General features: G+C 38.1%; 2 protein-coding genes across 7 annotated transcripts in view; one reads left to right on the top strand and one right to left on the bottom strand.

Moving 5' to 3' along the window:
• The window catches only part of TBC1D5 (TBC1 domain family member 5), a 273,988-nt gene extending 265,019 nt beyond the window's left edge, over positions 1-8,969 (top strand). For 2 of the 4 annotated variants that reach the window (XM_063303859.1, XM_063303858.1), the window contains one exon: positions 6,123-8,969. In XM_063303859.1, the coding sequence (XP_063159929.1) occupies positions 6,123-6,416 (294 nt within the window). In that variant the 3' untranslated portion in view covers positions 6,417-8,969. The other 2 variants (XM_063303861.1, XM_063303860.1) reach the window with 2 other exon arrangements.
• Positions 8,970-36,896: 27,927 nt separating this feature from the next.
• Positions 36,897-131,900, bottom strand: PLCL2 (phospholipase C like 2). 3 transcript variants are annotated; one of them, XM_063303855.1, is made up of 7 exons: positions 131,838-131,900; positions 130,237-130,777; positions 62,807-65,293; positions 60,170-60,373; positions 50,947-51,022; positions 46,068-46,177; positions 36,897-37,944 (listed from the first exon to the last, which is right to left on the bottom strand). In XM_063303855.1, exons 2-7 carry the CDS (start codon positions 130,549-130,551, stop codon positions 37,768-37,770), a joined length of 3,369 nt encoding a protein of 1,122 aa, XP_063159925.1. In that variant the 5' UTR covers positions 130,552-130,777; positions 131,838-131,900; the 3' UTR covers positions 36,897-37,767. The 3 variants fall into 3 exon arrangements, with proteins under 3 accessions (XP_063159925.1, XP_063159926.1, XP_063159927.1); XM_063303856.1 differs by lacking the exon at positions 131,838-131,900 and adding an exon at positions 131,456-131,566; XM_063303857.1 differs by lacking the exon at positions 131,838-131,900 and having other exon boundaries at positions 130,237-130,996.
• Between the last annotated feature and the right edge of the window lie 12,279 nt (positions 131,901-144,179).

Here is a 144,179-nt window from a genome sequence, read left to right as displayed (position 1 = left end):
GGTTGGGTATATGGCGATTGTTGATTATATATACTACTTTTTTTTTTCTAAAACTACACCAAAATTATTCTTGACTTGTTCATTTTTAATCTCTTATCTTTACTTGATTAAATGCCTATTGTGGTATAGATTCTGTTGCAATATTCTATCATGCTCCAGTAGCATTTCCAATAACTGTAAGAAACAGGTGTCCTAGTTTTTAAGATTGGTATTTAAATCCATTATTATTAAAAGTTTCACATTTTGTAAAAAAAATGTGAAATAAGACTTTTAAGAATGTCTTCATATAAATAGACATTGCACAAGTTTCATGGTTGTTTGGGATGCTTTTAAGGCATACATTCATGGTAATAATGCTTTTGCTTTATGGAAGAAGAAAGAAGGAAAAGATTAGGAAAATAAAATAAGGACCTTTTGAGCTTATATATAAAATAATTCTATTCTAGAGAATATAATCACCTTTGTTCTGGGATAATTGATTTCTAACTTTTCATCAATATGACAATATGATGCTAATGCACCAGCAGATTGCTGCAAACCAGCTTGGGCACAGATAAAATGACTGCCTCATCAGCACATGGGAAAATGGAAACTGGTTTGTGGTTGTATTCTCCAAGTATTCTCTTCTGTATTGGCCACAGCTTTGTGCTAGAATCAATTAAGTGCAAATTCCCAAGAGCCATGCTGCATACCTTCTCCCAGGGACAAGTACATTTCTACAGCTACATCTTGGCTGTCCCTTGGTAGAGACCAGAATGAGACTGTGCCCGTTGAAATACTGGCTGAAACAGGTTGAGGGGCAGGGAGGGAGTTCTTAGCCCAGCTTATCATGTCTAATTTCATTTCCCCTAAGAAGAAAAATAGCTTCTGATTTGGCTTACTATGAATTCTCAATCTATGTTCTGCTTATACTGGGATTAGAAAAAGCCATGGTTGAGGCCAAGCAGAAAGCATTTGATTCAGACCTACTGTCATGCGCTGCCTACCTCTGAATAATGCTCAGACACTGGTTCGGTGGAACAGGCTCTGGTTTATTCACAGCGCAGGTACAGCATCGGGAAAAAAGCTGAGAGTGACAGGAGCGCGCCGGTGCGGGGTTTAAATACCCCGCGCCGGTCAGCGCCCCCTCACTCGCGGTCACGTCACCCCCCTTTGTCCAACACGTTGACCTGCCGGTGGGTGAGGGGTTGCGAGGCCCCGCTGGCGTTCCGGGATCGCCCATCATCGGTTTCTCTAATCCTCCGGTGATTGCTGTCAGCTGGGCGATCTCCGTTGTATTAGCGCTAATGGCTTGGGTGTGCTCCGTGATCCGTTTAGCTATTGTTTCTTGACCTTTAGTCGTTGTGAGTTGATGGCTACTTATCTTGAGCCCCTTCCCCTGTTTCCTTGCTATTGTCATGTGTGCCATTGCGCTGATGACTTCAGCTCAACGGCACTCATGACACCTACAAATTAACTGAAGCTTGAGGTGCTGAATTGTTAGTTTTATCTTTGTGAATCTTTTTTTCATTATGGGAGACAGGGGTAGTAAGAGAATGGTTGGCTTCTCTTAGGTTTACAAAAGGATAATCACCACTTTAAACAATAATCTGATCCATGTCATTTACAATTTCTTTACTGTTAAAGATTTATTTTTATTTAAATTTTTAGTTTTATTTTTTAGTTTTGTGATTAAATTGCAGTTTCTTCCTCCTGTTTCCCATTGGTCCCAATTATTTTTTTTTTCATCTGTTACATCCAGACAAAAAACAAAGGGTCAAATACAGTGACCTTATTGGAAAATGCAGAATTTTTATAGTTTTCAGGACTGTAATTGAAATAAATACAACAAACTGCCAAGCTGAACTGCCAATCTAAAATAGAAATGAAGACTTGGGCCATTTCAATCTGTCTCCTTAAAGTTGAAAGAAACAATTTTAGAAGTGCTATAATATGCCAAATGCATATATTTCACTTTTTTTGAAGGAGCTGTTAAAATAAGCGTGCTTACATATATGTGGTGATTTTGTTTTGTTTTTTTAATATAATTTTATTGAAGAAATTTTAACAAGATAAAAACAAAATATTAGAAAAGAAACAAAGAAAATAAGAATTGTGAAACAAAGAAAATGACAAAGAATTGTAAATAAGTAAGGAAATGGAAATGGAAGGAAGGACGGACTTTCAGTCTTTTTGACAGCAGTTATAAATGCATTTATATTTTACCCTCTCTCTCTAAAGTTACATCATAATTTCCTTCTTTCCATAATCTACTCTTTCTAATTTCAGATCCATAACTCACAAGTTTATTTTTCTCTTTTTTCAGCAAAAAGTCCATAAGGGGTTTGTTTTCATTCACTGATAAATGTAGTTGTTGATCCTTCTCTAATCAAACAAGTTAACTTTGCCATCTCTGCTAGTTATGTCATCTTCACCAACCATTCCTCTGTTGTGAGTATTTCAGAATCTTTCCATGTTTGTGCATATAGTGCATGATAAAATGACCCTTCATGTTGTCCACATTTCCAACATAAATTTGAAGTACTTTTATACATTCTAAACAATTTTTCTGGAGTCATATACCAATGGTACATCATTTTATAAAAATTCTCTTTTAGTTATAACATAATGTAAATTTCAGTCCTTTAAACCACATATTTTTCCACTGTTCCATCAGTATATTGTGTCCAAAATTCTTAGCCTGTTTTATTATACACCTTTCACTTGTTCTTCCATTTCAAATTTTAATAAGAGTTTATACATTTTAGCAATTACAAGTTCATCATTTGTACATAGTTCAACTTCAAATTCTGCCTTCTACTGCTCAGTTACAAATGTCCTATTATCTACTTCAAATATTTATCTTAACTGTGCGTACGAAAACCATTGAAAACCTAAATCCCACGACAGCCAATTGCTCTTTTGATTTCATCTTATATTCTCCATGTTCCTGTTCTAACAACTCTTGATAAATTAACCATCTTTTTTACCTAGGGTTTCTTTCCTGTAAAATGCTTCTTGTGCTGAGACCCATAAAGGCATTTTCAGGGACAATCTGGGTTTATATCTGTTCCATATTCTCATCATGGCACCTCTAATGATTCTTCAAATCTATATTAACCTTAACGTTATTGTACCATAGAAAACCATGCCATCTGAACCTCAGGTCGTGCCCTTCTAATTCTGAAACTCTCTTATTTCTCAGCAAACCCACTCTTCCATCCAGACCTAAGCAGCAGGCTGCAAAATACAATTTCATATCAGGCAGTCTCAATCCTCCTTGTTCCTTTACATCCTGAAGTATTTTATATTTAATCTTGGTTTTTTCCCTTGCCATACAAACTTAGATATATCTTTCTGCCATTGTTTAAATGGTACATCAGTTGTCATAACAGGCATTGTTTGAAACAAAAACATCATTCTTGGCAAAACATTCATTTTTATCACAAAAATTCTCCCCTACAATGACAATTGTAATTTCTGCCATCTTAATATGTCATTCTTAATTTCATTCCATATCTTAACATAATTATTGTGGTATAATTCATGTTAGTCATAATGATACCCAAGTATTTCACTTCCTTCTCAATCTTAAAACCAGCCTTTTCCATCAATTCCATTTGTTTTTCCATTTTCATATTCTTTGTTAACAACTTCGTCTTTATTAATTTTAAAACCAGCTAACACCCCAAAATCCTTTAGTGTTTCCATTAATATTTCTATTCCTTCCAGAGGGTCTTCCAAAATTATTACTAGGTAATTAGCAAACGCGGGACGCGGTGGCGCTGCGGGTTAAACCGCTGAGCTGCCGATCGGAAGGTCGGCGGTTCGAAACCGCGTGGCGGGGTGAGCTCCCGTTGCTAGTCCCAGCTCCTGCTCACCTAGCAGTTCGAAAACATGCAAATGTGAGTAGATCAATAGGTACCGCTTCGGTGGGAAGGTAACGGCGTTCCGTGTCGTCATGCTGGCCACATGACCCGGAAGTGTCTCCAGACAACGCCGGCTCTAAGGCTTAGAAACGGAGATGAGCACCGCCCCCTAGAGTCGGACACGACTGGACTTTACGTCAAGGGAAACCTTTACCTTTACCTAATCAGCAAACACCCATAATTTATATGTTTCTCTGTTAATCTTCACTCCAGCAATTCTCTCATCTTGTCTTAAATCTCTGTTCAATATTTCCAAAGCTAAAATAAATAACATATATGTGGTGATTTTGTGAAATGTGGTGGGGTAAGGTATTTCAGTATTACTAATTATCAAGTGCAAAACCACCACAGCTGCCAATGCTACAAATTTATGACCAAGCAAATAAGAACTTAAAACAAACCAACCACTTATAATCTACCTACATAGAGCTGTTCAAATGGTTATTGCTAGATATTGAGCTAAACTTAGAAGAGTGGTTTGAAAAAGTTTGGCAAATTGCAAAAATGGAAAAGCTTACCTGCTAACCTCAGGTTTTATGTAATATTACAAACTCAGATAATCTTCAGAGATAATGGTCTTCTTTCAGTCTGTATTGAACTGTGATTAGGCATCCCAAGTATGTCTCCGTATACTGCATTTCTGAGTTGGTGGGATGCAGTGTGGACAACATGTTGGCCTGCAGGGTGATATGTAATATGTGAATTAACAAATGAAAAAATAGAAAATGAATATATTGTGTGTCTCTGAAACTACGGGCCCGGGAAGTATGTATTGGATCTGAATAAATGGTTTGATCTTGTGGAATAAAGTTGATAAATATGTGTACGTAGGTTTAATTATGAATGAAAAGGATACATGAAAGAAATGCTCAGTGAATGGTTATTCACTGAGTAGTGAATGGTTATTCACTGAGTAGGGATTAGGACAAAGATGTATAATGTTGTTTTCATCGCTTAACACATTCCATTTGTACAGAATGCTTATAGTGATGATAAAGGTGTGTTCAGGTTGAACGATTTGCGGAGAATGTTAGATAGATTTTAGGATGCAGTGAGAATGGACATGCAAAATAAAGACAGGAAAAACAGAGTAAATGATTTTAACCAGCTTCACCATCTTTCATCTTCAACAGTAATACAACCTTAGCCTTTGAATTCTTGTTCCAGCTATCCAGCAGTTAACCAAATTAGCAGGAATTTGTTTTATTTTCCTTCTGTCCCTCCGCCATATATATATGATATTTATTGCTGAAGGGTTTTTTTCCTCATACTGTGTTAGAAATGCAATTACTTTATATAGGAGGCATACACTCATGAAGCCTGCTGCCCTGTTTAAAGCATATTGTTTGGGGTATTGCTTGGTTGACTGTATTTGATATTATTGAGTTTTATTCCCTTACCAGAGATTCATCAGGAAGAGTGTTCTGAAGAACCATATGGCACTAGGTTTAAGGTTGTTAATTTTCAAAGCTCCTGGAAGTATAATTCTGTCATTTTCCATTTATTCAGGAGCAGGAGCAGATGGAAGAAAACATGCTTTATGTCACTATAAGATTTTCTAAACCAAAACTGACAGAGAAAAGAATAGGGATATATTCTGGAAACATCAGCATCAGAAAAGGCTATGATTGCAAAAGATGCTATAGAAACCTTTGTGTGTGAAATTGAGAAAATAATTGTATATCAATTAGGGTTTCACATTTTAAACCTCAGTATTTAAGTTATTTCAGAATATATTCTTCGCAATTCAGTACTTATAATTAAACTCAATGTTTTTTCATGTTTTGAATCACTGAAAACCACTTCACATGTAACATTTTCCATGAATAAAGATATTCACCATATGGGGAGACAAACTCCACTCAATTGTACATAAAGAATGCAGAAATACTTGGGAGTTGGGAAGCCACCAACCCAGCTTAGGAAATTTTCAAAGTTCTATGTATGTTTCTATTAAGAAAAGGAACATCTCCGCTTGATAAACCAACTCATCCTTTATGATCTATAGGAGAAGCGCTGCTTAAAGAGTTTCCATCTAGGACCCCCTTTATATGTACCTTTGTTGGCATGTACCTTTATGCGGGAGCAGTGGTGGAGGCATCAGCAACCACAGCTGTAGAGGTACGTGCCAGCTATGATCATAGCTGCTCCAGCTGTGAACTAAAGAAATGGCTGCTTAAGGCTTATCATTTAACTATTTTTTCTATTTCACAGGCCACTGATCACCCACGTGGAAGTCCTGTCAAAAGGCACAGTGATGATTATATCCTGGTTTCAAAAGAGGAAGAAAATGTGGTCTCTGCTTCTGGCCAAGTACAGACTTTGCCAGCCTCCCAGGATGTGAACATAAAGAGTGAAGCCCCATGTCACACTTCTTTAGCCTTCACTGATCCACTAATGGGATCTATGTCTGCCTCTTCAAGTAACCTTAGTTCTAGCCCTGATGATAACAGCAGCAACAACAGCAAGGATTCTGATTTTACAATTGTTAGCCCTCTTGAAATGTAAGGAAGCCATTCAAGAGGTTAGCATCTGCTGTGCCTCAAGACTTGGTCTGATGGGATTCCAGGTTTATAAGGCTAAACGTTTAGTCAGTGCACAGATACTATCAAGGCAACCCATGTTAACCAGAAACTAAAAACAGCAAACATGTAATGATTGCCTTTAAAATATGCACATGTAATATCAAGATGTAATACATGAGTGAAAATAATTGTAGGTTTACTCTTGTTAGCAGGTTTTTGAAACATTGAATTACTAAGTTTATACTCCCTCATCATATATAATAAGATGCATTGTATAATCTCATGGGTTTATTGGAAAGTACCTGCCCAGAGATGAGGGAAACAAATGAATATAGAAATAATTTCATAACCTGATGGATCATTTAGTCTATGAGGAGTGTGAGATACTTCTCCTATCATCAGATAAGAGAAATAAAAGATTTGAGTTATATCCCACTACCTGTCTGGTGCTGACTGCTTCCTGAATTGTTTCCTGAAGAGGAAGAAAAACAACCATGATGATTTTACAGGTGGTACAGAACCATTAGCTACTGTTCATACAAATATACATTCTTATAAGGTAATACAAATTAAGTACAAATTAGATGCCTTTAAACCTTCAGGCTTATAGCTCCACTAGTCCTGAACTACCATCTGGGTTGTATTTTTACAGTTATTTCAAGACTTCTACCATCCTCTCTTGCCTTGGAACAAACTTCATTGAGAATCTAATGCTGCAGTATTCTTTAACCATGTGGAAAGAGTTATTTTAAATGTTAATTTAATTTAAAAATACAGGATCTACCTTCTTGTACTAAGCACAGCAACATTCCTAGTGTTTTGAATCCCCATGATGATTGTGAGTCACTCAAGGACAAATTTCTCTGACAGCTCTATAGAGGGCTAAAATATTTCTGGAAGTAGTTCATTCTGTTGTCATGACAATAGGAGAAAGCAAAACAATATTCATAGGGTCAGTGTCCAAAATTAATTTGTAGTAAATAATGCAAGGAAGAGTTTCATTATGGTTCCTTTATAGCCAAGGTCTCACCCCGCAATAGTAGTTTAAGAACAACTAAATACTAACTTTATGAAACAGCCCAAAGTCTGGACTTTATTGAGGCACTCTGATTTCCAGTTGGGTCCCCTTTCTCAGGCAGCCAGTGCTGAAGTGATTCCATGGCATTGTACTAGATTCACTTGCCAATTATATTGACCCGGAGAGGGGGGAAAATGGTGTACTGAGATTAATTGGCCAAAATCACTGACCTGGTGCTGATCTTTCTTCCTAATCTGTGGCATTAGTTCCAAACAGATGGCATTTAAAAGACTCTCCTGGCTTGCAAGTCGAATGCAATTTAACTACCCAGGGAAATGGGTCTCGAAACCAATATGCACTTTGGTATTCCAGCAAACAGACTGTAATACAAGCTTTCTTTAGATCTAGTTAAGAAGAGAGGCACTGATGCAGTGATTTAACCTCCAAAGACTAATTAGCACTCTGACAGGTTATTAACAGTTCTGGAAACAAAGCTCCCTTAGCCACAATATATATAACCCATTAAAAAGATGGCTTTACTGAAAAGGTTGGGTATCATTATCTCTTGAACCATTGGAACTAATGATGACAAAAGTGTCTAGTATTAATGTGCCCATTCTTTTTCTCTCTCGGTAAATGATATTCTCAGAGCTTTATTCACAGGCAAAATGCTCCTGGTATGCTTTATTTTTATTGGACACTCAGTATGGTAACCATAATCATGATGAGTGATAGGGCATAAGAATGTGAACAGTGATGTATAACAACTGTCATTACAATTTCCATGAGCAATTCTTCTCTCTATGACTTTGTTGTGTGAATCATGATAACCCAAATTGTAATCTGATTACAAAGTACAGAGAATTTAGTTACACAACATACTGTATAGCTCTTCTTTGACTATTCTGCCAGAAACTTTGCAGATTGTACAGATGGGATTTGGAGCATTGAAAAATCCACCACTTTCTGAACTTGTTCTGAATTTAATGTGATAAATTTAAGTGAGTTGACTGTCCTAGAATTTATTTGGTCCTCTCCAAATTCACTTAGGTTTATAATGCATTGTCCTTTAGCCAATTTTGCATCTATGGATTTCTTGGGCAGAAGACTAAAATTGTCAAATAACTGCTATTATATGTGGCAGTTGCATAATTACATATTCAGATAACTTGAATGAGTTAAGATGCTATCTGTGCCTTTTAAAATTAGACATAGTACTGAGAGTTTCTATAAAGACCTTCAGTTGGTGGAGTTAATGAATAAAGTTATCACATGGCTGTTGATCCAAATGAAAAACCTAAACATGCTCTGGTTATGCAAGCTTAAACCTAATACTCTTTTTTTATTTAAACTTTCACAAAACAAAGCATCTCAGGATTCAGCCCTGTGGTCTGTGTGCAGATTTATTTAATTTCCTTGAATTTTGTGAAGATGATAAAAGAGGATTACATGACTGGTGATTAATTTTGATCCTTTAAACATGGCTAACCTTACTCCTTTCTGCCCTGATTTTTTCTTTCCCTTGATACCATACACTGAAACGTGCCATTTAAAGCAAATGGTTATTTAACAGTGGGAAATGAAGCAGAATAAATAGGAAAATAATAGATCACCTTTCACCGTGTTTGGAGGGAGGAAGAGATCACCTTTCACACCATGTTGTGTGAAAGTTTGGTTTTTTAAAATGTTTGACTCCTATTTACTGATTTCATGGGTCAAATTATTTTTGTCAGAGCGGTTTTTGCTTTAACATGTTTGCTATAATTTGTATGTATTTACTTCCTCAATGTTGTAGGTGTCTATGGTTTCATATAATAAACAGCACTTTGCTACCAGAGAAAGATGAATTGGATAAGTCAAATATAGTAATGCTATGTTGTGGTAAAACTAAATCATATACCAAACTTCTTTTTTCATGATACTGGAACTGTCAATTCCAAAAAAAGATTAGACCATAATAATATATTGCTTTCTATCAGGTTTACTAAGGTTCCCAAATTAGAGTACCAATTTGTTTTTTCTTTTAAATGCAATCTGCTCATCTCAGCCATTGTTAACAGTAAGCTAACAGGAAAGAGTATTGGGTATAAAGGGTTGATTAGTATTAATATGTGATGCTCTAAAACATTTTTCAACCTGTTAAAAGCTCATCTGAGTTTCTTGCATCTTTAAAATATGATTTCATCTTTTGCATGTCATCTCACACTGCTGAAGAATGATCATTTAGTGATTGGATGTTCATTTTTAGCTGTGAAAGTTTGTATCTTCTCTAAGAATGTCTGGCATACTTTATTAAAGAATTAACATGCACACGTTTTGACTTTTGTGTTCTATCTTGCAGAAGTCAAGAGTTAGTTTATATCTTACCCATCTAATGAAAGAATTCTCGCTACGACCAATGTTTTAATCCACAAAGTGGTAGTAATAAACAATATAAAGTAACTTCAAGGCGCTACACCCTGGGACATGTGATTGCAAGTCAACAATATGTGCAATCATGGAGTACAAAGGAGAAAACCATTCACAAAGAAATAGGAAGGAAAAAAAAGACAGACCTACCCTCCCTACAGTCCTACAAATACTAGCCTTTCCTTCTGTATTCATTTTAGTTTTATATCACTCTTCCTCCAGAAGAAGCATATTGCTATCAGATTAGTCCAACACAGATATTAAATATTTGTTTGCATGGAGAACAATTGGAACATGCTCCTTCGGCCCAATGTCTCCCTGTGTTTTCCTGGAAGTTCTTACATTAATTATTTTCTCAGCATTTCCAGTCCTGCCTTTCCCCACCTTTAAGGGTTTTGGTATGCCTGAAGCATGGTCAGCCAAAGACATGGATTGGAACACAGATGATGAACTGTATGTTGAAATGTCATAACACAAACTCTGACCTTTTTGTATTTTGCATTGCAACATGTTCAATTCATCAAGCTTGCATTGTGATGTCAGGTGCACATTTCATTTTGAGAGACTCTTAGTGTGCTTCAGACACCCCTCCTGAAGATGGCTGTTTTAATGGATTAAGCAATAGGATAGTTGAATCTTAACACTGTTTTGCTAGGAAAAGTCACTAGAGATCAAAGACACAGTTGAAGTAAAAATACGTCTCTCTTCAGGAACACTATTGGGAGTTGCAGTCAGTGGTATTCCTACCATAGTCATTTTATGGTAAGCAAGGAAGACAGAATTAACGGCTGTTCTCTTTTGATATAAATCAACTTTATTGATTTATAAAATCAATTTTATAAATTAATAAAAAGCCAAAATTAAAACATCTGGAATTAAAACATCTGGAACAGCCTAAACACTATGTTAAAAAGCCCTCTTGGTTTAAAATTTGCTTCTTAAGTACAATTTGGGTAAAAGTTGGGGCAGTATCTAGACTTTTGCGGATGTGTGGGTGGGTGGGTGGGTGTGTAGAGAGAGAGTTACTTTCGTTTTTCTTGTTCTGTATGAGAATCTCAAGTACAAACCTTATACAATGATTAAACATGAAAGGTATAATTTGATAAGCCAAACCTGTCCTTGTACAGGATAGTAATCAAGCTGCCTACAGCAGTAGATTGTTCTCTGGAGGACATTCATTAAGGCTGTGAGTTAAAATTAGACCAAAATACACATTAGGAAAAGAAATGTATGATTAGATTATCTACCTTTTAAAGAAAACTCAAAAGTAGCCATACTTTTTTCAGGATTGTGGGGATGGTAAGAAAAGCAAAGGTTGGAGGCCTATTTCACCATTTCCTCCTGCTTTCTTCCTTCTACAGCTCCTGTTTCTACTACCAAATAAACACACAAGAACAGCAGTTGTCTACCATTCCTTCCCATCCCAGCAAACAGCTACTAGGGTGGAGCATCTTAAACATCTCTCACTATTGCTGCAAAGGAATGGAATTCCCACACCTACACACACACACACAAACACACAAACAAGCTTTTGTGGTTGCTCATTAAAGCACATCCTAACCAACTAACTTGGTTAGGATGCCCCATCACAGGTCTCTTGTAGCGCTTTAGTTCAGTTCATAGCACAAAATGACGATTGGCAGGGAGGCAGTGCAATCTATACTGGATACTCTTCATGTCTTATGTGATAATACTTACTGATGGCTCTTATTAGTTGACAAAAAAGCAAAGGTTGCTATAATGGCTATGACAGCATTCCAAAATCCATGTTACCTCAAAGACCAAGAAAAATGTACAAGCTTTCAAAATCTCCAGCTCTTGGAGAATGTTAGAAAAGGTGGTAAAGGAATGAGTGAGAAAAAGAATGATGAAACAGTATTCAATTCAAGAAGTAACCATTTCCCCAGAGACCAGTTTTCTTTGACTTTCCTCAGCAGCCAGTTCATGTAGCCATTTGAACTATTTTCCATGCAGTTGAAATTGATTGATTGATTGATTATCAAGTCATCGACTGTTAGCAACCACACAGATTTCCTCCATGATGATCTGTCCCTAACCTGGTCTTTCAGGTCTTCCAGTGTTGCACTCATTGCAACTGTAACTGAGTCTTTCCACCTTGCTGCTGGTCGCCCTCTTCTTGTTCCTTCCACCTTTCCCAGCATTAGAGCCTTCTCCAGGGCTAGGTCTCTGCATTATGTGTCTGAATAGGATAATTTGAGCCTGGTCATTTGTGTCTTGAGTGAGAACTCTGGGTTGATTAGTTTGATGTTAAATTTGTTTCTTTTCTTGACTATCCACAGTATTTCAGGAGTCTCCTCCAACACCAAATTTCAAAAGTGTTAATTCCTGTTTTCTAATAGCAGTAGTAATTTTAAGGATTGGTACCTGAGTTTGCTTTCTTTGAGGGTCATGTCTTGTAGATGTCAGGACTTCTACAGCATCCCTTACCTGGTCTAGAATGACAAGTGTAGAGCTGAGAATTTTCACCCTCTTTGATGATGCCTCAGCCCAGATTGGCTGATGACCTCACTTTCATTATCCTTTAACAAAGGAAATGAAAAAAAATCATCCAATAATTGATCTAAAGTAAAAATCCCAACTTCCATCCTACTTTTTCATGTAACAGGGTGGGTTATCAGTGTTAAGGTCTGAATTGGCCCACAGAATCAATGTAGCATGGAAAAAAAATTCAGAATGAACTTTCAAGAAATAGTCTTCCACAATTTTTTGAGTAAATGTCATAGTCACAGGAGATATACCTAATCTATTTTATTTTGACCCAAAACAGTCCTGTAAACTGAATGTACATATATGTATATATATACAGACACTGTGTGTGTGTGTGTGTGTGTGTATCAGTATATAAATGCCAGGAAAAACTCATCCATCTGGTCATACCATCCCCAGACCCAATTGCTGGGTGGAAAATCCCAGATCTTTAATACATCTGGAGGCAGGCAGAGTTGAAACTAACTCAATCTCAGGGGGGAAGTTTTTCAAAGGGCAGGAGAGCACAGAGAAGGCATGCTTCCTGGGCCCTGCCGGTAAACATTGCCTGAGGGACAGGATCTGAAGCATGCCAACCCTGGGAGTATTCTTATAGAATTCAGGATCCCAAATTTCACTGAAGTTTCCCCTCTGTCTCTGTCTCTATCTCTATCATCTCTATATCTCTACCTCTATCTCTACCATCTCTATCTCTATCACCTCTATCATCTCTTAGAATCCTTCTGAGGAAAGAGGATCCATAGAAGACTAGATTTTCTTGGCTTCACTTGCCCCATCATCCCCTTTGAGCAAAACTGCTACTCCCCAATTTTCCATCCTAAAGAAAAAGCCACGAAGCAGCCCACCCACCCATCCAAAGTGCTGGGACTGCAAATCCCAAAATTCCCAGTCAGTATGTCTGGCTGGTTGGTCATAGCTGATCTAGACACTTTTTATATTGACAAAGCTGGAGATCCTTATTTTCTGACTTCTGGAGAGAGGAAGGAGATTTTGAAATAACAGCAAAGCATAAAGCACAAATCGCAAAGAGGCTGAAAGAAATGTTGTCAAAGGAAACATGCAATAGCATTACAAAGGAAGCTGCCTCCTATTAGGTAAGACAGGGATAGGCGAAGTGTGACTTTTCTTGTGATTCTTAAGGTCCCATTAGCACTACTTAGCATGGTTAATGAGGCCTGATGGAAGTTGAAGTCCCAACATCTGCAAGGACATCCCTGAGATAAAACTCTTTGTGTTATCCATCAGTTCTTATTGGAGTAGTACTCCATGGTTATAAATGAGGAACTCTTATTTCTCTACAGTTTAGAACAGATGGTGCTGAACTATAATAGCAGCAACAGCAGCTAGCATGTACATTAGGAGGAATGCTGGGAGTTCAGTAACATCTTGAGGGTCACACCCTTGTCCATCCTTGAGCTAGAAGATACCAAGGATACACCTAGAATTTTCTGAATATGCATTCCACTGAGCATTGGTTCTACTCCATTATGTGCTCAATTGGTATTTATTTAAATTACAATTTCACTTCCCAGACAAGTATTGTCACCCAAAGCAATACTCTTTTTAGGCTTATAATAAAATAATACAACCATAATATTAAAAATGTGAGACACAAAAGGAAGGGGTATGGAGCAAAAATATAGAGAAGGAACTCAATTTCTTCAAGGCCAGAATAATGAGATATATTATAATATTTACATCCAATTCACCTAAACTGTTCTCTTGCTAATACTCCTGAATGGAATATCAATGGCCAATGAACCAGTGGACCAGCATTTTTTCCCTTTGCTTGCAACTGCATAGGCTGAGTCAGGAAGAAACAAGCTTTCTGTAGCTTTGGATAGGCAGCCTGTGGTATTCCATATGTCACCAATCTTTTTCTAATGGCCACAACTCGCCATTGTTGCTGAGAGTTGTAATTCAGCAACAGCTGGAGTGCTACCAGTAGCCTTCTCTGTCTTCTCCAATGGATTATCTCTCTCTTTTGCCTTGATGTCCTTAGTCCTGTGGTTTCTCCTCTTAATATATGTGGCAAATTTATTTGCTACCATGATACAAAAATGCATAGATATTTAATAATGTCAACCTGAAACCAAAAACACTGAGTCTCAGGGTGTTCTCTAAACTTGGTTTTCTTCCCGCAAATATTTCATTGCTAGAATAGGTAACAGTATCAGTGTTCTGGCATGAAAAGTGAGTTTTATGGGTTGTTTATATATAGTGGTTTGTTCTAATAGCCTTGTGTGCATTTGGGTGGGATGTCTCCAGCCATCCCATTTATATATCAGAATACAGCATCCTCCAGAAAGGACTAAACTATAACATACAGAATGCCAACCAATTAGAATTCTTCACAGCCCTAGAAGCATCACCCAAAACAACTGAACTAATCAATGGGAACCAAGAAAATGTATGGCAGACAATTATATCTCTTACCAAACAGACAGAGAAACGGAACTACCTCAAGGGAAAAGAAAGATTGGCTGTATAAACAAAGAATGATCAACCACCACAGCCCTCCCAGCAGACAAACAACAAACCACAGATACTATGAAAAGAGTATAGACAAAAAGAACTGTTGCACATCAAGGAAACCTACAATCTTATAAACACAACCCTAATGCTGAAACTGGACAAATAAAAAAACCCCTCAATGATCTAACCAAAACAATTGCTTATAAAAAGCAGACCTTTGCCTAACTACAGACTTTCAGTTTGATGGAGAAATATACAAATAAATCAGGGGAATTCCCATGGGACCACCCATCTTAGGATTCATAGCAGAGCAGAGAAGCAACATCTAGAAGCAACAGTACACCCACACATACAACCCAAAATATGGCTGTATTATGTGGATGACACACTTGTCATAATCAAATAGTAGAGTTAAAGGACTATCAACAACACATTTGAAGGAGTCAAATTCACAAGAGAAGAAGAGAACGATAATAGAATACCCTTCCTGGATATTGTCATCAGCAGAGAAAACAATGGCAAAACAGCAAATCCAATCACACTGTAAATTAAGCCATACTAACCAAGTACTCAACTACCACAACAACCCAATACCACAGAAAAGAAGCTGCATAAGAATCCTGTTCAGACAAGCAAAACCACATTGCAGTAACGCAGAAATCCAAAGAGCAGATTATCTATATAACATTTTCCATACAACTTCATTAAAAAATGTTTTTGCCCACACAGCCAAACACAATGCAACCATTACAACCCACACAAAAGAATAACTCCTTCAGACATCAAAAGCTTCTCAGAAACACCAGTAGGTTACTACAATTCCTTGGCATCACAATAGCTCACAAACTAGCAAACCCCTTCCAAGGCACATTCAAAGGTCAGTAGCCAATGAAGGTAAACCAAAAGTCCTTTACAACATACAATATATGGACTGTGAAAATCACTGTGTAGAACCAACAGGCAGCACAAACCTCAACTGATAGTCAGAAGCCATGATGAAACTTTATTAATTTCCTAGCACATAGACAAGTTCAACCACAATTTTATCTAGGAAGTTGTAGACATTTTTATATAAAGCCAGGTCTAAAATACAACAGAATGCCTAGAAGCTTGGCCCTCTGACAAATTAGCAATCAATTGACGTACAGAAATAAATCTTGTTTATAAACTTTCAAAGGGAACAACAAAGAAAGGGGCAAATAACCAGAGTACATTCTCCCTTATCACACACTTATTAAACAACTCCCATAACAGCAGGAACAAGCACCTAATCACCACAATAAGGACCAGATTCTCAGTAAAACGAATGCAGTCCCATTGTCACAATAAGTTTGAAAACCTGCTTGACAATATTTATGGAAGCTTATTTCTGGATCTTTAAGACCTGGAAACAATTGGAAGCAGTGTAATATAAGAGAGAAAGTTGCCAGCTCAGGCTTGCCACTAGAATACTGTGCTTATGGCTTTAAAGAGGTTGGCACACCAGACTATGACATGTCCTTTCAGGAAGGGCTTGTCCCCAAGTTTGTTGTAGCCAGGCAGGACAAAAGGAGGCATTATGTTTGGGTGGGGAGGACAATGCCTTATAAATCAGAGCCATTGACAAGCAATCAGAGCTGGACTTGTAGCCATTCAACTAATTAAAAAATGGCACATGTTGAAGAAATCTTCATAGCTTCGTATCAGTCATTAGGGAAGGACTTTGAGATGGAATATTTGGGACTCATCCAATAAAAGCTCCATAACACATTTTATAGGAAGTAAAATAATGTATATATATAACAAGACCATGAAGTCCAGACTCTAGAATCACTTCAGCCAGTGAGACCTATCCTGAAGGTGAATGTTATATTCAACAAAAATGCAGAAAGAAAAAATTCCAGATGGGGAGGGAGAAGGGTGTATTTGGAAGGAAGCATAGCAGAAAAGCCCCACTATAGCCAAGGTGTAATTTCTAAAATGTGGGAAAAATAATTTCAGAATTGTAATAAATTTCATGTCATGATTCATGATGTTGTGTGCTTGGGGGTAGGATCATAGTTTGGATGTCTACACAGATCTAGTTGAGGGTATGTTCATGTGAATTCTATATAAAAAGTGGGCAGGGGGGACAGTGACTTTTCTTTTCCTTCTTTAAGACAAACCATAATAATGAATTAATAGTTTGACATAAATCAAACCAGAAAAGAAACATTCACATGTTGCACTGATCTCAGTCAGGCTAAGAATATAGCCACAATTGCTGGTTACCAAGGCAGTTCAATCTTTAGTTAATTAAAATAAACAGAGGTAATAATAAGCATATTGCCACACTGAATTGTTAGAGGATTTATATAAAGCCCTTGTTGTTTAGTGACAAGCATAATCATGGTAATTATCAAAAGCACTGAAGAACTCAAAATAAAGAATTTGGCCAAGTTCCTACTTCTTCCAGGGCCTCAAATATCCCAATCAGGAAAGAGCTGTGAAATCACACTACAACAACTTATCCATGCAGCAACTATCCAGGAACTGAGGGAAACCATAGCCCAACCTATCCAGTACGGGAAGCCCTGGGCCAGTGTCGGAAGCTGACCAAAAGCCTTGACCTAGACCTTGGTAGAGTTCCGTTTGGACCTTCTGCCTATTTTGAGGCATTGGAGGAACATGGACTGGAGGACTACCTATGCCCCACCTTTCCAGGAATCTCTGATCTGGAGGTGACTGGCTATGAAGCCAAAAAGCAAGAAGAGGATGGAGCGTAGGAGGATTATTTTAAGTAATTATTCAGGAAAGAATTCAGGAAAGAATTCCTTCCTGCAGAGAAGGAACTTTGTACAAAGACTCATCCATACAGCCGCTTGGCCATCATTTCCTCCTGTCCTGGAGCCAGGAAGAAATCATGTCAGCCTAAATCATGCCACACTCCACAGCGTGCCTTTATCGCGCACCTGGAGTGAGGTCATGCTGTGTTTTTATGTGTATCTCTCCTCTGTGCAACAGTGTAAAAGGCAATGCAGTGACTGGGGGGTTTCCTGGCTGAACTTCGAATGTTGCATACTTCAGGGAAATCACAACTAATTGCAGTATAAAATGAATGCCACGGTGGTCCTTGTAAGATCTGGGAGGGAGCTCCATCTAATCAGTATTTCCTCATTTTGTTTTCCAAAGGACTTATTGATCTAATGGCCACTAGATGGCAGCAAAGAATTTGTATCTCTTAGCTGCAACATCATAGGGTGTGACTGGATTGTGCAGACCAGAGGCAGATGCCACTTAACAGTTCTTGGAGCTGGAGTTTTTTTTTAAAAAGGGGGCGGGGTTGATGTGCGTTTTGAGATGTGTTTAGCTGTGGAGAGCTCTCAGATACACCCACATAATTTCTCTAAAATGATTATTGACTTGTCAACTGGTTGACTTTTTGACCAGTAGGTGACAACAGCAGAGATTGGAATTTACATCTCTTGGCTGCCATCTAGTCATTCTTCAGCTTTTTGCAACTGAGATGCAGCGCCTAGAAAAATGTTGCTAAAGAGCTGGAGTTTGACAAACCACTTTACTGATTTTTGTGTCGAGGCACAAAATACGATCAGCTGTGTTCACCTAAAAGGAGATTTTTAAAAAAACAATTCCATGTGAAAGCCATTGTCTCTACCAGTTTACATTTGATAATGGAGTAAACCTTTTAAAAGAACATTCTGTGTGGAGAGGGGCTGAGGTATCAGGACTTCCTGTTCGAAGATGAATCCAGACTATTCGGTGGAACCCACACAAGCATTTTGACTTGGGCAGAATGTTGATTCCAAAATAAGCCTTTTCCTCCATCAGCTGGCCGTGTTTCTATGCTGCTTCCATATACAGTCCTCAGTTGCTAGATGAAGGCTGGCTCATTAGGGTTTCAGTATACCCACTGACTGTCCAATGGGAAGGAGAGAGTGCAAAATCACACCTTACTATTTTCGTATTATTGTTGCTGTTTTGGTTTACAGACTGTGGAAATGAAAAAACTAGAGATTCTAATTGAATCAGGCTTCGCTTTTTAAAGGTGATTTCCTCTAACCTCCAGCAGAAAGTGTTGCACCTTATTGGGCTCATCAGAAGTGGTAACGGTGGTGGTGGTTTTGGAGCAGTAAATAGGGCTGACCTGTAAATTGATTGTTAGGAAAACTTGAATATGGATCAATAGGAGACTATAAGCACATTATCCATTTATTTAAGGCCCCTTTTTAAAGATTGTTTAATCCCACCTTTATTATTTTTATGAATAACTCAAGGAGGGGAACATACCTAATACTCCTGCCTCCTCCTATTTTCCCCACAGCAACAACCTGTGAAGTGAGTTGGGCTGAGAGAGAATGACTCGCCCAAAGTCACCCAGCTGGCTTTCATGCCCAAGGCTGAACTAGAACTCTCAGTCTCCTAGTTTCTAGCTTGGAGCCTTAACCACCAGACCAAACTGGCTCTCTTTCCTATCCATCTGGCAATCAAGACAGCTTATGGCAGTAAAGTTACAAAAAGTTAAATTCAAATAACATTAATGCAGTTAAAATCCTGATAAAAATGAGCATTAAGATAAAATAAATTAACAATTAAACATCTGGCAGAAGTAATGCTTTATCAACATCCTAAATCTGGGGTGAGCAAGGCCCAAGCAGATCTCCTTAGGAAGCACATTCCACAGCCAGAAAGCTGCACAGGGCCCTTTCCCACACAGTATCATCAAAAGGGCTTCTTCTGTTGATCTAAGTAGCTAGGCAGGTTCAAGTTAGGCAGGTTCAGGTTAGGAGAAGCACTCCAGCAGATAGTCAAACCTTAAGCCATTTAGGGTTTGGAAAGTCAATGCCAACACCTTGAATTGTACTCAGAAGACAACAGAGCCAGTGCAAATCTTTCAGTGCAGTTGTTTGACAGTCCCTGTAACTTTGTGCTAGTTGTCAGCCTGACTGCCACATTATGTGCCAATTGCAATTTCCAGACACATTTCAAGGGTGGCCCACATGCAGTGCACTGCAGGAGTCAAGATGAGTTGCAACCAAAGCATGGATAACAGTCATTAAATCTGACATCTTCAGGAAGGGTTACAGTTGGGGCACAAATTGAATTGTGCAAATGAACTGCCTGTCACAGCTACCACTTGCAAAACCAGTGACCTTTGGAAATCAAGGAATATTCCCAGACTGTGAGTCTGCTCCTTCTGGGGAGTACAAGCCCATCCAGAACAAGCTTTACCTCAATTCCCAAGTTTAGCCTTTTCTTAACCAATAGTACCTTTGTCTTATCTGGACTTAAATTCAGCTTGTTTTTTCTCATCCAGCCCATTATTGGGTTTAGGCAATGTTCAAAAGTACTGATGGCTTCCATGGAATTATAAAGTAAGGAGCAATAGAGCTGGGTATTTCACCATACTGATGGCATCCATTCCAAAACCCCAACAGTGCCATATAGAAGTTAAAAAAGTATAGGAGAGGGAGTAGACCGCTGGGGGATGACCTAATGTTGAGTCGTAGTCCCCTGGCCTCAGTTATGAATACATCCTGACCAGAAGGATGGGAACCTTCTAAACAGTATCCTCAAAGTCAATCCCACCAGATAATCTACAAGGGTACCAATCTACAAGGGTACCATTATCAAAGGCTGACAAGAGGTCCAGGAGAACTAGCAGAACTTCATTGTCCCCTTCTAGCTTCTGACATAGGTCATCAAACAAGGCAACAAAAGCAGTCTTACTACCATATCCCAGTTGAAACCCCAGTTGAAATGCGTCCAGAAAACCAGCTTCATCTGGGCGTATCTGGAACAGTGAGGCCACTGCATTTTTCAATCTCCTTATCCCAAAATGTAATCAGGACACGAAACATGACAACGAAGTAACATAAAACATCTTCACTTTCTCCAGCCAAATGGTCTATCAAATGCAGCAAGTGCTCTGCTGTATGTATGTGGCCAGAGATAATTTGGGATAAGTCCATGATTGTCATGGCAGACCTGAAAACCTGACCCACCCCTGATTGGTCAACCTCATCATACACACTGAATGCCTCAAAACAAAAATATTGTAACAGTCAAATTCTATATCAGATATCATTTCAGTTAGTTCAGAAGAGAGACTGTTGTAGACAATGCACTAAATATTTTTTTTATTATTTATTTAATATTCAAATTTATATTACTGCCCGTCTCCCCCAAAAAAGGGGACTCTGGGCCGTTCACAATACAACCAACAATTAAAACCATAAAAATATAATTACAATATCTACAACCAATATAAATAAAAAATAAAATAAATACAGAATCCAAGGAGCAAAGATGTCATTCTTGGGGAGGGGTCTATGATACCAACCAGCCTCAGGAGGAATCATTGCCTCTCCCATCCCAAGTGATTGCTATTACTACACAGTTCTAGCCACCCAATACAACAGCAAGCCCTCAGATTTGGAAGACCATTGGATAAAGCTTTTGGTCAATAAAATGGAGTTTCTATAGGCCACAGCCACATTGTGTCTCTGCCATCCAGCCCTAGCCTACTGCAACACACAGACATGGCTGGGAAAAACTAACCTCACCCTTTCTTAAGACTAAATGAACACCCTCTGCAATGTATACAAGGCCCTGTGTTCATCCAGGCTTAATCCTGAATCATAGGTGTTTGCCAGTTGACCTGGCATTGGGACCTTTGGGTTGAAGGGTCTGCAGTTGCTGTTATCAAAACTTCTTGGATACTCTGCAGTGGGAATGGGAAAAAGGCCAACCCCCAGCCCTTCCTCTGCCACAGCCAGATTGTACCTGTCACCCACCATGTCTGGAGGAAAGAGGAAAGAGGAATATGAACCAAAATTTGCCTGCTCTGCTAAGATAATTTAGGATCAGCTCATATGCAAAGAGAAATTTCTCAGGATGCAGGGTTTCAAGAGGAATAGACAAGGAAAGGCTGTTTAATTAGCTCTTTCTTTCCTGTAGTTTTTATTCACAAAATATGCCATGCCTAAATTGCCTTTTTAGCCAGGTTTTCCTTTTCTATATTACTTCATCCTGGGGACAAATGCAATGCAGATGCCATCTGAAGGGCTGCTGTGCAAGAATGAGAGAAGGAGGGTGCAAATACTCTTTCGTGAAGAATTGTTTTCATTTTGCCTTTGTTCAGCAGCAGCAGCAGCATTCATAAAACACGGGATTTTATTTCCTGCTAGTTTATCAGCAGGATACGAACAGGGAAGAAGAAAGCTGAAGTCTATAAATATTATCACTTAGTTATATAGGGTTAGTATCCATATTAACCACGTCAGAGGCAAAGCCATTTACAATAGCCATATGGAGTCACTATTTACTAGAAGGAAATGTGCTTTATGTGAAAAACTGTAGTGTTCATCTAGTGCCTACATGCATAACTTATTTGTTTAAATAATTTTAAACGAATGACTCTGGGCAGTGTGTCATTGGTTAATGGGAAATTCAGAGTTTCCATAAGACAGGGGGTCTAAAATTTGAAATGAAAACATTACAGAACTGGAACATTTTGTGCCATTTGGATAGAAAACTTAGAAATCACCTCCAGTGGATGATTTGTTGGATTGAATCAATAAAAATAAATAAATGCGCATGATTTGGTTAAACGGAAATGAAAGCAACTCAAACAAGTGAAAAATTGCAATAAACAAAATATCATAGAAGTTATATCTAAAAGAAAATTTTCTATATAAAATTAAAGGGTTTAAATATTTGTATTTGCTGCAAAATTTCACAGGTGGATATGTTAATTTGACCAGTTGCCTTGAGGTCCTGTTTAATTTTTGAATATGTGATTCTATTGTATTCCTTGCTGCTTGACAAACTATAGGGTGAGTTGGCCAGGAGACAAGTTGATCAAGTAAGCAGTATCATTACACAAAGTCAATATTACACCAATGTTAACATCAGCAGTCCTTCCAGTTCACTTGTAGCTTACACTTTCCAAAGCAAAATATACACTAATTTCATGTCACTTTGATTGCCAGCTGTGTGTTGACGACATTGTTCTACTTATAATAAATAGTATATTGCATGAAATTGAGCATAACAATTGCCTTGATGTGCTGCTTCAGTACAGACTTCTACAGGCCTCAATTTGCTTTCTTTGTGTCGCATAGTTATTGATATTCACTAATCACTGGTATACATGCAGCTTTGACAGGTTAACTGTAGTCCTTCCCAAGCAGAGGTGTTAGCAGATTGCTAGGAAAGCCTTTGGCCCAGGAGAGATCAGAAAAGTCACACACCAGGCATTTCTATAAAAATAATTTTATTTACAGAAAGCAAACATATTTACAGGCTCTCAGTGAGAGCTGCTTAACTCTCTACATGCCTACACAGAAGGGAAACTGAAACTAAAACAAGTCCAGGCAAGTTCTTCCCCCCAGGTGCAACAATTAACATCCGAAAAGAGGACAATTAAATTCAACCTCTTCACTCGGCCAAAATGATTAGTTACCATAGTAACCTTAATCTGTAGTAGAAAACATATTAACACTCCCCTTTTTATACTACAGAATAAGATGCAAACCAATTTTGACAACTCTGTATGTTTTTTCATTCACAATATTTTAACATTATCTCCCCTTTGGTTTAACAGAAAGTTACCATCCTTCTTCCTGTGTATTTCCAAACCTAGGTTATTTGTTACAGTTCCAAGGCTTTTTAATGTGAAATGGCTTTTCATGCAGGCTTCAGAATCAAGCCTTTGTTTTTCTGTTGATGTGAACAGCAGGAAATCATCAACATAAATACACAGATACATACAGCCTTGTCTTTCTTCATATATACACATGGATCTGCTTTTCCTTTTTCAAAACCAAAATTCTGCAGTTTTTCATCTAATTTTTGGTTCCAGGATCTAGCAGCTTGTTTTAACCCATAGACTGACTTCTGCAGTTCACAGACTAGATTCTCCCCTTTTTCATAGCCAGGGGGTTGCTGCATGTATAATTTGTGGTCTAAATCACCATAGAGAAATGCAGTTTGAATGTCATAGTGGTGAACTGACATTCCTTTGAGTGCAGCAATTTTTAACAGTAATCTAATTGATTCACCTTTAGTAACTGGTGCAAAAGTCTTGTCAAAGTCTAAATCTTTCCTTTGAGTGAACCCTTTTGCAACCAACCTTGCTTTATATTTTTGGATTTTGCCATCAGCATCCCTTTTCAGTTTGAAAACCCACCTACAACCTAGACAGGGTTCATTGGGAGGTAGATTTACCAGTTTCCATGTTTTATTTTCTTTCAAGGATGCTAACTCCTGTTGCATGGCAGAATGCCAATTTTGTGCAATCTCAGGTGGTAAAGCATTCACTTGTTCTAAAGACACAGGTTCTGTGAATATGTGAAATGTCTTTACTGTTTCAGCCTGAAAACGTGATGGAGGAACACCTTTATTACTTCTCTGAGATCTGCGAGGTAATACAGGGCTTAAATTTTGACTCCTATCACTTTCCTGAGAAGCATCTGTCTCATCAGACAGATCTTCAGTTTGCTTTTCTGGTTTAATGTCCTCATCAGGCAAAAGATCACTATCAGCAAGTCCTTGCTGTTCTCTTGTGGTGGTCAGTTCAACTGGAGAGCTAGAATTTAATCTCCCCCAGTTTTGTTCAGCAAAAGAAGCGCTTTTGCTAATTATCAATTTCTCTCCCATTATGAACCTGTAGCTCCTTTGGCTTTGTTCATAGCCAACAAAGATGGCTTTCTTTGTTGTGGGGCCTCCTTTCCTTCTCTGTTGTTTTGGAATATGAACCCAAGCAGTGCTACCAAACACTCTAAGATGGTTTACCTTTGGTTTCACACCATAAAACAAATGGAATGGAGTGTCCTGAATCACAGAGTTATACAATCTGTTTTGTACATAACAGGCAGTAGATATTGCCTCTCCCCAATACTTAAAAGATAAGTGTGAACTTTTAGCATGCATTCCATCGCATTTTGCAAGGTTCTGCCCTTACTTTCAGCAACATCATTTTGCTGAGGGGTGTAAGGGTTAGAAAGAATTTGTTCTATTCCCTTTTTCACTAGGAACCTTTTGAATTTGTGAGAAAGGTACTCTACTCCTCTATCACATTGGAGTGCAGATACAGGCCTAGGGAATTTTCTATTTGCCCATGTCACAAAACCTTTAAATTTCTCAAATGCCTCATCTTTATGTTTTAAGACGAAGATAAATGTGTATCTTGAGAAATCATCAATGATGGTCATTGCATACCTTGCTTGTCCAAGACTTGGAGCAAAAGTACCAATAATGTCAGAGTGTACAATTTCCAAAGGTCTAGTTGTAACTCTGTCACTGTGCTTACTCACAGGAGCTTTTAGTGTTTTGCATTCTTTGCACACTACACAATCTAAGTATTTATCACAGGGTTTTATCTTTAGGTCAGCACACAACTGTGGCATTTGTGCTATATACTTGAAATTAGCATGGCCAAATCTCCTGTGCATCAGGTGTACACATTGGTCATGATATGGAGTGTTGCCAACTGCAGCCTTGCAGCTTGGCTTCCTTGCATTTTGCACAATGTACAAGGAGTCTTTTAACATACCAGTAGCACACAATTTTCCATTTTTACGTATCTCACAACCATTTTTCTTAAATGTTATGACATACCCTGTTGCAGCCAATTGTGCCACAGATAAAAGGTTTGATTGTAAATTTGGCACATACAACACACCTTTTACAGTTTCTCCCAAGCAGGATAAATACAAGTCACCTTGTCCCATAATTTTGGTCACAGACCCATCAGCCAAAGATACACTTTGTCTTTCAGTTTTAGACAGTAACACAAAAGAGCTTTTACAATTACATAAATGACAATTGGCCCCAGAATCTAACACCCATACATCAGAATTACCCTTCTCAGCAACCTGTGCAATTTGGGTTGTCTGAAGAGCCTTCTTCTGTGTTGCCCTTGTGTTCTTCTTCTCTGTCTTTCTACTCTTGGGTCTCAAGTCACAGTCTTTCTGCAAATGTCCAGCTGAACCACAAGGGAAGCATCGCTGGCTGGCTGGCGCTGTGGCCTCAGCTTCCTTTCCCTTCCTTTCCCTTGTTTTCTGGTACTGCAGCTTTCCAGAAGAGATGGGGCAGAGATCTTTCCTCTCTCTTCTCCCATTCAGCGAGTAAGCGCTGTGTAACATACGATGGGGTGAGGTCTGCTTCAGGCATAGCCTCCAGGGCACAAATCAGCGTGTCCCACGTTTCATTCAGTGAGGACAGGAGGATATAGGATTTTGTGAGAGGTGTAAATTCCATTCCTCTTTCCTGCAACTCAACAGCTGCTGAATATAATGCAGGTGCTCAGGAAGGCTATCTCCTTCTGCAGGGTAGGCTCTGTACAGCTTTTTTGTCAGGGTAACTTTACGCCCTGCTGTTGCCTTTACATACAAGTCTATCAAAGCGTCCCAAAGTTGCTTTGCAGACTGCATGCCTCGCACGTGGACTAGCCGATTGTCCTCAACTCCCAGGATAATGGTGGCTCTAGCCTGCTCATCCTGCCTAAGCCATTCAGCACTGGGATTTTGGGGGGTTTGCTCACCAATTGGCAGCCAAAGATTCTCTCTGCAAAGATACATCTCCATCTTCAGAGCCCAATTCAAATAGTTGGTCTCTGATAGGCACTCCAGAGGCATTGCTGAGGGCTGGGAGGTAGCCATGGCTTCTTCCTTCTTTTGCAAGTCACCTCAGCTGGCTTCTTTGTCCTGTAGACGGGCAGTTGCTGGAAAATCTCCAGGTGGCTCCAAAGAAAATCTTCACAGGTCTTTGCTACCTGCCTTTAAATTGTGCATGAGGTATGGAGCTGATCTCTCTATTCTCTCTGGGTTTTACTGGGCTTACTGGGCTGTTTACTGGGCCCATATCCTGTTAGCAGATTGCTAGGAAAGCCTTTGGCCCAGGAGAGATCAGAAAAGTCACACACCAGGCATTTCTATAAAAATAATTTTATTTACAGAAAGCAAACATATTTACAGGCTCTCAGTGAGAGCTGCTTAACTTCCGAAAAGAGGACAATTAAATTCAACCTCTTCAAGAAGCTCAGGGAAAATCAGGGGTATCCATAACCTTTGGTCAAAAAGTCAAGATGGTGGCCACGATGGTGCAATTGAAGCTCCAGCTGGTTTCACATGCAACACATACAGTTATAATCAAAATTATTCAACCCCCATTGCAAATCAGGTTGATTGTCAAAATGTACAGACTTTCAGCTGTTTGCAATGAACAAATCAAACAAAAGCAATTGAAACAGCTCAACACAACAAATGCTTCAAGTGATGTCCCCAAAGACAACTGAAAATGCAACTGATAATGACTTCTCCAGTCTCAAAATTGTTTGATTTGTTCATTGCAAACAGCTGAAGTCTGTACCTTTTGACAATCAACCTGATTTGCAATGGGGATTGAATAATTTTGATTACAATGGTATAAAAACCACCCACAGCTTTGACTGTTCCATTGTGGCTGCTATCTTGACTCTTTGACCACTCCCTGCAGACCATTCACTCTTGGGAGAATGGCCAAGGTTATCACCTCTGAAGTCTCCTAGAGCAGTCAGGTGTAAAGTTGGATGGCCTAACGGAGAACAAATAAATTCCTAGCAAACTCAGAGGAGAGGAGAGAGATGAGGAAAACCATGCTGAAGACTGGAGGACCAAACATCAACTAACTCTCTACCTCCCTGTGGCAGGCTGAAGGATCAGTAGACCCCACCACATATCATGTGTGGACTGAGAATAAAGGCTGTCGGCTGCACCACTATTGACTGTAAAACTCAGAAGGCTCCCAGTGAAAGGATACATGTATCCAGAAGGCTTTTATTCACTGTGATCCAAGAAGACATGTTGAAAAATCAGAGCGTAACCTCAGCAATGTCAGTTTCCACTCAGCATGAAGGAACAAATCCATTCTCTCTCAGCCATTGATTGTTCCCCTTGACTTAACCCCATTCTCTTACTGTCAAATCACATTTACTCATTTATTCTGTGATTCAGATCGACAGTGCCCCCCCACCTTGACCATCATGACCATTACAGCAATTGAAAGGAAATTATGGATCTCTTGCACGCATGCAAATAATTTGCCAGATGAGGGCAGCTGGAGTGGCAGTCACACTTGGTCTGCAGCACGTAATAACCTTGTGGAAAGAATGTTGCACAGCTCTGGCCTGATTGTTATACGCAAACCTCCAATATAATAACATTCTAGCCACATTTTAACATTGATTCTTGGCTAAGTAAGGCAGAGGGTCGCAACATCACTGATGTATGCTAAACCAAAGTGCACATTGGTTGAATTTAGCTTAGAGCATTGTGGGAATGCAGACACTGTGGTTAGTAAACCACGATTTGTGGCATGGGACATGCAGTGGATGTGGGGAAGCCACAAGGAGCAACCCTTCTGTGACCGCTGCATCATATTCTAGCACACCCTAAGTTGCATATGGAATCAGAATGGCAACAAAGTGCTTACCTGGCTGGTTGCATTCTCTCCTTGGAAAAGTTAATGGGTATAAAGTGGATTTATACGTGGCAGGAACACTCAGAGCTTTTCCTATACTCAGCGTATGGATGAACATGTACAGAGGTTTCTGGCAGTTTAGTCAAGGCTGGGTGAGCAGGGGGTGGGGGAAGGCATGGCTTGCAAGCTCTGTACTTGTCACCAGTGATTAAAAATAATATCCTTCACGGCTTGCATTTAATTCATTACTCTTTCAATATGCAAAAGGTCTCCATTGCTTGCAAATATTTTATTCCCTAATTAATTTTCCTGTTATTGACGCTCTCATAGGCTGCATCTGAATTGAATTATGCCATAAAATAGCATTTTAAAACCTTATTGAAACAGCACATGGAGGCCTGGTACGTAAAGCACCATTAACTGTATGCCATTTCTCAGAAAACTCTCTGCACCATTAATCTTTCCTTCCCCCCAAAAGCTCCCTCGCTCCTTACCCTCTGAAAGGCTGCGATGCTGCATGACATTTAAATGTCTCACTATGGAAAGTTATTCCTTCCTCCCAGAATAATCTCCTTCAGAACTGAGGCAAATCAGACATAGCAGAAGAAACACATTCAGAGGGAGAGACCAGGAGTGAGAACACCCATATGCATTAGTGTTCTTAGACGACAAGGTGATGGTTTCAGTTATGACACCATAAATTAGGCTCAGCCATCCAGTTGTAAGCACTACCTGAAGCCTAAGATATTTGCGCTGGTGGAAAGATGGAGAATTGCTTTGGGGTATTTCATGGTGGACCTAATGTCTATAAATATTACTGTGACTTCCAACACTGTGGCATTTCACATCTATGATTTATTTTTCCTATGTTTACATAAGTCTCCAAGTTGACCTTGACTCTGGGTAGCTATATGGACACATTTGTGTTGGCAGCAATATGGGAGGCATCTGCCATGGCCTTCCACCAGAATTGGGTTTTTTTATGTTTATGTTTATGTTTATTTTCTAACTTACAGCTCTGGAATTGATACTAATTCTCCTTTTTTCAGGTAGCTTGCAAAATGAAAGCCTCAAGCTGCCTTGAATCATCATCTGTGTTATATTCTTAGAAACACTCTTAGGAAGAGCTGCCCCCCTCCACAAAAAAATCATGGAAAAGCAAGGAGAAACTTAAAATTGTTCCAAAATCCTCTCAGCCTCCTTTAAACAAGATAAAAAGATACTTGGGTTAGTTATGCCTGCCAAGTCCTTCTGACACTTAATAAGCAAATAGCCATGTTCTCTGACTCTGGGGGCCGAAGAAACGCCTTTCGGAAAAACAGACCCTGAAGACTACAGCATACAGTATATCTTGACATCTATAATACGGCATTTTTTTTTTAAAAAGAACTTTATTAATTTTCAGAGTATAATTAAAATACAAAAGATAGAATATAGAAAAGATAGACTACAGGACTAAAGAAAAACTATAAAAGTGCAAAATAGAATACAGAGACAGACAGTGACTTCTGACCTTCTCCAATATATAAATGCATGTACAAATATAATATCTTACCATTAGTTAAACCTAGTAACATTATTTCTATCAAATCAAACCATTTAATCATTAAAACCCAAAATCAAAACTTCATTTTTTTCTGACACAAGCAAATAGTCTAAAAGTGGTTGCCAAACAGAAACAAATCCAGACACGGTATTTTCTCTTATCAACGCTGTTATATAATACAGCATTTTTAATTTATAGCTGTCTTCAGTGAATCTTGTTTTTGCACTTTAAAAAAATATTTTCAATATTCCCTCATTTATGTTTACTATATCTGCCCTTAAAAATCTTCCTTCTCATCTTTTCTTAAAGCAAGAGAAATCGAAATAATTAAGAATTGAGAGAGAATTGATTATATTTTAGCCAAGGAGAAACAGCTGCTGATCCTTCTTGGTGGAATATACTGTTGGGCTGCAGCCTAAGTTTCTTTCTTGCAATTTATCCCACTGCGGTAATAATTAATATTTGGCCATCAAGTAAAGAGAAGGTGGGAGAACTTTGGTCTGCTGAATTCACAACAAATGGAAACTTTGTTGCCAGGAAACTTTCCCATGTGTTGGGTAAAGATAGTCTGCTGTAGAAAAGAGAGGCTCCATTCCAGCTTTGCAAAAGAACAGAAGTCTTTCTACAATTAAAACTCAGACAAAGGACTCCTAAGACATATGTGGGCTTCTGTAAGTTTTCCCATCCACCCCCATGCACCGCCATAAATTATCTTAATGTCTTCCACCCTCTGACTAACACTTGTAAAATTGCCACTATTGCTTGCTTAGAATCATAGATCCAGGATGATTTGAACCTTCTTATTTAAACCAAGTGGGAAGGTAGGTAGGTAGCTAGAGAGATAGAAACAAGTCAATTTTCTGATGGTGAGTGTAAAGAAAAGAAACTAAATCTTGAGACCCTGTACACATGGCAATTCCATTGTTTGCATTTGTCATGTCCTGCTGCTGTTGATCACTTCATCAAGGTCCCTCACTGACAATTTCCTATCTGTCGCCAATCATTATAATTCAGAATGTCCTCCCCTCAGCTCAGAAAAGCTTTTTCATTTTTTCTCGTGACACCTTTTTTTAATCCATTCATTTGTGTCCAATTCTTGGAGATTGCCTGGACAAGTCCCTGCAGTTTTCTTGGCAAGGTTTTTTCAGAATGGCAGGGTTTTTTGCCATTGCCTCCTTCCTAGGGCTGAGAGAGTGTGACTGGCCCAAGGTCGTCCATCTGGCTTTGTGCCTAAGGTGGGACTAGAACTCACGGTCTCCCGGTTTCTAGCCTGATGCCTTAACCACTACACCAATCCCGAAGTGAGCATCTGAAGTTGATTTCTTTTAATTTGCTAAATTCCCAAATAAAAGTATCAAAAGGGCCCTGAAACATTCAGAAGAAAAGAGTTAGGGATTCTAGCTCATCTGAGCCCCCCCCATCTCCTTCATCCCAAAGAAGCTAGGCCAATTTTTCTCCCACAGAACCAGACAAAGCAGCCCAGTGCATCAGAGGAAAAGGTGATTTTTTTCCCTGTTTCTTTCCCTCTTCTTATCAACTTCAGCTACCATCACCACACCTGGCACCTGTGTTTGTATTGCATCTTAAATGACTGGCCTTCTTTGCTGAATCAAGAAGATTCAGGAATGCATCTGTATTTTAAAGAGTTTTTTTTTTCCTGTTTTCCCAGTTTACACCTAAATTCTGTATGCTCCATTCAAGTGACAATTTCTTGAAATCCTCTGCCCCTCTTTCTTTGAACAAACTTGCTGCCTTGTTCTCTTTGAATTGAATGTATTAATGTCTCCATAGATTATTAACTGCTTCTTCTTTGATTGCCCTGTGTGCCTTTAGTCTCTAATGTTTCAGAAATTGTCCTGATCGGTTGTTAATTATTAGCTAATTATTGATTTGTTGCTTTAATCCATTTATTAATTATTAATCATAGCATAACATGTGGGCTTCTGGGATTCACAACCCTGTTTAATAATCTATAGCATTGAAGTCTTGATAGAACTGGGCCATGCAGGATCATAATACATTTGTGTTTTAGGGCCTCATCAAGAGCTCTGGTGCAGGGAGGAAAAAAAATACAACCTGGTTGTACACATTTTCATAGGTGGACTAACTCTCATGGGCATTTACTAGGCTGTAAAGCACATTCATAGAATTGTGGTATCCTATGATGGACTAATGCTTTTTATTTTGCCAAATCATCTAATTGAGTAGCTCGTTTAATTTGGAGCTGTCACTGTAAAGTTAAAAAGCTCACAATCTATGTTTCCATCTTAAGGACTGTAATCTTCCACAACCCAGTATCCCTTTGCAGGAAATAGTTCAGTTAAAACAGTTGGCATGTGCTTATTATTGAATCATAGGGTTAGAAAAGACTTTGGAGGTCTTCTAGTCCAGCTCCCTGCCCAGGGCAGGAATCCTCATACCATTCTGGGCTGGCTGTCCAGTCTTCTCTGGAAAACCTCCAGTGATGGAGCACCCACAACTTCAGGAGGCAGCTTTTCCATTGCTTAATAGCTCTCATGTAAGCAAAATGTAGGTGGTTCATCACATTGTCTTAAACTGAGCTCCTTATGCTATACCTTGGGGGAGAGAGAGAAAGAGAAACATTTGGTTATTTTTAACGACGGCAGGGCTACTTCAGAAAATCTAAAACCTTTCTGAATCTCTATGCTGTCAGAGGGGAGATCACTAGGATATATCAGGGTTGCAGGTGACCCTGGAAGTAAAAAAAAATATCTGGAAAAAAGTGACAGCAAACCACTCCTGCTCTATTGCCAAGAAAATGGCAGAGATCTGGGAATTCACCAGCTGTCAACCTCAACTTCAAGACAATTTGACCTTTTTAATGAGGGGAAAAATAATCTCTTTTTTCTACAATCAAGGTGTACCTGATTGCCATCAGAATGTTGACTGATAAAAGACTGGAACAGACTAATATGGCATAGGTCCATTCCATTGTTTTCATAATGGTCTAGAATTGCGCTCAGCAACTTGTTCTGTCTGGGGTGCCTGCCTAAACTGCTTGAAGGGACATTAGATTATCCCATCAAGCAAGGATTTGGTGAGCTCATTCCTACCTTTTGCAAGATCTCATGTGAACATGCTAAATTCATGACACATCTTGGCATTTTTTAAAAATTAATTTTGAGGGAGGAACAGAGGCACCGTTTTGGAAGTGATCACACAACCTGGCAGTTGCATGCAGCATCACCAAGCCCTCATCTAGCATCTAGGGCACATATTAGCTGTCATGTAGGCAAATGCTTGAACACCTTAATGTTTTCTCTTAAATACCCTTTTCTACATAACTCTTAGGGGAGAAGGTAATTGTTGATGTCAGCCTAAGCCAGTACTGGGTATTTTCATGGGACTGCTAATGTTATTTACATTTTGTTATCACAAAAATTTCTAATAGTGTGCTTCCTGATCCAGAATTGTTCCAGATGCAACTGCTTCATCATCCAGAAGAGCATTCCTTAGTGTCAATGAATTGTGCCTTAAAAACCTTGAGAACACTTCACAGCAGCTCTAGCTTTTTGAAAAAGTGATGCCAGCTGCCTTGCTGTTCACATGACATTCTATCTGGTATTCCACTTGCTTCTGGCAGAGAAGCATGGTTATCTATCCCATACTGACAAAACTAGGACAAGTGCTTGCATAGCTAATTCAACAGGACCCTGTTCAAAAGATCCCCATTCCCATTAAATCCATGGAGAATCTTGCAAGTTTACTTAAGGGCAAAATGCTGGAGATTTTTGTAGAAAAGGTGGCTTTTATGAGCTTAGTTCCCATCATACAATGTGGCAGGTAGAGAGTGTTCAGATTTTGAATTAGTTTGGATCAAACTGCCTTTTAGACGTGTGTCTGAAGGAGATATAATTTAGTTGCTGGTCTGTGGCTTTCAAAGTAACATTCTTGGGAAATCTGTTTTGCCCTGACTCTTCCATTTTTACAGTTGTTATAGAGTCTGCCCTTCCTTTGTTGCTGCAACTATTTCTCACTCCCATTTTCAGAGAACTTTAATTTCTAAAATTGTTTTTAATACCGATGCATATCTTGGTTGCTTGTGCCAATGAGAAAAGGTTCCAGAACAAAGTACAGGAAAAGGCTGCCACAATGCATGTTTTTAGAATATTCTAAAACTCTCTCAAAAGCTTTTGTGGTTATTCTCAAGAACAGACCTTGATCTGCTGATCTACAGATGTGTAATTCAAAAGGCCCTGCAATTGGAATTGCACCATCAAAGGAAATGATTACATTATGTTCTTCACATCCTTTACTCTTAGTCAAGCAATTTCTGTTTCTGAAGAACCAGCTCAGACACAGGTTGATTTTTGATACTGATGCTTTCCAGACTGGCTTGAACCCTTCATAATTATGAAAGGAATCTGAAAGATTGCAGCATTAGAAACAAAACAGTGTAATGCTTAAATGACAAATTACAGGTAGTCTTCAAGTTACAATTCATTCAACAACCATTTGAAGTTACAGTGGCACTGAATGAATGGTATTTATGCCCAGTCTCCAAAGTTATGGCTGCTGCAGCACCCCCACAGTCATGTGATCAAAATTTGGGGGCTTCTCAGCCCACCCGCACTTATGGCTGCAGGGGCGCTCCAATTCCCCTAACCCATCTTCCACATCTCTGCCTTTTGGCCCCCTGCACTCCGTGGCCCCTGCTGCCCTGCACCTTGCTGTCCCCAGCTGACCTCTGCCATCTTCTTGTTCCCACCGCTGACCAAGCGTGCCCGGCCTGGTCCTTCACGAGGCAGCTGCTGGCCATGCGAGGCTTTCTTTCTGAGGTCACACGTGGCAGTTTCATTGCAGGACTTGGGGAAGAAGGCCTTGCATGGCCAACAGCTGCCTCGCAAAGGGCCAAACTGGGCATACCTCGTCAGCAGCAGGAGCAAGAAGATGGCAAAGGTCAGCTGGAGCAGTGGAGCAAGGAGTGGCAGGGGCCTCGATGTGCAGGGTGGCTAGGGTGGCTGTGGCTGGGCTAGGCTGAGGCTTCCAGGAGCAGCTGCAACTTTGTGGTGCTGGGCTGGGTTGGGTTGGCTGCAGTTCAGGGGCTTCTTGTAGCCCCAGTGCCGCATGGTCCCAGAGCTGCTTGCTGCCCCACTAGGCAGGGTGCAGGGTGGCCAAGGACAGAGATGGGGGGAATAGGCAGTTGAGGGGAGTTGAAAGGGAGGCAGTCCCTTACCTAGGAAGAACTGAGGCTCAGGGCTGAGAGGGACCAAGCTGGGAATGGCTTGGATCAGGGTGGGTCCTTGGCCCAAGACCGGTGGGATTCAGTTAATAACAGCAACGGGGAGTGCTGGGATTGCCACTGCTAAGCGATGGTCACATGACATTGAGCTTTATGACTGCATTGCTTAGCGACAGAAATTCCAGTCCCAATTGGCATCATAACTCAGAGACTACCTGTATAAAATAATTTATTTAAGGAGACAGATTGAGCTGTTTCTGCTTGAAACGAGTATTGTGTATTGCTTTAGCAGTAAAGGAATATTGAGAGAAACCTTCTCCTGCTGAAATGGATCTGTAGACGGCAGGGGAGTACATAAATGTAATGGTTGCCTATCCCACTCACTCACTCACAAGAGGTTACTTAAATGAAATAGAAGATGACAGCTGGTGAACGGCCTAGATAGTCTGAATCACACTAAAGTAATCTTTTAAGCTGGTTCCTCCCGGTAATCTTCACATCACTTAGGACAACGAATCAGCCTAAAATGCCCCAGGAATAAATGAAAAGGATCTGTTTTGAAATACTGTGTATCACCAAAAGAATGGATGACCAAACCCAGTTGCTGCTCCACATACAATCATGGCTTCTTGTGGCTGGAAGACTTTCACAGAACGAACGCATACTTGCATATTGTCTCAGAATCAAGCCTCACCCAGTTCAATGGGCCTCCAAGTATTGCAGCCTAAACTTCCCATCTTGCACTGTCATTAGATCAGGGAGTTAACAGCAGCCTACATACAATTGGGGGAAAAGAGTATGAAGCTTAATGGGTTCCACTTATTCCCTTAGAAGTTTTCTTTGATGGATTTTTTTACTTTGGGTATGTTAGGTTTCAAAATGTCCTTCGTGTAAAAGGTAACAGCCTAGCTGAGGACATTCTTTCAGAAGATAATCTAGAGGACAGAAATCAGCTGCATCTTCATCAGCTTCAGCACTAGGAAGCATCCCACGCTCTTCTACAGCCAGTGGTCTTTTTTACAGTTTTCAACAGAAACAGTGTATTCTTTGGCCAGTCAGTGTCCAGATACTGCAACAGGAACATATACAACTAGATACGCAACCAAATCAAACTTGACTTTTAATGCTAATTGATGGACTGCTTGCACAATTCCTTCATCCTAGGGATAGCATCAATTTGTATGAAGAACAAAGGACTAATAGTAAAGGTATACAGTTATCAATGAGTCTCTTTTATAACAGGGATAGCCAATCATGTTCCTTAAGATACTATTCCCATCAGAGTTAGTCATGGATTAAAATAATGCTTGACAGGAACCACAGTCCAACCACATATGGAAAACCACATGCTACACACCATGGCTTTGTACTGATCTCTGCTATTGTCCTACTTGATCAACAGCTCTTTGTTCCTGCTCCTGTACTCCTGAATTAATCTATAACATCATAGCTGTTCTCCTTACATGAAGTATTTCAGGATCTAAACAGTGGAAAATCTTTGCTGGAAGGAAAAAATTGGTTTGGAGATGATGTCAGAAAATTTCTGAATTATACTCTTTTTGGAAGGGGAAGTGTCAATATTCCTGAACAAAAATGTATAAACTATTTAAATCTCTAAAAATTAATTAAACTTGCTTCACTTATATTGCAATTTATTATTTTCAATACCATGTTATTGCTTATAGCATAAACTGAAGCAAGCAGATCTTGGTTTGTAAATTCAGATTATAGTGAGTATGAACTTCTTAAATCACAGCAATAAATCTGTGTTAAAACTACCTAACAGATATACTGATGGAGCCAGAAGTTAAAACTTTATTAAAACCTGAAACCAGCAAGAATCAGTTTAGGCAACTAATACAGGAACTGTATCATAAAACATTTTAATGTGAGTACTTCACATACACAAAATAGAAAAAAAAACTATTTACAAAATTTTGTTTACAATTTGGTCACTTTTACATTATCTTTAGACATCTACAGATGTTCTTGGGTGGAAACAGGTATGTGCCTTACTCAGGCATTTAATGGCAGATTAATTGCACATGTTTCTTTTATGCAACGACTCTCCCTCAGTGCACTGCGCCATGAGTAAGCACTTCGTATTTACATTCCCCCTTTTATTTATGGCTCAACAACAAAAAGAAACCCCAAACAACAGTAGCATTTTCCAACCTGAACACTGCCAAGTTTCTTAATCACACAATTCAGTAAAATGCACACACTTCCATAATTTTCATCTCTGATCTTTACAAATCATATATGCAGCAATAGGCTTAATTGTCCAAACTGTTACAGCACTGCTCCTAAATCAAGGAAGCTATACTACAACACACCTAGATTTTTCCCCCCAAATCAAGGCACTTTTCTGAGCAATGACAAAAGCTCCTTCCCTTGCCATTGTAACAAATTTGGAAACACAATTTGTTTCTCTTTTAATAACAATGGTATTTTCTGCACACAGTTCTTGAATCATGACATCTTTTACACATATAAAGGGTGCTTCAGCCAGCAATATTATTTCCATGAAAAAAATTCAATTGCCTTCATATACAGAGTTGCTACATACATTCACAGTTTTCAGAGATTGTAATTAGCTTCTCCAGTTGTGCTTTTAAAACACCAGGATTCCTCCTTCCCCCCCAAAAATTAGTAAGTGCAAAGCAAAATGTCTTGTGCAGCTACAATAGTTACAGAGTTATAAACTCCAAAGTAATGAGAATTTTCTTCCATTCTCAATTTTCTTCCACTGCCTTTTCAGGTATAGCCTCTAAGCTTCGTCGGGGCTTTGAAGAGTCAACATTTCCAGAGGATCCTGGTTTATTCAATCCACATGAAACAGCAGCATAGTGGATTTGCTTTAGGTTCTCCAATGCCTCATTTTTAGCATACTTGAGAAGATCAGCCTGGCCCTGTTAAGAACAAAAGGAGTTTCATCTATCAATACTGAGTCCACTTTTCAGCCTTGATTTATCATACAACAGCCCTGTTCACAAAGATGAAAACCAGATCACTTTCAGCTAAGGCACATGCAGATAATAGGGCTGGACTGCTCTGTATCCAAGTGGTCAAATACATATTTTTAAAAGACAAGAATCTTTCCCACCAAACAACTCTTGGCAAAGGCAAACGTTTTTTGTATTTTGAGTGGAATCCAAGAACCCATGGAAACCATGAGAAATTTATTATTGCTTGTGATCCAGCAATTAGAATGATTGTACATTGTACGTCTTGTTTTCTCAATGATGAAATTCAAACTCTGTGCATACAACTGGGAATTTCAAAGTGCCCAGAGTCACTTTTCAAAAACACAGAACTTGACAGGCACACACCAAATCATACCACACATCTGAAGGATACTGAATATTCCCAATCGTTCTGACTAGAATCCCATGTATTGGGAAAATTCAGCTTGCATATCAGATACATAATTAATGTAGCAAGAGCTGTATTTGTGTCATACTTTTAAGAAAATAAATATATGGGAAGGCTAAGAACTTAACTTTGGTTAATCAAAGCTAAATGTATTAAGTTCTGCAAAGTTTCAGAGTTGGAGAAGAAGGTAGAAAATGTACACCTGCCTCAGAGACACAACCAGGACAATGTGATCATAGTCACAGAAGCTCTTAAGAACAATAAAAGCCAATGGTATTTTTATCAAATGATAAATAATAAATAATATTAAAGAAAGCAAAATTTCTTTTGTCTGAGTCCCATAACTGGAGAATTACAACAGAATTCAGGAGCATGAAAACTTACATTTGGCAATTTCAGTTAGACATTTATCAATGAAACTTTGGTTTTAATGGCATTACTTTATCGGCTGAAAGAAAACTGCTTTCTTTCTTATTTTCCCATAAAAACAAAGGAAGTCAATATATAACATAGTAGTAGAACAGATGAATCATATACTTTATCAGAATCATCTTCATAAAATTCAGCAATGCATAGTTTATTTTATTTATTTTACTTCGTTAATCTTGTCATAAACAGAGTTTGTCATTTGCTAAAATTAACCCGGTGAATTACATTTTGAATTCAATCTGCAAAGCCCTTGCAATCTAACTATGAACCCACTGAAATGAACTAAAATTTGATATTTCATCTGAGGCCTGCTCACCTCTATTACAGGTAAACCAAATTATTTGTAAGCAATGGGGAATTTAGAAGCAATTAATTGGCTATCCCATTTTATGGTGATATGGGACAAGGGACACAACTTTGTGATTCGAGCTGCTAGCTCACATTCCCAGCAAAATACTTATCTTGGCCAGTAATACACCAAACACTGCCTTGGTTCAGAAATATCTTGAAATGAGCACACACCTACAATCTGGACTGTAGAAACATATGTCATTCTGCATGTTGTAAGTTCTGCTCAGCTTCTTTCATGTACGTATGAGGAAAATTCTCAGTGAGATCTAAAGATGCTGGGTTTAACATGGAAGATGTAGACTGCTGATTTGAAGATCCTTAATGGAGCTATGTTTTTAAAAAAAAGTTTCAGCATTTCATTGTTGCAGCAGCCCAGGAAAAATGGCTGCAGACAGCAACAACCAGTGACTCAGGCAGTGTGTCTGTGTGTGTCTGTGTGCGTGTGTTCCTGATTCAGTACAGAATAGGCACTTGGAGTGAAGGGGGTTGCCTCTGAGGACAGGAAGCATGTTAGGTAAACTGGTCTAGCACAAGTAAAAAAAAAAACCCACTACTTTTGGCACATAGGAAAAGACAGGCAGAGGTGGACTTCTTGGTGGGCTGGAAAGAGTATGTATGGCTAGCGGCCTGTACTTGTGCTGTAGCAACCTGGTCATGCTAATCAGGCCATGCAGAGACTGCTTTCTGATCAGAAATATTTTGTTATCCTGCTCCCCATTTGCCGATAAAGAATCTTTTTCTTTACCAAATTCCTTGAAATTAGAGTCACTGTACAGCAGCTCTTGTAAAGGAGACATTTTTTAATGTCCTTGATTTAAGAAATGGCTTTGTCTCAATGAAATAGCCAGTATAAAGAAGACCTTGTAGATCAGTTAAGAGTATGAATCTAAATGTGCCTTTCCACATACACTCTAGAACAGGCCACACACCAACCAAGCATTTTCTTCTTTCTTCTGAAGACACCAACATTAACAGCCTTCATAATGTTAATTCTATTTTACAATACACTTTTTCATATACAAGTCTAGGCTTGTGAATTTTTTCTGCAAAAAAATAGTTTGAAACTGCCCTCACAAAATGTATAGCTACTTAAACCAAAACTCTAAAGCAATAGCTATAATCATGAATAGACTGCAAATATTATTCAGAGTTTAAGAACACTACTGTACTGACTAAATAAATATACAGCAGTAGAATTTATAATCTACATACCTGTTCCTAATATTGTAACTTTAATGAATACTAATAATACAAGTGATTCATAAAAATGTAAAATTAGCTAAAAAAATTCTATCACAGGTATGCAACAACCATAATTTTACCAATTATTCACATTTCTAAGCAATTGTATTTCACAATTATGGATAATTATGACATAGAAAGCAGAACAAATTCTGTGCTGATCCACAGTCTCTTTGGGCCCGTTTTGCTCCACAGATTAAATTGCCAAATGAATGCCTTCCAGTTGTGCTGAGCCTTCTGTCTGTGCTAACCCAACAGAACTGGAAGATATCAGCATGGTGAAGACTGGGTTAAAGTAACCAGTAGGGGTACAAAATATACAGAGTTTTGTTCAATTTTGTTTTGTTCCATGGTTGAAACAGAACAGTCCTGCTCAGAATATTTTAAAGGAATATTCCTATGGGTAATGATGGAACAAAATTCAAAAGTTAGTGTTCCACTATAGGCAACAATGCCCCTTGCTCCCTCATTTTTTATCCTAAGGTTACAAAAATAGGTAGGATTCCTGCAGAGTGCTCCCACCAGTCAGTCTACTGAGAAAATGACCATGGAGTGATTTCAATGTTCTTAATTCCAACAGCAAGCAACATAAGCAACAGTTAAGCATAGTTTTGCCATCTATTGTAGCAGGTAGTAATTAATAGCAATATATTATTTTGAACCTTCAGCAAAGGATCGTTACCTTGTCGTGGTGCTGGAGCTTGAGCACCTCAATGATGCCATGAGCTAAACCGTGAAGGGCCACCCAAGATGGGAAGGTCATGACAGAGAGGTCAGACTAAATGCGATCCCTGGGGAAGGTAATGGCAACCCACCCCAGTATTCTTGCCGTGAAAACTAAATGGATCAGTACAACCAGAGATATGTCGGTATACCATCGGAAGGTGAGACCCCCAGGTCGGAAGATGGTCAAAATGCTACTGGGGAGGAACAGAGGATGAGCTCAACTAGCCCCAGACGTGATGACGCAGCTAGCTCAAAGCCGAAAGGACGGCTAGCGGCCGACGGTGCTGGTGGTGAACGGCGAATCCGATGTTCTAAGGATCAACACACCATTGGAACCTGGAATGTCAGATCTATGAGCCAGGGCAAATTGGATGTGGTTATTGGTGAGATGTCAAGATTAAAGATAGACATTCTGGGCGTCAGTGAACTGAAATGGACTGGAATGGGCCACTTCACATCAAATGACCACCAGATCTACTACTGTGGACAAGAGGACCACAGAAGAAATGGAGTAGCCTTCATAATTAATAGTAAAGTGGCTAAAGCAGTGCTTGGATACAACCCAAAAAATGACAGAATGATCTCAATTCGAATTCAGGGCAAGCCATCTAACATCACAGTGATCCAAATATACGCCCCAACCACAAATGCTGAAGAAGCTGAAGTAGAGCAGTTCTATGAGGATCTGCAGCACCTACTGGACAACACGCCTAAAAGAGATGTTATTTTCATCACAGGAGACTGGAATGCTAAGGTGGGCAGTCAAATGACACCTCGAATTACAGGTAAGTATGGCCTGGGAGAACAAAATGAAGCAGGACATAGGCTGATAGAATTTTGCCAAGACAATTCACTCTGCATAACAAACACTCTCTTCCAACAACCTAAGAGACGGCTTTATACATGGACTTCACCAGATGGACAACACCGAAATCAGATTGATTACATCCTTTGCAGCCAAAGGTGGCGGACATCTGTACAGTCGGTAAAAACAAGGCCTGGAGCTGACTGTAGTTCAGATCACGAACTTCTTCTTGCACAATTTAGGATCAGACTAAAGAGATTAGGGAAGACCCACAGATCAGCTAGATATGAGCTCACTAATATTCCTAAGGAATATGCAGTGGAGGTGAAGAATAGATTTAAGGGACTGGACTTAGTAGATAGGGTCCCGGAAGAACTCTGGACAGAAGTTGGCAGCATTGTTCAGGAGGCAGCAACAAAATACATCCCAAAGAAAGAGAAAACCAAGAAGGCAAAATGGCTGTCTGCTGAGACACTAGAAGTAGCCCAAGAAAGAAGGAAAGCAAAAGGCAACAGTGATAGGGGGAGATATGCCCAATTAAATGCAAAATTCCAGAGGTTAGCCAGAAGAGATAAGGAATTATTTTTAAACAAGCAATGCGCGGAAGTGGAAGAAGACAATAGAATAGGAAGGACAAGAGACCTCTTCCAGAAAATTAGAAACATCGGAGGTAAATTCCAGGCCAAAATGGTTATGATCAAAAACAAAGATGGCAAGGACCTAACAGAAGAAGAAGAGATCAAGAAGAGGTGGCAAGAATATACGGAAGACCTGTATAGGAAGGATAACAATATCGGGGATAGCTTTGACGGTGTGGTCAGTGAGCTAGAGCCAGACATCCTGAAGAGTGAGGTTGAATGGGCCTTAAGAAGCATTGCTAATAACAAGGCAACAGGAGACGACGGCATCCCAGCTGAACTGTTCAAAATCTTGCAAGATGATGCTGTCAAGGTAATGCATGCTATATGCCAGCAAATTTGGAAAACACAAGAATGGCCATCAGACTGGAAAAAATCAACTTATATCCCCATACCAAAAAAGGGAAACACTAAAGAATGTTCAAACTGTCGAACAGTGGCACTCATTTCACATGCCAGTAAGGTAATGCTCAAGATCCTGCAAGGTAGACTTCAGCAGTTCATGGAGCGAGAATTGCCAGATGTACAAGCTGGGTTTAGAAAAGGCAGAGGAACTAGAGACCAAATTGCCAATATCCGCTGGATAATGGAAAAAGCCAGGGAGTTTCAGAAAAACATCTATTTCTGTTTTATTGACTATTCTAAAGCCTTTGACTGTGTGGACCATAACAAATTGTGGCACGTTCTTAGTGGTATGGGGATACCAAGTCATCTTGTATGCCTCCTGAAGAATCTGTATAACGACCAAGTAGCAACAGTAAGAACAGACCACGGAACAACAGACTGGTTTAAGATTGGGAAAGGAGTACGGCAGGGCTGTATCCTCTCACCCTACCTATTCAACTTGTACGCAGAACACATCATGCGACAAGCTGGGCTTGAGGAATCCAAGGCTGGAGTTAAAATCTCTGGAAGAAACATTAACAATCTCAGATATGCAGATGATACCACTTTGATGGCTGAAAGCGAAGAGGAACTGAGGAGCCTTATGATGAAGGTGAAAGAAGAAAGTGCAAAAGCTGGATTGCAGCTAAACCTCAAAAAAACCAAGATTATGGCAACCAGCTTGATCGATAACTGGCAAATAGAGGGAGAAAATGTAGAAGCAGTGAAAGACTTTGTATTCCTAGGTGCGAAGATTACTGCAGATGCTGACTGCAGTCAGGAAATCAGAAGACGCTTAATCCTTGGAAGAAGAGCAATGACAAATCTCGATAAAATAGTTAAGAGCAGAGACATCACACTGACAACAAAGGTCCGTATAGTTAAAGCAATGGTGTTCCCCGTAGTAACATATGGCTGCGAGAGCTGGACCATAAGGAAGGCTGAGCGAAGGAAGATAGATGCTTTGGAACTGTGGTGTTGGAGGAAAATTCTGAGAGTGCCTTGGACTGCAAGAAGATCAAACCAGTCCATCCTCCAGGAAATCAAGCCAGACTGCTCACTTGAGGGAATGATATTAAAGGCCAAACTGAAATACTTTGGCCACATAATGAGAAGACAGGACACCCTGGAGAAGATGCTGATGCTAGGGAGAGTGGAAGGCAAAAGGAAGAGGGGCCGACCAAGGGCAAGGTGGATGGATGATATTCTAGAGGTGACGGAATCGTCCCTGAGGGAGCTGGGGGTGTTGACGACCGACAGGAAGCTCTGGCGTGGGCTGGTCCATGAAGTCACGAAGAGTCGGAAGCGACTAAACGAATAAACAACAACAATTATTTTGAACAAAGCTTATGAATAGCACAACTACAAAAATACACTTCACTAGTTATGAGCTTCTCTGCTTTTGGCAACCTGCCTACAAAGCTCAACAGACAAGCAAAAATAATATAATTGTTTATTAACCAATGCACTTTCCAAATCTTAATAACCTGAGGGACATAACGGCAGGGAAAGCTAACTATGGAATGCTAAAACATTCAGAACAATCTCTCATTATTGTCCCAAGCTCAGGACATCAATATTTGAGCTTAGAACATTTCAAGCTCAGACTATTTTATACACCCCTCCAAACCATAAATAGAATGCTACCGTATCACTTTCAAACTAGTCATATTTCAGAACCAAAGAGCAATACTTATAAAACATGCAGCAGCCTTATGACTATTCAGGAAGTTTTCAATTTCTGCTTAGCTGAGACACTCATATTATTGGAAACAAAAGGTGAATATGGATGGATTCCAGATACCAGAAAGAGCTTATTCAAAATAGGCCACTGTTCTTAAAAATCAATCTATCAATCAATCAATCCTAGTTTACCATTACAAACAATGTAACCAATATGGAGGAAGGAGATCACATGTACTAACACATTCCTAAAAGCTCTGCAACAAGCCTCTTAGGGGCAGAATGACCTTGGAAAGAGGTAAGATGGAAGTTTTTAAAAAAAAAAATCAAAATAAGGCTTTCATATTGGTGGGGGGGGGGGAGATAAATAGCATGAAATGTTATATCATTAAAATAGATTCCAAATTCAATGCATAGATGATGACTTGCTCAGCGGACAAATGGAATCTTTATTTGTTTCATAAAAAAAAAAATAGGGATTGAATTAGATTGTGAAATACAGAGAAGCAGCTGCACTAATTTTGTCACACTTCTTCCTTTTGCTGAATGGAAAACACTGCAGATGACAAATGGGAACAGTTTTGCATTTTAATCGTATTCTTCCATTAAAAAAAAAAGCTTAGTTTACAGTATGATTTTATATTCAGTCAGAACTTAGAGCAAAAATGCCCTGTAGTTAAGCACAGAGAGAAGCATGAAGCAAGCACATTCCATTACTAAACAAGAAAATCTGTTAATACTTTAACTTCTGTGGTTAAATAATTAAATTCTATTGATGAATTTTGAAAAAGATTGGCAAAGTACTTGATTTCTTTCTTCCTAACTCCATTAATGTTAATACAGCTGCTGCTGCTTTTTCTTTTTTTAAATGTAGATAGCTCTACAGTCTCTTTAACACTACAGTCACTTCTCAGAAAAGTTAGTCTTCATCATTCCAGGCTTCTAAACAGAAACGTCCATCGTGAAGGCCTCCCTGTTGCAGTCACCCCGTATTTGTAGTGAAGCCCCCTTTCAGAAATGTCTCTGCATGACTCTGAGGAGAGCTGGGGCTCACCTCCTTGTGGGAATGTATCATCTGAGCAGGCTGCTGTACCTTCCCATCACCTGCCTTTCTGTGTACCCGATTCACCATTTCCTGTGCCTAAATCCGTATCTTTTCTCAGATTATTTTCAAAAGCTGGCTGAAATATTCAAGAAGCATTCAACTGATTCTACAACACAGACTGCACCTTTTTTTTTTACAGCCAGGTTATAATACTCCTGTAAATTTTCACACCAATTCTGTTTTTTGAAACATCATCAAATTATGTATCAGTAGAATATTCAACATGATATCATTCTTTTAGTAACAACTTAAAAGGAATAATTTGTGATGGAAAAAACTTCAGGAAACAATTGTTACCTTTAAAATTGTAATATTCCAGGTGAAACTCTCCACTGCTTTTTGTAGTTTTCTCTCTTTCAACCCTTCCTTTGCTCCTACATTTTGTAAGTTCTCATGGAACTCCATTGCTGGGGAAGGAGAAAGCATGTAAACCTTCTTATTTAACTTTTAATGTTTTTGCTATAAGAATTTTTTTTCTATTAAGAAGGAAACACACTTATTAATTTCCTATCAACCAATGACTTATCTAAATTAGAAAAATACATTAAAAACAGGAATAGAATTAAAGTTATGCTGTTCTTGTAAACATATTAAAAAATTATCTGTTCTTAATGTTATACAGAGGAATCCCAGCATGTTTTCTTAGCTCAGAAATCGAAAACACTGCAAAAGAATTCATATTTAGACACTCCTTGGTTAGCAAGTAACTCAGTTAATGATCATTTCCAAATACAACAGTAATAAAAAAATATTTTTTTGACCAATGCAGGCATTCAAAATGGAATTTCCTGTGCCTGGTAACAAAAGCCTTCAGTGTGAAACTGATTAAGTTCCAGCCAGTTTCAGGCAGCACCATGAGCTGTGGGAGGGTTCTCATCAATTAATTAGGGTTAGAGAGCTGAGCTTGTTAACTTGTGGTTAGCACTTTTTAGGGAAGCACTTCATTGCAGAGAAAAGCAGCTCTGGAAAAGATAGCTTCCTTAAGCAATCTCTTTGCCCTGCGAGGGGGAAAAACGGGGGGAAAAAACAGTCAGGCACGGGACACTGTATGAGAGAACTTTATCTGAATGAGACGGCAGCAACCAGTGATCTTCACAGTTTCTCTCTCACTCTCCCTGTGTGTCATGTGTTCGCTTAGCAACCATTTTGCTTAACAACAAAGTCGCTGGAATGGATTGTGGTCACTAAAGGAGGACATGGTGTATACAGCTCTGGGCAAGAGACTCTCTAGAAGACTGCTTTTACAGTGAAGTATAATATTTTATCTTCAATCACATTTAAGACATTGCTTCCTTCCTATTGTTGCTATCTATTGGTAGACAGCATGGCCCCAGACAGCTTAACTGGAGATCCCAGCTCCTTTTAACTTCCTGGCCAACCTCAACACATCTACTCTTCTATCTATCCAGTATTGAAAAGTAGTAGTCTTGGAGGTTCCAGCTTCAAATACTGAATTTGTCTCTGAAATCATAGTCACTCTCCACCCTCAGAGACAATACAAACAATTCTTTGGCCCCTGAGTTACCCTTCTAAGAACAAAGTAGATGGACTAATTAATACATGCTGAAGAAAAGTAATTATGTATGGGCTATGAATGTTTTATTTGCGTAAGCCATGCTGATGGGGGCAGAATTCTAAAATTGTCAATTATATGGCAGCAATAAAGAAACAATACAGATGCATCCAACTTGCCCCTTCTCCCATTTTCCTATCAGAAAAAGTGAAATATGATATGCTTTTATCTTGCTATATTTTGAGATGCCACTCAATGTTGCTTATATTGCTAAAGAGAATTATTGATGCAAAACTCAAAATTCTTGCTGGCATGAAACAAAATAAATGATAATAGTGAAACATACTTCCAGTTTACAGCACCAGGCAGTGCGTATGGCTGATTCATATATTTTTGGATCCTGTAAGTTGGGAGCATCAAAGGAGGGGGGGGGGCGCGGAGTAGGACTCCATTTTTCATAATAATACCTTGGAACAATTTGTGAATGAATAGCATGTATTAACCACAGCTTGAAATTGTCCTGTTTCAGCCTCAGTAGTCTATTCTCTTTTTTTCACCTAAAAAGTTAGCATTTAAAAACATGTGTTGAATTAAAAACAGCAAAACCACTAAATTAAATATAATTTTTAATACACAACAAAATGTGTTTTCTATAAAAGCTATTCATCATTGTCCAATTTCATGTGCTTTCAGAAACAGGCAGCTGGGCACATGCATGCAGGTCACACAGAATTTCAGGGACAGCCTTTATCATATGCCCTGAAAGGGGGGCAGCCTTTTGTCCAGCAAATAGATGACCAGAATCTTTATAGAAAACTGTCATTTAATCATGGCTACTGAATGGAACTTTTGAATGATGGCAAAAGTAAGCGTTGCAGCCATTAATATGCCCAACGTATTCTTCAAATGTGGAAATTAAAAATAGCATTCATTTGCACAGGCATTTGCCTCTTGTTCACTGACATGTGTCAACTACTAGCAAAAACACAAAAATTATTATAAAATACAGTCGGAGATGTAATCCACTAATAAATGACATGCCTAGTTGATACCATCTGACAACAACTAGGTGTGTCATTAATTACAGAGAAGATGAGAGAAAGCCGGCTTCGTTGGCATGGACGTGTCCTTAGAGTGGAACGTGTCCTTAGAGCGGAACCTTCCACTGTTGCCAAAATAGTTTACCGTCTTAAAATCGATGGCCAGCAGCCACGTGGGTGACCAAAACAGAGATGCCAAGACACCATCGATAAGGACGTGCAAATTGAGGGTCTGAGCCCTGAGGATGCAGACCCTTGGGCAAAGTGGCATTTCAGAATCTGAAAAGCAAACCCCGCAATAGCGGGAAAATGCTAGGAAGAAGAAAAATATGTAATCCACTTTGTGTTAGATTAAATGCAGTATGACAGAATTATTAAAGAGTCAATAAAATTATCTATGTGTTAAGTATGCATGCTAAAATGTACCCTATGTAATAGGCATCAATGACTTTGATGCAAGAGATAACTACAAGAGAAGGTGAAGATAATGAAGGGATGCCTAATTTATATTTTATCAACTAAATATAAATTCTATAAAATATGCTACAATCAAAGAACATGTTTAATTTTAATAATAGTTGCTGAAAGAACATGAGACCAAGCTTCATGTTATTTACTTTTTTCTTAGGACCTTTCCATTTGTGACATCCCATTTGTGGAACATTAGCATATGACTTCCTGTGCCAGGTTTCTCTTTTGCTTCTATTTTATCTGGATACTTACATATTTATCTGTATTTCTTTTACTGTTTACTTATTCTGTAAATAGACATCTTCTTAAACAGTCTCTTATTACTCTGTTTAAAGAATTCTTTTTCTTTAAACATACATTTCTCTTATCCTAGTTGCTACCCTGTGAATCTATCCAGATGTGATGGAAGAAAGGAACAATTCTATTTGCCTATCTACTCATACAAATGAAAACATTGCCTACATGATATAAATATCTTTTTCTTCCCTCACTGCTTAGATACTGACTGCTGGCTACTTAGGTCTAAGGCCCATCTTAGGGAAAGTGAGGTATTTCTGATGCCAAGAAGTGGAGCAATAGCTCTGTATAGATCCCTTCCAAAAATGTTAATACTATACACTAGATAGAATATTTTGGGTTTAGATGCCAAATAGGATAAACCTTCATAAGAATATGCAGTCTGAATGTTTAAAAAAAAAACCCAAATATTTGAGAAGAGTTATCTAGATATCTTGAAACAGATGAGTAAGAACATACATGTCTGCAGAAAAAACATGAGTATTACAAATTTGTGGGAATTCTTATTCTGCAGTGTATTGAAAATGTCTTTTCATGATGTAACTGCCAGACTTAATATAGGTGACTGTTCTATATGACTCAACTTTTCTATAATTTCTTATAATTATATACATCTTCTAAGCTATGCCAGAAAAAGTTTGAAAAATGTATTTTTCATTCTCTTGCCCATCAAACTATTCTGCCAAATATTTTTGTGCTCTACTTAACTACACACTAACTACACGCTCACATTCTAAGAACACAAAATATGAACATAGGCAATTGATGTCGATACAACAAAATTTAAACAATGATCCAAAGAAAAAGCATTTTTTCTTGATTAGAAACATTGAGAAACAATAGCCATTTACCTATTGCTTCATACTAGTGGAATTCTATGTGAGTTACAAAATAGGTAATTTAGACCATCACTCACTTTGATTTTCTGGGTACAAAAACAGCCAAGTAATAAACAGGTTCCAAAAAAAAAGATATTTCTTAAAGAAGTATGATGTGCATATTAAGTGTTGTTTTATCCAACAACTATTTCTCAATATCATCCACTGTCTTTCTCAGGGATAAAAAAAGATTATCCAGCTATTAGTGGTATTTCTATGGCAGAAAATCACATTGCAGCAGAAACAGTAAAAATGTAACCACAGGTTACACGTGGGATTTTTTGCTCCCAAGACTGGGAGAAGATTACGTAATTGTACATTGTAGTAGAATGGCTTTTTCAAAACAAGAACCAACCATGGTAATTTCACTGTAAATTTGTGTCCAAATGAAGCTAGGCCCTAAGGTTTTGCTCAGCTCGAGATTAATTTATTCTGTTTCTTACAAGAAAAAAAGGAAAGACGAAAGAGGAAGAAAAGGTTTAAGTGAAGACTAACAAACTTCAAAGTCACATTACCAATTGCTTTTTCCGGAATGTACTGTTCATCATTGTTTCTTACATGTTAATGACTATTAGCTGTATCTTACTGATGCCATTTCTTAATTGTATATTACGAATCAGTATTACAAAGAGAATAAAATCCCTCTATTTTCTATAAATTTGACTCGTAATGGCAGCAATAAAACTATGACTATGAATGACAGCAGCTACGGTGGAGGAACATTACAATAATGTGAAAAGACTGTTATAAAGGATGGATTTGTGTAGTTTCAAGAGTTTGCAGGATTCAGTAACAGAAAAAGTCTAACAAAAAAGTTTATTGCTATAATATACCATATAAAGCATTCTTTCATATAATCAAAACTAGTAACTGAAAAATTCATCTGCTGAATTTTGGAGTGTATACACATTCTTGAAGTTGTATGTTCCTGCTGCTTAGCAGAATATATGAATGCGATGCAAAATAGTTATCCTTACCTGCTTTTTGGCACTGGACTATTTTTTCATACACATTATCTGCATTTTCTGTCAGAATCTTGATCATATTTATCATCTGCAAAAACAAAAGTTAGCTTTTGTGAACATTGAAGTGACTGTATAAAAGACAGACCACTAACCCACTAAACCCACACCATCTGCCCTCACTGGCAGTGAATCTCTACCATCAGAACATCTTTTCCCAGCCAAAGATGCCAGAGATTAACTTGTGGTATATATAATGATACAGTATATACCACTGAAATATGGCTGTACCTTCAACATGCTTGCATAGATTTTTGGGGAGGAAGGAATAGAGATTTTTAAAATAAATATGGTGATAGTTTCTTTGTAAGTAGCTAGTTTTATTTAATTAGATCCTTTATGCCCCATTTCATTTAGAGACTAAAAAATATTAAATGTGCATTTCTACTTAAAACAATCAGATATTCCCACATCCCCAAAATTCAAACTCTAAATCTATACAATTCTGTTATAATTAGTACTGTAACTAAAATAAGTGTCCTTTTATTTTGAATAATCTACTGCTGTTTATTTTTATTAGAGTATCTGCTTGTGTAAAACACTGTTATGCCACCTTCATCACTGACACTTTAAACTCTGAGAAAAAGCAACACTGAATGGGTTTATTTTGACTGGTTATTTAATGAATGCTTCACAAAAGAAACATATTACAATTAATTACAATTAATTACAATTAGATGTACAGCTCTACCGTTACAGTAAAATATGTGGCTGGTCCTGTTTCATATTTCCATGAGAATGTATTATATAAATTCAACTAATAAATTCAGGAAGCAACACTGAACACAAAAAAGTTTTTAAAACGCTTTAAAAACATTTAATGAAAGAAAGAAAAGCATTGAAAGAATCATAATTATATATATTATTTATATATATATAAATAAAATCAGTTTTAACACTGACCTATTGACACCATCAGAGTTAACTCTCACAAAACTTGCAACTAGTTTTGTGAGAGTCCATTTTAAAGATTCATTATAATAGTCATCAAGTTAGCAAAAAGTTCTTATACTCAATATTTTGCACTTCAGTCACTAAAAATAAATTACAACCATATGCTCTAAAAAACACCAAATTAAACTACCGAAAGTAACTCTTCACATTTTTCTTTTAAGATGTTATATTTACACATTTTTTCACTATCTCATTTTCAAGGTTACTGGAGCACAATAGAAGTGCTGTTTTTCTTAATGATGTATCTTTAGAATTTTCTTAACTCTAGTCTGTTGTCACCCTACCAAAGTTATCTTAATTGTCAGTGTAGCAGGATGGTATCCATCACAAAAAGAAACCCAGGTGTATTTGATTATTTCTTGGTATCAACACCCTGAACTTTAGAACTGGGTTCTAACTGTGTAGGTATAGCTATTCCACCAAGTGAAAAAAGTCACGCATAAGCGGGCAGTTACAGTGCCACTATCTGTTCCTGAGTGGAGAGATACCTGTACCCTCTTCACCTGGGTTCTGGATGGAAAAGAAGACAAGTATCCTCTTGCCCAAGACCAAGCTTTATTTTACAAATTATTTCAGTTTCCCTTTTCAACCAGGGTCAACAGGTACACTTCATTTTGAAGTGTATGATGCTAGCACAACTCAGAACACTGTGGTAATAAAGAATAATGGATTTCTGTTATAAAGCCAGCAAAGCAAGTATTTGGGAAATTAGTTAGGTGAAGAAACAGGATCTCCATGCTATAAATGAGAACTTGCATTCATTAAATAAATCAGCCATACAGAGAGATTATTAGAGGAACAGAATATGAGCAAGAGTAAAGATACCTGGAAAGCAGCACTGAAAAGAAATAAAATGCCCCTAACACTTCAGCCTATGCTTTTCCTGCTGGTTCTACCTTACTGCCTTCAATTTTCCCAGGAATTTTCAGCATTGAACATGGAAAGAAACCTGCTCCTAAAATGACTGTTTTCTGAGGACTTCTAGACAATGACTGCCTGGGTCAAAGGAACTGTTAATTCCTTCTCCTCTGAATCCTATCTGCTGGCTCTCATTGGAAGAGGGCAGTGGCTTTAGAGTAATAGAAAACAGATTTGCCAGGCTGCAGGCTCATTAGTCCACTACTGTCTTTTTTCTTAAAGAAACTCCAGCATATTAATCCTCCCAGATTAATAGCACAACATATGTATTACATGCCACTGTGCAAAGTTGCCCGTGCAAGCATGAAAAGGACTTTAATAATTCAGGGGTAGACTTTTCTTATAATGGTGATTGCCACATTTTGGCATATCTCCCTACAGTGGTGTACGACATGAATCCATTATTTCTAGATAAAAATATTACTGGTGTATTGCTATAGTTTAAAGATTTTCCTAAACTATTTAACTGCCATGTCAAATAATTTAGAATTGACCTGTTCTATCTTCTATTAATTTTCGTAGCACTGTTTTACTCAAGAATCGATATACTGTATTACTGATATTCAGACATGCCACAGACTTTCTCTTGTAAAAGACCACATAAAGGTAGAGCTGAAACAGACACAAATTTTCCTATGTAAAAGTATATGCAGTTTTTAAACAATTCATAAAATACTGGCATTTAAAGGTATTCATCTCTTTTACATGTTAGTAGTATCTGTAAGTCTACTTGGTATCAAAATGTGTGCCATTCAATTTCTGGATGATACGCTAGAAGAGTCAGAAGCGACTGAACGAATAAACAACAAAAATGCTAGTAGCTACATCTAATGTTCAAAACTGATTTTCTTCTGTCTCAACATACTCTCAAAACAGTTTTTGTTACTCGTTTGTTACTCAAATTCATTCACCTTAGAAATAGGACCTGAACTCAACTACATTGTTCATTCTATTGCCAAGCTTATGTAGAACTGATTGACTGTAAGATACGGATTTTAATTTTGCTTTGATTTTAATTTTAAATATAAAAATAAAAACAATACCAGTTGTATTTTTAATTGCTGCAAGCCACCTTGAATGTTGTATGGACAGAAAGAGGGAATAATCAACCAACATCAATAAATTTATTTATTTATATTTCAAATTCCTATCACCGCCCATCTCTCCCAAAAAGGGGACTCTGTGCGGTTTACAGTCAGAATTAAAACACATAAATTACAGTATAAATAACTCTATAAAAATAAAATAAATATAAAATATAATAATTATGATAATAAATCATAATTGAAAACAAACAAAAATCGTTTTAAGGGTTATTAGCTTCCTTCCTGAGTCTCATTCAAGACATCACCAACCTACTCATTATGACTGACTTAACTGAGCATGTTTTGAAGAATCTGGAGAAAAAGCATTTTGTTTTTATATCCTATTTAATGCTTTCTGATTCCAATGCTTATTCAAATCAATCCTGATCCTAATTCTTTTCCATTTCAATCCATTTGTTCATGCTATAGCCCCAATCCTTTTCTCCTAAGAGTACCTTACATACTGCATTGCAACAGAAGAAGAGGGACAAGGTCTGGGAAATTATAGACCAGTCTTTGATTCCAGAGAAGATTAGCTAGTGGAACAGATGGAGAACCACAAAACTAGGTAATTAAACAACATCAGATCGCAAAGAGATAAGCAACATGATCCCCACTGGTACCAACATGACCAGAGACACTTAGCGTGACATCTACCAAACTGTCTGCCTCACCTAAACTTTTTTTTTTTTACTGACAATCAAAACACCACTTCTAGTATCAGCTTTATTTCCAATGAATAAAGGATGGATAACTAAAGTCTAATGCTTTCTTTAGAAATACACCCACCTTTCCAGAAAAAAAGAAAAGATAAACTAACATGATGGACAGCATGCTGAGAAGCTGAAGGTACTGTTGGGACAGTCAGGCAAATAGGTATTTTGTTCACAGCAATTACAGGAGCCATTTTGAGGGCATATACTTCACAGTCATCTGGTGAATGTGAAAGCCATTTCCCATGGCAGCCATTTTATGACAGCATCCATGACGTGTGCTAAAATTCCAAATGTGTTCAGTGGTTAAAAACAGCTGTCTCCCTCCAGGATAGAACTATCACTTGGAGTAGATACTAAGCTTTTAGAGATGGACTAGTACACAGGTCATGTAAGTCAAGCAGAAATGAGCATAATTTAAAATACTGTTTTTTCAATTCTTGGTTCAGTATACCAAACTCATCTCATCCTAAGCTTTGGTGGCTTTACACGTTCCCCAAAATTACCTTCCAAAAATTCTTAATCACTATATAGACATATTGTTATTGCTACAATATACAGTTTGCATAATCATGTTAGTAATAAAGGGTAAAATGTTTTAAATATCTTTATTAGGAACTTTTGTGATTTATTTAATAGCAACTTTTGTAATTTATTTAATTTATTTAATAGCAAAAGAACAAAAGCAATCTAGGAAGCAGTATGCTGTAGAAACAAAAGTGGTTTGCAAGGACAGAAAGGTGTTGATGGAAATTATAATAAATTATATTTTCTCTCTCTTATCTCATGCCTTTACTTTTTAGGCTTACTACCCCTTACTCCTTTGTATTTTGTATAATGTTATATCCCAAAATGTGATGAGTACATCCTTATGCATGTTTGTAATAGCAACCATCTATCCATTTTTTCCCCTAGAAAGTCTTTTTATTTCTATACATTATAATGTAGCAATTATGTTCTGGGATTGGTACAGGCCTCCTGTTAACAGTTAAGAAAAGCTTTTTATGTCAATCTTAGTTCAGTACATAAGAAAAAAGGAACTTCCAAACAAGACAAAAATCAATAGTAACCTCATTACAGGACAGCTGTGGTTAAGCCCAGACTGTCCAAGCCAATTCATAATGAAGTGGAATCAATATTTCTATTGCTTTAAGTGCTGTCCAAAATAGCCAATATAAGGAAATAAACTTTCTCTGTTTTACTTGTATAGTACTAGTTATGGTTATACCACTGCTGGCAAAGTTAAAATAATGAATCTATTGTCATTTCCAATTAATCTAAAAATGTATATCATCAAAAAAACACATAACACATCATATCAAGAAAATACCAACACTGTATTAGTAAACTAGAACTTCAGAATTGGTTTCAAGTACCATAAATGATCACTTATGAGGCAATTAAACAAATTTTCAGATAAACTGTTGGCTTCTTAAGAACAGCCTAACATTTCATTTACTGTTCATATGCTAATGTTGACAGGCAACTTTATGTTCTCCCTTTTAAAACCTTTTTCTTTAAAACAGATTTAGCTCTTCAAACAGAGCTCACTTTCAAACTTCAAACTGTTCTCAGAGAGTTTCAAATACAGGACTGTTTTCTGCAAAAAAGGACTAATGGTCATTCCTAGTATACAGAGAACTCAACACACTAAAAAATGCAGGGGTCTCTTGAACCTTCAGCTCTTTGGTAATGCAGGTAATTACCAACTGGAGTGAAGAGTACAGCATCAAAATAAGAATGATTCAAACTATTAAAACAGCACAACTTTAATGCAACTCTTAAAGCAGCTGCGTCTTTTTTTTTCAGGCCCACCCAGAAGTAAAAAAAAAAAAAGTGTGCACTTCAGCAAATAGCAGAAATGTACACAACTCATATGAGAACCAAAGCACTTTTTTGAAGCATGCACAGTCCTAATGAAAAGTAAACGCAAACAGTTTTCCTTTCATATTTTGCTGCTGCTTTCCTATTGCTATAGAAAAAAATATAAAATACAAAAAACAAATTAAAGCAGCTCATCCATCCTGCAGTGAGAAAACTACAATAAGCTAATTCATTGAATATGTTACAAACTACTTTTCTTGTAAAATTCACGTTTCCTTACCTCAAAGTATAAACACAATCTTTCCACATTTTCTAAAGGTACTCTGGCTTACAGTAGTAATTTTTTTTAATGGAAGCTAATGAATTTTCAAGGTAATGCATGAATATAGATTGCAGGGAAGATGCCAACACTACATTACTCTGTTTCTATATTTTAATTTATATCTCACTTTCGAATCTATAAGGCCCTCAAGGTAGATTGATCAGTAACCAAAATTAGTACTGAACTTTTCATTAGCAGAAACCAAGCACAAAATTATATGCATATTATTCTGGATTTTAAGTAAAATATAATCTCAATTCCACACTGTTTATAAATGAGTTTTCTACACTTGACAATTCATTTTTTGCTCATTCCAGAATTGTAATCTAAAAATCATATTCATTTTTAAAGTATAAATCAAGATCTTCATCATTATTTAAAGAATGCTATTTTTCCTCTATACCTTATCTCTGTATCTACCTCACAGGATTGTTGTAGTGGGACAAACAGTAGGGAGCACTACATATGCTACCTTGATATGTTATATGAAACGTAGGATAGAAATCTAACAAATAAATAAAATACCCCAATGCAAATCCAACTGTTTGTAATGCAAAAACTAAATTTGTAAGACCAATTCTACCACTGTTAATCTCCCTATGGAGAAATAACGTAATGTAATGCAATGTAGCACCATACTATCCAGGGACATTTTAATTAACTAAAAATGCTCACTTGACACTAGTTCTGTAATAATCATACTTTTCATCTATAATTCAGCATACATTTTCATTCTATTATGGCTTAATCACCTGCAGTATTTTTTTTATAATTACTGTAATGTGATTTTTCATTTTATTGTTGTTTTACTTAAAAACTCTTAAAGGTTTTTATAATTGAGTTCTCTAGTTACTCCCTTTTCAAAGTTGTGGTACATCTGATGCTCACTTTATCTGGTGCAATCAATATTTCATTTTTACAGAGTGGTATTTCTGACAAACAAATGTTCAATATTAAATCACCAAGATGAACTAACTTGGGAGCTATTTTACTTCTGGAAATATCTGTGCTAATCATGAGCCATATTTAAAATGAAACTATATAAATCAAGGAATGTATTTATCAACAGTTGCTTTTAAAGTTCTACATGTAACTGTATCAAAATCAGTTTTGATCTTATTATGTATGAAAAACTTCGTTGAATTAAAAACACAACATATCAAAGGGAGAGCCAGTTTGGTCTAGTGGTTAAGGTTCTGGGCTAGAAACCAGGAGTCTGAGTTCTAGTCCCGCCTTAGGCATGAAAGCCAGCTGGGTAACCTTGGGCCAGTTGTTCTCTCTCAGTCCAACTTGCTGCAATGTAGACTAGCCTCCTCGTGGTGCACCCTGGGCAACGTGACTTGTCATGGCTAAATAGTCTACACATCTGGCTGCTGGACCTCACAAGGATTTCCAGCAAGAAAAAAAGCAGCACGAACACCAAACTGCTATGCCATACGATTAATCTCTCTCTCTCTCTCAATTTAGGGCCCCTTATTCTTGTATAAGATTTCAATCTGAACATAATTTGGTCTAAAATTACATTATGATCACCACTCTTAAAGAGATATGAAATAGGCAAATTTCTTGTGTACAGCTGGCTGTTATGAAACCACTTCCGCTTGACAGACTCCTTACACATTATGCTTTCTCCTACAAAAGAAATCTACAAGAAAGTTATGAAACAGCTTTAACATTAAGTTAAGAAATAACTTTCAACGATGATTCTTCCTTGTAAAACTTTGCAAAAGGCATTTTCAGATTCTCTACCTGTCCCTAAAACTGGAAAGACAGCCAGTTTGGCCTAGTGGCTAAGGTGCCGGGCTAGAAACCAGGAGACTGAGAGTTCTAGTTCCTCCTTAGGCATGGAAGCTGGCTGGGTGACCTTGGGTCAGTCACTCTGTGTCTGCCCAACCTCCCTCACAGGGTTGTTGTGGAGAAAAGAGGAGGAAGAAGGAATATTTGGTATGTTCGCCACCTTGAGCTATTTATAAAAATAATAAAGGTGGGACAAAAAATTAAATAAATAAATTTGGATCTACTGTAACATGCACTGGTTTACGTTTCTACTCCTCCCAAAAAGTGAAATTTCTAAGGAAAATTCAAAGCAAAAACCAGGATGTGATTTGTTTGCATACTTTAATTATTTGCAAGGCCCTACCACCAAGCTCATAGTAATGAATGCTGTTTGTGATTCCCATTATATTTTTTTAGAAGATGGGCATGTTAGAATTCTGGGAGTTGAAGTCCACACATCTTAAAGTTGTCAAGGTTGAGAAACATTGGCCTGCATCATACTGAAGTACAGAACCTGCCACAGTCACACAGAGCCCACAAATGTACAAGTATGAAAAGTTGGGAGAAGATCCTTATGCTCATTTTTTAGCTTATACAACTTCTGCAGTGCTCCAAATTTTACCTTTTTACAAGAAATGGCAGTTGTGTGTAACTGACTGAGAAGGAAGCAAAGCTTGGGAAAGCATATTCCCCGATATGCTAGATAACAGTCCTAAGATTAAATTTAGGTTTGGTCACATTCAGAGCTAGATTTGATTTATGCTTAAACCACGCTAATTTAAGGCACATGGTTTCAGTGAATATGGTTTAAATACAATTCAGTCTTCACAGTCTATTTGAAGGCTGCATAATTTAAAAAGCAACTATTTTAAAAAGTCATTATTGTAAAATCATCATCATCACTATCTCTACCATGTGCATTATATTTGCATTTCAATTAATTTAGATTGTATAAGCTTTAAAAAGGCTTTTCTAAAACATGGAAAAGATATTCTAGCCTGCAAAAATAGTTACCAGAAATGGAACTCAACTTTACGGTTAGTCACAAATTTCAATACAGAATGTGGTTTATAGTTCAGAACCTAGTCATAAAACATTAAATCTTAAAGACAAATTAATTTTCCATTTTTTTTTCACTGAGCTAACAAGCTATATACAATCTTAGTAATATACATACTTACATAACAAAATTGCTAAATCATAAAACAACGGCAATGGCAGGAGATATACAAGTATGTATCCAATAAATTTTCTTTAATTACAATTATTTCTTTGCATAAACCATAGTTATTATGCTAATCTCAAACTACCAGACATGTGCAGCAAGAATCCAGGTAACCATAGATGGCAGCAAAGAGACATTTTTGTGCCTCTGTATGTTTGCAGCACAGATCTGGTAACCCTAATTAATCTCCAGAAACTATGTTACTATCCATGGTAATTTTCCAAGCAGCAGATGGGGGAGGGAAGAGACAGAGTAAGAAGAGAGTTGCAGAAGAGTAGATTTATATGTATGTAAATCTATATAGAGATATTTATATAAACAGAACGGTTTCAAACAGAGAAAAACATGAAAGATTACTCACGGTTTCATATGCTGTGATAATTTTTTTCAGAACCTCTGGAACAATCCCTTGCAATTCCATTGTGGGATACTGATCACTGAGATTTACTACCACCAAGGGTGTATTATCAGATTTCACTAAGCAGCTAGACACTGCCAGAATACACTGTATGAGATTTGCTACAGGAGCAAGGCCGCACAGTTCTTTGAATGAAACTACTGCATTCTGTTTGGGAGAGAGAGAGAAAAAAGGGTGAAGTGATATTTTACTGGTCAATAATTTTAATAATTCTTCAAGTTATACTGTACAATCTAATAGACATCAAAACCATTTTATAATGTAGTAGTTACAGCAGGTAAACCATTAAGCAATACACATATAGGCCCTGAAGAAAGCACTTTTCCTAAGCAAGCAAAGAGCTATATATATTTGCAGCCATTTATAACAAATGCTCAATATGCAAATAAATTTTAAAATTCTACTATGGGAAATTAACTCCACTTTTCACTTACAACTGGCAAGAACTGCTTCCTTTCTCATGCAGGGGAAGTGCTGAAGTTATCCATGTTGTTGTGATTTCACATCATGCTCTCCATTTCAAAACATTCTATGTTGAACCTTTACAATATTTGTCATGCAACCTTCTTACCACTGGAGGTTTAAATAACTGTGGGTCATTCACTTAATTACAGAGGTTTTTTAAAAAATATATGTCAACAATTACTTATTTTGCCATGAAAAAGATGTGAGATAAATGTTTTTGATCTTTCCCAACTGTTGAATCTCAGCTCCACTTCAATCTCTGATTAATCCCTTTAGTAGTTAAACCAATTAGAGGCAGAAGTGACTATAATGATTGTTATTCCTGAATAAATGAACTTAAAAAAAAACACTCATACTTAGTAATTTTCCACCACACATACTTCCTAATTTTTCCAGGCATTTCATATAGATAGATGGGAAGATGGGTAAAAAAGCAAGATAATGCAATGATGCAAATGCAAGAAGAGTGGCAAGCAAAGGAAGGAAAACGATCCACACAGTACTATTTAGATTCAGCAATCTAAATCTATACCTTGAAAATCATTGCTAAAAATAGACAAGTGCCATTTAATAAAGAAGCGTTTAAAGAAAAACAATCCATCATTTTATCGTTGAAATTACTGTACTAAACAGACTGCTGACATAAGAAAATAGGTTCATTTACTTGATTGACGTAAGTTTACAGTGTTTGGGTTCATCAGCTATTTTAATTGCCTGTGTCAGTTTTCTTTTGGAAAATTGCCCGAGGATACTATCTGACAACGATTTTTATTCTGAAGGACTGACATTTAATAATTGACTGAATGTTAAATTACTATTAAAAACTTGTTCTCCCTGTTATGTATTCCAAGTTTACATAAGTGCTATTGACTAAAGAGGCAATATACCCTCATTAAAATATTCTATCTTAAAATGAAAAAAAATGCCCCATATTTAATTTTCTTTTATATGTTAAACTAGAACTCATCAAAGCTCTTGAATTAGGTGTTTATCTCAAAGCCTATCAAGGAACTTCATCAGGTAACACCTAAACAGTTTACAAAATACTATTATCTTAATTTAGTATTATCTAATTATCTAATATTCTTTTTAAATTCTGGATTCACAATTAAGTAAACTGCATATACAAAATCATGATTATGTTTTCTGTATTATTTCAATGGAACCTAAATTCAATTAATTTATTCAAAATTCAGTGCAAAAACCTTTTAAAAATATTGGTACTTTTTAATAGCACTGACCATTAAGGTGCTATTCCAAAGATTTTTTAACAATAGGAAAAGATGAGGCAGGGGAAGACTTGCTGTCAGTTCTCCATTTAAAAAGACTGAAAATTTCCAGAGGTAAAGCACTGGTAAATATTATATTACGGCAGGTCTTGTTCCTTCCCTTACACAGAGAAGGCTACAACACAACATGTTGAGTTGTATTTATGAAAAAGATATGCAAGATCACATACCACATGCAATACATTTAGCTCTAAACAGGCATATGTAAAGTAGTACCTATACTGGTCATTTTATGTACAGATCTATATTCAATTCATTTGGAAGATTATTCAAGAAAAAACAGCTTACAGCACAAAATCTGGTTTTGTTTAACATGATAATGATTCCAAATACACAGGAGGAGGAAACTGACAGCTCACAGGAGAATGTGCAACCACTGTGATTTCCTTCTATAACATGTAGAGCACTTTTCTCACTACAATGCCAAAAATTGGCAGGGTGATTTTAAGCACATAGCACCATTTAAAAAACTGTTAACATGTTATTTTAACATTTATTCTTAAGTGTACTATTTTTTTCTTGGGGTCTGATGTTCAAGCATATATCCCCTGTCCAGGCCCAGCTAACTTTTTGATCCTGTCCCCACCAACTTTTCTCCTCCAGTCGCAGTCATTTGTGGAAGAGTTGCTAGAACATGATGCTATTCAACAGCAACATAAAGCTTCCAAAATGAGGCTGTTCTTAACTAGAAACATTGTTAATTAGTACCCTTTAAGTTGCCCAAACTTACCATTTAAGTTACCAACTTACTCATTTTATATATTACAAAAATATATACTCATTACATCAATCTTAACTGTCTATGAAAGTATATAGAAAATCATACCTGCATGTTTTCCCTCAAATCTGTGGCATCCCGTATTGGCTGAAGAGCGTTCTTGAATACTTCATCAATACTTTTAATCCACAAAGTCCTCATACAAGCATATTCTCTGGATTTCTTGCTTTTTCTGACAGAAAGACCCCGTTTATGAGGTTTTCCTCCACCTCTTCGATTAGTAATAGCAACATGGACAAACAAGAAAGCATGTGCTAGAGCCTCTCCTGTTAAAGACTGAAGCGGAACATGCCGATAACCTGGTTGTAAACATTCAAAGGGAATTGTGTACTGCCCAATAAATTCATCCCCAATGTAATCATCATCTAACACAACAAAGCGTACCATAGCAAGTTCAGGTAGGTTAATCTGAAATTCAAAACTCTCATCAAAAATAGGATTGTCTCCATTTTGGTGGACAGTTTTTGTCCTTTGTTCTGCACAGTCTGCTGGAATCCCATGGATTTCTACATAGACATAAGGATCTACTACATCCCCTTTGGCACCTGAACCTTTTGGCTTTGGAAAATGTTGCCCACTAATAATCTTGACATGAAGGAGCTGAGGTGAAACACCAGGCACTGTGTCCTTTGTATTTGCACTAAAGAAAGATACTTCCTCCCGCATGATAGCAGGCCGTAGCACATAGCCACAATTCCCATTTTGTCGAAACCAGCCAATATTGAGGTCCATCATTAATCCAGGTGTCTGAAAGTTCATTGCCACAATTTGACAGCCACATTTCCAGAAATCCTGTGGGTTCATATTACTAGAATCAATCCTCATAGGGCTAGGAAAAACTCTTGCAAGAAAGCGTTTGTTATAATTCACAAAGTCTCCAGGATTTTCATTGGCGTATTTGGTAGCAAGCACTTCATTAAAGGAGCAAACTTCCCAGTACTTCTGAAGCTGAAATGAAACCTGAAAATCTTTGAACTGAACCGATTTACATATGCTTACCAGTTCTGATAGTTCTTTACAAAGCTGAAACCGTTTCACTGGGACAACATTCTGTGGTTCTCCCCCCTCCTTTCCCATTCTCTGTGACATTTCTGCGCCTTCATCTTCATCTGTAACATCTCCCTCTAGCCCAGAGCAATTAGAAGATAGCTTCTTGGCTTTAATTAATATTTTTCCTTTAAGATATTCAGGAGATGGCAGATAAGATTCCTCTATATTTGGAGGTCTCATATACAGTTGATCCCCCAGTATTTTCTTCATATGCTGGACCATCACATTCTGTTGCTTGAGAGAACAATGATTTTCCAAGCACAAAATAAGAGGATATTCCGAAGCGAAAAATGCGTATTTGTTAATTATGTCAATTGAACTGCGGAAGACTATTTGTGAAGTCATTGTGTGACCTGTATAAATTACAGGTTCATTATCAGGACCATCCCACACATCCAACTCAACACTGCGGCATCCCATTTTTAGAGCACGAATATAACCTGTGATATCAGATGGGCCTCGAAACTGGTCCTCTATCAAGTATGTGTTATGAGAAGAGTTTATGAAATAGTGAGATAAAGGCTGGTTCATGTCCTGGCACACTTTTTTATGTACTGGATCAAATATATGACATTCTGGGGAAGTAAGATAATTTGTAAAACCATCTATGGAAAGCCAGCCTCTTTCTTGTCCCTCTTTAGATGGTTCATATTTGTGAATAATACCAAGGCTGATCTCTTCAGTGACATGAGCCATACCCTGCTCTGCTTCTAAAAACATCATAAGATCCTTGGCGTCAAGGAATTCTTTATTGCTAGAAAACTGAACTAGTAAGAAATAGATCTCAGGACGAGTGCAAAGCTCATGGAAAACTTCAATAAATTCTTGCTTTGTGATTTCTGTATCAGGTCTGTCTTTTGATCGCTGCAGCTCTTTGAATTTTAATTCAATTTTATTTGTTTTTAAACCAGGATTTAAATTTTTTATAAACTGTACAGCTCTGCACAAGGATATCCTCCCCAAATGATCTATATCTGTTTCACTAAACATTTGGGAAACCCATGAGGTCCGCATTTTATCTTGCCTACTTTCTAGCATATCCAATGTATGTTTTCCATAAGATATCAAGTATCTTAGACCAGTAACCCAAATATTTGCAACATCTGCAGAGTTTGCAACAAGATCTAGAGATTCATAATTGTCTCCATAAATAATAGAAAATGCACAGTCTTCTGAAATTTGTTCAGAAATTCCATTGCTACGAAAAATGTCCGTATTTTTCCCTATTCTCACTTCTTTGACGGATTTGATGTCGATCTTTGCTTTTTCAGAATCCTTCTTTGAAGGTTCCCATCGTAATGATTGCATATCAGCATCTAAAAGAAAATACCGATGGTATATCCTAGAGTTGGATCGAACTTTTCTGAGTTCTGAGCCTTCAACCATAGCATTAATACAGTCACTTGCACTACTTATCTTCTTCTCAGTAGGCATGCTGCTAAATGAGACTGTCTTTTTCCGTTCTTTTTTTTGTTTTGTACCATCCTGGAAATAGAGAAGAGGGAAAATGTTAAATTCCATGGCACGGAAACATTTCTATATGTCTCAAGATTATAGAAGAGTAATCCACTCTTCTTCATTCATACACAAAAAGACAGAAGGTATATAAAAAATTACAGATGTGTAGCCTAATCTTATGTAAATTTACCTGGTAATTCTTCAAAGATCTGTGGGATTTATTTCCAAGAAAATGAATATGGGATTAAGGCCTAAGGCATTTTCTGCCATATATGCAATAGTCCTATGAGATATTATAGTTTATACATACTGTATCTAAGGCATTTGTTTTGAATCTACGATTCCACAGATTACCATATTATATAACCCCAAAACTTATTTAACATATTGCCAATTTTTGGGAACTTTACCTCTAATCATTAATATATCTGGAAAAGTACCCTTTATTTTCTCACCCCAAAACTGGAGACTTATTGATAAGAAAGCATAGTTGGTTAGAAGAGGGATGGAGGATTCTCTCCATGTCGTTGCAGGTCCTTATGACAAGTGAAGAGGGAGAAGGAAATGCCACTATCCAGATGACCACTAGATGGCAACCCATATATGATAGGCCAAGGGTCACAACTGCCTGGGCAGTTATATGATATCACACGAAGATGCAGAGTAAAATTTTTTTTCAGCACCTGGGAGAAATTCTGTTATGCCTATCTGATAGTTTATATACAATATGTCCTTTGTTTCTGCTGAAGGTAGACGGGAAATCATTTTTATATTGCTTGGTATTTGCTTCTGAATTTTGGGCATACAGATATACCAATCACACTATTCCTTTCTTGGATAAAATATTACGGAAAGCTCAGAAAGCGAGCAAGAAATAACCAATGAAATTAAATGCATAAAATAAAAAATAAGAATAGAGCTCAATCTAATTTATCCCAACATAATTCAGTATACCTGTCCATACAGCTCTCATCTTGCAAATCTCTTTGCTTCCCCCATGTCTATACACCACTTTATATACTTTTTTGTTGTTGTTGTTTATTTATTTATTTATTTATTAATCAATCAAATTTATCACCGCCCATCTCCCAAAATGGACTCTGGGCAGTTTACAATAAAACATAAATAAAAATATAAAACTGTAAAACACTATAATACACAATAAAATAAATATAATAAAAACCTCGATGGCTGGAAGTTCTTTATGATTTGCAAGCAGAGCAGGGTCCTTCTAAGAAACTAACCATCCCCAGGAATGGCTACTCTCTCTCCCGCCCCAGGCATAATTACAGAACCAGCTCTTTAGCTGTTTCCCAGGAGGGAGGAGCCAATCTCACTTCTGGGGGAAGGATATTCCAAAGGGTAGGGGCTATTGCAGAGAAGGCCCACCTCCTGGACCCCGCCAGCTGGAATTCTCTTGCAGACGGGGTCTGTAGCATGCCCTCTCTGCATGACCGGGTGGGACGGGTTGATGTGATGGGGAGGAGACGGTCCCTTAGGTAACCTGGACCCGTGCCATATAGGGCTTTAAAGGTGATAACCAACACCTTGAATTGGACCCAGAAGCATACTGGCAACCAATGCAGCTCACGGAGCAAAGGTGTCCTAACAGTCAGGAATCATGCTGAGAGAGGAATAGGTCTCTAGTGTTTATTACTGCTACATAAGACAGAAAATCCTAACAAACTGAAGAAGCGTGGGAAAAACCCAGACAGATAAACCCCAAAAGTTAAGGCGGGTCTGATCTGTGTCTCTTTGAATGGCTGCTTAATTCCTCAGTACTACGCATGCGTTTCCCCCCCTGGATAGAGACCCCCTCCTGCTCGCCATCAGTACTCATGACAAAAGGGGTGACATGTGCTGATCTTGGGAAACCCAAGATCACCTGCGCGGCTGCATTTTGCACCAGCTGTAGCTTCCAGATACTCTTTAAACATCTCACCTCTCTTTTTCATCTAGCCATTACTCACTCAATTTATTTCAGGATTTAAAAGGCCACCCAACTGTGTAACTCTGGGCAGCATACAACGTAAACACACGATAAATCAAAAGAAGAACAAAACATGGAAAACTAACAACAAACAATATATGAATACAAATTCTAAAATGTGAAATGTAAAATGGCAAGCAAGCACTCAATCAAACAGTCTCAAGGGGGACTCCCACTCAGATGACTCCTAATACAAGGGGGAAGAGCCAGGTCCTAAGCACTTTCTTAAAGGCAAGGAGAGTTGGGGAAGGTCCTATATCGGGAGGGGAGATTGTTCCAGGGAGCAGGAGCAACCCCAGAAAAGGCATACTTCCTAGGTGCCATAAGATGACAAGACTTAAAAGAAGGAACCTGGAGCATGTCCTTTCTGTGGAGTGTGTGGGGTGTGCAGATGTTCTTGGGAGAAGGCAGTTCCTCAAATAACCCAGTGCTATGCCATGTAGTGCTTTAAAGCTAATCACCAGCACCTTAAACTGCTCCCAGAAGGCTATTGGGAGCCAGTACAGATTGTGGAGTGTTACATGGGCATAATGAGATGCACCCATAACTATCTGTGCTGCTGCATTATGGACCAATTGGAACTTCCAGATGGATTTCAAGGAGAGCCCCATGTACAACATGTTGCAGTACTCCAGCTGGGAGGTGACCAAGGCATGAGTGACCATCAGCAGGGGGGACATCACACAATTTTGTTTTATTCCCTCCCAATGCTGAATCATTTACTTGGAAATCCACTTATCAATTTCACCATTTCTGAGATCTGTCCAACAGAGACGGTCTACAACAGAGTTAAAATACAGAATAAAAGCATAAAGACAGACATACAGGTAATAGAAATATCCCCAGATAGCAAGCATAAGTATTCAATCCTTTTTAAAGGACAAAGGAATACTGTTATTTTAACAGATTTACAAAATATCAGGATGGAAGGATATGCTTGAATCTCCAGAGATAAGGAGTTCCAAAATACAGGGGCTGTAAGACAGAACCCCTACCTCTTGATCCATGTCCTCCTTTATCTCACAAAAAATATAGACTCTAAAAAGGCCTTCTCACAATGTTGTTACTGGATAGGCAAATTCAACCATGGCAAGGTGATGCCTGATATAATTCAGTTCTGTAGGTATATGTAGGTTATCATTAGCACACTGAATTGGGCCCCAAAGTCTTCAGGTATTCAGCGCAGCAACTTCAGCAGTGCTCAGAGAAATGGGAATCCTAGAACATCTCATTTTTCTCCTGAGAAACCTATATACGGGTCAGGAAGCCACAGTATGGACAGAACATGGCAAAAGAGACTGGCTCCAGATTGGCAGAGGAGTGAGACAAAGCTGTATGATCCCCTTATTTATTCAACTTACAGTATGTGCTGAATATATATTAAGGGAAGCTGGATTGGAAGAAGATGTGCGTGGTTTTAAAATTAGAGGAAGAAACATCAATAAATTGCATTATACTGATGACAGTACCCTGAAAGCTGAAAATGCAAAGGATCTGCTCTATAAAAGTTAAGGAGCAGAGTGAAAAAAAGGGACTAAAAATAAATAAAATAAAATAAAATAAAGAAGACCAAACTAATGACAACAGGTACCACACCCAGTCTTAGAATTGGAAATGAAGGTATCAAAGTGGTGGATAGCTTCTGCCTTTTAGGATCAACCATCAACAGTAAGGAACCAGCAGTCAAGAGATACACCTCAGACTAGCACTTAGTAAAGCAGCCATGAAGGCCTTGGAAAAGATACTCAAATGCCTGATGTGTCTATACCTACAAATTGTGCAAGCCATGGTATTCCCTGTGAAGCTTTATGAGTGAAAGTTAGACTTTGAAGAAGCAGGATAGGAAGAGTATTAACGCCTTTGAACTCTGGTGTTGAAGAAGACTCCTGAGAATACCATGGACAGCCAAGAAAACAAACCAATGGACCATTGAACAAGTCAACCCAGAGTTCTCGCTACAGGCACAAATGACAAGACTCAAATTATCCTACTTCAGACACATTATACAAAGACCTAACTCCCTGGAAAAGGCTCTAATGCTGGGAAAGGTGGAAGGAAAGAGAAGGGGACAACCTGCAGCAAGGTGGATGGACCCAGTTACAGTGGCAATGAGTGCACTATTGGAAGACCTGAAAGATTAGGTTAGGGATAGGTTGTCATGGAGAAAATCTATCTATGAGGGCGCTAGGATTCAAAAACAACTTGATTCACACAATCCATTAAAAAAAACAACAGATCATTTTTTGTACATGGATATCCGTGGAGATATTGTACATGGATAATCAACCCAGAAATATCTCCCTGGAAGCTAAACCAGGTGAAATGTGCCTAAAGCTACTGATATAATGTCCTGAAATGGTAATATAATGAAGAAGAATAACTATAATCTTCTCAAGAGTAAAAATGACTTCTAGTAATGGAACTGGAAAATAGGGTTTCTTAGCAAGCTGCAAATAAGACAGAGAAGTAACAAGAGGTAAAAAAGGAGTAATTTCTTGACCTTTTCCGAGAGCAAATATGGAAACAAGATAGAGAAGCAATATGAATCATTGAGAACTCCATTTCACTTTTCCCAGGCCTTGAGTAACTTTGAGCTAGTCACTATAAACCAGTTCTATGTATATCACAATTTAATACTATGCATGCCAACATATTAACTGAGAGCCAGTCTGGTCTAGTGGTCAAGGTGCTGGCCTAGAAACCAGGAGACTAAGAGTTCTGGTTCTGCCTTAGGCATGAAAGCTGGCTGGGTGACCTTGGGCCAGTCACTCCCTTTCAGCCCAACCCACCTCACAGTGTTATTGTTGTGTGGAAAACAGGAGATAGGAGTATTAGGTGTGTTTACCGTCTTGGGTTGACCAAAATGTATAAAAAAGGCAGGATAAAAATATCATCATCATCAGCCTTTGGAGAAATAGTGGCCATATATTAAAAATATATCTATTATAGACAGCCAGTTTGGTGTGGTGAAGATGTCTAGTGAGTTTGAGTCCTCCTTTAAGCAAGGAGGCTGCCCGGATGACTTTGGGCCTGTTACTCTCAGCCCAACTCACAGAGTTTTTGTAGTGGGGAAAGGAGGAGGGAGCATCATGTACGACACCTTGAGCTGTAAAAGATAAAGATGGAACATAAATCATATATTGTAAATAAATAACATATAATTGAGTTTGCTTTATCACAGCGCCCAACTCACTCTCAGTCTCACACATGCAAAAACATTAATAGCTGTCACAACTACAGAATTAAAGAACAGTATGACTTTTTAATGGATACCCTAGTGTCAGAGAACACAGGTAAAATGAGCATAATTACAATCCCCTAAGCCTAGAGTACAAATTTACTTTAATCAAGAAGCATGTAAATAGACTAAGTATACACAATACAGAATGGCAATCAAGAAAACATGAGTGCAATAGTTCTGGCTTCCTAAATTACTGTTAAGATTAGTAAGTAATTGTGTACTACATGGGAACAAAAGATTCAAAAGACAAAGGCTGCAGCTTTTTAACAGATAATATATTCCATTTATAGACACAGATTTTTTTTTAATATAATTCTTATAGTCTGCCATATTCTGAATGAACTATAGTATCATGGTACTTTTCCTGACTTTTTTTAAAAAAAGCAAAACTTCCCTTAATGGCTTAGAAATTACTGTCAATGAAAATGAGTAGAAATTACTGGATGGGATTTAGGCATTTTTCCTTACATTTCTCCCAAATGGAAAAGAATTTGCTATTGGAGCAAAGAATATAAAATGTATTTCTACCCATTATTCAGCCCTTATCAGTGGTCTCCACATTAGATTATTAAGGGAAGAGTGAGAATAGAGAGACAGCATAAGAAAGTAATAAACTCAGTTGATAAACAGGGTTGACAGACAAAATGTGTTTCCATTCCCACCCCCCAAGAATATATATTTTCATACCTTGATTGGTAATATACTAGTGTTACAATAAAATTAAGATAATGGCATTACTATTTCAAGAAATATTTTTGCGCTCTTCTTTACGCTTTAATATTAAGCACATCATTTGTAGAACAATAATCATCTTGACAGAAACTCATAGAAGGAATGCTCATCGAAATTCATGGAAGTAATGCTCAACAGTAAAACCATGCAGAGATCCAAAAGAATATTTGAAATGACAATATGGTACACTTGAGAGAATAAGAGATGTGGAACATCTAAATAGACTAAATATTTGAAATCATACCAAACAGAATGAAGATATGATAAAAATGATCAATCTAAAGTGCATCAAATAGCCTACCCAAAGCCAGGAATATGATCTCAGAGTGTGCATCAACCTTCCCAACAAATATCAGTGGTGCCTAACATAAAATGAATTTTGGTGGCATGCCGATCTGCCATTGCTTTTTTTCTTTTAAAACTTTTAAAATTCTACTTTTAAAATGTTTTGTAATTATCATAAAATAATTTTATAATAATTTAATTATAGCACGCCCTTGTTACACTAACCTATGCTTTATTCTCATACTGGCTGTCAATAGATGTCCTTTTTGTCCTGAGGTAATCTTACTTGTTTCTTGCTGTCAGACTAGAACCCTAATACTACCAGGAGAGTCACAAAATTTCTTTCAGCTGCCATTGCCTGGACAGAGTAAAAAGGGTGACCTTGATGGAGTTAAGGGAAGATCAGTTACCAACGCAATGAGTTGGTAAACATTGCACGAACCCAGGTGAGGGATGAGTAGTATGAAAACATTTCAGACAGACGCACATCTGAATTTACATGAAGATAAAAGAGGGAGGAAGAGAAGCACATTCAGACTTGCAAGATTCTGTTGTTATAGCTAATTTTAGGCACATGTGGCATCTGTTTCTTGGGGTTGTCTACTTTGTAGGGCTGACGTTGTCCCATGCATGAAACTACCTTCTTTCATTTTCTGATTCTACTAATATATAATTCTGTTCTTTAATGTTCCTTACACTACACCTACGTTTCATCTTTCCTTTTATATTATATTTGTTACAAAGTATAATTTTACTTGAGCCTCATGTGGTGCAGGGTCGTAGGCAGCAGTATTGCAACCGAAACTCTCCCCAAGACCTGAGTTAGATCCCAGCGGAAGCTGGATTCTTCCAAGGTTGGTAAAATGAGTACTCAGCTTGCTGGGGAAGGTGACGACTGGGGAAGGCAATAGCAAACCACCCCACTATAGTCTGCCAAGAAAATGGCACGAAAGCGGCATCCGCCCAAAGGGTCAGACATGACTCCGTGCTTACACAAGGGACCCTTCACCTTTCACCCATACTTTTATTTATATACATTTATATTCATATAACTCTTGTTTCTATAGATTTGCTTATTAGCTCCATATTTAATAGGTAAACTTCAGAATTTTACATCTAAAGTATTTAATTAATTTGTCATTTTGTTTTTATTATCCAGGTTCTATTTGCATTATTGTGTTACCTGTATTCACTGCAATGTAGTAAATCATTATATGCACTCTTACTGATGTTTTAGAAATGAATTACAAATTACATTTGTCCCTTATTAGGAGCAAAAATTGATGCAAAGCTAATTTTGTGGTTACATAAGCCAGAAATGAAAATGTAACCATTGGGTCCATGTAAAAATGTTATGGGTTAAAATTCTATGCTGGCCTTGAATTGTGGTAGTAGCAAATAACTAGCATGGTTCAAAGCAAGCTATGAATCAATTATTCTCCAGGCTGCAAACTACCAAACTTGAATGGGAGCCACATCACTGGTATAAGAGGCCAAACATGAGGCTCTCCCTTTCTTCTAGGCCAAGAGTTTAAAAAAAAAATATGACAACCTAATTAACAAACTAATTTAGCAATTTTGGATAATAAGCAGTACTGCTAATGCACCTTGTTAAGCAAATCTGGTAGCACTTCCTTTAACATCAATGTATTTGAAAAGCGAGAAAAGTAGCCTAAAGGAACAAATAAAATAAATATCCAAAGGGTACAAAAATTTGACTCTCAGAAGCACAACCTAATAAAAAAGCCTAATAATAATAGTCAAATTAATTGATGTTATTGCTAGAAGAAACCATTTGCAAGAGCCAGCAATGTCTACTTGTTAAGCAAGGGAGACCCAGGTTCTAGTTCTCCCTTAAGCGCAGAAGCCAGCTGGGTGACCTTGGCCAAGTCACTCCCTCTCAGTCCAAATCAGCATCAGGCTCTGTAAGAACCCAGCTGAAAAACAAAGTCCCTTGTTGCTTCATGTATTGATAACTTTGCTTTAGAACTGGGTGAGCGTAGCACAAAATAAGAAGAATCTGCAACTAAGCAGGACACATGCTAAGGAAAACAACATTGCTACAAAAATCAAACGCATTTTATTTGTTCATTAATTTAACAAGCAAATTTATATTCTACCTTTCCTCCAGGAGCTTGAGAAGGCAAAATAGCATTCCCTCCTTTCTGGTGAGATAGGTTGGGCTGAGAGAAAGAGACTCAACCAAACTCACCCGATGAGCTTCAAGGGCTGAGGCTGGACATGAACCTGGGTGTCCCTGTTATTAGACCATCATCTAAAATATTATATCCACTAATTTTTTCAGATAAGAGATAATAGATTATCAAACCAAACCTATTTTCCAGAAAAATAAGGGTAAAAGTTTCCCTCGACGTAAAGTCCAGTCGTGTCCGACTCTAGGGGGCGGTGCTCATTTCCGTTTCTAAGCCTTAGAGCCGGCGTTGTCATAGACACTTCCGAGTCATGTGGCCAGCATGACTCACGGAATGCCGTTACCTTCCCGCCGAAGCGGTACCTATTCATCTACTCACATGTGCATGTTTTCAAACTGCTAGGTTGGCAGGAGCTGGGACGAGCAACGGGAGCTCACCCCGCCGCGCGGTTTCGAACTGCCGACCTTCCGATCAGCAGCTCAGCGGTTTAACCCGCAGCGCCACCACGTCCCTAACAAAAAAGGCTGCTATTTGCAAAACGTATGACTCAAAAAATAATAGTTTCTTAACTGGAACAATACTTTTTGCTGCCTTGGTGCTCAAGAATACTTTCATTGTTCTAGATCACATCACAAATAGTATCAGAACTAAGAAAAACATTCAGCACAATAAATCAGAAACAAATTAAGCCAGGTACAAATCTTATTAAAACCAATATAAATATAATGCAAACATAATTCTGCCACAGGAGGATTGATTACTTTTTCAAATGAAAAGTGTTTAAAAATAAATACTTCTCATTATTAATGCATATAATGTTGAATTTTTAAACTTCCCAGTTAGGGATTAAGTGCTGGAAATATTAATTCTTCATTTTAAGAGTTTCCCTGGCATTTCATATTCCTGTTCATTTTTCTAAATGCAGCAAACAGGTGATATTCAGCAAACTATTGCAGCTCACTTTATATAGGGCTACCCTATAAAACAATTTAGCAGTTGCAGCTGATAAAGAATGCAGTGGCCAGCTACTAACAGGGAGGAGTCATTATAGCTGCTGCAATGGGCTTTTAGGTCCAATTCCAGGTGCTGGCTACACAGCCCTACAAGGCACAGCATTAGTGCACTTACTAGACTGTCTGTCCGACACAGACATAGCCTGTACTATGAGCTTGTTCTAAAAGGGGTTGCTGAGGTTCTTCTTTGTAGGTATTAGAAGCCCTCACTATATTTGCTCTACATCAGACAGTTAAAACCATCTTTTTATGTTGAGCTTTTGGTACAGATGGCAAATCAGGGTTGCCACTGTAACTTTATTTAATACAGATTTTGTGTTATTTACTGTTTATTTATCATTGTTATTGCATTATAAATTGCCCTGTATCTTTGGAAATAGGACAGAATATAAAACACTTCAACAAGCACTAAGCTTAATAGCCGCCTCTTGGGGGAGATGGGTGGTAATAGAAGTTTGAAAAATCAATCAATCAATCATCCATTAAGTCACCCAATCTGTCATATGGATACTGCTTTCTCCTAACAATTGAACAACAATATTTTATAGCTCTGAAAATGCTGTTTTTCTTCCAGTTACTCTATCAATATAGTTCTGAGCACCATGATCCCTTCTTCCATTACAGTATCATTTTAATGTTTTACCTATTTTTCTAAGTATTTCTTAGAAGACTGTCCACCCATGTAGGAAGATTCCAACTATTCTCTTTTGAATGGTCAAACTGAAAGATTTCCTCATATATTTTTTCAGCAAATATCTCATTAATTCACAGACCAGGTCCCAACAACTCTTCAGTAGCCAGAAACCTTTGGATGGAACTCTGAAAAAGTGATGTGGTAATGTTATGAATGTGGGCAGTTTACATGTCTTAAGCCTCTCTAATGTTTGATATAAACAAACTTGAAATAACATATTTAAAATCCACTAAAAACCTTCAGACAATAGCTAATCAATAGTTTATCAAGCCCAACACAAATTCAGGCACAATTTATAAAATACTTTTGCTATATAGGTACTCAGCTTACTCATTAATTGGCCCCCAGGATTCTATCAATAGCAAGATTGCACTGCAGTTATAATCTATTGACTCAGTTTCTTGGGAAATCTCCTTAGATCAGCATGAAAGGGAACAAATAAGAAATAAGGAACATTTTCAGTAAAGCAGAAATGTTGCTTATGGTTATACTAGTAAAAGAAAAAAAAAAGAGGCTTGTGGCATCTCACAGGCTAACCATTTTATTACAGGTAGTCCTCTCTTAACAACCATTCATTTAGTGATGGTTCAGACATAATGGTGCTGAAAACACTGACTTATGACAGGTCCTCACACTTATGACCGTTGCGATGTCCCCACAGTCATGTGATCACAATCTGGGTGCTTGGCAACCAGTTCACATTTATGACTGTCGCAGCATCCTGTGGTCACATGATCACCATTTTTTACCTTTCTGGCCACTTTCTGGCAAGCAAAATCAATGGGGAACCACGTGATTCACTAAACCACCATGTGGTTCGCTTAACACCCGTGGTGGTTTGCTTAATGACCACCACAAAAAATGTCGTAAAATCAAGTCAGATTCTCTTTAACCACTGCTTTGCTTAGCATCAAGAATTCCACTCCCAGTTGTGGTTGTTAAGTCAGAACTACCTGTATTGCATAAGATTTTGTAGATTATATCCACTTTATCATGAATGGAATAAATTCCCACAAGAGTGATTTTATGACTATGTACCGTTGTATAGCAGAATAGTAGAAAGTAGTGGGTGGTGGCAGGGAAGAGAGAAAAAAGGATTTAGTCAGAAAAGGCAGGATTGCTTCTATACCAGAAGATATAGAAACAAAACTGATCATAAATAAAGTACTGATCCACTATGTAGGACAGACAGGCAGAAGACTAATAGAGCACATCCATGAACACCAACTAGCAGACAGAAGATACAATTAAAGACATGATGAAAACTCCTTAATCTCACAACACATGGACAGACTCAACCACAGTTTCAACAGGGAACCTGTGAGCAACCTAGACCAAGCTAAATCCAAAAATGCTAGGGAATTCCTGGAAGCTTGGCATTCAGACAAATCAGCCATCAATAGTTACACAGAAATAAACCATATTTACCTACCATTCAAAAGAGACAATAAAAAAGCTAAGAGGGAAACAAAAAGACCAGAACACATCCTCTCCAGCAGCCAACACCCATATAAGCAGTGATTAACACCAGGAAAACTATCAAGCAGAAAACAATACAGATAGTTGTGAGACTAGGCTGAAGCTGCCATAACCTAAAGATGAAGCTGGCAAGTAAGCAGAGAGGACAAAACCCAGGAAACTTGTCTAAAAGATCCCTTCAGGGAAGTAGATAAGAAGGAAGCAAGTCGTTAAGGAGGAAACAAAGGAAAAATGCCACCTGAACCAGACAAAGTTGGGCCTGAACACATGGAAACTCCCCCCCCTCCCATCAACAGCTATCAGAACAAGGCAAGAGGAGCCACAAGCCTTGTGAATCAACAAAGCAAGGACTTTTGGGGATAAAGGGGTCCCAGAGCCCACCCACTCCTTGAGTCCTCTTTGGATGTCCCTCTAGCTAGTGCCTGGCAGTCTACTTGAGAAGGATGCGGGTAAGTGTGGATGAGCATGTGTGTGTGCGTGCGTGCATACATGCATGTGTGAGAAAGAGCTCTATTAGTCTTCTGCCTGTCTGTCCTACAAAGAGTACATTGCAACCAGTAAAGTTTTGCTATTACTTTAAATTCACTGGGTCTCCATGTATTACAAAGAACCTGCCGCGCCTCAGTATTTGGTTGGAAGTGATGTGTGTGCATCCCTAATTAATTCCCGGCTGTTGACCAGGGCTGTGTGTCTTGTCTGTTCAAGCCACACCTATCTGGAAAACCCAGGTAGGAAGCTGACAAGATCTGGGTGCCTCAACAAGCTGGGAGTGTGTGAGCAAGTGACCATAAGCCAAACCTGGGAGCAGCATGTAACACAGTCCTCAAGTAACAGCCATTCATTCAGCAACCAAAGTTACAGCAGCACCGAACAAATGGTACTTATGCCTGGTCCCCAAAGTTTTGGCTGTTGCAGCACCCTCACAGTCACATGAATCAAAATTCGGGCACTTGGCAGCCTACCCACACTTACGATTTCAACTCCTCCCAACTGCCTATCTCCCCCCCCACCTCTGCCCTTTTGGCTGCCCTGCACAGCAGTACTACTCAATGGCAGTGCTGGGGCTAAAGTAGAGGCCCCAAGCTTCAGCAGTCTCAGCTGGCCACCACTGCCCCTGGACTTCTACTTCAGTCCCAGCACTGCCGGTGCCAAGGAGTGCCACCTCAAGCCCTGCACTGGAGCCAGACACCCCAGTGCCACAGAGCAAAGCCCCCACCACCCTGCGCTCCGCAGGGCCTGCCATGCCCAGCTGACCTTAGCTGTCTTCCTCCCACTGCTGATGAGGTGTGCCCATCCTGGCCCCCTGCAAGGCAGCTGGCCATGCCAGGACTATAAGGCCTTCCAAAGCATTGCAAGAATGGGGCAAGCTATTTGGAGAGTGGTGCGAGCAGCCTTGGGAAGAAAGTCTGGCATGGTCAGCAGCTGCCTCGCATAGGGCCAGGCTGGGTGCCCCTCATCAGTAGTAGAAGACGGCTAAGGTCAGCTGGGTGCGGCAGGGTCTGTAGAGCACAGGGTGGTATGGAGTGCCACTGTGCAGGACAACTAAAAGGGCAGAGATGGGGGAGTTCAACAGGAGGCAGAGGAGGTAGTCCTTTATTTCATCGAGGCTCGGGGCTGGGAGAGACCAAGCTGCGAATGACCTGGATCAGGGTGGGTCCTCGCATAACGACTGGTGGGATTTAGTTAACAGCAGCAACAGGGGGTGCTCCATCGTTCCTAAGCGAGGAGGAAATGTGATGTTTCACCTAATGACCACATTGCTTAGCGGTGGAAATTCTGGTCCCAAGTACTGTTGTAACTTGAGGACTACCTGTACCCTAATCAAGGAACAAAAAGAGAACAACACCCTCACCAACACTGGCATGGCAAGCTATTGTATAAAAACAGAGAGCAAACCCCACATTCACTCGCACTGATGTTACCTAGTTGGCTAATGAAATGTCTGCAAGCAAACAATCAAGCTCAGAGAGCACCAAGGACTCCAATGTAAAGTATATAATTTATTGCTATGCAATTTGTTCTTTGAAGCTCCATTGAACATTCTGAAACAAACCTTAATACTGTACGAATCAGATTATATGCTTTAACTGTTTCCCTTTCATGTAATAAAACTTTGGGAAAGAAAACTATTATAAGATTTATTAAGTAACAATTTACAGTGACATTTGCTCTATTTGTATTAAGTATCCCCCTTTCCTATTTAAACTAATAAATTTACAACAGCACAAGAGAAATGTCCCTTTGAGTTTATGGCCTATAAATTTTCTTGTCCAAAAAAAGCCAACCACCTAGTATTATTTATTCAGTTGTATCTTACCAAAGGAGAGCAAACGTTCCTATCTTCAAAAAGACTAAAAAGAAAGATCTGCCAAACTACAGACCTACTAGTCTGACAATGATACTTGGACAACAATATGGCAATTATCAGAAGTGAGCATGGATTTGTCAAGAATGATTTTTGCCTGACTAACTTTATCTCATTTTTTTTTAAATCAGGAAAGTTCATTAATACATTATGGGAAACTACAGACCAGAGGTCTCAAACTCATGGCATGTAGAGTACATGCAGTCCTCCATGTCTTCTGTGTGGCCATTGCCTTATTGACACACACAACAGAGAGCGATAACTTGAAATAGGGTAGCAGCTTCCTGATTTTGTCAACCACTATGCATTGCCCCTTAGGCTAAATGTGATGCTGCACCTGGCTAGGAGAGACCAAGGAACAGTTGCATTTCTAGCCTTGCATCAAGACATGTCAGGACCTGTAAGTCCATTTCTAACAGTGAGAAGATGCTGTAAGGGTGGGGTGGGATGCAAAGAGCAGTCATTCCCCATTTGCCTGCTATCAACTATCTTTACATTCCCTCCAGATGCCTTCTCTCTGCCTGCCCTAGCTCCACACACAAGGTGAGGCTGGGGGTGTTTAAGGATCCTTTGAACTCCAGTCATTAGCTGAGGTGCAAGAGAATGGCTACTTTTGGAAAGGAGGGGAGAGGCAGGAAGCAACAGAAGTGACGGCATCTCTCAGCAAATCCTGGTGAACTTGCCCAGAAGGGGAGTGTGCCTCTTGTTATAAAGGAAGCCAAAAGACCAAGAATGCACTCCTGGTGTAGCCTTTGCCAGCTGCACTCTGCCATGTCCAGCTAAGGGAAAGAAGCTGCAATCTTCTCTGCAAACTTCTGTCTCCTAGACTCGTCTTCTAGCACTATCCAGATAGGTGGTCCCAGTACGGCACTGGCCTATCCTGGTCCTGTTCCAGTTTGTGCCTCAGGAGTAAGAGTCCTATGAGGCAATGGAGGATTGAAAGCTACAAACTTCCATGCTTCTCTGCTAATTAAAGTGGAAACCACCAAATGCCAATTGCATTTTTTTTCTATGTTAGAATGTATTTATTTATCCCATTTTTTCGCCTTCTTTCCATTAAAAGTAATCTGAAATTCCTCTTATAAGAGGGTGACATGTGCCAAATTGAAGACAAAACATCACACACACACACACACACCCTGTTTACTTCTTGGCAGAACTGGAAATAATTCCAAACTAATTAATTGTGGGCTGGATGCCATGACACTTAAGTGGATACACAGCTAATTCAAAAACCGTTCTTAAAGTATGGTCATAAATAGTTTTTCTTCAATTTATAGGGAGGTGTTGAGTGATATGCCATACAGAATAATTCTAAGTCCTGTAATGCAATGACTTGGATAAAAAGTTGGAAGGAATGCTTATCAAATTTGCAAATGGCACATAACTGAAAATAGTTAATATCCTTAATACAGTAAGTTAGAGAAAAGGCTGAAAGTAATAAAATGAACACTGAAGTACAAAGTTCATTTAGGGAAAAATATTCCAAATGGATGTATATAAGATAGGGGATACCTGGCTTGGTAACATTACTTGCAAAAAGGTTCTTGGAATCGTACATGACCACAAACTGAATATGAGCCAGTGGTATGCTGATGCTGCAAAAAGAAGACAAGTAAGATTTCATGCTACATCAATAGTAATATAATTTACAGATCACCAGAAGTAGAAAGCCTCAAGAAAAAAAAATTGAGGGGGGAGTTCAGCAAAATCTGAAGGACTGACACCAGGAAGATCTTTCTTGTTCCCAAAGTTACAAGAAGGCAGGTTCCAAATAATGCTGGAAAGCAATTACCCAGTTAGGTGGTAGGCTTATGTTCAGCTGGAGACTAGAAAGCCATTTGTATGGCACACATTATTTCGGATTTCTGCACAAAGCCCCGGGGGTGTGGGGGGGGGGGAGGACTCAGCTGACTAAACGGCATCTTCCAATTCTATATTCTATTGTACTATTTCAAGACTTCAAAAATATCATAAAAGATTATGCATATCAAACATTTTTGTGGTTCTAGAGAGCACACCTCATAGATGAAACAATGGATACTTCTGTTCAATGTGCTTTGTTCTAAAATAATGGTAATGAATTTTCTACACATTTCAGAATTATTAATAATTTCTTGACAGAGATTAACACAACTATCAACATTTCTTGGAAAAGAAGAAACTTAATGGGGGGTGATTTTATGAAAATGGCCTGTAAAGTAACTGAACATTAAAATAACCTGTTTTGTAATTTCCTGTGAAAATGTGCTGCAATCTCCTTTCAAAATGGTCTTCTCTATCTATGCCTTTGTTATGGCATTGAAGAGTGATTACTGTCATCTTCAGCAAACCAGTTACCAGTACCTTTGAAATACAACACATACAGTACTGTAGATGCAAACGGCAACTCTAAATATTCTACAACAGGTGTGTATACTAACCAGAAAGTTTTTTTTTCATACTCATAACAAAACACTGTGTTCCTAGAGATCTGTTGACCCATTTTGGGCCAGCTATGGCTCAACAGAAACAAAATTCAAAATGATTTGCCTATCCTGTGTTTCAGAGAAAATAAAAACTGAAACATTTGCTGATATTTTAGCCATGGAGAATAGTGAGATCCAGAACAAGTCTTGGACTACAAGAACCTGGATAATCATACAAGGCACCAAAGAGATATAGAAAAATTTAGCTCTTTGTTGTCATCTGTGGTCACCCAGATTTTTGCAGACCAAATCTGGTAGCACTCTGAAATCTCCATAAACAAAAGCACAAAAGTGAATGCGAAGAGTGCAAAAGAATGAATAAATGACACCGAAAGCAAAAACTTCAAGAGGTAATCAACCAAAACAAGCCATCAACATAGAACTTGGGGGTTGAAGATAGTGACCGATAGGTGAACTCATCTAGTGTCCATCTCTTAGGTGATGTGTCCCAGGGATTTATCCTAGTAGGACTTCCTCCAGTGAGCTATGGCTTAGCTCAGAGTATAATTGTTGAGTTGGTGTCTTAGCAACAGCACTCTTCTCTCTCTACTTGGCAGTGGAGAGGGCTATTGCCAGCAGCTGGACAGTATGATATTGGACCCTGAAATGGCAGGTTGGGTAAGTCCAGCAAGGGAAGGTTTACATTAAGGAAGGCAAGTTGCTCCACTAACATCGGCATGCGGCTGTGAGCGATAGGGTATCACCCCATGTTGTCTATTTTAGAAAACTTCTTCTAGTTTTGCTATATTGGCTAGTTGGCAAGAGTTGTACTACTAAGCAAACTGGCCACCTGGGCATGACTGCACAAAACTGAAACAGATTTACCTCCTCACCATCCTCTAGCTTGCTCAGGTAGCACAAACAGGTTTTTTCATTGCTGGCTGAATAAATAGATACCACTTATCGCTGGCAACATGCAAAGCATGCTATACCAAGTTGAGGCTTTAATTAAATTTATATCCCGCCTTTCACTCAGAACCTCAAGGAGGCATACAAAGTACTCTCTCCTCCTTTACTTCCCCACAAAACAACCCAGTGAGTAGGTTGAACTGAGAGTGTGTGTCTGGCTCAAAGTTACCCTGCAAGTTTTCATGGCTGAAGGTAGACTAAAGCCTCCCTGCTCCTAATCTAACACCTGAGTGTGTCAAGAAAAATTCCATGCCAGAGCCTAAGTCTTGGTAGCTGTTGCTGCAAGTGGGATGTCTAGTGGACGGCTCAACCTTCTCTTTCTGGCTGGAGCCTAGCCTTCTGTCCTCGATCTGAGCCACTTCCACAACCAGGAGAGATCATCAGCATGGGCAATCATCCTCTTTACCATTGGGTCACATATTTTAGCCCACACAAATATTTGCTCAGAACCCAAAGGTTTCTGCCACTACCTGACTCCAGTGAGAAATTGGGCTGTCACAGGTCTGCTGTACTTGACGCCTAGTTTCTCCTAAAGTTCACCCAAGGACTTTTTGAAGAAACAAATCAACAGCAGAATGGGGCTCAGTGTGGCTGTTTCTTTTTGAAGAGGTTCATCACAAAGAAGAACAGCTCAGAGTGCAAAGTGCCTCATTCACAAATCTCCCCTCTGGTAGTTAAGAAGATACATGGCTGAGAGTCTTGTAATGTTGTGCAAGGCCATCAGGTAGTGTCCTGACCAACTCGACTAGACACGGAAGAGGTGCAATGAAGTTCTTTATTTGCAAATTGTTAAACACAATAACGAAAACGCAGTCAGGAATAAACTGGTTTCCAAGTCAGTAAGGTGGCCAGCAAGGCGAAGCAGGACTGGACTGGGAAGCTGGAATTCACACAGCAGCAGGACAAGGCAAACCAGGTAGAACCAGAAGGCTGGAATCACAGAGTAGCAAGGCAAAGTGGAACAAGGCTGGACTGAAAGGCTGAGAGAGCAGCAAGGCAAAGCAAGGCGGGACTAAAAGGCTGGAGTCACAGAGTAGCAAGGCAAAACTCTGATGCAAGGTTGAGTTCGGTAGCAAGGCAGGGCTCTGAGACAAGGCTGGACTAGGTAGCAAGACAAGGCTCTGAGGCAAGTGGCAGTGTGGCAGCAGGGCAGGCAGCAGAGGCAGGAGGCTTGGGATTGGTGGACAAGGCAAGGAAGTCGGCTGAAGCGGTGCATTCCGAGAGCAAGGCACAGAGAAGAGAACAGTTGTCTCCAACAACTGGCTCTGGCTTCTGGTGCTCTTTGTATCTTCAGCTTTCCCGCCTTTTTCATGCAGGAGCCAATCACTTCTCTCGCTGCTCAGCCTGCCTTTCCAGCCTCCTTTCTCACACACCAATAGGTGGCTGTGAATCTGCCTCCTGTCTGTCTTCAATCAGTGGCTCTGGATCTTGCTGCTCAAGGCTCTCTCTTGCTTTTTCTGCGATTGTCTGATCCTCCTCAGACTCAGCCTTCCTGACAGGTAGGGACATTCTGAATGCAGGTGTAAGCATAGCTGGTTCTCGATCTAGTATTTATTGATTTAGCATGTCTCTCCTTCACATTCCAATGGAAATAGCCAGAGAACATATGACATTAGAAAAGCAGTGGTGACCTCAGTATCAGCTAAGACTATCCTAGTGCTGGCACCTGCCAGACCAAGACCACTGTAAACAGCTGATGCCTGATGGAATGCCTTTATGAACATTAAGCCACAACTGAGATCTGGCTGCCCAAGCAGCTATCAACCATGCAGTTTATAGCTGGGATTTTCTCATCTGCCATATGAGCTGTATCTAACACCTTGACATGAAACAACATCCAGCTGCACCATGAGGAGTTCTGAGGCCTACAGTAACTGACATTCCTTATTCTCTTCTCACACTCGCTGCCTTCCCTCTGACTAGCCCTCTAACTGGCCCAGATCTCCCACGGCTTGTTCACTGGGGTTTTATAGAGGAGCACATAATTTGGAGAGCGTACTTAACTAGTTATAAATTGGGAGTTGGGAAAGGGAAGAAGCCTAAAGACAAGCCTCCTTTTGTAACAGACAAAGTATTATTTAATATCTGTTCACATACCTATCCCAAGCAGTCCCCCATCACCACCACAGCCAGAGGAAACGTTTTCTTTAAAACTTAAAAGATAAAGCATTAAAAGTAGTAGAAATTGCAGATTACATCAATACTTAAATTTCAGAAAGTAAAACCAATGGCATTTCATGTGCAGAATATGTATTCCTCTACTTTTTCTGAAAATTAATGCTTTCTACATCTCTTGAAGCTAAAATCCTAACACATAATTTTTTTATTTCATTGCAATGTTGGTGGTTACTTGTTTTCATTATTCACTTTTTGTCTTCCTTCATCTCTACTACATATAAAAATGAAGATATACTACATCTCTTAGATTTCAGCAGTTTGTAGCTTCATTTGGAACAGAAATAAAAAGTGCCATAAAATAAGTTCACTCAGTAAATGTATAATTAATGTCTAGCGAAATGTTATGTCTATAAAGAGTACAAAGAAGTAAATATTATATGTATTAAAAATGTTCCTGTAAATTCCCTTTTTACCTTCCCTGGGGAAATTTTTTCTCATTGCTTCAGTTTCCATAACTTCTTCATCTCTGCTGAGGGATGGTAGATATATTAGAGAATTAAAACTTGTTTTTTAGTTTGCAATTTACATTGGAAGAGTATGCTAATGAGCTGTTTGACAGAATTGCAAATAAACTGGATTGAAAATTATGAAAAGATCTGGTGGATATAGAAAGCTGAATGATAGATCTGTTATTATTCCTTTGATTATAGAAAATGGGTGCATTAATTATTGTTATGTAACCAACCTAAATTTTTGACACATATGTGAACTGATTTTGTTGTCATTGTTGTTGACATATATATTTTGAAAGATTATAAAATTACTTTTCTTAAATACCATCCAGTGAATCCCTGCAAAAATCTAACTTCTGATTGATTCGGAGTGCTATAAAAGGAAAAATTTAGAGATGTTTTTCATATTTTTTGCCTGCATTCCACATTCCCCCAAAGGATCAGTTTATGAAAACATTATGGCAAAACACTCTCACAAAAAGAGAACATAATTAAAAATCTTGGCTATCCCTTCACTTCCCAATAGCATCTCTAAATTTTATCTTCAGCAAATTAGGAAAGTAACACATAGAGAATTCTATCTTTTCATGTCTTTTTGTTATTTTTCCCCCCAGGAGTCCTTTTTTCAAGCGTCTTACTAACCTATGCATTAATTTTTATAGACTTTTACACAGAAATGCAGCATGTGATCATATTTTTTTTAAAAATGAGTAATTAAATAAGTTTCAAATACATCAGGATGCTTCTTTGTAAGATTCATTTTAAAGCTACCAGAACAATTAGGAGAATATCTGTTTATGAAAGAAAGAATTAAGAAATTCTTAACTGAAGATTAGGAAGTGCTCCTAAATGTGAATGTATATCCCTGACATCAGAAGTGAGGCTTTGGCAACTCTTCTGCCTAGGTAGAATTAGTCTTTTTTCACATTGTCACAGGTTCTTTTTAAACTATACCCAATTTGATTGACTCAGGCTCAAAAGATCCATCAAAAGTACTGGACCTTAGATAATTGAATTTTTATATCTCCCTATATAGAGAGGAGATGTTTTATTTTGAAAAAAAAATATCCAAGATACAAAAGTGAAACAAACATGTGTGACTTCTTTCTATGTCTATTTCTTTTACTATTGATACTCTACAAAGTTCTGTGGAACCCTAGGGTTCCACAAGAGGTCACTAGGGGTTCCCTCAGAGATTGTAATTTATTTAAAACATTATTTCAAATCCGGGCAACTTCACATTAAAGAGGTGTCATTCTTTATTTTCAGTTTAAGAGCACTGTTAATGCATATATACACACCTACACATGGAACAATTACTTCTCCATTTATTGTGACATTGTTTATTGGTCCATTTGTGAGAATCTCCATCTTCTTCATATTCAGGTGTAGTCCGTATTGCTGACTACAATCTTTGATCTTCATCAGCAAGTACTTCAAGTTTTCTTCATTTCCAGCAAGCAAAGTTGTATCATCTGCATATCGCAGTTTGTTAATGAGTCTTCCACCAATTCTGACACCCTGTTCTTCGTACATTCCTGCTTCTTGAATTATTTGTTCAGCGTACAAATTGAATAGGTAGGGTGAAAATATACAACCTTGCCACACATCTTTTCCAATTTTGAACCACTTGGTATCACCGTTTTCTGTTCTAACGACTGCCTCTTGATCTGTGTACAGGTTCCGCATGAGTACAATTAAGTGCTCTGGAATTCCCACTCTTCGTAATATTAGCCATAACTTGTTATGATCCACACAGTCAAATGCCTTTGCATAATCAATGAAACAGAGGTAAACATCTTTCTGGTATTCTTTACATTCAGTCAAGATCCATCTGACGTCAGCAAAGATATCTCTTGTACCGCGTCCTCTTCTAAATTCAGCCTGGTAGTTCTCTGTCAATGTAAGGCTGCAAACTTCGTTGAATTATTTTCAGCAAAATTTTGCTAGCATGTGAAATTAATGAAATTGTTTGATAATTTCCACATTCTGTTTGAACTCCTTTCTTTGGAATGGGTATGAATACGGATCTTTTCCAGTCAGTTGGCCAGGTCATTGTCTTCCAAACTTCTTGACATAGAACAGTAAGTGCTTCCACTGCTGCACCTGATTGTTGAAATGTCTCAATTGGTAATCCATCAATTCCTGGAGCCTTGTTTTTCGCCAATGCCTTCAGTGGAGCTTGAACTTCTTTCTTCAGTACCGACGGTTCTTGATCATATTCTACTTCCTGAAATCACTAAAAATCGACTAATTCTTTTTTATACAGTGATTCTGTATATTCCTTCCATCTTTCCTCAATAGTACTCGCATTATTTAATGTATTGCCCATAGAATCTTTAAGGCTAGCAACTCCAGGCTTGAATTTTCTCTTCAGCTCTTTCAGCTTGAGAAATGTTGATAGTGTTCTTCCTCTTTAATTTTCTAGCTCTAGGTCTTTGCATATTTCATCATCATATTTTTCCTTATCTTTTCCAGCTGCCCTTTGAAATTTTCTACTTAGCTCTCTTACTTCATTCTATCTTCCATTAGCTTTAGCTACTTGGTGTTTAGAAGCAAGTTCCAGAGTGTCATCTGACATCCATTTGGATCTTCTTTCCTGCCTTTTTAATGATCTTTCACTTTCTTCACATATTATGTTGTTAATGTCTTCCTACAACTCTTCTCATCTTCGGTCATCAGTGTTTAGTGCATCGATTTTTTTGAGGTGATCTCTAAATTCAGGTGCAATGTTTTCTAGATCATACTTTGGTACTCTTGGATTTGCTTTAATTTTCTTCAGCTTCAGCTTGAACTTGCACATGAGCAATTGATGATCTGTCCCGCAGTCAGCTCCTGGCTTTGTCTTAACTAATAGTATTGAGCTTCTCCATCTTCTCCTTCCACAAACGTAATCAGTTTGATTTCTGTGTAATCCATCTGGCGAGGTCCATGTATACAGTCATCAACTGTGTTGTTGGAAAAAAGCACTGCAAATAAATAAATCGTTGGTCTTACAGAATTCTATCACGCGATCTCCAGCTTAGTTTCTGTCACTAAGGCCATATTTTCCAACTACTGATCCTTCTTCGTTTCTAACTTTTGCATTCCAGTCGCCAATAATTAACGAAGTATATTGATTGCACGTTCACTCAATTTCAAATTGCAGCATTCCGTAAAAGTTTTCAATTCCTTCATCTTCAGCATTCGTGGTTGTTGCGTAAATTTGAATAATGATAGTATTAACTGGTCTTCCTTGTAGGCATATAGATATTAGTCTATCGCTGGCGGATCAATGCCAAGGGAAGTAGTAACCAAGAAATAAAATGACATATTGCGCTGGGAAAATCTGCCATCAAAGACCTATCTAAAGTTTTCAGAAGACGTCAGTTTAAAAACAAAGGTGCACCTGACTCACGCCATGATCTTCTCAATTGCCACATATGCCTGTGAAAGTTGGACATGAAAAAAGAAAGATAGAAGAAGCGATGCATTCGAATTGTGGTGTTGGCAAAGATTATTGAAAATACCATGGACTGCCAGAAGAACAAACAAATCAGTTTTAGAAGAAATACAACCAGAATGTTCCCTAGAGGCGAAGATAACTAGACTTAAGACTCTCATACTTTGGGCACATCGTCAGGAAAGACCAATCGCTTGAAAAGGACATCATGTTTGCTGAAGTTGAGGGCCAGGAGAAAAGAGGAAGACCTTCAATGCAATGGATTGATGCAATTTCAGCAACAATGGAGGCAAACGTTGGAACAGTCAGGCATATGGCACAAGACCGAACAGCATTTTCTTCTGTTATACATAGGGTCGCCATGAGTCATAAACAACTCAATGGCAACTAAAACAACACATGGAACGAATATAATAATTTTGTAACTTCTGGCCTATATTGAGCCTGAATGTACAGGGGTTCCCCGAGGCCTGACAAATATTTCAAGAGTTCCTCCAGGGTCAAAGGGTTAAGAAAGGCTGCTCTATACTATTACTATACTCTATTTCTATTACTGGTATATTATTATTATTGTTGTTATACTACTACTATTACTAGTATGCTGTGTTTTACTCTTACAGACCCTGGCCTGTTTTTAAATAATATCTCTGTCTCTGGGATTTCTTCTGTTGTTTTTCTTCTTCATTAATGGCCAGCATGTAAAGCACTTGCACCTTCCCAACCCGGTGCTTGGCTTGGGTTTGCTGTGCCTCTTCTTTTTCCTCCAGACCCTTCAGTCTCTGTGAAGAAAAAACTCCTTTTATTTGGCTGCTTTCTCTGCTTGTTGCTGCCACAGAGCTTCCAAAACACACACATCCCCTCCCCCACCTGTTCAAGGTTGCAGCTTATATAAGAAACTTGTTGAGGATAAGGCTCAAATTCCCAGTAGTAACATATGGCTGCGAGAGCTGGACCATAAGGAAGGCTGAGAGAAGGAAGATAGATGCTTTGGAACTGTGGTGTTGGAGGAAAATTCTGAGAGTGCCTTGGACTGCAAGAAGATCAAACCAGTCCATCCTCCAGGAAATAAAGCCAGACTGCTCACTTGAGGGAATGATACTAAAGGCAAAACTGAAATACTTTGGCCACTTAATGAGAAGACAGGACACCCTGGAGAAGATGCTGATGCTAGGGAGAGTGGAGGGCAAAAGGAAGAGGGGCCAACCAAGGGCAAGGTGGATGGATGATATTCTAGAGGTGACGGACTTGTCCCTGGGGGAGTTGATGACCGACAGGAAGCTCTGGCGTGGGCTGGTCCATGAAGTCACAAAGAGTCGGAAGCGACTGAACGAATAAACAACAAGGAGACCTTCAACAGCCTGCTCTTACACACACACACACACACGTTCTAGCGTGGGGGGGGGAGAATGGTTCCAGAAGGGTGAAACTGAATGCCAAGAGCTCTTTCTCTCATCATACTTGAGAGGAATTCATTATTTGCAACTTCATCATCAACTAAATCTGCAAGGAAAAAATGTAGAGAGCAGAATGATAGAAGGTAAAATAATATATTCTTAATTTTAGCATCATGTAAGTTTCACACAACTTATTCTGTTATTTTTATCCACTATGCTAATCCCTTTATTAACTATCAACAAACAGCAATCATACTATCGGCATGAAGGAAAAGACATTAGCAATATTTGGCTCTTCTTTTCCTTCCTTGTTTCCATCCAGCTGTTCATTACAAGAACTTTACAAGATAAACCTAGAGCCTATTTAGTTTTCTTCACCTCCCATCTCTCTACTCCTTTTCCTTTGGATTGTGTCTTTGTGAACTAGACATACCCTTTATTATTGATCTTTGCATCCCTCCTAGTAGCAGGGTAAAAACAGTTCAAATAATTAGTAATTTAGATATTTTTATTGTTTTCATGCACAATGTATCTAGTCTGCTGGAATATCAGCTAGAATTGGCAAAAAAAATAAGTTTAGAAACAACATGTATGTTATGACAATCCACTACGCAGATAACTTATATTAGGAGTTTTGCAGTGCAACAAGACATATGTCACTGTTGACATATTTTACAAAATATGGAGTAATTTCCCTAAATGCTTTTATTCCAGGAAGAACATTGGCTAGTTTAATACATTATTATATTTTCACTTGCTGGTTAAAATATTAAGTGTTTTTTTTAAAAAAAAGCACAATTGTTGGCTAATTTGTGGCCACATCTATCCAATTGTCTTGGCAACCATATGGAAATGCTTTGCATTGCTTTCCTCTGAGATGTGAATATTCTAGGAAGCCCTGGGATTCCCCAGTAGTCTCCCATCCAAGAACTAAGCAGATCTGACCTTGCTTAGTTTCTCAGCCTGACAAGATCTGGCAGTCTATTTGGTCCAGGGTAACAATAATTACGCCTGCATAAAATAAGCAATTCTTGTACATTGTCAAACTTTTAACCCAATAAGGTTATTAGATAAAAGGACACTTTTCATTTTCTAAAAACGCCTCTTTCCTTCAAAAGGGATAACAATTATCCATTGGGAAGGATAAAAAGGATAAATGATCTGATTTTTTTCAAATGCAGTCTTTCTTAATTAACCACTACTGGGAGGGGGGAAATGAATACCTCTGAATGATGGAGTATCATAATGATTCCTCCTTCCAGCTTTGTTAATCCATGAATCTATAATGTCTGCTGTATACAATTTTTCTTGATTCCAGGAAGCAATATATGCCATTTACTCTCTGTAATTGATGGGAACAGTACTACAGATGTTAAAATTATCCTCAGGTAATTACTTTGTGTTTTGGGGATAGTTTTTTGCCAACCATCTGGTACATTTTAAATTAGACAAAGCATAATATATCAAACAGTGTGTAGACAGACAGTTTTGTGCTGCCATCATTTTGTGCTAAGATATAATAGTGTTAGAAACTTATAGAAATGAACAACGGAATGTAGGCTTGGGAAAAACACAAAGGCATAAGATTCTAAACATGTTTAACACAAAAATAAGTTTAAAACATACAAGAGGAACTGGTTTTTACCAACTGGGAAGGGTGCCATATTCTGTCCTACTGTGTATTTTCATTTCTATCACCTTCCCTCTTCTTTACTTTTATTTATTTATTTTGGGCTTCCTAGTCAGTGTTGACTCCTGCCAACTGCCTGAACTAGTCCCTACAGTTTCCTTGGAAAGATTTTCAGAGGTGGTTTGCCGTTGTCTCCTTCCTATGGCTGAGAGTGTGTGACTGGTCCAAAATCACCCAGCTGGTTTTGTGCCTAAAGTGGGGCTAGAACTCATGGTTTCCCAGTTTCAAGCCTCGTGCCTTGACCACTACACCAAACTGGCTCTCTTGCCTTTTTTTAGGCAGCCAGAAATAGCCTTGGGATGGAAAATAAAGGGGAAAAAAGCTTATGCAAGTAAAACACTACTCTTAGAAAAGCAAACCTATTAAGAACTTATTATGCCTATCCAACAATACACGGTCACAGTGAGTAGGATGAAATATGTTTCTGAACTATTAGTATGTTTATTTTTTATTTTATTTTTATTAAATTTCTTTGCCACCCATCTTGCGCATGACGACTCTGGGTGGCTTACAAATAATAAAAATAGCAATCACAAAAACAGTTCAATATAAATACCTAAAAATACAAATACAAACTATACAATATAAAATATAATATTCAAGGTCTTAACCTTGGCACCCTCACAGGGCCAACCACCCCCATGAATAGCTGTCCCCCCTCCCATCCCAGGCCAGGTGGCATAGCCATGTTTTTACTTCCTTCCGGAAGGCCAGGAGAGTGGGGGTCTGTCTTACCCCCAGGGGTAGCTTGTTCCAAAGGGCGGGTGCTATGGCAGAGAAGGCCGTCTTCCTGGGCCTTGCCAATTGGCAATCCGTAACATGGCCTCTCTGCCTGACCGGATGGGACGGGTCGATGTAACGGGGGTGAGGCAGTCCCTCAGGTAACCTAGACCCGTGCCATATACGGCTTTAAAGGTAATAACAACACCTTGAATTGGACCTGGAAGCAAACCAGCACCCAATGCAGCTCATGCAGCAATGGTGTTATATGTGCCCTTCTAGGGGCACCTAAAACTGCTCGTGTGGCTGCATTTTGCACCAGCTTTAGCTTCCGGATACTCTTCAAGGGTAGCCCCATGCAGAGCGCATTGCAGTAGTCTATGTGGGAGAGGATATAATGCAGGGATCCCTCCCTCAAAATAGAAAAAAAAGGGATGGTTTTATGCTAGGTCTAGAAGAGCACATATATAAAACGCTGGTTCACTGTATATACAGTATTGCCCTTTCTGGACTGAACTAACTTAAATTAAATATGTATACCATTCATTAATACAATTATTTTTATATTAGTTCTTAGAAAAGCTGTATTTGGCATAAATCACACTTTACATATCCCAGTGAGTTTCTAAAATATTCATAGCTCCTCCCCTTTACAATAAACTTTATGAAGCAAGCTAAAAAAAATTCTAGAAAGTGGTTTTTTTTCTTCCAAGTTTTTTAGATTTTACATATATGATATATTAGCATATCTTTTATAGTTTCACATATAATTCCATTTTGTGAGATCACAATACTTTTTAACTGCAAAATTCATACTGACTTAATTTCCCTGCCTTAACAGAGATAGGCATTTAACCTGTTTACATGGAAGTGGAAAGAATAGTTACCTCCTATACAGTTATCACAGAGAAAGTACTTACAAAATTCAGAGGGGTATTTGTCATAACTTTTTTAGTCATCCAGTAACAATCTTATAACAGATGGAAGTACTTCAAGCTAAGGCAATCAACATGTATTACTTTTCACATCTGTAAATGTTGAACAATTCTGGAAAAGCCAATATTGACAACGTATTCAAAAGCAGAAGCTAAGCTGACATCCCCTTCTTTCTCAGGAATTGATAGCTCTCACCTTCCCAACACAGGATAAAGTATATTCTATAGGAAGAGGAAAGAAAATAACCATATATTTCTAAAAGGTCCATGATATTCAATAACAATGCATTTTAAGATGGATTGGGGCAAATATATTTAGCCAGACGCCATATTGGTCTCAATCACACAAAACAACCAAAGAGTCATCTTTTTTTTTATCATATATCAAAAAATCTACGATGTAAAACATCGATGCCTAGACTTGTTTTAGTTTCAGTTTCCCTTCTGTGTAGGCTTGCAGAGAATATGCAGCTGAGAGAAATCTCTCCTCTCAGCAAACAGCCTTTAAATATGTTTGTTTTCTGTAAATAAAATTATTTTTATAGAAATGCCTGGTGTGTGACTTTTCTGATCTCTCCTGGGCCAAATGCTTTCTAGCACTCTGCCAACAACCTTTTCCCAGAGGGTAACAAGGAGAACAGGCCACAATCAGGGTGAGAGGGGTCACTGACAATATTTTGGGCTCTAGACAGACATCATATATATGCTATATCCTGAATAGGAGGAAGTGAAATCCCAATTATCCTCTCTGCTACCCTCACCACCCTCTGCACAGACTTCTTATCCAAGGCACTACAACCTCCAAACCAAATAGAAATACAGTTGGTCAATATACTCTCTATAGTGCCTCTATAGAAAGTAAGGAGGCTGGGAGGAGGAAGATGTGCTTTCCTCATCCAGCACAAAAAACGCAAACGCCGCTGTGCCCATTTTACCAAGGATGCAGTATTAAGAGACCAAGTCAAACTATTCGTTATCTGCACCCCCAGGAACCTAATGCTACTGACTGACGCCACAGGTACAGTATGTCATTAATAAAGAGTGGTCTATGGCTGAGCCGGTTCTTTCTAAAATCGATGATAAACTCCTTAGTGTTTTCAACATTTAGAACCAATCTATTTATATTACACCAATCCACCAAACCCTTCACCTCCTCCCTATAAGCCCAAACATTGTCATGACTCTTGATAAAATAATAAATCATAATATATATTAATTTTCTTTATTTAAAATCTCACAGAAATTGGATTTTTGAGGGGAAAACAATATACTCAGTCATGAGAGTTTTTGTTTCTAATTATTGATGTATTTCAAGGAAGCTCTTTGAATCATTTATACACTGGCCTGACAAACTAGCATTTCAACATTAGGTTTTCCTGAGATGAAAACATACAGCACATACAAGAATTTGCATGGTCCCAAAACTTAGTAAGAAGAAAGAAACTCATCTAAAGTCAAGTAACAAGATGCTTTCACATAAAGACTGCAATCTTACCGTGAAATAGAATAATAAAAGATAAACCAAGTGCACTTAAAAATACTTCTGGATAGGAAACCAACAAGGAAATACTAATAGGTAACTAGAATGTAAAAAGTTGTACAACGAAGGAAGCTAGATATAGGAGGTTTAGATGCAATAATATAGGAGATTGGTTAACATAATTTTTTGAAGAGAATTTTAACCAGGCAAAGATGGAGGATGAAAGGTTTGAGTGAAAATAACAATGCACGATGACTGAACTTTCAAACAAAACACTAGTAAAGAAATCTCATTAAAAAGTATCAACAAATAGATGAACACAAGGAAAATGAGAGTTCTTTTTAGGAAACGACAGGAAAACAGCAAGGTAGAAAATGAGAAAACATGGGGAAAAATTAATACAGACAAATGAGATTAATGGAAGGTAGAATTATATTAATCATGATACTTTTTACAAATGGGACTGCAGAATGACAAACATTTGTAGAGAGCATATACTCAGGAAGTAAATCCATTAGAAAATGAGGTTTGACAGGCAAGAGTTGTCAAATAGGGTTAACCACTAGACCAGTTTGGTCTAGTGGTTAAGGCAACAGGCTAGAAACTGGAGACAGAATTCTAGTCCTGCCTTAGGCATGAAAGCTGGCTGGGTGACCTGGGCCAGTCACTCTCTCTCAGCCCAACCCACCTCACAGGGTTGCTGTTGTGGGGAAAATAGGAGAAGGAAGGAGTATTAGATATGTTCCCTGCCTTGAGTTATTTATAAAAATAATAAAGATGGGATAAAAAAATCTAAAAAAAAAAAAGCAAGCACCAGGCACAGATAAAACACTACTGAACTGTTTAAAGCTGTAGGAGAAGAGGCAGTTAAGATGTTCACTTAACTGCCTATATTCATCCTAGCAAGTGGAAAAAGATCTCTGTATTACTTATACCAAAATAGAGGTAAGGGAATATGCAAATAACTGAACTACTGCTCTATCCTCACAAAAGCTAAGATTATATAACTATACATTTTAAGAGATATTCAAAAGAAATAGGTAGGTTTTAAAAAGGCAGAGGTACATAAGATTAGATAGCTAACTTAAGACAAATACTAGAGAGAGCAAGAGAGGCTTACATCTGCTTTATTGGTCACATCAAGGTCTCTGACTATACAGAACGGGGGTCTCATACCTAAATCATGACAGGAACCTTATGAGCTGTAGTTCTTAGCTTGAAGGCTTCATACATTGTCACAAAAGTTTCTAGTGAGTCAAAAATGAAAAAAAAAATCACAATGATTAAATTAGTATTTATTAAATAAAAACTTTACTGCAAATCGAACTGGGGAACATGTTTTACTTTGCAATGTTGGGGGAAATGGAAAAAGGAAAAGACAATGGATGGCTATCTGGCTGCATAAGATCAAAAATATTTCTGAAAATGTTCTTGGAAGAGCAACAAACTCTAGTAGTCGACTTATGGCCACAATTCGGACCAGAACTTCCATCACTAAGTGGGGAAGTTGTTAAGTGAGTTGTGCCCGATTTTTACTTTTGCCACTGTCATTAAACAAACCACTGCTGTCATTAAGTGAATCACCTGGTTGTTAAGCAAATCCAGCTTTCCCCATTGACTTCGCTTGTCAGAAGCCAGCTGGGAAGGTTGCAAATGGAGATCAGGAGGATGCAACCATCATAAATACATGCCAGCTGCCAAGCACCTCGATTTTGATCACATGACTGCAGGGACACTGCAATGGTCTAAGTGCGAGGACCGGCCACAAGTCACTTTTTTCAGTGCCATTGTAACTTCAAACGGTCGCTAAACAGATGGTCGTAAGTCAAGGACTTTCTGTATTAATAAAATCAATCAAAATGGCAAGTATTTGCTTATAGAAAAGTTAACCCAAAAGTTGAACCTAACTTGACGGTACTTTATAATCAAGACTGACTTCCAGATTAAAAGAAAAATAAAATTCAGTTGTAACATAATGTTAATTTAAAAAGTTAAAATCAATAAAATAATTTATTTCCTTTTTCACCATATTTACAATATAAACATTGTGTCATTCTTTAGAAACCATGCTAGTACATACAGTTCTTTATGGAATCTGAAGATTATACAGCTCTGAAAAATCTATTTTCATTGGATAAACATTGTGCAATGTGTTTCATGAAATCTATCATAATTGGAGTAAACTATTTTCAGAATTGAAGAACTAAATTACAGTAATTATTCTTTAGTATCATGGAAAGCCAAAAAATATATTATGTTTGAAGAGATGCAGAATCTAATTAAAACTTTAATATATAAAAAGAATGTTTATACCTATTGCTGAGCTTCATAAATCTAGTAACATTATCTTAAAACATCTTAAAACAGTTTTAATTATTCCTTTAATATTAATTTTATTTTCAATCAGTTAAAACAACAAATCAAGCCACCACTATAGGATAGACGGATGGATGGATGGATGGATGGTTATAAAAGGAGTTGCTTGGATGTCAACAAGAAAAACATATGCATCAACTGAACTATTATATAATGTAACATTTTGACAAAATTCACTTTAATGATCATTATGTCTATGTGGGAAAATAATATTGAAAGTAGCAAGGAACAGAACTTATTCAAATGATATTTTAATATGCCCAAGATCAAACAATGATTGCAAAAACAGCATTAAACCATGGTTTTGCAAGTACAAAACCAACCTTAGGAGAATATGATTTCTCTTCATCAATGCACGATCAGTCACTCTTTTTAATTCTTCTCTGAAATGACTTTTTCATCCACTCCTTACACACAATTTTATGTAAGATATTTGCATTGCAGCAAATCTCTTTTATCATATGAATCACTTTGCCTTGATTTCAGATTCTGGTTCATGAATTTCTAAAGATCATAACTGCTTTTGTGTACAAGTTTGACACAAAACATGATTAATCCTAGGATGATAAAAAGAGGGAATGTGTATGCATTCATAAAACCGATGCCTGGTTGGGAAATCATGATTAGTCAAGAGTTAATATTACATCTGCCCTGAAATAGTGTGCTTTTTCTTTTAGTATTTTATCCAGAAATATGACATATGCTGCAGGATTAGCTTTCAACAAATGTCATCAATAATCCAGGGTCAAGACAGCAAGAATGCTTGGAGAGAAGACTGCACTACAGCAGCTAAATTGTTGTATGAGATAGGATGTTCTCCAACTCTTCTGTATCTGAGAATATTATGTATCTGATTACCTACACCATTTTAAATTTCTCTCTGATGCTGTTGAAATCATTTCTCTTTTCTCATGCAATGCTGGTTTACTCAGGCAGTCCTACATATACAGTACATCTGTTTTTAGGAACAGCAAAGCTCTTTGCAAGTATTAGCTGGATGGGAGAAAGTAAAAAGTCATTTTAAATTCGTTTTCTTGCTTTGCTCACTTAGCGCTTCTTCCTTCTTTCAGCCTCTATTTTCTGCCTCCTCTTACCCATTTCCCCCATCCACACCCGCCCACCCACAAGTTCTCTATTACAAACTAGGAGTTGCTACAATGAACACAAATCCTCAGTGGATTTCTTTGAGATTTCTTCAGGAAATAAATATTGTGATCTTCTAAACCTTTTAATCCAGGTCTTGAATGCCAATACATTTAATGTGCAGGGCTTGCACATTTCAGGAAACCAGCAGGCTTACAGTAAGCAACTTCCACCATAATTTTGAAATCTTTGCCTCATTGGCCATAATAAAAGACAAGTAAAGTAGAAATTATGTTTTAATTAATTTAATTACCAAGCCTACTGGGGATTAATCCTTCCAGGTCAGCTGCAATCTTTTACTTAAGCAACAGTTTGCCTGGAAAGATATTCAAAGTCTTCTCTTTGTGTTTCAGCCTGTATGTCATTGGACTTTTATGGCTTTTTATTCCAGCTCCTGTACACTTTATTTGTATTTTAAAATGAGAGCTAAGGCAAGATATAGTAGCAGTTTTCTCTTTATTTTAAATGAAGTGAAGAATAAATATGTTAAATGAAGTAGAAATAAAAACAGCACAAGCAATAAGTTAGATACAGCAGGTTCAGTTTACTACCACGGTTGTATGCATTATATTATGGCACAATCAAGCTTTTTAATGGTATAGGATCCTTGTAAATCCTCCTCTGGTAAGACAGTAGAGTCTTGTTTAGCATTTTCTGCTTACACACACACATTACACACCCCAACACATACCAATAAGAAGAATGGGACATGTGCACCTCAATTATCCAACATACCACTTTTGCCTCAATGCCAGAAATCAATCAATCAATCAATCAATCAAATAAATAAAACAGTTTGTACTGAATAGAATCAGGAGATCTGCAGAAACAGAGTCTTCAGAGACCTTTGATTTTCCATAATTACCAACTGCACACAATTACCATATATGTACCCACATGTACATATAAGTACCCCATATGGCATAGGGCCTAGTTATGGTTACTGTTTGCCATAATATCTGCCCTGCTGATAAAATCTGGCAGGGTTGACATGCTCTTTACTGGTGTTTCGAAGAGCCCTGAAGACCTGGCTGTTTGCCCAGGACTTTAGCGAGCATGACTGAAGCCCCCTTTTCTTCTTTTTCTTTATTCTGATCCAGGTTTGTTATCTCTTCCTTTCCATACAGATGCTGTGAACATTCTGCCTCCATCTTCTTCATGTGGACACTCTGATTGCTTCAATGGATTAAGCCCATGAAGTCGGAAGAGTCATTACTTGTTTGCTTATTCGTTTGATTTCTATCCCACTTTTTATTCTGTGGAAATCAAAGTGGTATACATAAAGCTTCCTCTTCTGATTTTCCCCACAATTAAAATGTATGGCCAAAATATGTCAAATACAGTCTCATATAGGCCAAGATCTAATAATGTAATAACATGAAAGGTTTCATAAGGTGGCCTGTGTTTCTGCTAACCATCACTCAAGAACATCTGTTCTTTGAAATACTTTACTCCTTAACTTTTGGGGGCATGGTTATTCAAACATTAACTTTTATGTATAACAGACCAGTAATGCAAAGTCCATTTTTAAAAAAAAGTAGATTCATACTGCAATAATGCTGATAACAAAAGTCAAATGTAATTACTTCCACTTTTCTCCTTCCAACCAACAATCTGACGTTCACAAAAAGGTACTGTTTCTCTCTCTGCCAAAGTATTTTGCTCTGAGCCTTGTGTTTTGTGGTCTTTTACTCACAATAGCTGCATAACATTCTTAAGCCAGACTGATTTGTGCTTTTATCATTGGATATAATCTGAAATGCACTTTTATAAGAACGAGATTTACTACAACATGGTATACATTTATTTAGGCAGTACTTATCCAAGCCATAAATAAATCCACCATGCTTTTCAAAGTATTAATTCAAAGCTTTCCATATTATCATTGGAACCTTTTCATTTTAGCTTTTAGACATTTCTTAAAAGTGTCTTAACACCTACACACTTCCTCACAATGTTGCTCAGAAGAGCACATATATGTGTTTATTTCGAAACAAATTTTTGTGGAGACTGAATCCTGCAGATTTTTAGGAAGTGTTAGGACATTAGGATATTAGGACATTAGGATATTAAAACTGTATAAGAGTATTATAGCTGGCTTTGTCTGACTGTAAGAATAAAAACAACTCACTTATATTATGCAAAATTAAACTATACATGAGATTGAAACAAATCATTATAGTCCAGTATCTATTCCACAATGACTTTGGAGGATATGAATCACTTATATTATCACAAAAATGTGATTGCTTGAATATCTACCAAGATTCTTGAAGTAAAGAACTCAGATTAATTAGTAGTATTGTCATGCTCTTTCTTCAGTTTGAGTAAACCTCTCACTTTATTATAACATTCAGCAACACTTTCTGCACAATGCCACCTTTAAGACAAAGCAGCAGACATACCTATGATAAATACTTAAAATAATACATAATATAGAGTAGAAAGGTTTTTCAATTATACACATTCATTTTTCCCAGAATAAAAGAAAGGAGGTAAAGTTATGGTTAATGTAGATTTTAGGAATCATTCTATTACAGGTGTCATATTGAGAATATGGAACTGATATAAAGCCAAACTGTGTCCAAAAATCCCTTTATGGGTTTCAGTACAAGAAGCATTTTATAGGAAAGAAACAGTAGGTAATTAAAAATGGTTAACTTATCCAGAGTTGTTAGAACAGGAACAGAAATCAAAAGAGCAACTGGCTGCAGAGGGATTTAGTTTTCAATGGTTTTCATATGAGAAACATCTGAGGTAGGTAATAGAATTGAGCAGCAGAAGACAGAATCTGAACATGTAATTCCTAACATGTATAAACTTTTATTGAAATTTGAAATGGAAGAACAAGTGAAAGACTGTATGTGTAATGGTTGCCTATTTTAAAACACCATCAGACTCATGATTCAAAGATATCTGATTTATTAAAGAATAGTATGCAGGATCACAGAGAAAGCTGAGAATGATGAAAGCGCGCCAAATTCAAACCAAAAACCCTCGGTGCAAATGAAATCCCTCCCCCGTAGAATTTTCTCAAGTCCACAATCCCAGGTGCTCCTAACGGTTTCTGATGGTCTGCGGGAAAAGTCCTTGAGCAGAGAAGATAACCCAAACACATTCCATTGTACTGATTCCACATACAGAGCTTGGTACAAGGTCTCACAGCAGGTCCCTCCCAAACAGAAACATGCGTCAGTGCCATGGCATGTGAAACGTTACGATGTATAAACTACATTGAATCAGTGAACATGACAGTATGATAAAATTGGCTAAGAACTTTGGATACAATATATTGATGGAACAGTGGGAAAATATGTGATTAAAAGGATTGAAACTTACATTATAACTAAAAGAGAATTTTGATAAATGATATACCATTGGTATATGACGCCAGAGAAACTGTATAGAGAACGTATAAAGGTACTTCAAATTTATGCTGGAAATGTGGACAACATGAAGGGTCATTTTTAATCATGTCTGGTGGAGTTGTAAAACAGCCAGAAATTTCTGGGTTCTAATACATATAATGATATAAGGAATTTTAAAGATCAGCATTCAATTGAAACCAGAACTTTTCTTGCTCGGATTAATGGATAGTCAATTAGAAAAGAACCATGAAGATTATTACTGTGACACTACTATATGTGCAAACATGAAAAGACTCTGACATAACCACAACAGAGGAATGGATGGTGAAGATGAGAGAACTAGCAGAGATGGCAAAATTACTTGTTTGATTAGAGAAATATCAACAACTACATTTATCAGTGAATGGAAACCCCTTATGGACTTTTTGCTGAAAAAACAGAAAAAAGAACTTGTGATTAATGGGTTTAAGATTAGAAAGGGCAGCCTATCGAAAGAAGGAAATTAGGATGTAGCCTTAGAGAGGGAGGGTAAACCATAAATGCATTTATAACCACTGTCAAAAAGATTGGAAGCCGCTTCTCTCTCTCCCCCCCCCTTTCTTTTTCTCTTTTCTTTCTTTCTTTCTTACTATTCTTACTTTGTTTGTTTCTTTTCTAATATTTGTTCCAGGCAGACTATAAGACACTGCTGGTTTACTACAAATAAGTGTGTTTTATGCCATAAAGTCTTGTAAAAAAGGGAATCAGTTACATGTTTCAAATTAATATTACAGATTACATGAAGCTTCTAGAGAAAATTTCATTATCTTCATATGTAGTCTGACGTATGGATAAAAGACTGAAGTTACACACTCACTTTCATAATTTGTGGAGAGAGTAAGAACATTAGCCTTGTACAACACAGAAAAACAAATCAAGAACACAAGTTCCTGGCTAGACTTTTACCTAGTCCTACTGGAACTGCAATACTGCAATTGCTCCTCTGCTTCAATTTCCCTTTTTTTGGAAATTTCCAATTAACCACAGACTATGGGAAACTGATGATAGTCACATGCTTTTCCCAGCCTGAGTTCACATCTGTGGGAAATGTGACCCACCCCTAGTCTTAAAAGGACCAGACAATTTATTTTACCAGCAGAAGGAGGTGCTTGGGTAATCTGACTATACATGACCTTGTCTCACTTGAGGAAATGTAAATTGAAAATGTCTTCAGTCTTCATGCAGGAATTTGTATCTTGTCTGAGTGCTGCCAGCTGGCAGAGGAACTACATCATAATAGCCACAAATACTAATCCTTCAGCTTTTCTCCAAATAACATGCTTAATGCCAACGTATAGAGGAGCAGTTTACCAGGGCTACAGTTTTAACTCTACTTACCTAAATGCAAAAGGAAGGAAGGAAGAAAGGAAGGACTAGCATGTAAGTTTAATTAATGAAAAGGTCTTCATCTTAAAAAAAAATTAAGACTAATGTGATAAGTTATTAACACAAATATTTTGGGGAATACTAATTTGGTATCCAGGTAAAAGACTAGGAACAGGGAATGTCAAGAATGGCAGCTGGCTTTTGAGGGATTCGTTAAAGCCATAATCTAAAAAGGAAAGTTGGGTCAAGGATAAAAGCTAAATTTGATTTCATTTACATTTAAAATTAATTAAAATTAAATTGAGAAATAATTATGTCTAATAATGTATTTTATTAAAAATTACAATTTGGTCCTAATTTCCAGAAATACTAGGACCTCAGATTGTGCAACAATGCCTTAAATGAGGTTTGATGAGGTTAGCAAAAGAAAACCATCTACAGTTTTCCCCCTGCATTTTCATTTTTCACCATAACTAAAAGAACAAAAAATCCCTCAATTTTAATTTAATGAGGGGTAGCTGGAGACTTCATTTCAGGTCTCAGTTTATAATCATTTGCTAAACATGATTAAGAATTATGTTTCTATACCTGAAAAAACAAAGTGTGTAATTCCTATTTCTAAAATGTTTGCACCATGCAAGCAAACTGCTACAGAAAGTTCATACAATTACAGATCCCACTTTGTTTTGATAATTTCTAGTCTGTACATGCATAAGACTATTTTTAAAGCAGTTGCCATCTTTTTTCAACTTTTTATGGAAGCCTGAGAAAACACATGGTTGCTTTCATGATGTAATGTATTCCTTTCCTACACATTCTGAAGTATTTCCTCTGAATCATTTTTAAATCACATACTGTCATGAGTACTGATGGTGAGCAGGAGGGGTCCCTATCCAGGGGGGAAAACGCATGTGTAGTTTAGAGACTTTGAGCTGTCATTCAAAGAAACCCAGAACAGATCCGCCTTGAGTTTTGGGGTTTATCTGTCTGGGTTTTCCCACGCTTCTTCAGTTTGGTAGGATTTTCTGTCTACAATAGCAGTAATAAAACACTAGTGACTTCTTCCCCATCTCGGCGTGGTCCTTGCTTAGTCAGGACACATACAAACCTAGTAATGTTAATATATTTCTTTTCAGTCTTTATTCTGCAATGTATTTCACTAATAGCCACAAATGTGTCTTTTTGGCAACTTTAAGATCTGCTGTCTACTTTAAAAACACCTGACAGCAAAATAGCTGGGCTCCCAGACTGTTATGCTGTATTTAAGACATCTAGCATCTATCTTGCTATTCTACATACAGTACTATAAGAAAGGTGAGTAAATCCTACACCAATTTTCATTTGGCATCACAGTGGAATCCCTTCCCCACACCTACACTAATTAATAACTTTGCTTATTTACAGACAACTTCAATGTAATTCTTAATACTAGGAAGTTGTTCTCAAAAGGTTATTACAGTTATACTTGAGAATACATGCAGACATTTGTGCTGTGACTTAAAAAGTTATCTGCAATGTACCTTGCTGAATTAATTCTGTTGGCTGCTTATATCGTAATTGTCGTCTGGTTATGTATCTGGACTGTTACTGCAGAGGTAGAAAATAAGTGGTTTGATCACTTTCTACCTCTGAAATCATTATCATTACATAATAATAGAGCTAACTCCAGCTCCAGTTTGCATTTTTTTAAAAAATCCAATCATTGTAAGAGTAAAAAATAAGTGTTATATGGATGTGCTGGAGTAGCTGCAGGTATTTTTTAAAATGTGAACAAAGGAAAGAGATTTCATGTATTTCTCTACCAAAATGGATTTTTAAGATGCTTGCAGTCTAAACCAATGCTTCTTAAATTTTTCAAGTCCACAGAACACCAAATAATAACTTTTAATGAGGAAACATTATGATTATTTCATTTAAAAAATGAAAAATCAAAAGGAATGTTGAAATAAAACATATTTCAACAATGCTCTTCATTTTCCTTTATATTTAATATACTGATTATAATGCATATAATAGTATATATAAGAAATGTTTACACTGAAGTTTCAAAAAGGGTAATATTCTATTCTGAAATTTGATATTTGTCACAGGAGTACTAAAAATTTACTTTCATGAAATTAGCTTTCATTTAAAAGCTAATGTGCTCTGTGAACTTTCATCTAAAACCTTTTTTTTCAATTGCTTGAATGTAACATTTGAAGAGAGATCTGCAAACGTTTCCTCTTCATCCATAAAAAGGTATTTGACTGTATAAGTAAATGGATCAAAAACCAAGAAAAAAAATTTCTTGGGTCTTAGGATACCTTCAAGAAGAACATTATTGTTGTCCAGAATAGTTTATCTAAATGGAGTTATATATAAGGAAATATTCCTTTTCTGCTAAAATTGTAGGTGCTGAAGGCTTTTCCTTGCAAATTGGCTATGTTCTGTTTAATGTTCACTGACCCACAAACTCATTTTTCTAAGCCCCAATCGTGCACACAAAAGGTAGTAAGATGTGAAGCTCTCTCAGAGTCCTACCATGGAAGTGATACCTCAGCAAAATACATACTGGATTTGTGCCTACCCTATGGAACCGCCTCCCCACTAAAATACAGAAAGCCCCTAAACCGTCTGCCTTCCTGGAAAGCCTTTATGATCTGGCTCTTCCCTCAGGCAATGGGCCAGGATGAGAAGTGAGCCCAGCATTTGTGTTCTAGAAATGGGAGCGTATGGCGCTTGATGGAGGGTAAACATTTTTAACTTTGTATACTCTATTATTTGTATACCTGTTTGTTAACCCCCTAGGATTATTTTATATCATATGGGCTCCATATAGATTTTTAAATAAATACATATGTTCGTATCAGCAACATGGCACACGACAACACTGCCTTTCACAGTGTGCTCAATAATCTGAAGTTTCCAGACTTCATACTCAATAACAGTTTAGAATTTATTTAGGATTTAGGGTTTAGAATGTATAAATGTAGGGGTAAATAAATAATGTGAAGTCATAGTAAGTAAACCATATTCAGGGCAATGCCTCAGCAGATGGCAACACCAAGGTGACCTTGCCTCATTGCAAAAAGTTAGACTTGTTAATACCTCGATGGTAAACCAAAGGAAATCCCAAAGCTGTGGACAAGACAGGGAAATCAAAAATATATCCTAAAAGGAAACAAGTCAAGCTCAACTAGAGGACATTTGACTGTACTGAGAGCAACAAGTGTAGTCTAAGTTTGCTTCTGTAGCAATGTTAAAAAATCAGAAACAAGCAGGAAACAGACTGATCGAGAAAAATAAATAAATTATAGACAAAGCTAACGTTTTTATTTAAAATGAACTATTATATGCATGTATAACAAAGCAGCCTAAAGTGAAGGTTAAACTGTGGGACTACCAACAGATAAAATAAAATTTTAAATAAAGGTTAAATATCAGATTCAATTCAATTAAGAAAAATTAGCATAAACTTAAGCAATACTATGTTGAAATGAGGAGACAAACAAGTCAGTAATATAAGTAGATTTCAGTATTCTACAGCATATAAAGGCTAGAATTTTTCTTTAGAAAAGGTGATAGGTCCAATTTAAAAGACATCCTGGCCAAGCCTCATTGAATCTTTCCTCTGTTCTCAATCAATTTCTTATTCTCTTTTATAGCCAATATATGACTTGACTTTGCATAAAATCCTTTCCATATCCTGGTACTTTTGCAAGATGGGACTTCAAATAAGTTCTGCCTCAACTCCTAACCACATTGGTCCTGTCCAGGGTTTCAGTCAACCCCAGACATCTCCAGGTAACTTTTAGGGGGCCATAGCACTTTCCCCCACAGTTCAAGTTTACATTTTCATCTAACCTTCAGCATTTCTTAACTGCTGCATATGCTCACTCTTGTAAGTCTGGGAATTGTTTGTTTTGAAATTTGGGGGATTTTTTTTCCTACTTCCATAAACAATGTGACTGATCTCTAAGAACACTGATACCTCATCTATTTCTCAGTGGTCCCACTATTATTAGAAATCACATCTGAGTTTGTTATCAGAGAGCTAAAGTGACGTAGCCAACAGTGGCTTACATACAATTCCTAGGTGGTTGCCTACCGCAAATGCAGAAGACTGCACCTTTACCGCTTTGCCAATAAAATTGCTTCTTACTTGTTTTCTGCCTATTATCCTGCAGTATGGAACACATGTTAGGAAAAGGTACCTGACAAGCTGAAGTTTCAGTTTAGACCCAACTCAAATAAACACAGTTATGTCATAGATTCAGCCACTTTCTCCATGATCAAGCAAAGACAGTCTTAACCCCCATTCTTCTTACAGAAACATCAAAGCAGCTCTGACAAATTAAAGTTCATAATGTTTAAAAAATAATTCTTCCAAGGCTTCTGCTGGGATTAAAGGGCAGCTTGCCTCTGTCTCAGCTCCCAGAGAAGTGAAGCAACAGAGAGTTAGAGATGCTGGCCTTCAGCCCTTGCTCAATGAAAAAGAATTGCTGATTAAAAAATTAGTTGTAAACTAAGTACCCAGTTTTTGACATTTCACTCTTTCAACCTTTTCAACAGCCTTCACATACACACAAACCTCTTTCACTTTTTTTTCCTCTCTGCAGTTGTAATATTTTGCAGCTTTAAAATCTTTTCCCACTGTTTCAATTATCTATAATACTGTAAAGATGCACACACATACACATGCACACACATACTGAAAAAAGCCTGAAAGTGAATGAACAAGTATGATTAGCTGACAAGCAAGATGCTGAGATACAACACAGTACCCCCTCCTTAGACCAAACAGAACAGTGGTTCTCAAGGTGCAATTTGGGGACCCCTGGAATTTGAAAGGACATATAAGACCAAGTCTGTTAAAAATTTGGAATATTTTAATAGCAAGAATAAGCCTAGCAACTTCACCGCTAGCTTCACTATCAAATGCTTTTTACTTTAAGTATAATTATATAAAAAAATAGTTTTACATATGCCAATGAAGGATGGAATTTACCATGGTTAATGGATTTGCAAATAACTGAAAAATAAAAAGTGATCTCAAAAGAGGAGGAAGAACTTTGAGAAAGATGACAGAATTTTAAATGTTTATACAAAACAGAGATAATTTATTAGGATGTATTTACAAATCACTGCTGAAATATGACAGAGAAAGAACAAATTAAAACCATATGATAAATGGATGCAAGTGGATGCAAAATTTGAGAGAAGTAATTACAGCAGATCAGTGGTAAGGACAATGAAAAATAAATAAAATTTACTCTATGCTACAGTCTAAGGGAAGTGTTGTAATCTGTGTTTTACAGATGGTAAATAACTCTATGACTGGCAACATAGATAAAATATATATGGTGGAACAAATGGTGGAAATGCCATAACAAAGAAGGAGCCTTTTACCACATGTGATCATGCAAAAAAATCAAAAATATTGGAAAGAAGTACATCATTGTGGGGGAGCAGGCTGCAAGAAAAATTACAGGCATCTGTGATTGCCTCCCTCCCTTCTACTTCAAACCTCCTCTCAAGCCTTCCTCGTTTGTAACAGCTGGGGGAGGAAGTGGCGAGAGGTAACAGGAGATTGCAGAGACGGTGTGGTTGGAGATCTTGCAACAGCCAGCCAGAAAGAGAAAGATAAAGAAAGCAGTGAAAGGAACAGAGCAGTATCTTTCTTCCACACAGGAACAGAGTGGTGTCTTTCTTCCACACAGAGACTTTAGAGGAAACAACATGCCAAAGTGAAGTCCTGCAGAAAAAGAGTGAGAAGGGGCAAGTGTGGTGCCCACTACCCAATAAAAGCTCTGTGTACCAGCTATAGTAGCAATAGAGTAATAGTGTGAAAGGTGGAAGGTCCCCTGTGCAAGCACGGAGTCATGTCTGACCCTTTGGGGGGACACTGCTTTTGTGACATTTTGTTGGCAGACTACAGCGGGGTGGTTTGCCATTGCCTTCCCCAGTTGTCACCTTCCCCAGCAAGCTGGGTACTCATTTGACCGACCTCGGAAGGATGGAAGGCTGAGTCAACCTGAAAGAGAAAGATAAAGAAAGCAGCGAAAGGAACAGAGCAGTGTCTGTCTTCCACACAGAGACTTTGGAGGAAACAACATGCTGAGAATCCAGCTTCCACTGGGATCGAACTCAGGTCGTGGGGAGAGTTTTGATTGCAATATTGCCGGCAGTATATAGTATACCGTAGTAGTAGAAAAATAAGAATAGGTAGATTATATGTGTATTAGTATAGGATACAAGTAATTGTATAGCATAATTAGCAATATAGGTTTATGGGTACTAAGCTAGGTTTTGTAGATATTAGCTAGTCACACAGTCATATAGAACACACTTTTATACTGTAAATAGTTTGTTTAAAGTAAAGTACATCCCCAAAACTATAAGGGGAAATTTAAAAATTTTAAGCATGCAGTGATTTATTGGGGGATCATTTTAAGTCTGGAACAATCAAACTGTGGGTATAAAAAGAATCTGTGACAATCATAAAATTAAAAAAAATGTAAACTCTGAACTAAACCACAGGTATTTCTATTATGCATAATTCCAGAAAATATAAATGAAAAATATCATAATTTACCAAGATGAATGTTGAAATCAGCAAGAATAAACCTAGCATAGCACTGGAAAAGAGATACCTTGCCTGCAATATCAGATTGTGATACTAAAATTAGAGAATATGCTGCAATGGCAAAATTGACTATATCCACAGCAGAAGTTTAACCAAACTGAGGCAGAAATATCACCTTTTTATAAATATATCACAGTGCAAGGCAGATTTAGATTTATGGTTTTTAGGATTTAAATAGAAACTAACAATTACTAGTGTTTAATACAGATTTTAAATATTTAAACCATGGCTAGTGATTAGGGATGCAGACAGAAGGAAAGTAGACGATTTATTAGCAGAATGTAATTTGTCTTTATTGTTTTTAATCTAAATGTAGTAGCCTTTTATTTTGTTTTATCTTGCGTTTTTCTACTTTCTTTGTATTTCAATACTTTAACAATAAAACATATGGATTATAAAAAAGAATTAGTAAGTATTTAAGATCTTTTGGTCCATCTATAGCAATGTTACAGGAAACATAAAATGGAAGGCACTAAGGATAAGCATTTTGTAAAACAATATTTTGTTGGAAGGCAAATAAATCAAGTGGCATGGCAATCTTAAAGCTAATTTGAATTTCATAGTCAAAAAATACAAAAGGATAATAATGACAAAATGTTTGTTTTTATAAAAGGAGAACTGAACAACAGAATAAACTCCCCCAATCAGCGACGAAAAGGTTTCTTCATAAAATGTTTAAATAGATTTGGAATAGAGAATTTGATACTGGGAAGAAATTTAAACACAAAGGCAGGCACAATCTGGGGATAAAGAGACAAAAATCTAAAAGAAAACATTCATTCTGTAAAAATATGCAGGCCCGGGGGCTAAATGATACATAGGGAGCTTTGGATCCCCAGTTAAATGGATTTATGTATTACTGATCTGACTCAAGAATTGATTATATATGGGTCTCTAAATTCTTAGTGAGGCAGACTTAGCAAGCAGAAATTGCCCCTATTTGTGTATCAGACCATGTACCATTGACGCTAGAGTTAAAACTGAACAATAATATGCCCTGTATTTATTTTTGGTATTTTAATCAACACTTAACCAAGTAGCAAAACAAAATTTATCGCACATCTTAGTAATTATTTTATAGAAAATGAAAGTGAACACTTTGACAATAAGATAGGGGACTATGAAAGCAGTAATATGAGAATTCATAAACCATATTAACTAATGCTAATGTTAATTTGAAATGAAAAATGGAAAAGAATAACACATGTTGTAGAGCAGATGCAAAGCAGCATCCCTTTTAGTTTTCCCTCTGGAATTTAGGAGAGAAAACAGAACATGTTGCTTCCACTTCAGGGAATTCAGCAAAAGAGGTGTTTGTCTAAAGCTGGAACAGCAAAGAGAATGGAGCTGCATTTTTAAAGTGTCTACAGAATCATTTCCACCACCGAACAAAGTTTGCAATACTATGCTCATGTATTTGGAAACGGGACTAGAAAGCACTATCAAATGCAGTTAGATTTATTTCTATTTAAACAATACAATGTAACTGCAATATACACAAAACTGCAATGTGTCTATTTTAAAATATGAAAAAATGCTTTAAAATGCCCCTATTCAGAACAATCAGAGGCTACTTCTTCAATTGTTCCAACATGAGACTATGTATGAATTATTTTAGAATAGCTTTTAAGCAAAGAAAAATATTTCTACTTATATCAGAATATTTTACAAAACCTCATGCAAATTGCTAGATGACACTTTTTAAGCTTAATATGAAAAGATTAACACAAAGTTTTAAAAGTTGTTCAAAAGTAATCAGTAACAGTCTTCCCCATAAACTCCTAATATCCCTTTACTTAAATTATACTAAACCTGGAGTCTATGATTATTTACAAATCGCAAATAATTTTTTAAAACTATATTTTCTTTGCATTATTACATTCACACAAGAACATAAATGAATTAAGAAACATCCTTTAATAGTGTTTTCTGACCACAGAAGACAAGGCCTATCATTAACCCAAGACAATCTGTAGCAAGATTTGGCACAGCCCCAAATCCAGCTGTTAGCTATTTCTGCTGAAGCACTTAATAATGGAAGCAAAGCTATATGAAACACTGGATTGATCTGTAACAACTGTTTTTTTAAACAGCAAATAAGGTTCAAGAAAATGACAATTGTAAGACCCCAGAATAAACTAGGCATGTTTCAAGTAAGAAAAAAACAGAATTCTTAGAACTGCAACCAACATAAAGCAGCTGCTTTTCAGCTGTGCCTCTTAACAATCTTATGTGCAGCCAAAGTGTTAACAAGAGAATGCCTCAAATATTTCCTGCCCAATCTATTCCCTAGTTAATAAATTTCTCTTATTTTTTCTCTCCCAAATTAAGATACCCATACTGCAATAACAACATTTTTGCATCTGCTAAACAGCATTACTGTGCAACAGCATAACCTCTTAGGAATGCAGCATTCTCCTCTTAAAAAATAGTGTCACAATCTTGTACTTATAGAAGTTGAAATATAATCTGCATAACTTCTATTCCCTGGTGCTACAAATAAGAGGTAGCCAAAATGGCTGGGGGTTGGTAAAATTGGCGTCTCAAAATTAATCCAAATTTTAATTACTGAAAATTGGCATACCAATGTACTAAATATTTATCTAAAATTTAGTCTGCGCATATATATAAATAACATTTACAGAATCATACAAGAGAAAGGATTGGACGGAGACAACTTTCAGGGGAGGTATGGCAAACTAGCACGTCTCTGAATGAGCAGAGATGACAATCACAGCAAAGACAAAGAACTGGTCCAACAGAACCTCTCTGTACCTACAGATAAGGAGAGGACAGGAGATTACCTTCATGCGCTCAGGATGGCTGCTCCTCGTGAGACCACAGGACAGCTGTCTCCCATGGGGTTCAGCACCAGGAGACAAAGGGAAGCCATCATGCTCTCAACCATGGTGGAGCTATTAAAGCACACTGGGTTTGTTAACTCCACTTTCTAATCACTTTTGGAAATTACCTATTTAACTATCTTAAGGCAATTAGAGATCTTCAAAACAACAAGTTTGAAAAGCCACCTGGTGAGTTTACCTTTATTCTTGAATAAAAGGAAAATTAAATATAAGCTTAAGAATTTAAAGAATTGGAAATAAATGGCAAAAAGCTAAGTAAGACTCTGATCTAAGAAAGTTACAAATGAATTAAGGGACCAGACAAATTTAGAATATTAGGAACTTTAATGTAAGATTTTGGAAATAATTATATAAATAAACAGCTTTTCATGGGAACTGAATTCTTTTGTCTATCCTAACTCAAAAAAGAAATTTGAGACTTTATGATTTCAGAAACTGGACACTAGAGGGGACTTAAGATTCCAGGCAGAAAAGGAAAAGGGGAAAGTTTGCCCTTTGTTTTTGGTTAGTACTAGAATTTACAGAATGATGTAAAACATTATACTTGAAATACTTCATGAGATTTTTGAGGAATGGGGTCAGAAATTAGAAGTTACAATGTCTGCAATGATGTCTGCTTCTATTCATAGACTATGTTCAAAAGATGTTAACGAAGCAATGACAGATATGAAAGAGAATATTGAGAGATTAACAAGATAAAAAGATGAAACCAATTTTGACTGATGTAGAAATATTAGAACTAGAAATACTGGAAAATAAAAAAAGTATTGATTATAAGACAGAGAAGACAACTAAAGTGGAAACACAAATGACAAGCCAAGAGGATAACCTGGATAAGGAGACTTACTACTGGATATACAAAAGAAGATGGTTAAAGCCTTGAAAATTAAAGTGGAAATACAAATGATAAATCAAGATTTAAAAAAACCTGGATAATTACTTTTTCTGGAATTTACAAAAGGTTTGCTAAAGCCTCAAAGAAGCCTTTGGGATGGGAAAAATAAAAATTGAGGACAGATCAAATCCTATGACAACATCTGAATAAAGATCAAAATTGCAGAAGTAAAAAGAATATGAAGTTGGTTTGTTTGACCAAAGTCAAAATAAGACATATTTCTATAAAGTTCTGGTAACCCTTTATGGACTTTTTGCTGACACCAGGACTGAAAAGTTATGGGTAATGGGAAGAAGAGATATTTGTTCGTAACCTTATAGGTGATAATGAGTTACTAAGTTTGTTTATCCTTGTTGTGATGAAGATCGGAAATCACTTATTTTTTTCTTTTCCTTACTTCCTTTTCTTTTTTCTTTCTTTCCTTGCATCTTTTCTTCCTTCTTTCTATGTCTCTTCTTCTGAGTTTAATTTGTATTTGCTTTTACAATTGTAATCAAAATTTGATTAAAAATTATTTTAAAAAAAAAGAATCGCAAGGAAACTTGGAGACCGTGTAATTCAATCCACTGCCCTGTTCAGCGATCTACTATTACTGTACCCCAAACAAATGGCCATGCAGCCTGTTTAAACAATTCCAGTGAGGAAGAGTCCATCAGCTCCTGAAGCAGACTTTTCTATAGCTCATTTTTTATTGCTGTCCAACCAAATTCTGCTTTTTTGTTTCTTGTCCTGTCTCCTGAAATAAAAAGGAAGAGGGGCCGACCAAGGGCAAGATGGATGGATGATATTCTAGAGGTGACGGACTCGTCCCTGGGGGAGCTGGGGGTGTTGACGACCGACACGAAGCTCTGGCGTGGGCTGGTCCATGAAGTCACGAAGAGTCGGAAGCGACTAAACGAATAAACAACTCCTGAAATAACTCTGAAGAATTGTCTCACTTTCTACATGACAGACCTTCAGATATCTGAGGATTGCTATCACGTATTTCTGTAGTCTGCTTTTCTCCAGCAATTCTAGCTGCTCCTGATAAGCGTTTTCCTTCCAGGCCACTAATCATCTTGGTTGCTCTGTTATGACGATACTTCTATTGTAAGTATCCTTCCTAAAAAGCATTGCACAGAATTGGACAGTCTAGGTGTGGTCTGACCAATGTAGACTACAGTGGAACTATGGCTTCTCTTGATTCTGACACAGTTTTTCTTCTTAGGCAGCCTAGGATTGCATTTACATTTTTTTTTAACTGTGTTGCACTGCTGGCTCATTTCAGCTTGTGATCCACCAACACATCCAGATCTTGTTTACATATACTGTTGCCCAGTATGCCCCCTTCCTAAATTCATCCCTTTCCTTGTTCCTACCAAAAGTAAACCTTTGTTTTGTTCCTGTTAAAATTCATCTTGTCGGCTTCTGCCTCTTGTTTCACTTTCTGAATCTTGATATTGTTCCTCTAAGGTATTTACTATCCCTAACTTCTGTGTTGTCTGCAAATCTGATAATCATATTATCTAATTCTTCATCTAAGTAATTTATAAATATGTTGAACAGCACAGGACGTAAAACAGAGCCTTTTTATGTGCTATTTGACATTTCCTTCCAATCTGACACACAGCCTCTTAGACACTCACTGGATAGGATAGTCAACCAGTTTTATACCCATTCAGTAGAAGCATTTATTTTGTCATCTTCCCTACTAGAGTCTCATGGGAAACTCCGACAAATATTTTGCCAAAATAAAGGTGGAGTATGTCCACTGCCTTTCACTGATCAACTAAACTGGTAATTCTATCAAAAAGGAAATCAAGCTGGTTTGGCATGACTTCTTTTTAAAACCATGCTCGCTCCTACCAAGCAATGAACTTTTGCTAAATGCCCACAAATGTTCCGTTTAAGAGATTTGCCCACTTCTGAATTTATGTTACCCATCTGCTACAGAGGACATCTTTTTCTGTTGTTCAACACAGAAACAACATTTGACTGTTTCCAATCCTCTGGCACCCTATCCATCCTTCAATAATTTTTCAAAGATGACAAAGGGACTCTCAGATTCCTGGATATAATTGGTCCAGTCCTAGAGACTTAAATGCACTTATGGTAGCCGGATGCTTCTTCATTATCATTTTACCTGGATTGTCACTCCCTCCTTTTATCAATTGTTCTGCTTAGATCTATTTGAGCAAAGCAAAGCAAAGCATGAGTTGAGAAGCTCTGCTTTCTCCCTGTCCTAGCAGAGGGCCACCCCTTCCTTTTTCTTCCTTTTACTACTAATGTAGCCAGAGAAGTATTTTTTCTTGCTTTAGTTTCCTTTACAAGGCTATGTTTGTTTGTTTGTTTGTTTATCCAATTTCCATAGCCGCCCTTCTCAGCAAGTGACTCAGAGAGGCTTTTGTGCTCTGGCCTTTCTAACTTACTTTCTGCAGGGTTAGCTACTTTCCTTTTTTTTTTTTTAAGCTCAGTTGAAAGTTCCCTATGCATCCACAATAATTTCTGAAGTTGCTGTCCCATTTTTTGTTGGTGCTGGTGGTGTGCTATTCTAGTTTCAATGTCTTATTTTTGAGAAATTTCAACCCTCTTGTGTTCCCTTTCAGTTGAGGATTTTGTCCATAGGATCCCACGTAATACTTTTCTAAACTTGTTGAAATTGGCTGTCCTGAAATTTCTTCAACCAACTTAGATCTAGGACCTCTTTGTATCTTCAAAAGTGGAAGGCAAGAGGAAGAGGGGCCGACCAAGGGCAAGATGGATAGATGATATTCTAGAGGTGACGGACTTGTCCCTGGGGGAGCTGAGGGTGTTGACGACCGACAGGAAGCTCTGGCGTGGGCTGGTCCATGAAGTCACGAAGAGTCGGAAGCGACTGAACGAATAAACAACAGAAACTCATTTCTGTCTTTGGGATAAGAGATCAAGACAGTAGCATGCAAGCTTGCAGTCTACTCTTGGCAACTAACAGAAGATCATCCAGAGTGTGTGAATATTTGAACATAGCCATCTGTTCTTTCTCCTGAGATAGCTGACATAATAGTTTTTGTCCTATCCCCCTTAAATCAGTCCACTTAAAAAACCCTGTAATGTTCAGAATAGAACTCAGGTGATACAGAGGAAAAAAAAATATTCTGCTAAATGACATGAATGGAGGGATAGGAAAAAAACATGAGAGTAAAGAAAAACTGACTGGACATTTATAAATAAATGAATAATGGATACTGGTTTCTCCTTCAAAAAAGTTGTCTGTTTTAAACTGAGGTACAAAGAAATATAAATCAAAAAACGTGACTATCTGCTTGTGATGAAAGGCTAAGAATATTAATATAGAATGCAAGGATGCTGAGTGGTTGTAAATATGAGACAGACCATTTATGAGACAGACCTGGTACTATTAAGAATTATCTTGGAAAAACTGAACAGGAAATAAAAGGAAAGAAGTGAAAGAAATCAGAGTAAAAGTAGAACAACTACAGAAAGAAAAACAATGGGTTTCCAGAAGAAAAAGGATTAGAAGACAAATCTCCCAACAGAATGAATGGAATAAAGACATAAGGAAAAAGGACAGGAAGCTGCTTGCTAACAAGTGAAAAGAATTATGTTAGAGTGCCACATAAATGTGAGGAATTACTTTAATGCGACATATATAAAAATATGCTTGGTGGAATGATGATGTAAAAGAAACTGTGGATGAGAAAAAATGCATATAAAACAAGTTCTGCAAAAAACAAGGATGAGAAAGGTATTGTAAAATGCATATATAGAGAAGAAACTGCAAAGAATGTACTCAAACAAGGCATGGAAGGTTAAAATTAGAAGAGACAGAAATGAACAATTTTGATGGAAATAAAAAGCTGTTTTGACAGTGGATGAAGAAGGCTAAAAAGAAGCCTCCAGCAGAACAAATGGAAATATAATAAAATTGATGAAATGATTGGGATGAAAGTGAAATGAGGTAATGCAACTATGAGTATTTTAGAGATTTTCACTGAAATAATAGTGATTTGTTGAAGAGGCAAAGTAAAACAAATGCTACTAATGTTAGCGTCCAAGAAAAAAAATGGAAAGAAAATAATAAACACTGTGAGAATGTTTAATATACAATTCTGAATTTAGAGAAAACATATAATAAAGTGAATAAGCTTAAACATGGAATGTATTTGTGCAAGTACCGAGTTGAAGGTTAGTTCCTGAATGAAATAAGGGTAGTATTAATAAAAGTACAGCCTGGACGCTGATGATCAGTTGGCTAAAGATCCAGTTCTTTTCCACTGGCCCATTATCTTTTGTATTGACAGAAGACCATTCACTAAATTGGAGGAGTGCTTCAAAGTCCAAGCTAACATCTTATGGACTCTCAGGTAGGTTCCTTCTCAGAAAGCCTATTTGGTATAACAGCTATTGCCAGACTAGAAACTTAAGAGTCTCAGTTCTAATCCTCCCTTAGGCACAGAAGCCAGCTGGGTGCTTCTAGACCAATTACTCTCTCTCAGACCAACCTATCACACAGGGTGGGGAAAATAGGAGGAGGGAACATTATGTGTGCCACCTTGAATAAAGGCAGGATATAAATCAAATAAACAAATACTTGGTTTTTGAAAAGGCCAGACACATTTTTATTCAAAGGACAGATGATACGGAGTACCAACTAGAGGTCAGTAAGGCACCACATAACAGCAGAACCTGGATGTAGGGGACCTTGAACCAGGTTGAGGAAGGACTTCTTTCAGGCATGACATAGCATGTTACTATCAGCGTTCCTACAGCACAGACACTCCAAAATCACTTTATCCAAACAAATTTGCCTTTGAGATTCAGAAACCACTGCCCATGTACTGCTGTACTGCAATTTATACAGGGACATACAGAATTCTTATTTCACCTCTTCAGTGACAGTATCCAGGGCACACCTTTATTCCATAAAGCTTTCTAATTCTAACATTTACCAGTACTATGACTAAGTTTTGCACTGCTGCAGTTAAAGCATGCTATAAAATATTGTATGCCTGGTTATTCTGTATGTTTTTATACAGGTCATTGATTGCAATCCTGTAGATATGTATATGTAAGAAGAATAAGTAACAGAAGCAAAGCATGACTGAGAATAAATTGAATGTTTAGCAAATCACTGAACAGGGAGCAAGAGAAAGATGCATGTTGTCCCTTTTGTTGTTTAAAATATTTATGGATTAATGTATAAGGAATGGTTATGGTGATGACAGAAGATTGTTCAGGATAAAGATTTGCAAAAAACATTAGATTTATTTTACTGCCACTTATATGCTACTCTGTTATCAACTCTGAGACTCCACAATTCAAGGAGGAGTAGACATCTGTAAAATATTGCATCAAAAACTAAGATAATTGTGTTTCACAGGGAAAACAGAGAGAAAGATTACAAGGAATATATAAATGGTGAAAAACTAGAGCAAGTAGATTTGTGTGTGTATCTTTGTAGAATATTTACTGAAGGTGGGAAAATGGATGAAGAAATTTTAAAATATGCAAATTCTGACAGAAAGATAATGGACAGTATATGGTCCCTAGTGAGGAATGAACAAACCAATATCAAATTAGTGAAAATGTCCATGTGAAAGTGTCCTTCTGCTTACTTTGCTATACAAAAGTTGAACTGAGTGGTAATAGGGTACTTAAGAAACATGCATGATAAAACAAGAGATGGAGACAAAAATGGATGTTGAATGAATATAAAAGTGACTAACTAGTATGATAGTATGTTGAGGATCAAACTGCAAAATATATACTGTATAAAAATAAATTGAGAGTTTTGAGAAAGTTATGGCTGGATGGACTTGACAAGATTAATGAAAAGAGATGAAAAGCTTAAAAAGCAAAAGGCAATATAAGCAGCAATGTATGGACATGGTGGAAGCAATGATAGTTTGCAAGGCTAGAAAGGTATGGATAGAATGAATGGTGTTGGTGTAGACTAAATTTGCTATACTGTCATTTCATTTCTTATATCATGCCTCTAATTTATTTGATTAACTTTTTCTTACTCCTTCTCTGTGCAATGCACTGTTGCTTATCATAAAAGAAAACAGTACGATGAACATATATGATGTATGTTTTATTTCGAAGTATTAATGCAATCTTGATTTTACATAACAACAAAGACAAAGACATTTTATGTAATAAAGTCGCATACTATAAGCATGTATGGAGCTATTTACAGTGGGATGTCCCTGCTTATGTTTTGCTATGCTTCAGGCTAAAGTTGGAGCACTGAAAACAGTCTTTTTTTCATGACAGAGCAGTTGTACAGCCTATTTCTTTGAGAATGCCAAACTGAAAAGCAACATTACTAGAAATGTTACCTATGCTGTTTCAGTGAAAAGAAATAATTGAACCACAGAATATTCAAGCAACAAGCATCTTGTATGTATAAAGAAGCATTCCACTAATCCCAAATTTCCCACTAGCCATTCTTTGGCAATTACTTATATGTGGCTGTTGCAGATATACTTAAAACTGGACCTTAAAGGTTTGCCCAGTTAAATGGGAAGAATTCTTAGAGATTAATCAATCAGGAATAGCCAGAATGTTTATTTCCAATAAAACTGCCCAGGCACTGCCATGATTCCTATATTCTGCATATGTTTTGCAAAATATGAACAGCACACATACCAGTTTTGTTGTTTTTTAAAAAATAACATTTAACAGGATGTCCTGTTTAAGAGGCAGAAAAAAACAATGTTGTAACCTTTCACTATTTTCTTTGGACAACAAACACACATACATGGGGTAAAATTTAAATTGACACATAATCAAGGCCTGTTTTGAGAAAACTCATAGTTAGACTCTGCTCCTAAGTACCTTTCAAGGACCTACTTGAACACAGTGAGAACTGTTCCTAATTAAACATGCACAATTCTGTAAGAGTTGTAAATTTAAATAATAGAAGTCAGATACAATTACTAATTATTCCCAATCAGCAACTGGAAATTCACCTTGCTATGATTCGTTTATCTCGCTTTTGAAAGAACACTAAGTGTCATGTATTTGGCAGGATGCAGTTTCTATTACAGTAATACAAGTAGCAAAATACTACCTTACAGTTTAAGCAAACCCGTTTAATACTATAAAGGACAACTTAGGAAACATTTTCTACTCATTTCATATTTACATACAGTTATGCAAATAAATTTACCCATCCACAGCAGAAAACTAAATTTACTCTTCAGAATGTTTTCTTGCTAGGAATATTATGAAATGTTACAAAGAATGGGTTTTTCTAGAACGTTAACAAGCATTTTCTGAAACAAGTTTGTTCAAGGCAGTAGTATGTGCCATTTTTAGCGCCATAAAAAGGTAAAGGTTTCCCTCGACGTAAAGTCCAGTTGTGTCCGACTCTAGGGGGCGGTGCTCATCTCCGTTTCTAAGCCTTAGAGCCGGCGTTGTCATAGACACTTCCAGGTCATGTGGCCAGCATGACGACACGGAACGCCGTTACCTTCCCGCCGAAGCGGCACCTATTGATCTACTCACATTTGCATGTTTTCGAACTGCTAGGTGAGCAGGAGCTGGGACGAGCAACGGGAGCTCACCCCGCCGCGCGGTTTCGAACCGCCGACCTTCCGATCGGCAGCTCAGCGGTTTAACCCGCAGCGCCACCACGTCCCTATATTAGCGCCATAATAAAATATAAAATATAAAATCATCATCAGTAAGCAAACTTTGCCTTGTCACATAGAATGTAAAGTTTTCTTTCCATTCTTAACAAATAAGAGGAAGTCCATCTGTCTCACTAAAAGGACATAAAATAAAGCTCTTATTTCACTATCAAAACAGTATCGCTATCTGAAATCAATCTCACTTCGCCATATAGGGGCAACCTTGAAAAGAAGGGAGGGGAAGGACCAGAGAAAGGGGAGGGGAGGGACCAGAGAAAGGAAAGGACCAGAGAAATTAAGAGTGAAGGAGTAAGAGTTTTTCTTTAGAAAATGTATTTCAGAAATCTAGTATTTTATATATTCAGAACAGTCATACTGTGTTCCTGTTTCTGAAATTTTAAAACCTGCTGTCAAGTTAAACTGCTTATTTTATATTGGGACTAACAGCTTTCACAATTGTACACATTAAGGAACATTTTTCTGTTTCTTGCATTTTAGATAATATGTATAAACAAGAAACTGCAGTAACAAGACCACTGGAGGGTCAGATCTAGTCTAAACAGACACTAGCAACCAACTTCAAAAATTCTTGTCCACTGTTTCAAAATTTTATTTTTTACACAGCCTAAACAATTCTTCTTAAAATAAATGAAAACAGTTTGAGTTACCCATCATCTAACTTTGTTGTAACATAGTGCTGCAACAAAGCAGTTTTATACACTGTAATAACTGATTTGCAATTGCTTAATGTATTAAACAGTCAATAAAACAATTCCAAAAATTCTAGGCAATTAAAATTAAGAGCAATAAAAATAACTCTTGACAAGAAGAACGTATCACTTCCTTCCAGGATTCTTTTATTCTCCTCACCTCTGCAACACAAGAATATGAAATGATATTTCTGCTTATGAGCATTGCAATGCTGTTCATCAATCTTTAGCCACAATGTAAACTACATTTTTTTAAAAAAAAGAAAGCAAGTTAATTTGTTCTGAAAGGTATATTCACCTGTTCTAGTATTATAGATCACAATGTAAAAGTAGGAATTCCGTATTATTTTATCTTATCACCATAGCAAATGTACATCTAGTAGAACGATTTGTAATTCAGCTGTAACGATAATGCAATGCCATTCATTCCTTAATATCATAATAAGTGGACCTTAGGAGGATCAATGCTCCTTAGCTTCTTTAAATAGCCTTACTTATCTGGTTGGTGATGATGATGGAACTTGCTAAGATGGCTAAATTGACTTCTTTGATCAGAGAAAAGACAGTATCTATGTTCATTGCTGACTAGAAACCCCTTAGAGACTTTTTGTGTGAAACAGAAAAAAAAAATGAGCTTATGATTTATGGTTTTGATGATTAAACAGAACAGATTATAGAAAGAAGAGAGCTATATTGTAACCACTGAGCAAGAGGTAAACTTATAATTGTACTTCCAACTGCTGTAAAGAAGAACAGAAGCTACTTCTTGGTACCTTTTTTCTCTTCTATTTTTCTTTTACTTTCTTTTTTCCTCTCTTGCACTTTTAGCTTTTTGACTTCTTTTTCTTTTTTCTTACTTTATATTAGTTTGTATTAGTTTTTATCTTCCTTTTTAAATATTTAATAAAATTTTATATATAAGTAAATACAGGTGGCAAAAGAGCTCATTTCAAGGATTATTCTCCTGTTTCATCTATTTAAATATCCCTCTTTAAACTGAAGCTATGGAGGTGGAGACTTTACTTTTCATTCAATCTTCATAGATGATGTACATAATTAACAGCTAATGAAGTGTAATGGCTCCAACAGGAGCAGGCAATCTGATGCTCTCCAGGTATTTTGAACCTGATCCCCTGGCAGCCTGACCAAATGGAGCTGTATTGTGGAAGGTATTAAATTACCTAACTCTAGGTTATGACAGCTAGAGGAGAACCAGAGAGACTCAGGTCTGAATCACCACTTGGCCTTGAAGCTCACTGTCATGTTCATTGTTTCAATGTATAGTATACATCGTAACGTTTCACATGCCATGGCGCTGACGCGCGTTTCTGTTTGGGAGGGAACTGCTGTGAAACCTTGTATCAAGCTCTGTATCTATGTTCATTTCAATGGAATGTGTTTGGGTTATGTGCTCTGTTCAAGGACTTTTCCCACAGACCATCAAAACCATTAGGAGCACCTGGGATTGTGAACTTGGGAAGATTCTACGGGGGGAGAGATTTCGTTTGCACCGAGGGTTTTTAGTTTGCATTTGGTGCGCTTTTATCATTCTCAGCTTTCTCTGTGATCCTGCATACTATTCTTTAATAAATCAGATATCTTTGAACTCCTACTCATGAGTCTGATAGTGTTTTAGAATAGGCAACCATTACATAAAGCAGAGAATCACCAAAGTTGTACCATTAGCTCCTACCAAGATTAGTTTCTTGTGAGGAAAATAGTTAACGATGGCCGAGTCTAAGCTCACAACCGGGAGACTTGAGGAGACGGCTAGTTTGATGCCCAAGTCGACGGTCAAGAGCGGAGAACTGAGCCTCACCCCAGAACCTTCAGATTTCCGGGAGGAATTGAGTTCCAGTCCTGAGGTAGAGGAATCTGATGATGGGGGAGAACCAGAGCAACCGGCACCCAGCGAATCACCTGCAGAGTTGATCACCTGGGATGAAGCGGGAGAACCCCAGCCAGGGACGTCCCAGGCATCCTGGAAGTATCAGTTCCTGCTGACCCCAGACGTAGAATCTACCACGGTATCAACAGAGAGACAGCCTAACACGCAACGGAGGGAGGAATCTTAAACCCCTGAAAGGCTAAGAGTGGTAGAGACCAAAATGGAATCGATGGAGTATATGCTAAAAAACCTGTCTCTGTCATTGGGGGGGCAGGGGAGGCGCGGAGATCCCAGCTTCACGCAACCATCCCCCATCCTCCCATCCGGACCGCCGGCGGAGCGGGGCCAGAGATGGCTCCGGGATGAATCTCCACCCCACAGGGCTCGACCACCAGTGTCCCCACCCCGAAGAGGGAGAGCTACTGTAACCTGGGGCCCAACCACTCAAGCAGCCGCCAATTCTGCTCGAGCAGGAATGGGGGTGAGAGACTTTTCTGTCAAGTCTGATGGGGATCCAACCAAGTTATCTTTCTAACTAATGCTAAAAGTTACATGAGGCAGTTTGGAGCATACTTCCCTTCCGAAGAGGCTAAGATAACTGCCATTGTCACCAAGTTGAAGGGTCGAGCGGCTGACTGGTATGTTCAATTAAGTGAGGCTGACTCCCCTGCACTTGATTATTTCGGGGACTTCATGTGGGCGTTAAAGCTACATTTTGAGGATCCTCTGGCCAAGGCAAGAGCTAAGAAGGTGCTGAAGGATCTTACCCAGGGCCAGCTGTCTGTAGCTGATTACGCCCTGAAGTTTAAGGCTTGAGCTGGGAAAATCCCCGACTGGTCGCAGTCAACCTTAATAGAATGGTTTAAAGAGGGACTCAACCGGGACGTCCTACGGTGGGCATTGTGTAAGGACGACCCAGAGTCATTGTACGAATGGATCTGTCTGGCAGGCAAGGCTGAGCATGCCCAGCATACCTTCATGCAAACCAGAAGACCTGAAAAACCACCAGCCACCATGAGGGGACCCCGAAGTGCTGTGACTGCTGCCCAGCCAGGCTATAGAGCCTGGGATGAGGAGAGAGATCGGCGCTATGCGAGGGGTCAGTGTCTCTGATGCAGAAAGGAACGGCATCGAGCAGCTGACTGCCCAAAAGCCAAGGCTGGAGATCGAGCGGGCAAGCCGCCGGCCAAATCGCCCCCCCCTCGCGGCAGATGACAGCAGCCAGGGGCACAGCTGACGCTGAGGAAGTATTCTACTTCCCAGGAAAGGCTGAAAACGACTCTAAGGAGCCAGCAGGAAACGCCAGCCACCTGCCATGAAGAGCGCCTGCGGGCAGGTGGAGGAGGATGGGCGCGAGGATGCTATGGTGAGTGCTGACTGTCCCACTTTAGCAGTAAAAGTGAAATCGGGCTCCCGCACAAAAACTACAGAGGTCTGGGCTTTGGTTGACTCTGGGTGTTCCAGGTGTTTAATTCCCCCTGATCTGGTTGCTGCTTTGGACCTGCCTAGCTTCCCCCTCCAGCAGCCTTTGATCTTCACACAGTTGGATGGTTCAACAGCAGGGGGCGGGCCTGGCAACCCATTTCACTGGAACTGTCGCAATGCAAATGGACAGCCACCGTGAGACTTTAAAATTCGTAGTAGCACCTGTTGGCAATCCCTTGGTAATTCTGGGGATCCCCTGGTTGACCTATCGAAGCCCATATATGAACTGGGAACACAGAACTGTGACTTTTAAAGATGGGTTTTACCAAGCTCCTACAGCGGAGAGAGCTGCACGTGTGGGGGTTGGAAGGGCTGCGGCCGCCATGCCGCGCCCTAACTTGACACATTTAGAAGGCTTGCCCAATCGATACCAAGACTTTGCAGACGTTTTTGGGGAAATGGAAGCAGATCAGCCACCCCCCCCATCGGAAAACTGACTGTGCAATAGAGTTGGTTCCCAATGCTCAATTGCCCAAGCCAAAAATTTATCCAATGACTCAGAAGGAGCTGGAGGCATTACGGGACTTCATTGACAAAAATCTATCAAGGGGGTTTATTGAACCTGTAAATTCCCCAGTTGGGGCCCCTGTGCTATTCCAGGAAAAGCAAGATGGCACGCTTCGACTCTGTACGGACTATCGGGGGTTAAATTCTGTTTCAACAAGTACCCTCTTCTGCTCATGAAGGACATGCTAGTTCATTTGTCTAAGGGCAAGATTTTCTCCAAGCTCGATCTTCGTGAAGCCTATTTCCACATCCGCATAGGAGCTGGAGATGAGTGGAAAACTGCTTTTAATTGCCCATTGGGTTCATTTCAGTACAAAGTCCTCCCTTTTGGGTTGGCAGGGGCGCCCAGAGTCTTCATGCAATTGATTAATGAACTATTACATGATCATTTGTTTAAAGGGGTCCTGGTTTATTTAGATGATGTTCTCATTTACACTGAAACTGAAGAGGAACGCAAACGCCTCCTCAAACAGGTGTTAAGCAAGCTTAGGGATGCCAAACTTTATGCCAAACTTTCCAAATGTGAATTCCACAAGACCCAACTTGACTATTTGGGCTATAGGGTGTCTGACAAGGGCATTGAAATGGACCCTGCAAAAACCCAGGCGATTTTAAGTTGGGAACGTCCCCGCACCCGGAGGCAATTGCAAAGTTTCCTCAGGTTCAGTAATTATTATCGCCAATTTATCCAGGGGTTCACTGAGATTGCTTTGCCCCTCACTGATTTACTCCGTACCAAGGGCTTGGGGGAGACACTGTCATAACCTAACTCTAGGTTATGACAGTTAGAGGAGAACCAGAGAGACTCAGGTCTGAATCACCACTTGGCCTTGGAGCTCACTGTGTAACTAAGAATTAAGGAGTACTTCTTAATCTAACTTACTTCATAAAATTACACTTATAAAAGGATAAAAAAAAGAGTAGACCATCTCCTGAGCAACTTAGATGACAGATATACTATTGATTAATTAGGTTCTCCTAAAGACAGAATAATCATAACATTTTATATTTAATTTCTCATTTTAGACATTTGTGAGTGATATCCACTCAATAAATCTAAGACCCCTTTACTTGAAAAATAAAGTCTCTTACAGATAAAGCAGCACGTGAATTTTTAGAAACATTCTTCATTAATAATATGAATTCAATGCAGAAACATTACTTGCATTACATAGCAGAATATTCAGACAATCTTCATGTGTACCAATATTACCGGGAAACAAAAAACAATGGGGACATTAACAAGTTGAGAAAGGAAAAAAAATCAGTTTCTTAACAGATCTGGCTGCCATATTTAAGAAAATAATGTATAAAACACAAACAAAAGACTTACATACTTCTATAGTACTAAACTTCTAAAGAAATAGAAACTGAAAAAATTATTTATAGAAAATGAAGTGCATAAAAGTGCTACTATCGGTAATTCACAAAGACAAAGTTAACCTTTGTCAATCTGCTTACTCTTAAACAGAGCCAGATTCATTACCTAATATATATATTTAATACTGCCACCTATACAAAAACATCGAAGTAGTTTACAAAATATAAAATGAACAGTAACAATGCATTTTAAACCCTATTTTAAAAAAGGGATGGGGGGAAAAGTAAACAAAATAGTAACGAAACCCCATTAACCCAAATTTATATAGAATTTCAGGGGAGAGAAAATTCCAGAACGTAAGCATCACCATAAAGAAAGCCTATAAGCAATTATAGGATGGCATTTTGTAATTCTATCTACACGCAATAGGACCTATCTGGATGAACTCAGAAATCAACTATATGACAAAGGCAGTCAATCAGTTGTTTTGGTTCCAAGCTGTTTAAGGGCTTGGAACGTAAGTAAAACCTTGAACCAACTAATTTGCTATCAACTTGTGTCAACGATCTGCATCCCTGCAGCTACAGCAGCATCCTAAAAAGGACCAGAGCATGAATACGCAGTCCTACAATACTTTCCATTTAGCTTTGTCTACTGCTAAACTGAAAACTCTTGATGCAATCAGGATGAACCACATGGTACACAACCTAGAGGTTACAGATGGGACAAGGAGAATTGCAACACAGATGCGGCCTACCACAGGAAAGTAACGCAGAGACCAGCTTCTTGGAAACAGGACCTATTCTTACTATAAATCCTGAGAAGACCAGAGGGCCCCTCAGAAATAGAAGCAAGTCTAATTCAGTATTTTATACATGCAGCCAAAATTAGCAATAATCAGATTTTAGAGCTAGCTGAAAAGAGACAAACCACTTCTCCTGCAACTGGGACTGTTTTGCCAAATCTTAAGTTCAGCTTCAAAAGCAAAATAAACCATAGTGGAGCCTCTGGACAAAATGAAATTTAAGAAGAAAGCAACAGTATGAGACAGGATAGGAACAAAAATATATTTCTCACTCAAAAAGGTAACAGAAATATTAAAAAAACATATTGTATACGTTGGAGGAAGTAATAGTACCACCATATATTATTTGCATAAATATGGATTTATATCTTATTTCAACATCAATGTTTAGCATATAACCTGGGAGAGCCAGATAGGATCAAAAGTCAGAAGCAACAATTTAAAAAATACATAACTATGACATATGTTGTTAAATCTATTCATTTTACCAGTAAAGTAGATTTTTGCATCAGCCACCATATATATTGAAAATAATAGCACATAGCATTTGAGCTATATATTACTGACTTTTAAATATATAAAATAACTGTTTCACCATGAATATATATTTCTGTTCTGTAGCCATGCATGTGTATCAAGTATAATAACCTTGAATATAGATATCTATAATCAATAGCATGTTGAGAAACAAACAACCAGAGCTTTCAGATACTTTGCATAGCTATTTAAATACCTTGTGCAGGAACATTACATTCCCAAACTCAGCTCATGTAAAATTCTCATAGCTTTAATGCTGATAACACTTACATGGAAGTAAGTTCCACTGAACCTGGTTGGGCTAGCTTCCAAGTAAACACATACAGGATTTGGCTGTAAAGAGGAATGATACTCCAGTCCAAAATAAGAATGTGCCAATGCACCTAAAATAGCACTCGCTGAAACTCAGACTACATGGACTAATGGCAACAACAACTAAACAGATAACACAAAAATAACCTTATATAACATGAATTACCAAGCAATTATGTCCTAAAACTGTTAAAGGAAAAATCCACGCAGGACAGATGAATAAATTATGCCAAGCATTACATAGAGAAGGCAAAGTTCACTTTTGTATCACCACAGTGTAGATCCCTAGCTTATTTCCAAATAAGTTATAGTTTAGATTAAAACAATGCTCTTTCAAATAATAAATGTATGTTTTAAAAATACATTTAACAAACTCTGACACACCATAAATTACAATATCTTCCTTTAAAGAATATTAATTATAGACTTAGATCAAAAGACCTCTGGCATTCTTAATTAATATCAGATTATATCAGATTATATAGACTGCTGTATGTGTGTAAAAAATCACTTAGCATTGTAGAAAAACTTTACTACCAATTGCCATGTACACTGTTGTGAGTTATTAACAATCTGCAAAGCTACTCTCTAAAAGAAAGGGTAGATTCAAAATTTTGTCAAATGCATTATGCTACTACCTGTCCTTGTTCTCCCCTTGAGTCTCAAAACACAATCCTGAAACAGAATTTAAGATTACCAAAAACACTTACTCCTTTTTTACTAGAGAAGTAACAGTGATTGTGATGTTGATGTATGTGTCACTCCATATACAGTCATATTTTATATAATTTTTGTGTAGCTCATTATTGACAAAAACTGCCAGAGTAGAATATATGCAAATCAGCTATTATGAAATCTGTTTTAACTGTGAAAAATTATTTTTATTCATCAATAATCTTCTCTAGATTTAAACAAAACACACAGGAAGGAACATTTCATTTCTGCTCTCTCTTTGATTCTCATCTCTGTCTGTTCAGTATGTACCAGGAACAACAATATCTAAATTATGACAGACGGGAACTGCAGATAACACTGTCAATCTCCTGAATGATATGCTGTCACCTTCAAGAGACCATTCCATATTTTTCTCTTACTCACATCATTAATCCTTGATATTCACATGACTTGCTGTGCATCAGTCAGCAAGGGAAAAACTGTTCTGCACAGGTGCATCTAGCAGCCCCCAGAATCAGCAAAAGAGCTATCTAACCTCAAATCTCTGTAGGGTGATTTGATTTCATACTTTCCTGTGCAGGAATACCCTCCTATCCACTCTGGGACTACATCTCTCCACATCAACTTATTTGCCAAGAACCTTTTGCACAGATGTAAACATATTTCTTAATTTATATAATCAAAACTTGGTATTGGGACTATCTCTCCTTTCCTGGACTCTACAAATCAGCAGTCAGACTGCTTACAATGCTAAGTGATCAGGACAATTTGGCTTGCACCAGGTCATCCTGTATCCCCACACCAGTTACCTTCTCCCAGCCCAATACAGCATGGAGATAAAAAAATACATTGTCTTACCTTGATGATGCTGGTTTTCCTGGGAATACCAGATTTGCCTTCTGGATGCAGGGTGGAACATCCTCTCTCTATGGCAGGGCTGCCAGGTTGGGGAGATTCTAGGTGTTCTCTATTTCCCACCAGCGCACAGTCCCCATTGGAGAACCCATTGCGAGCACTGTCCAAGTGGATTCTTGCAACACCACCACTGCCACCTCCTCCTCCTCCTCCTTCCCCATCACCTGCTTTGAAAGCCACCTTTCCTTGTGCCAAATTTGGGGAGGAGGTTATCCTCCCACCACTAGTGCCTCCCCCTCTGCTGCCAAACTCCGCCATCAGTCTCTCTGGTTCTAAAGAAGCAATACAGTATTGCGATTTTCCTGCTTTTCTGCTTCCTTCTCCACCTTCTGCAGCAGCTCAGTGATGATGGTTGCGCTTCTCCTTCCGCTTTTTTTTCCCCCCTGACACAAAAGATCTGAAGAGATGAGTGGCCAAATTCTCCTTTCTCCTTTTGTAGTTCAAATTGCAAAGTGCTTGACACACCTCTGAGATCTACACACACCTGGAAAAAAGCAAGAAAAAAAACTGAAGATATAACAGGACAATCTGCTCTTAAATCAGGCTCCCAGAAAGGTTTATAACTTAAAATATTAATCACCACATGCACGGAAGACAAGGAAGGAGGAAGCGATGAAATGCAACCACCAAACGCATTTAGCAACACACACAGAAAGGTGAAGGGTAAGAGCCCTTCCCGACACAACAAAGACGGTCTCTCCAAAGGAAGGCGAATGGGAGGAAAAACAATCGCAACCCCCCACAAGAAACTGGAGGCGCTCGTGTGTGATGTACGAGGCAGCAGCCCTGCCAAAGGTAAACGCTGCTGCTAGCAGTTCACGTTTGCAAGTTCAAGGCAGTGGGGATTAGTATTTTTGCACCGTCTGCAATGGAATAGCCAAAGGAAAATTCTTAAGATAGAAAGCGGTAAGGCACATTCTGACAACTGGGAACCATCACCGTTCCCCTCCCAACAAATCAACGAACACACACCACGCGGCTACCGTTGTTTTTCGGTTCCCCCATCCCTGTTCTGGTTTATCGCGCGCAAGGGCCAAGCCCTGCCCCTTCGTAGCCACTACCGTCCACACCCGCCGCGTGCTAGCCCTGAAATGCTCACCTATTCCCGCCCGTTCCCATTATCTAGGCGTCCGAGAGGCAAAGGGCGCGCGCATGTACCTACCCACCTCCATCCAGAAAGAGAGCTCGGCCGACCGCGCCGAATGAGCGGGTGGATCTCCCTCTGCATTCCACGCGGAGAAACATCTCTTCCGACAGCAACAACTGCGCAGAGCCTGCCCTCCCCGGCGCAGTCCCCTCTTCTTCCGGCAACAGGGCGCCCACGTGCCACTATTTGCCTGCGCTTCTCTCAGCCTGCGCTTCCCCACCTCCTCCGCTTTCCAGCCCCCCACTCCGGGCAACTCTTGTGTGCCTGTACCGTGTCCCTAAACCCCGCCCCCGCAAACATACCCACGCAGCACCGCCCAATACTCTCCTTTCGGCTACTTCTCACTTTTACCACCGCCCATTTCCTTCCCTTTCCCACCCGCCCCAAAATAACACACCTCCACAAGGTGAGGGAAGTCACTACTGCCGGCTTCGCTGCTCTTCCTCTGGCCTCAATAGCAGCTGCAGCAGCAATCGCGGCTTCCTCTCCGTTCCCGCCTCTGCCTGAAGCCGGATACGTGCAGAGCAGAAGATTAACGGGGCCACCGGCTCGCTAGGAAAGTAGCGGGAAGAGCGCGAGACAAGAGCCGAGGCGGGGGGTCCACCCCACGCCAACAGCAGCAGCCTCGACTTCTGGCTCTTGCACGGCGGCGGGCCCTGCCCAGTGTCAATCACTCGAAGCAGCACTGCTCAGATTGGGCAATCACCCAGCACCCCTTTCGGCAGGCCAAACACATTACAGTGAGGTGGACGGAGAGAGAAGCCCGCGTGTTGGACCGATGCTACCTTGAAAGAGAAAGAGGCCGCTTTATCTTCATAGTTCTCCTCCCCCCACCTTTTTTCAGTTAAATAAAAAAAGATCAGAATTAGTACTGGCTTGCTTTTAAGCGTCTGATGCGGTGTCCTATCATTTCCCTCAGTCGTTCCCTTACCGCATTTGCTTAAATTCACTTACTTCTTAAGCTGCATTTTTTCATGGATACGCTGCCTGTGAAGGTCGCTTTCACTAACGCACATTTGACTGCTTTGCTTTTCATTTTCCATCTGTGTTGAAATGTAAAACCTAATCTGGCTAAATTGTGCATTCCGTTTAAAACTGGTTCCCTCCACTTTAATGATCAGAAGCATTACTTTTACAGGCTAAGCAACGTTCTTGGCTTCGTTTATGAAAATACCCCCAGGACTATCAATGGTTAACTCATCATCAGACCAGCTGGATTGGGTTAGAGGAGAGCCATATTCCTGGATAATCAATCCTTTTCCTGTCCATAAATGGTTCCCAAAGTGTAAATCAAACTGAAATGGATGCATTGCATGGTGTATGCTCAAGGACATGCAGATGACACTTCCAAAACGAAAGGAAGATGAGAGCTAACGGTGCCAACAAAAAAATGAAACATGCTACAGACTACCTCGTGCAAATAGTTTCCAGCAGACCAGCCAGAGCATGACAACCCAAAGCACTTTCCCAATGTGCAATCCACCAGTCAGATAATATCCACAAAACCTGTATGCTTCCATTTCAGAGACATTATATAAATGTTACATAATATATTAATAAGAAATATACTCTTTGCAATCTTTCATGTGCTGTACAAATGTCAAAGTCACTTTTAAAGACTGAACATCAAAAATCACAGAAAAAAAAAACCTCAATTAAAAAAGAGTGGGTGTAGCTCAGTGATGGAGCACCTGTTTTCCATGTTAGAATATGCCAAATTAACGCCTTGGCATTTCCAAGTAAAGCTAGTAAAATTTAAATCCCACGAGGCTAATAGGAATAATTGTTGACAATATTGGACTAACTGGACCAATAGTGTGACTAAATATAAAGCAGCTTCCTGTTTTTAGTGGGGAAAATTGCTATCCACTTGCTATGCATTCAGATTAACTATACAAGAAAATACTTGGGAGAGGGTTTCTTCCATTTTAGTAGTCTTTTTTTTTTACCAATCTGGTCATTTGTACCAAAAAGTAAACACGAGTCTATAAGCAGCAACTAATCTGTTAAAATCAGCTTCAATAAAAACAGTAAATAAACAGGGACTGCAAAAGAGATTAAATTATTTGATAAAGTGAGAGCTAAAAAAGGATTTATGGCAGTGTAATGATTGCCTATTCAAAATCACCATCAGACTCACACAAGGCTTTCATGGATATCTGATTTAATAATGCAGGATCACAAGCAAAGCTGAGAATAGTGAAAGCGCGGGATGTCTCCCAATAAAACCCCAAGCAACTCCCAGTCCCTCCCCCCAAAGTCAGTACAATCCCATGCCCACAGGTGCCCCTAACGGTTCCTGCCGGTCTGCGGGAAAAGTCCTTGACAAGGCGAGATAACCCAAAGATGCATTCCTCATTCTTCACTCCTCGCATCACAGCCTGGTACAAGGAACAGGAGCAGCCCCCTCCCGTACAAGAACTCGTGTCAGCACCATGGCATGGGAACCCGTTACGATGTTTGCCAGGAACATTGGAACAGGAACCATGACAGGCAGATATATATATGGCAGAACAACAACAAAAAAAGAAAACTGTGTTCCAAAAATGATTTTGCAAAAGAAGCAGATGTTTGGAGGGGAAACAGAAAGAAGGCAGGTTGGCTGAAATGAAGTAGGAGATTGTCCTGAGAACAAATCTCCCTATGCACATCAACTTTTTTTTCTGGAGAGAATGTCTCCTGCCAACTAGAAAACCCCTTTCTTCCAGGAGCAAAAGAAAATGCATGATAAAGACCTGTAAAAAGGCAAAAGAGGAATTTATAGTCTACAGCTGAAAGACTTTTCCTTCAGATTTCCTCCTGCACTGAAGTTCCATTCTTATACCTTCCTTGAAAACTGGTATGATTTAATGGGACCTTCCAAGATGTGCATTGGAGCACATGCATTACAAGACAGCAATTTTAATTGTTCTTTTTTATTTTATTGGCAGGTATCATATAAGAGAAGATTATGCCCAAGAAATATATAAAATTATGCTTAAATTGATAGTCTGAGTCCACATGATTTAATATGGGTTTCATTTTTGGTATCTCTTGATTAAATAAGTCAGTGACAATCTAAAATCCAGCAGGATTGTATGGTAGCACATGTTTAGATGTGCAATCACTGCTAGATAAACTCTCTTATTAACTTCAAACAAAAAATCAGAATTTACAAGCCACAAGAACTCCATATTAGAATGATTTGTTACATAGGCTCACTACAAACTTAGTAAAAATAAACAGTGATTTTTGCCACTGAAAACACAAACTGCAAAACCCATCTCCTTGCCAATGATTAGGATGGTAACAACATCTGATTTGTGCATCTATGCAGAAGACATTAGGGCTCTCCTGCCAGTTTCACAGACAGATATAGCCCAATATTAGAACATCAGCTTTCTATGGAGAAAGTCCCAGGTTTAATCACAGAGTAATGCTGGAAAAACTACCTGAAATCCCGGACAGCCACTAGCAGTATCTACAAACAATATTTCCCAGGCATGAATGGTTTAGAACAGTGTTTCTCAACCTTAGCAACTTTAGGATGTGTGGACTTCAGCTCCCAGAATTCCCCAGCCAGCATGCTAGTTAGGGAGTTCTGGGAGTTGAAATCCATACATCCTAAAGTTGCCAAGGTTGAGAAATACTGGTTTAGAATAAGCCATGAGAATCTGATTGGGAAGCATCATATTTTCCCTCTTTCAGTAGGAATCTACCTACTGAATCAACCACAGTTCTATGGCACAAATACAGCCCTACTGCTATCAAATGTTAAGGTTCTTGCACAGTAACATTTATGGGAAGCAAAATAAAGGCTGAGGGCTTTTAATTTATTTTTATATATTCTTCATTCAACACACAATCTATTCTGAGTCCTGTGCAGATTATTTTCCTAAAAATAGCCAATTTAGGGCAAATTTATATTGGAAGAACTTCTGAATACTTATTTCCACTTCATTCTCAGTTTGAAATATTAGCTCCCCAAACATCAGTGAAGTCACAGAAGAGACAATTGAAAAACAGAAAATCAGAGGAAATATTTAAATACTTTTCCCATATAAAAAAGTAAAGTTCCTTCAAACTGATCCCAATTCCTGGTGACTTCAGATGTTGTTTTCTTGGTAAAATATGGAAGTGGATTGCCATAGCCTACTTCCAGATATTAATTCCATTTTCCATTCTAATCTTCAGCCCTGGGATTTTCTAGTGGTCTCCTATCCAAGTAGTAACCTGGTCCTACCCTGCTTTGAGTCAGTTTAGTGAACTTTCCCATATAATAATTTTACGTTATACACAAGAGTCTCTAAAATCATATACCAGCTGGATCTCTGTTCTCTGCACGAACACTACGTTAAAGCAGTTGCCTACACTAGCCATTGTAGCACTATAAACATAAGCATTCGTAACATCATGAGAGAGATCCCTGCCGTATTTTAATCATATTGAAGGTGAGGCCTAACTATGCAGAATCCATTATTTCCATTACTGTTGGAACTATTACTTCTCATAATCGTCTGGGATTTACTTCCCATGATTTGGAATACTAAACCAATTTGATGTAACTGTGATTTGTTGAATAATCTAAAATGAACTAAGCCATAAATTATGGTGTACAAACCAGTGTCTGGGATCCCAATTCCATTAAGCCTAAACTAAACAAATCACATTATGCCTTCAAACACTGTGTGAACCCAGAAGCAGGCCTGGTGAATGAACTGCAAAAACAGAAAAGGTCTCTGATCAACCAAAGACATTTTGTCACAAGTTCAAAAAGCTTCCCACAAATCAAAATGATTTCACCATATGTGGAACACTGCTCAACTCCTGGCAACTGCTAAGCTATAATAGTTGTAACAGATAAAAAGAGCAATCCTGAGCAGTCAAGAAAGGAGCACAATTAATTCTTGAATTGTGTGGTCTGATTAAACTGTGAGTGTATCTTCCAATACAGCCTAGTGTCTTTGTCAGTGAAAACTGGAGCTTTGTTTTATATTTGTATTTTGTAAATATCTTTATGTCTGCTGTAAACGATGTATGCTGTAAACGATGTAGTCACACATTCTCTGTTGTTTAAGGAGCAAAGTACAGAGCAAAAGGAAGTTGTTAAGAGTATGTCGCCTGGCAAGGCAATAAAAAGAAGCTTTTTTAGTGATTTACTGATAAGTATTTTTATTCTCCATCAAAGATAATTGAGAAAAATCATGTAATAGTGAATAACTTCTTTTTCACAACTGAAACCCGATGTCCTGCTTTCTTACTCCAATCATAATAGTATATTTTTCTCATTAACTTCATTGATCATAATCATCATAATTCATTACATATCATTATGTACTCTAACTTCATTGCAAGGAGGGTCAGTTCACTTAATTACTCTGCATATAGCCATCTGCTTTGCTTTCATTTCTTCCTTGGACTACATCTTACCCAGAGGTAATGGGTTACACTTGTTTTTGTTTTGGCCATGAATATTTTCAATTTTGTATTTTACATTCTACATTCAACCCATATTAGGAAGAATTGCAATAGCTTGCAGAATGGAGTCTGCTGATCATGGCAACCCCTTCACCATAAACTCGGATGTAATTCAGGCAGAATTAAAAGGAAAAAATGCATAATACCTAGCCATGCTAAGTGAATCTAGCTATTGGCAGCAACTAGCCAAATTTGGCTGATCTAAGAAGCTAAGCAGGGCTGCTTCTAGTAAGTCCTGAATGGAGGACCATCTGAGAAATCCAGGGTTGCAGAATAAAGTGGAAAGTCAAAACAAGCAACCCAGAAGAATAAAACTGCAAAGCGATTCCATATAATGTCAAAAGAAATGCACACATGTAATTTTGCAGATCACAGAAGCTGAGCATAACTCAAAGGAAATTTTATCTAAAACCAACATGCCATGTTTGAGCCTCCCCACATTAACTTCAGGATCGGTTTAAAGACACTGAGCATATGCAGCTCCATTGGACCCCAGAAAACTGGGAGCCCCTAAGCAGACTAGCAGGAGAAACGAGCTGTGGGTGAGTGACTTGAAGGTATGAAAGCAAAAAAATTACGAATGAGAGAATAGCCTGATGGAGGCTTTCATGGACAAGTCCACCTGTGGGCTAACACAGCTCCATATTAGCCACTAGGTAGATGCTGAGTTTTCAAGCAGGCTGTTTTACGCTGGTTTACTCTAAATGAGCTCTGGGCTAGCCAAAAATCAGATCAGGCTGAGGGGATTTTCAGGGGTGAAGTCCAGCCAAAGAGTAATATAGTTCCATGTTAGTCATGGGGTAGATTGGGCAAACAGGATTTGATTGTGTGGTTAGTGATTGTTCCTAGATCATGTTGTTAGTTCAAAGGGGCAATTTCCTCAAAAGCACACTGGTTCTTCTGCCTCCATCTCAATTTGCAAAAATCCATCTACAGCATTTGCATGGAGCAGCAGGAACAGGATGGCTGTGTAAGACTCTTTGAAGACTGGAAAAGGAATGAAGAGAAAGTAGCCATAAGCACTGAAAAGATGGTAGAGAAGTCAGTTGACAGCTTATCTCATAAACAGTAACTTAGCCTACGTGGAGAGAAGTTGGGAAGAAGTATTTTAAATCACTGAAAGAAACTCTGTCTTAATAAACTTACTATAAATGAGAGTGGGAAATTCCTATTACAGTTTCCAAAATTCTGAATTTAACCCATAGTAGCACTAAAGAAAACGTAGGAAATCTGTGTAGTTCTTACTTCCTTGATCTTGTCTAACAGTGATCTGGTATTGCTCGGACTCTACAGATTCCTTAAACCAACCCCAGTTAACTCTCGGAAGATCACAGGTAGTCCTCAGGTTACAACAGCAATTGGGACTGGAGTTTCCATTGCTAAGTGATGTGGTTGTAAAGCATGTCCACATCACTTAGCAATGGCAATCCTGGCAGTCCTGGTTGCCATCATTAAGCAAGGATAATGGGTCATTATGTGAGGACCTCATGTGACCATGATGTGGGAAGAAGTGCTGAAAACATGTCCCAGGCAAGCAGGCAGGCAGGCAAGAGCTACAGACAAGTGGGTGCTGTGGGTGGGCACTATGGAGTATGGGCGAGCGGGTGCCATGGGCAGGCACTATGAAGTATAGGTGGGCAGGGCTATGGAGTATGAGATCTTCATGCCACCTGAGGGGTCCCTGGGAGAAAAAGCAGCAGGAGCAGGAGCAACTTGCCAAAGTGACTTGCGATCTCCTGCTGGCTTCCCCATTGACTTTGCTTGTGGGAAGCTGGCAGGGAAGGTCGCAAATGGCTACCACATGACCGCAGGATACTGCAACTGTTGTAATTGCAAGCTGGTTGTCAAGTGCCTGAATCATGATCACATGACCACAGGACATTGTGACAGCTGCAACTTCGAGGACTGGCCGTAAGTCTCCCTCATTCAGCACCATCGTAATTTTGAACAGTCGCTGAATGAATGGTCCAAACCTGAGGACTAAACTTCAGTGATCAATCTGCTAACTAGCATTGATTTCCAGGGTTCAAACAGCACAGAAAGAAAAAAGGAATTAAAGTATATGAGCTTATCATGCCGGTCATTATGAAATCAGTTAGCAAACTAGAAAATTAAGATTCAGTAGGATTCCACACATGACATATCTACAAGTCTCCCACAAAGATGGAAGAATGGAACCTTGTTTTCTGGACTAAGGAAAGTACAGAGCAAAGGAGGTGTCCAAGAACAATTACCAAGAAAGTCTGCCCTAGGTGGTGTAATTCATTCTGTGTGGTCAAATGTAATTATGTGATGTTAAGTGCTTGCAACTGAAATAGCAAATTGTGTTCCCAAGCATTTCTGGGCCTGGGCCTCCCACAATTTCTCCATGCAATAGCAGGTCCATAAAGCTATTTCAATCCATTGATTTCTAAGAACTGGTTTTGGAGGAATGAAAAGTGAGTCCAGAAAGAAGGTATATAGTAACCCTGGTGCATGTGTAAACATTCTATGCACAATTTTTTAGAGTTTAACCATACTGTATTCACAAAAATAAATGTCTTCATGTATTTATTTGTATCTTCATTCTGGAAGAGTTACTTCAGAAAAATAAGAGTTATTGACCATTTATATGAATGGTTTCAAACACAGTTTAAAGTGATTGAGCTAGTTATGGAACTATTAAGTTAGTGGCTAAATAGAAACTGAAGTAGAAGAATAGGAAACATCAAGAAGTTGAACTGCAACAGAACTAAGCTTTGTTTTGCTTTTCAATGTTTTGTTTTTTAACATTTACCTAGCATTGTCACTGGTTTTAATTCAAAGGACACACAATAATCTGTGCTGACATAAATATTCAGTTTGTTCAAATGCAATAATCACAGTTGATCTAAAAAAAACTATGCTATTAATGCAGAATGCAGCGTGACTGAAAATGGCTTTACTGTTGCTAGCAGAAGTCATTTCAGTTTAAAGCAGAGATAACAATGAAGGTCAAAGACTAATCTCTCACCTTCAGCCTTTTAAAGTTCAAGCCACAAGGTCATCCATCATAAAACTGACTGGTGGATTGTTTGTTTTGAGAAGCATTACATGCAAGTAATATTGCCAATTTCTGACTACTATAAATAGCTCATATTCCTTCAGCAGTGCAGCAGCACCTTTATTTTAATTATCTTGTGTCTGAGTTATATGACATTGTAATCATTCAGAAATGATTAGCTGTCATGTTCACTGTTTCAATGTGCACTGTACATCGTAATGTTTCACATGCCATGGTGCTGACGCGCGTTTCTGTTTGGGAGGGAGCTGCTGTGAAACCTTGTATCAAGCTCTGTATCTATGTTCATTTCAATGGAATGTGTTTGGGTTATGTGCTCTGTTCAAGGACTTTTCCCCACAGACCATCAGAAGCCGTTAGGAGCACCTGGGACTGTGAACTTGGGAAGATTCTACAGGGGGAGGGATCTCATTTGCACCGAGGGTTTTTAGTTTGCGTTTGGCACGCTTTTATCATTCTCAGCTTTCTTTGTGATCCTGCATACTATTCTTTAATAAATCAGATATCTTTGAATTCCTGTTCATGAGTCTGAGAGTGTTTTAGAATAGGCATTCATTACATTAGCACAGAAAAGCTATTATATTGCTGCATTTATGCCCAGACTCTAGAGGAAAAACCCTAATGATTATAAAAATGGTCAAGATCCCCTGGTTTCAACACTTCTGTAGTTTCCAACCTTCCTTTTAGACCTGGTTCCCACATCACACTAAATCATGTGCTTTGCTTGGTTTTGGCTTAGCCCAGGGTTTCTCAACCAGGGTTCCGTGGAACCTTAAGTTTCTGTTAGAAGTCACTAAGGGTTCCCTGGGAGATCACAATTTATTTTAAAAATTATTTTAAATTCAGGCAACTTTACATTAAAAAGGTAAGTTTCATTCTTTATTTTTAGTTTAAGAACACTGTTAATGCATATATTACACATGAAACAAACCTAATAATTTGTAACTTCTGGCCTATATTTGATCCTGAATGTGCAGGGGATCCCCAAGGCCTGAAAAATATTTCAAGGGTTCCTCCAGGGTCAAAAGGTCGAGAAAGGCTGGCTTAGCCTTTTGTGTGAACCCAGCTATTACAGTTAAACAACCATGGTTATGTTATTGTATTACATGAATCCAGGCAATTGTTGTTTCTTCAACAAACAATGGTTATTGAATTACTAGTGAGTTAAGCAAGAGGTTTGATTGTGATTCATGGGTAAAAAACGCAATTGAAAAGGGAAGAAAAACTGCAACAGCATCTTTAGGCTCTTCTAAATATTTCTGCATACTCTGCTAATCTGACAAATCTCCTTATAAAAGGAAAAAGGAGTGATCTGACTAGCAAGCCAAAGCTCCCTTGGCTTTGCCCTGCTGATTTGCATATGTTGTTGCTTTCTTTAACTGGCTCATCCTAAGCTTGAGTTTGCATCACAAAACCTGAACCACAACTCTTAAGATTGGGATGTTGTCTATATTATAAAGTGACAAAAGAACTTACCCCTCCATTTCATTGCACGCTGGCCATGCATTTGGCTAAGAATCCCCTTTGAATGGAGGAACTCTCTGGGCCTATGCATACAGAGCTACTTCACCTGTTGTGCACAGCTGACAAGGGTTGTGGCTCAAAATGTATGAAACTGAGACTGAGCACAATCCTGCCTTCTTGTTCCATCAGCATTTGAGAGGAATTTATGCATATTCTGTAGAGATCCTTGATGCTAAATCTGTTTCACTCTCATTTCATAGGTGCAAAGCAACATGTCTCCAGAGGATTCGATATTTGCCACTAGCTTTGAGGTTTTTAAATCTCAATTATAGTTGCCTGAACTTCAAAATCTGAAGGATTTAGGGTGCAGCTTACATACTATTCACTGGATGACTCTGGGCCATCGCGTTCTCTCTCTCTCTCTCTCTCTCTCTCTCATTAACCTACTTCACGGTCAAGAAGTATTGTTAACACAGATAAAATGAAGTGATCCCATGTAAGCTATACTCTACTGAGCTCCTGGAAGAAAGACACCATTTGGTATCAATCACTATCTCTGACTCTAACTTACTTCTTGAAGTTGTTGTGAAATGATAAAGGGGAAAGAGAACCATAGGTGCTGTTTCTGAGTTCTTTCATGGAAGGGCAGGATATAAACAAACATGAAAAAAATGAAGGCTAAATGCCTTTCTTCTGGTGGTGAATTTATAAGTGACAGATTTATTTCACTCTGGCCTCTAACCTACCTTCACTGTCTTGCAAAGGAGGTGGCAACATGACACACTGTCAGGATTTGCTAGATATTGACATAGGGACAGGTTTCTTATAGCCTTACCAGCATCTGGTGTCAAAAGTATAAAATACCAATAGGCACATAATTGGGAAAAACAAATAGGATGAATAGGGTCCTATCCCTCTTCCCTTAAGATGACAAAGTGGAGCACTCATACCGTGAACCTTCTTTAAATGCCTCTTTTCTTTCACCATTTTCCCTATTGTTTCCTTTCTTGCCCTTTGACAATATCTGTAAGTATACTATATGTGTGTGTGTGCCCTTGAGTCAGTTTCTGACTCCTGGCAACTGCCTGGACAAGTCCCTGCAGTTTTCTTGGCAAGGTTTTTCAGAAGTAGTTTGCCATTGCCTCTTTCCTAGAGCTGAGAAAGAGGGACTGGCCAAGGTCACCCAGCTGGCTTTGTGCCTATGGTGGGACTAGAACTCACAGTCTCCCAGTTTCTAGCCTGGTGCCTTAACCACTAGACCAAACTGGCTCTCAAATATACTGCATACCATATTGCTTTCTCTGAATTACGCTCCATGACATGGACGAAGCTTATGAAGTTCACAAAGCTTATGAAATAATAAATATATTAGTCTTTAAGGTGCCAGAAGTGTTGTTGTTGCTGAGAACTAGGAGAAGAGTTAGAGTTATAGTAGCAGCAGTAGTTAAGGCAGCACAGCTTTTCTTGTTTAGCACTTTAGCGGGTATAGATTTGATTACTGATGCACTACATAACATCATAAAGAATAATTAGTCATTATTTTCACATCTCTATCATCAAACATGGGAGAACTAACTATATTTATCATATAATTCATGGTATAATCTACAGACTATTGAAAAGGCAGAAAAACTGACTCAGCAAGTAACCGTTACAACAAAAATGTAAAAAGGAAAGAAATTAAGCTGGGAACGTTTTCAAAATCAGTTAGTTTTACCATCAATCTTATTATGAAATACAACAGAACATCAACAAAGCCCTCAAGAATCACAGTGGTAAGAAATTTTTTACAAGTGTAACTTGCTAAGACTCACACCAATGAACACCTCAGAACTAATTATGAATGTACTTGATTGGTCCATTCTGTACAGCTTCATTAAAAAGCAGAGATCATCAGGGAAGATTTTATTCACAGCACCCATCCTGTGGATTATAGTATGACAATGACATGGAATGAGCATTTTTAGTAATTGCTACTGTCTTCTGGACTGCTTTTGATTTGGATATTATGGAAGTTCTTTTTTATGTTGTGTGTTTGATGGCTCTTAAAAACACATTGCTTTGTTCAAACCTGCCGTGCAGTTTGATGCTGGTTTATATTAGTTGTTATTTATGAGTTTTACTTACATTTTATATCAATCATAGCTCAGAAATTATTTATAACAAGTGTTTTAGAAATAGTGTGAAATAAAGGTAAAATAATTAATCTTCCCAATCTAGCCATGCTGGTGGAAAATAATAGCAGTTATAGTCCAAGGTGGGATTTATTAGTTAAAGTTACTGATTGAATATCATTGTTTTTGGATGAACTATGATACAGGTTATGTCAGAACTGTTTTATATATAGTCTTCAGAACATTTTAATATTCTATATAGGAGCCATTGCTTACATATAGTGGTTCCCCTTTGGCTCAGGTATAATCTTATCTCAATCAAAAAGAAAATTGCAAGATTCATGGTGATATGTACTCCCTGGTTATCAGCTCAGCAGAAGCTACATACATATTACAAAGGAACAGACAGCTATACCCTTTGGGAGCGAAAATGAAAATGCTAGGTTATAGCAAGACAACTGAATGCACTTCATCCTACAAACTATAATAAAATTGTATTTGGTACAGCATGTGTTATCTGTAGCCAAGCACAACTATATATTTTTTTATTACCAGGAGGATAGAAGACTATGATGCCTTGAGATCTTATGCTTAAGGGCCAGAAGACAAGAGTTGTTGCAGCAAAATCTGCAAACCTATGCACACTAGAAATAAATCTATTCAA

The sequence above is a fragment of the Candoia aspera genome, chromosome 4, assembly GCF_035149785.1.
Source record: "Candoia aspera isolate rCanAsp1 chromosome 4, rCanAsp1.hap2, whole genome shotgun sequence".
Taxonomy (NCBI): Eukaryota; Metazoa; Chordata; class Lepidosauria; order Squamata; family Boidae; genus Candoia; species Candoia aspera.
The sequence above is the reverse complement of the archived record's forward strand: the minus strand, read 5'-3'. Positions and strand labels throughout refer to the sequence as shown.

Bases quoted from the DNA above. Each gene is read 5' to 3' on its own strand.
- PLCL2 (XM_063303855.1), bottom strand. From the start codon at position 130,551: ATGGCGGAGTTTGGCAGCAGAGGGGGAGGCACTAGTGGTGGGAGGATA. The intron at 46,178-50,946 runs GTAAGGATAACT...CTCCTTCCCCAG, and splicing joins AGTCCAGTGCCAAAAAGCAG to CAATGGAGTTCCATGAGAAC. The intron at 37,945-46,067 runs GTAACAATTGTT...TGTTCTTAACAG, and splicing joins GGAATATTACAATTTTAAAG to GGCCAGGCTGATCTTCTCAA.